At 44.1% G+C, this 144,179-nt stretch overlaps 1 protein-coding gene and 1 pseudogene across 2 annotated transcripts; one reads left to right on the top strand and one right to left on the bottom strand.

Annotated features, from left to right (window-relative positions):
* The first annotated feature begins 26,963 nt into the window (after window positions 1-26,963).
* ETV5 (ETS variant transcription factor 5) lies at window positions 26,964-85,065 on the top strand. Its single transcript, XM_080800417.1, has 13 exons — window positions 26,964-27,120; window positions 30,412-30,530; window positions 30,662-30,749; window positions 30,880-30,927; window positions 31,021-31,071; window positions 54,342-54,471; window positions 55,392-55,679; window positions 67,328-67,587; window positions 69,612-69,671; window positions 74,014-74,082; window positions 74,242-74,411; window positions 78,782-78,883; window positions 82,491-85,065. Exons 2-13 carry the CDS (start codon window positions 30,486-30,488, stop codon window positions 82,710-82,712), a joined length of 1,533 nt encoding a protein of 510 aa, XP_080656543.1. The 5' UTR covers window positions 26,964-27,120; window positions 30,412-30,485; the 3' UTR covers window positions 82,713-85,065.
* A 46,383-nt stretch (window positions 85,066-131,448) lies between these two features.
* Window positions 131,449-140,656, bottom strand: LOC308343854 (nmrA-like family domain-containing protein 1; annotated as a pseudogene). Its single transcript has 3 exons — window positions 140,536-140,656; window positions 138,108-138,233; window positions 131,449-131,629 (listed from the first exon to the last, which is right to left on the bottom strand). The product of its transcript is annotated as a nmrA-like family domain-containing protein 1 (transcript).
* Window positions 140,657-144,179: the final 3,523 nt, after the last annotated feature.

The raw sequence follows: 144,179 nt of genomic DNA, 5'->3' as shown, positions 1-144,179 counted from the left end.
ATTCAGTAACAGATACATTAAGGTGGAACATAGTTCCAAAACATCCTTTTAAAAATCTGTTGGGTAAATCGTAGTTTGGGGTAAAAAGACTGCTTCTGGAATGATGCAAAAAAAATTTTTTTTCAACTTTTTCCTTAACAACCCCCCCCCCAAAATCCTTTTAAAAATGGAAACTTAAGAAGAATTACAAGTTGAAGGGTAATGAAATAATTTTTTTCCTTAGACAAGACAAAAGGAAATTAATTTCTAAACTTCACAATGTAAATGGCAATCCAGAAAAAGACTCCAGAAAGTGTGCATTTTCTGTTGAGGGATTAAACATTAGTAGTTTCAAAATAATTAATGAACTTATTTTTTTTTGTCTTTTTTATTTTTTAAAAAAACTGATACCAATTGGTTACCAGAAAATGGCATGATCTTCAAGAAAAGAAAAATTTTCTTGGTAAATATTTCCTCTCTCCCTGAGTCTTTGAGGTAAAAGAACTGAGAACTAACTAGATCTTTTAACTCAGAGCAACGAATGTCCATGAAAGGGATGAATAATAGAGGATATCATTAAATTGCTGTTTGAGGTTTTCTATCATCATACTCTGTTACCACCAGGCATGTCAGTAATGATAAAAAAGGATAAATATAAAATGATAAAAAATGATAATGATTTAAAAAATGATAAAAAGGATAAAGTAATCCCACCTCCCTCCCTCTTCCTGTCAGTCTCTTAAAGCTTCCCACCATGGCCATCCAGGTTAAATATACTTCCTTGAATTAGAATATCTGGGAATAATCTCTTTTTATTATGGAAATTTTCAAACATACAGAAAAGCAGAGCCATGAGCATAATGAGGACACATACACCTGTCACTCAGATTCAGCAGTCGTTACCATCTTCCATATTTTTTACTGAAGTATTTTAAAGTAAATTACAGATGTCATGACATCTCACACCAAAATACTTACACATATATCATTATAGGGGATCCTTCCTTATGTGGGAAAGGCACTGCTGTCAGAAGATGTGTGGGAGTCTCGTAAGCTCGGTCATTTCTCAGTACCAAATAGAAGTTAATCAGGACATCACTCTAACAACTAATGAGGAGTAAGTTTTGGGTGGAACCCAAGGAAGGTCTTAGCCGTATTTAGAACATTCCTGATTGATACAGAGAGAGGAAAGGCAACAGCACATTAACTAAATTCTCAAAAGACACGAAGTGGGGAAGTGGGGAATTCTTATACACGCTAATGATGCCAGAGAGAAAACACAAAGCACTTGTGTGGAGGTAGAAATTTACATGAACAGTGCACGTTCTTATGTTTGAAAGAAAAGTTGTTTAAAATATTGGTAATGACGGAATGACTGGGCACAGGTAAAACAGTAAAACATCCTATCAGCAGATTCTTTAATCCCAGAAAAGACCGTTGTGGTTTTTGCCCCCACCATGTAATGAGCATGGCACTAGACCCGGTGGGGTGGCGGATGGCAGTAAGCCGCTGAGATGTACAGACAGGTCCTTCCCCTCCACTGGGGCATAACTGAACGGGAAGTACATCAACTCCCAGGAGAACGTCTGGGAAGCTTGGTTGAGAAGCGCTGGCTCACTTAAGCGGGATAAGATATCATCTTCAGTAGGCACACTTGCTCTGTGCTTCGTTGCTGGGGTCAGGGCAGGCTAACTGCAGATGTTGTGGACAAGATGGTGGGCAAGGTGGTTGGGTAGTTTGCTTGCAAAAGTCTGCTGGCTCAGTGATTCTGCCAAACAAAAAAGAAGCAGGCAGAATGAGTGACAACAGGTTCCAGAATGTTCAGCCTGTCTTCGTCAATAAATGAAATTAGTTTCCTATTCAAAACAGCCTAGGTGGCCTCAACAACTGGAGACCAAGGCCTGATACCCAGTCTGTGGCTGGTGGACCTAACTGAGTACCCATTTGGCTTTCCACGCATCCGATGGAAAAACTTCCTTATCCATACCCTCAGGGCACATCTACCTCTTGACTCATGAAGCACCCCACCCCATTCCCCCCTCCCCCACACCATGGGGTTCATAAGAACAAGCACCACCTTCTTTCTCCATGACATTGCTGCCATAAGGAAGGCAAGTCTTTGTTGACTGACTCGGCGATAAAAATCCTTTCCACCCTCCAGAGAGTAGGAACGTGTTTTCTTCCCAGAGCACCCCCTCTTTGGAAGCACACAGTCTCTTCTGAGCTCCCTCCTCCAACCTCACCCCAGGCCCCGAAGCCCAAGCCCAGGATCCGCTGATGGGTAAGAAAACACATGAGCTCATTGGAGCTTATATAAGAGCTCTTGGCAGGCCTTCCCCAGGAGCATGCTCGCATTTGCCTTGTCTAGGCAATGTGATTTTTCTCTTCTCTATTTCCTCAGAACAGAGAGGCTTATTTGTACTCCTGTTCAGTAGTGGTTTTGTAGCAGGGAGAAGGAAGCACAGTGTTCCCTCCCAAATCCCACTGATTCAAATTGGTGGAGTTTTCCCGAGGGGCAGAAATAGTATTTAAAGGACGGAATCCACCAGCGTGTGTCAAGCCCCTTCACACTGGCTCTATCCCTTCTCCCAGTTTCTGTCTCTGCGGAGCCCATATGCCTTCATTCACCCCGGAGGAGCAGTGAGAGCCGTCAGGGCCGAAGCTGCCTTGACATCTCAGAGGGCTCCCTCTCTGATGTCCCTTCTGAGATGTTTGCGAGAAAGGTCTAGGGCAGAGAGAGACAAAATAAGATGGAAATCCTCCTCTTCCTCCAGAGGAAGAAACAGAACATTTATGGAGGTCTTTCAAGGGTTCCCATCGCAGGAAATTGATCCTGCCTCCCGATGACTTGGTGACAACTCCCTTCCTCTCCCAGATGCTGTTGTCTTGAGGGAGGAAAGAAACTTTTGGGGAATTTGGGGGAACTGCACTGTGGAAACTCAAAGAGAAGGGGGGAGAGAGAGAGAGAAAGGGAAGGCCATGAAACCCACGTCCAAAGTCGGGGAATGTTTTACATAGCTCCCAAGAGGAGAAGGGACTTGGTTCTTCTCCTGCCACTGAGGGAAGAAAAGGAGGGGGAGGAGTGGGTGCCCTTGACAGTGATGGGCTCCCTTCTGCCCCCAGTCACTCCAGGCCTGGGCAGCTCAGGGCAGTGCCGGACAAGACAGAGAAGCTCAGCCTGGGCCTCCTCATTCTCCTCCTCGAGCCTCACAGGCCATGACCCAGGGTGCTTTGTACCCACAGGCAAGTGGGGATATGCCCTCTTCTTCCTCTGCTCCTCTCCTGGGGCCAGCGTCATTTCCTGCCTGGCACCAAGGAGCGGTAGGGACATAGGCACGTGTCAGATTATGTCTCAGCTTTCCCCCCTGTCAGATGGGGCCGGAGAGGGTGGTTCATACATTTGTTCATTCATCTATCAATAAATATTGTGTTATTAACCGATGTCTATTTGCCAGGCACTAGAAGGGTCCTTAACCTGTTTCAATGCAGTTCTCTTGCTTTTTCTCCACCATTTCTCATTGCGTTCTGCTTTTCCCAACTTCCATCCACCCCCAATGCCTACTTCTTCCACCTTTTCTTCTTTTATTCTTGTGATGTTTCTCTTCCCTTTTCTCCCATGATACTATTTTTAGAGTTTTCACACATAAAATCAGAGAATCACAGGGATCTTAAGGGGACACTTGCCCACTTTGTTATCTCCAGGCAAGGCTGTGCTGAAAAAGCCCAGGGAAGATCAGAGAACATAGTCCAGAGTTTGATTTCAGGATGTAATTTGAGTGTCTCACAGCTTCTCCCATCCAGAAATTATCTCCAATGTCTAACTGAGACCCCTCTGTTCGGTACTACTCTTCTTTTTCTCTTTCCCTTTTGAGTCACATCTCAGGCATAGAGCACCTTTGTGGATATAGAACCATTGGGAAGTTTAATGAAAGCAACATAGCTGAACATCCCAGACCAGAGGGTATTAGCTTCAGTATGAAAACAACAGAATCAGGAAGAAAGGGAGGACCAGAGGCCAGGGCAGGAGGTGGGTTTGACTTCTCTGAAATCAACAAAAACAGACTGAGCAATAACTCACAAGCATAATCCTACTGGAGTCGCCATTTTGGATCAACTATCTCAGTTAACACAAAAAGTCCACTGGGCAGAAAGTTCAGGAATCAGCCCCCTGTTGCTGGAAAGGCTCTCCCTTCGATGTCCTTGAGTTCAGCCTTGCACGCTGAGGTGGTAGGCAGTGGAGTACAAAGTCTGTGGTCTGTCGATTGTAGTTGAGTTTCAAATGGGCATCATTCAACCTTGGTTCCAATGTGACCATACACAGAATTCCTCTCCAAAGCCATTTTTCCCAGCCTCTGGGGAGGAGGCAAGCCAGGTCTACCTTTGGACAGGGCCTGATGGCCCTTTTGGATCTGTGTGAACCTGCCGAGGCGGCTCACAGTCTTGATGGAGGCAGGGTGCCTAGAGAGTAGGTCACCGGGCAAGGAGGCAGATTGTAAAACCTACAGAATTTTCTTTCTTCCTTTCTTCAGATGGCAAGAGGCAGGAGATCCAACTAAAGAGAAGAGGGTCTAATGGCAAGTTGCTGACCCAGCTTCTAGCACAGCTGCCCTCTTCCACAGAATGGGAACAAGTAACCTTTTGTGCCTCTCTGTACCATCAGCCTCTACTCCTGGTAGGTATCTCTGGGCAAGTGTTATTGTTAGCCAGTAAGCATAGTCCCAAAGAAGCCACTGCTAGAGGGGTTCTGACAGATGCTTTTCTCTCTCTGCAGGAAACAAGTTAGACCTTTCTATCTGGGAAAAGTCTGGCCACTGTTCCAGAGAGGCTGCTGTGGAAGGAGCCATCCCACGTGCCAGGATGATCTGAGAGATGAAACCCTGTCTGGGAAACAAGAGCAACATGGGGAGTGGGCCACAGCGCTGTCTCAGCCACGTGGCCTTGGACATGTCCTTCTGGGACCTCTCTTTCTCCATCTATCAAGCAAGGGGGCTCTAAAGACTTTCCCTTTTCAACGATCTTGCCTTTACCTGGAGTAAACGCTGCGGCCATGGGAGAGGGGGCAGGGTCCTTGTTCTTCTGGGTCTTCTACCAGGCCCAAGGCTTACCCCACCCCTGCTACCCTGGAGGGCTATCCTTAGCCCTTTAAAGAATCTTCCCTTCCCTCTTAAGGATTGATCATGCTCAGAAATCCAGCTGATTTGGGGGACCAACATGAAAAAAAAAAAACAAAACCCTACAAAGAAACTCTTTGAGAAGCCCTCCACGTTTACACACATGCACACAGACATATACAAACACACATACTCGATCCCTGATGTGTAAACATTTTCCCTTCTATGGCTCAAAGCTATTTTACCCTTTCTCATTGCCCGTGTGTTCAGAGAGACTCCATTCCCACCTGTGGAAAAGCACCATTTCCTTTTAGAGAACTTAGCTAGACCTCAGTGTTTGGGGGTCACCCTGGGCATAGGTTGAAGCTAAAGGTCCTAACACACCTCACCTGCGGCCCATAAACGCAGACTCTGCCCGCCGAGACCAAGGCAGTGACTGGCTGACACAGTGCCAGGGTCCAGATCCTTTGCTCCTTACTCGTCCATCTCCACTGCCTCCTCCGCCCGTAGATATGCTTCTCTGTCACGGTGGTTGCCTGCTTGAGCCTGCCTGTCCGCCTGCCAGAGTGCCGTGGACTTCTTCTGTAATGTACTGTGCGTATGTGTGTCTTCCCTCTGCGGTTTACTACAAATAAACATGACAGCGGACAGCTGACCCCTGACCTCCTGGTGGTTTCTTTTCAAGCCATTGCTCGAGAAATCAGGATCGGCTGATCAGCGCTGGAGACAAGCAGGCTCCTCTACATTGTTCCGTGGCCTTTTACCGGTGCCCACTGCCGGGGGTTCCACTGATAGGCCGGGACTGGGAAGAAGGGGAAATCTCTGTTGCCCCTTTCCTGGTGTTGCAGGATGGGGAGAGGAAGCTGAAAATCCTATTAAAAAAGCCTTTATTAGACATTTCAAAGTCTTCATTTCATTGATACGTGAAAACTCCCCTATGAAGCAATGAGCCATTTTATAGATTAGGAAACCAAGGCTCAGAAAGGGTCATTAACTTGCTCAACAAGTAACATAATAAGTAACCCAGTTCTCTCAAATCCCAAAATTCTCACTCTTTCCTCCAAACCAAGGGGTGGGGAGCAAGGACTGCTAACAGCAGAAACACCTGAGGTCCAGATCTGGGGTCCTTTCAGACCTCCTGAATCCTGGATCTGAGAGTAGGACCCTCGAATCTGGGTTGGTCTATAGACCCTTGCACCCACCGCGCCGCAACCTGCAGGGAGGGCAGGACCCATCTAAGAGGACTGAGCCAAGCCAGCATTTCAGGACAGCTCAGAAACCAGAGCCTGCGGAAGAACGCCATGAGACAGGAGAGACCCGGAGAGGAGACAGATGTGGGAAGAAGCGAGGCTGTGGACTGCACATCAGAGTGGGCTGACCCCTCACCCCAGAACAGAGACGCCAACAACAGATCCATCAGCTCGGCTCTAGGCTGAGCGGTCTCCAGCCAAGGGTTCCAAGTCACACCCACGCGGGGTTAGGCAAGGAGGTGGGGGCTCAACCTGGCAGCCTACAGGACAGGGGCTTACAATGGTGCGGCAGCTTCCGGAGGAGGAGGCCGTGGTTGCCCAGTGGCTGGTCATCGGCCTCTGCTGCCTTTGCAACCCCCATTGCCCTGGCCAGCCTGGCCTGACTGGCCAGTCTCAGGAGCCAAAGAGCCATTGTCGTTGCCTCTCCAGGTTCTTCCTGCCACAAGTGACCAACAGTGTCCCCAAAGACCCAGAACTCAGGTCCTGAAGTCTGTCTTCTCTGGGTCCCTGCTGTCATCCTCAGGGCTGGGCAAGGACTCTGGCCTCAGGGAACCTCACCAAAATGTTACTCACTCCTACCCACTCCCTCCCCTTTCCACCTGGATCTGCCGAATTCTATTTTGTGCCCTGGAGTCTAGGTGGAGGTTTCTGAAATGACGGTGGGGATGTTTGAGGTGGGGCGCTGTGAGGCGGAGGCATCATTGCTACTGTGGACGGGACAAAATTCTGGAAATAGCTCCACGGCCACTCAACTGGGGACATTGGGCTACGGTCTCACCCGCCCCGCTGCAACACTCACCAGTCTCCATAGCTAGGGGAAGAATTGGGTAAACAAGGAAAATTCTGGTCCATTCAAGAACAAAGGCCCTTAGCAGTTGAGTTTGCATTTTAAACAATAGTGAAAAATAAGCCATTTGCCTTAGCATTTACAAGATTTTCTAACACACGTGACCGTGTTCCTACTCCTTCCCCCACTTAACAGGTTACTGTGTGCCTTTAAAAGTAACAAAACTGACTTTGTTTTTAGATGTTCTTCCCTCCTACTTTCCATTAAACCAGACTATCATTTAATACAGAACCATTTCTGAATCTAAAACCTTCAAGCCATTCACAGAGGGAGCAGAAAGTCAAAGAGAGCCAACGTAGCAAGGAAGAGCAGAAAGAAAAGACAGGAGAGATTCGAAGGGGAAATGGTGGTCTCGAACTGGAGGGCTCGCAGAGAGAACAGAGTCAGACCTCTCAGCCAGAGCGGGTCTCAGCTCTATGGCCCCTGTCCTGTGCACGGCCGCCTCTGCCTCTAGACTTCCCTCGGTGAGCAGCCCGCCTCCTTTCCAGGGAGCCCCTCCAGAAGGTCTCTGAGCCTTAGGTAGGCTCCTATTACACCCAAGTCGGCCTCCCATGGACTCCCAAGCCCTGGGCCCCGGCTTGGCCCCTAGCAACCCACAGTACACCGCACCCCTGCGGCAGGACAGCGCGCATTTATCTCAGAACAGCGACCTCGTCCTCTTTTTTTCCCCCCTCCAGACCAAACATCCCCTGAATCCTTAAATCATCCATTAGATGTCATGACGCTCAGACCCTAAGCTATTCTTAGGACTTTCTCTGGAACAACAACAGGTTGCCTAGGTCCCTCTTAAAAATGCGATTGCCAGAACGGAGCGGAGCGCGGTGCCCCAGAAGCAAGCGGACAAGCGCCGAGCCACACCCCGCGCGCCAGGCTCTAGGCTCTGTGTTTGCTTTCCTTGGCAGCCTGATGGTTCTGTGGCCGACCGGCTCTCAGGGAGGTCACCTCCCACCTCCCATGAGGGCCAGTCATTGCTGCTGGGGTGGTGCTTTACTGATCCCCAAGTCCCTTCGGAAACACAGCCTTGTTCACTCTTCAGCACAGGTCGGGGAGGGTGGTTAAAGATGAGGAAGCTAAGGTTTTTCCAAAGCCGCATGGGCCAGGCCTCACGCCCTGAGCCTGTGGTTCCGAGCCCTTGCTCCTCCATACACACCCACGTTGCCTTTACACTCGAACTTTTGTTAAGGCCAAGAAAGCCTCCTTGGCTTCATTTGTTAGTGTCTATTCAAAGTCTTTTTTAGGGCGCCTGGGTGGCTCAGTTGGTTAAGTGTGTGCCTTCAGCTCAGGTTATGATCCCAGGGTTCTGGGATCGAGCCTCAGCCTACTCGGGCGCTCTCTCTTTCTCTCTCTCTCTCTGTGTCAAATAAATAAATAAAATCTTTTTTTTTAAATCTTTTTCTTTTTTCTGTTCCATTTTGTTTTGTTAATTTCTGCCCATCCCCGAACCTGTCTAGATCTTTTTGACTCCCACTTCTGCCACCCCATATATTAAAGGGAAGACACTGGATCAACGAGAAAAGGCAGCCGAAGAGGATGAAGGACCAAACAAGGAAGGAGAAAGGAGCTGGAAAGGGAGCATCTCAGAGAAGAATGGACAACATGGTGTGGCATGTTGGGGGTTGGAGGAAGACTGGGTTCCAAGCCCACCCACTTCTGTGGGCTCTGCTGCCCTAGACAAGCCACTTAGCCTCTCAGAGCCTCACTTTCCCAGGAGAGGGCATCTGAATGGGACTAGTCCATTCCCAAGACTTCTCCCAGTTTCGTGAATCTAATGTAGAAAAAGATCCTATCGTTAGTCCAAAGGGTCTTCTCGTTTAATCCAATGACTATACTGGACACCAGATTTCACTCCAGATATTTCACATGGTTTTCTTTTGCTACAATAAAGAAAAGCAAAGGTGGCTATGGGCATGGCATTAAGCAACATCTATTTCATTTGATCACTAGCCCTGCTTTTTACGGTGTGGGGGAGGGGAGGAAGGATTTGGAGAGTTATGTCTCAAGGTGTTGGACCCAAAGACTAAGGAATCCTCAAGGATGTCGAATCAGAAGCTCTGTAGCTGTCACCAGACACCCTCTCCATATTATTAGAGGGCCAAGGGTCCTGCAGTGAACAGCGGCCCCTGACATGTCATGAGAAGGCAAAGAACATGTTACTCATCTCTCGTGCACCTTCCTGGGGAGGTCACATGGCAAATGGTCTCAGACCATTGTGCTAAGATAGGAAATACCATCCCATGTTCTTATTCTTCCAGAGCAAAGCTGCTTGATAGAAATATAATGTGAGCCACATATATAAGCTTACATTTTCTACCAGCCACATAGAAAGGGCAAAAGGGAACAGATGCAGTGAACTTGAATAAAATATTTTCTTTAACTCAAAATTTCCCAGATATTATCATTTTCACGTGTAATTAATATAAAAGGTATTAACTACTTAATAATTAAACACTTAAATACTTCAAATAATTTTAAACAACTTTAAATAATAATTCAAATACTTTGAAGTAGTTAATTTAATAGCTAAATACTTAACTTTTTCTTTTTTGGACAAAGCCTTCAAAACCCAGTATTTATTTGACATGACGGTGCTAGCCTGGGGGGAGTGGCTGCTGTACCAGAGAAGCTGGAGGTGCTCCCACCACATCTGGTGCTCCCCCCACCACCGCCCCCACCACAGCCCTTCTCCAACTATGTCATGACTGCCTGCTTCACGGTCTGCTTTATCCATCAGACTGAAGGAGGTCTAGGAAGTCTAGGAAGGCTGGGACCATGGAGTTAACTGGTATGTTCTTGGCTCCCGGCTCCCTGTTTGACATGGATATCATAGGCCCTTGACGGACGTCTGACAAGGAAGCAAGGAAGGAAGGGGTCCAAGCTCGCCTATATGAGCAGTACAGGGAAGAGCTTGGGTTTAAACCTGAGTATCTGACAATGAAACACATCCTCATTTCACTGGCTCTTGCCTCCTCCTAAACTTCCAGAAGCATTATGAAAAGAGCCCAGTCTCAGTAGCCCACAGACTGAGACTCAGCTTCCAGCGAGGTGACTGGTTACAGGGAGCTCACTGCAGAAGTTTGGGAGTGATCCCATGCTATTTACCTTACCTCTCTTGGCCTTGATTTCCTCATCTATAAAATGGGGATGATAATATTTACCTCATAGGTAACCATGAAGATGACATGTATCTTACAAACATCAGACTTTCTGTAAACGTTAGTTTGTGTTCCTTGTCTAATGAAATGGAAATAAATCATTCTTATCTGGCCAACTTCGAATCCTGCAGCAGCTTTGTCCCTATCAAGAGAGGGAAAAGTAATGAAAAGCAAACCAAAATTTGAGAAAGGGAGCCAGCTCCTACCATCTGTCTCCTTGTTTGTTCTTTAAAAAGCTCCACAAAATGCAGATCCAGCCAGGGTAGCCCGTGAGTTATGAGGAAGCTAGCAGTCCCCTCGCTTTCCCAGCAGGTAGACCGCACTGTCCTTTCTTCTGACCTTTGCCTCAGGGATTCCTGCCTTTCCACCTCCTCAGGCCCCAAGCCCAGCAGACTCTGTTTTTGCTATTCTGAGCTCAGGAGGCTGGAAGTGCCTGGAACCACGTCTGGGGCAACCACTCAGGTGGAGAAGGTACCCAGGAATCGCTCAGAGATTCTGTCCTGAGGCCTGAGTCTGAGCTGAGGCTGAGCCTCAGGGAAGGCAATGGCTCCTTTAACCAAGAATCTCACATGAGCTCAGGAAGAGGGACAGCTGGGGAAAGCAAAATTGCCATTGTCTGGATAAGAAAGCAGTTATCAAAATTAAACACTCCCTCCTAGCTTATTTCTGACTGTTCACCCTCCCCTCACACACCCCCTCGAGAGTCTTCTCATCTCCGGGCCTTTTCTGGCACAGCTCCTCTGCCTGCTGGCCCCCCCCTCCCCTGTCACCACCAGCCTGCTCCTCCCCACCTTCACTGGGCACTGAGTCTTTCCTCTTTCTGTCCTACCATGCCATGACCAATAACAAGTACACCACACACACACACACACACACACACACACACACACCATACACATGTACCCCAAAAGCCTTCCTTTGCCTAAAAGTCATCCCTTCCTCACTTCTATGACCACCATGATCAATACCCACCACACACACACACCCCATACATACACAACATCATCACACACCCATACCCATCACCACTACCACACCCTCACACCCATACTCACCACCATCACTTACTACATACATGTACACTTACTCCCTTGAATACACACACGGCACCCCCCACACTACAAACACATGCACACACGCAGAGCCCACACACACAGAGACACATATACAACACGCCAACTGTGTCATACACCTTCCATTGGTCCCCCCACCCTTACACACACCCAACACAGAATCAGAATAAATATCCACCTCAGAACATTTGATCTCCTGAGTTCTGAACACTTATCTCTTTCACCTGGATTAGAGATAATCATATACAAACATCTCACCTCCCCTACTGGACTAGGAGAGCCCTAAGGACTGAGTCCATTTCTCTTTTTGTTTTTGCAAACTGCACGGCTCTTGGTCTATGGTTAGGGCTCGATAATTTTTTTTTTCTACTTATTTGAGAGAGAGAGAGCGCACAACCGGGGGGGAGGGGCAGAGGAAGAAGGAGACAGAGACTCTTAAGCAGGCTCCACGCTCAGTACAGAGCCTGACCTGGGACTCGACCCAGGACCCTGAGATCAGGACCAGAGCTGAAGTCAGATGCTTAACCGACTGAGCCACCCAGGTGCCCCTCAATAATTATTTCTAAATGAATAAATGACTCAGTTAATCAATCACTGTGAGTCTGCAGGGCCTACATAAGGCAAGGGGGAGAACCAATGGTGTAGGTCTGAACCGGCCTGGCCCCCCCAGGGGCTGAGGGTGGGAGGTGGGGGGGGCGCTGTCTTTCAAGGCTAGTCCTGCCTGATCCTGCTCGGCTGCTTCGGTTTCATTCCAAGGAAAATATTTGTTCTGTGAGCAAATAAAATGTGAATATGTTCTAATCTGTTGCAAAGATACACAGAGCTGCCTTGGGCCTGATGCTTAGCTCTCTGAGGGCACTTCAAAGAACTGCGAAAATAAAATGTCCCCGGTGGGGGCAGGAGGTGTAACTCTTTCCTTCCCAGAGACAAGGGCAAATGAAGACTAGGTATTAGGACTCCCCTTGAACATTCCAAAAAAAAACCTACTCCTCCAGGGGCGCCTGGCCGGCTCATTCGGTGGGGTATGTGGCTCTTGATCTTGGGGTTGTGAGTTCAAATATCATGTTGGGTGTAGAGATTACTTAAGAATAAAATCTTAAAAACAAAAAACAAACAAACAAACAAACAAACAAAAAACCCTCCTCTGGGCCTGTCAGGATCCCAGACATGACAGGTCATGGTAAGGTTCTCTTTCCCATTGTTCCTCAGCTTCAGAAGAGCCAAACCCATGAAAACACATCACCACACACTCACACCAGAAAACTTTGCTGGATGCCCACAGTTAACTAGTGGAGAAGAGTCTACCTCCCAGAAATGCATGTGTGTGACCCGAACTTCTCCATCTACCTGGCCCTCTGAAGCTAGCCTCCTGCCCACCCGAGCATCACACACACACCAACATACACCACGGATCTGTGTTTTAACAAACAGGCAGAATGGTTGGAGAAGTCAGGAAGAAACAAAATTCCTAGCAGCGGAAAACCAGGAAGGGAGCTTTGCATTTTGTTTGTTTCCTACTAAGGGATTCTTAGAAGTTCAGAACCTTCCATAATAAGCTGTCATCGGATACAGTTGTTGCCGAATATGGCCTCAGGTTTGATTGCAGGGTTTTTAAGCATCTGACCCCAGAATGCAATGTTTCAGTGTTCCCTTAGCCCGGCCCGGTCCCTGCTTACAGCCTGGGACAAAAAAAAAACACAGCATTGAACTATCAGTTAAGGAAACCCAGGGTGTCCGAGTGCAACCATTTAGTAAATGCCTCAAGAGGCGTGACTTCAGTCCCTGCAGTAGATTCTGAAAATATAACCCAGGACTCCCCCTGCATGTCCAGGCTCTGGAAGTCTGAGTCTTCCAGGTTAAGCTGTCCTGAGGCCAGGTATACCTGTCTACGATTCCAGTTCGAGAACAAGCCTCAGCTACTTCTTAGGGCACAGTCTCTGTGCCATTCGCAGATCCTTCCTTGGTGTTTGAAGCCTCTCAACAAACCGCAGGTGAAAAATATTAGCGTCATCCTCTGCTTCATTTCAGAAGGGTGGGGGGATCTGGGGCTCAGAGAGGCTAAGCAACTTGCCCAGCGCAACCCAGCTAGAGCCAGAATTCTGATTTGCTGACCCCAAAACTCCTTCCCAGGGGACTGCTTCACCAAGAGAGCCAGCCTGCACAGAACTTCAGGAAGCCAATGTCTGCTTATTCCTACTAGTTTGTTATTCAAAGCAACTGCTATTCTCTCCCTCATTAGATCCTCTATTTTTTAACACATGCAATTTTAAAAATTTTAACACATGTAAAAGCAACACAATACTAACCCAATCAATTCAAAAGACTTCTTGAAAACCTCTATGTTTCCTTTGAAAATGAATTCTCTTTCAGATTCCTCCATTACAAAATGGAATCGCAAGACCTCTCTGATGCATTTACAACAGCCCTGTGCTCTGGGCTTTGCTGCCTCTTCCAGGGACCAGGGCAACACCTTCTCCAGGGGTCTGGGGGACACCTCCAGAGTAGCCCTTCCTTCAGCGACAGCTGTCATTCACAGTGAGAAGGGGGCAGCGGACCCTCATCTGGCATAGGCAACAGGGTCTGGGCCCATCTCCAGCAGTTACACCTGTACTAAAACTAAAACATGCGTGCGCGTGTGCGCACGCACACGCACACACACACACACACACACACACACACACACACACACACAGATTGTCATGGTAGTGTTGTTTTTAACCTCAAAAAATTGGAAACAGCCTAATCTCCAACCTCAGGGAAACAAGTAAATGATGGTATAGCCATAAGAAGGCATACTAAGCAAACCTTAAAAATGAAATTTATGAGAGTTTTTAATGCCCTGGGGACATGCCTATAACCTTGGGCAAAATGCAAAGTTATATATTAAAAAATATATCTCCATTATGTAAAACAGTGAAGAGAAAAGCCAGGGAAGAAATATGTTTAAATGTTAACAGTATTCATTTCTGGGATTATGGGTGCCTGTTAATTTTGAATCATTTTTGTATTTTCCTAATTGTACACAATGAGTATATAATGATTTCATAATTTGTATGATATGCTTTTAGAACTTTTCAAAGATCAAATCCCCAATGTTTGTGAATTAAGAACACTGATTTTAAAAAAAGTACAGAAACAAACAATTCTGGGGAAACTGTAAAAAAAAAAAAGTAAGACTATTAAATATCTGATTGGAGTTAAGCCATAAATTTAAAAAATTTTGAAGTATCATGATAGATATGTAAGCCTGCCAGTTGAAAGAACAATTTCTACTTCCGATCCTACTCCCTGACAAGTAATAATGTATCAAATCTTTTAAAATAACAAATGTAACAGGCTTCAGAATTCTGTTCCTTGTCAATCCCGGACTTGAGCTCAAAATGCCTTGCACTGACCTCTACCATTCAGGGTCAGTCTTCAGGAGGGGCTCTTGATGAAATCCCATGGCAGGCAGAGGTATAAGCAAACAGGAGCCTCCTCTCCAACCTGGTGCGAGCTTAGTCACTTACTGGAGGAATTTAGAACTCCGTTCTCCCTCCACTATGCAAGCTAGCAGAGGCAGAAAGCAGCAGCAGAAGGAAATATGTTGATCCCAACCATTCTGAGGCACTCAGAGGGCCCATAGCCCATAGCCAGCCTTCCCCATTCTTCTTGTAGACCCTGTCCTGTTCATTTGCACTTTGGAGCATTCTGATCCAAGACAAGGAGGCATCTAGGATGAATGTTTGTTTTTTTAAAATCCCCCCCCCCAACTCTTCATCTGACAGCTGAGCTATTTTTCTCTTACCTCTCTGTTCTGATGTACTTCAAGCCACCCTTCATATCCATTAGATGTGTCTTTCCCAAATTTCCCCTTTTCATGTATCACTCCCTTACGCCAGACCCTATCAAAGCTCCATCTCCCTCACGGAATCAAATCCAGACTCCTCAGATCTTCACTACCCAACTTCTGGTCCTTACCCAGGTCCCTCCAAACTCACCCTCCTCTGCTCTACTTCCCCTTCTCACTCCCCCCACTCCATTCTCCCTACCCTCACCCCAGCCTCCAGCCCAGCCCTCCCCACCCTGCAAGCTGCCCTGCAGTGGATCCTCAGAAGTCCCATCAACTGGAAAGAAATGTTCCTTCACTAAAATAGAATAATGGAGTCTTGTCCAAATTATGCTCAAAGATACAATTTTCTCAGCGTTAAGTTTTCTCCCACTGACTTTTGTTAAACCTTTGGCACTGGCAGCTCTGCCTATCTCTAGTGAGAGCCCACAGATGGCAGAGCGAAAAAACAAGTCCCTGGTGAAAAATTGTGGGAAAGCCTCAGGAACAGCCCATCCTGTGTCTTCAGTAGCTTGTTTATTTCACAGACATGTGCTCACATTGTGGTTTTATATGCACACAAAAAATAAATCCTCATTTTCTGCTAATTAAATTGCTTGGGTGTGTGTGAGAGAATTCTATACAACGTGCTTTTTGTGATCCTCTTTAAAAAAAAATCATGGTGTTCTTTGCATAAGAAAATTCTGATTGCTGTGAGCCAGGACACCTGGGTGACTTTATAAACCATTGCTTCCGACCCTTTACCCCCAACATATCACACACATGCATATTTGCGCCTTCGTTGTCCTGTTCTGCCCACGCTCTCCACACCCCCTTCTCTGCCGAAGAATACTTCCTCAGCGTTCTACAAGATCCCATTCATATAACACATCCTCCATGAAAGGCATTCTGCCCTCTGTCCTGAGATCCAACAGAACTCCTTTCGTTCCTTCAGAAATCAATGAAGAGAGAGACACACTCTCGACATCAGAGAGAGGTAGCTAGGAAGAAAACACCAGTGAGATCTACGAGAAAGGAAACTATCACATCGAGAAGCGAGATGTTAGAAACTCTTTCATTTATCCCAGGAAGTACTGCAAAGGTCAGGCGTGGTCATGCAAGGTTCACCCAGCACCTGAATTTGTACAGAGAAGAAAGGAGTGAGAACATGTGTTATGTTTCTAATCTATCTCACTGTGCTAGATGCTTTTCGAATATCCTATTTATTCCTTCTTAGAAACCTGAAGGTTTCTAAGTATCCCTAGTTTATAGTGATAAAACTGAGGCTCAGAGAGATTAAATTTGCTCAAATTCACCCACTTGGCAAGTGGCAGAGCCATGATGGAAACCTAGTCCCACCACTCCTGCCTGCTCGCCACCAGACATGTTCACACCCAGTCTTCCTGGACAGACTACTCTGTGCAGCAAGAGTTATTATTCCCATTTTTTAGATAGGACACTAACTTGCAGAGAAGCGAAGTGGCTTCCATCAACAGTCACATAATTAACAGTGATGGAGCTGAAGTATGAAATGGGGCTTTGTCTCTGTATTCACGCTTTCCTCCCTCTGTTCACCATACAAGGGAGCACAGGTATAATTTAGTAACTGCAAGAGAAGGCAGTGAGTCTGAGAAGCAGGGAGAGGTAGTCTAGCCCACTGAAGATTTTTTAATAAACAAAGAGCTTCTTCCAGACATGAGTCTATAGAGCTATTACCATATTGCCTGATGGATTACCTCACAACCATTTACATCTGCGCGGTGTACACAGAGTTGGAAATGAACGCTACCCTCATTCTTTCGGGAATGTGTGGGTTGGAAAAGGTAAAACATGGATCCTGTAATGAAAAATTACATCTCATCGTGGAAGGTAGTCTAATACGTAGGGAGGAAGAGGAAGACCATATTTAGCATTTATATTCTCCTGTGGTTGAGACGACCCTGTTGGAACAGGCCCTGGGGTGAGTTTCCAGGTATAAAATGAACATTCCGTAGTGGGAAGGTCCAGATGAAACCCAGATAAATAGACAAAGCAATTAGGTATGCAGAGAAGAGCAGCAGGAGTGAGGAAAAATTGCAAGGGCAGTTCAAGTCAAAGGGCAGGGGAAATTCTCCCAACCAGGGTGCTACCTGGCGAAAAAAAATTCTTCGAAGTTCGGGTAGAAATGCTGATGTTTCTGGGCTGCCTAAAGGGGACCCTTAGGGGTGGGGGTCTCTTCCAGGGAGCTGACCACAGTTAGGAAGGCCAGGCAGATCGAGGAGAAAGGGAAAGTGGTTCTTCTGACCTGTTTCATGTTACCAGTCCAGGGACTAAGGGGCTGTCTGCAGGAGAGGATGTAGGTTGAAAGAGTCAACAAGGAGGCTAATCCCCTTTTTCTGATCCCCAAGGCCTGGATTTCCAAAATGGAAAGGGAAGGTGTGGGCATTTTAGTGCAGTATGAATTCCCCTGGGTTGCCAAGGACAGAGATGAGGCTGGAGGGTTTCACCGAGCTCCATGCCATCCCCAATCTGGCTGAACTGAAGCCCCACATTGGGCGCAGGTAGTGTTGCTAAGGAAATGAAGCAGTTCCCTCAACACACAGCCTGAGCTGGTGCAGAAGCCAAGGTTACCAGCTCTTCATTCCTCTCCCACCATGTGGGCAGGCAGAAGCTGGGTGTGCCTAAAAACAAATCCACAAAGAGATGCTCACCCACCCACCCCCTTTCTCAGGCACTGTTTTGCAGTGCAGGTGAAATCACTTGCCGCTCATTCACGTACTCATTCATCCTTTGGTGACCACCTGTTAGGTGCAGGAGCTGTGTTTGGGGCAGGGCAATTCAGGCAAGCATGGAAGGGGATCCGTTTGAGAGGATTTTGTCCCGTGGACAATACAGACCCAGGAACAATGTGATTGATACTTTAATCAAGGGTGTCACAGAGGAGGTGATGTTGGAAGCAACCACTCTGTGTCTTTTGGCTCATTGTTTTTCAGCACCTAAGAGATGTAGCCCACAATTCCGAAATGTGGATGATTATTCCCAGAATGACTGTCTAAGTCCCCTGACAGCTTATCCTCCGAATCCCTATCTTACTCCATTTCATTCATCTTCTAGCCCTACCCTCCTTCCATCCTGGGGTCTAACCGCATGTGAGCAACGGCCAGTCCCTGAACATGCCAGTGACTGCCCAGCCTCACTATGTCTGCGAGAGTCCTTCCTTCTGCCTGGAAGGACTTCCCCTTCTTGCTCTGCCCAGCAAAGTCCTAGTAATTAAACATTCCAGGACTGGCCCAAATGTCAACTCTCTCTGATGCCTTCCTTGACCCTAACAGGAAGTACTCACTGCTCCTTCATTTGTACTCTCAGAACCCATTTACCGGTCTCTGTTTCGACACCTGTCAACATCATATCATAGCTATTTGTTCCTGTGCCTTGTACCCACCTCCCACCACACTGGGAGCTCTTCTCAGACAAACCCCACTCTGAGGACACCAGCTGCTCCAGAAATGTGTATGGAAGGAGGCATGAAAGTTTCAGCTGTATAAACTCACATGTGTCTTACCTTAATAAGAGCACATTCAAAGTGATAGCCTGGCTTCGTCTGACAGGAGGGATGGGCCACTCACCTTCCAGGGCCAGACATTCTCATCTGATGATTGCCAGGACTCTGTAATGCTAAGTGGGGGAGGGGGAGGGGCAGAAATCGAACGTAGTAAAATCCAATTTGTGGGTTTTTTAATGGTATAATGTATATCCTTAGATACGATTGCCTGAGCAGTAGAAAAATACCTAGACTGATACACAAGAAACTATTAATAGGGGATGATTCTGGATAATGGGTAAAGGCTAGGAAGATATAGGGGTTTTTGTTTTTCATTCCACACCTTTCTGTGATGTTGAGAATTTTTGTCACGAGTCTCTGTCACTTTTCAAAGAAATAAGACACAAAAATTAATCTTATGACTATATTTTTTTAAATTTAAGTTTTAAATTAAATTTTTTAAGTAATCTCTGTACCCAACTCATGACCCTGAGATCTAGAGTCATGACTGAAGCAGGCAGGCGCCCCTTATGACTACATTTAAAATGAACCACTTCAAGTTAGGTTAATAATGTTACTGAAAAACACAATCTGCAGTCTTACTAGAATGTTCATAGCTGTGTCACTAGGGATAGCAAAAACAAGAAACTGCCTGAATGTCCATGAACAGTAAAATGGATATATCAGCCGTAATATATTCATTCAATGGGATACTATGCAGCAAAGACTGAATGAAATAGAGCTACACACTACAAAATGAATGACTCTTCCAAATATAGTAAAGAAAAGAAGCCGGACGCTGAAGAGTTTGTACTGTACAATTCCATCTGTAAAAAGTACAGAAACAGGCAAGATTGGTCCATGATAACAAAAGACACAATAGGGCTACTTTTGTGGGGAGTGGGGAGAGGGGAGTCACTGGGGAGAAGGGGGCACGAAGAGGTCTTTTAGGAGCAGGGAGCTGATAACATTCTCTCTTGTAATCTGGGTCTAGATGCATGGAAGTTCTTGCTTTGTGAAAATTCATCAAGTTCTATACTTACGATTTGTGTCCTTGCCTGTATACGTGCTTTAGCAAAAAGTAAACAAAGTCACAAAATAGGTCACAATTGAGAAGTTGGAGCAGTCCTTACCTCAAGCTGATAATCTCTCTTAAGAGCAAGATGCCAACCTTCCAGTCTCCCAAAACATTCAGCGATGGGACAATGGAAATGGGAGCCCAACTATGCCCCTGTGTCCTGCCCTGAGGCAGAGCCCACGTGAGAGGAGGAACAGACAGAGGACCTGAGCACTTCCACGGGGCAGAGAAGTCCGAGCTTTCCTGGGATGGGAGGCTGTTCTCATATTTTGCATTTTTGCTTACGTAGTTTGGCTATTTCATGGGAGAGAATGTGGAGAAGGGAAAGGAGTGGGGATGAGGAGAGGTTTTTAGGTGGGCTCTGGTTTAAATAGAAGGTGCCTTGTGTCCCTTAGGTAAGGGGTAGGTGACAGACTACTAGGAAGAATCGTGGTGAAGGAGAGACAGGAGGGAACATAACCTGTATTTGAACACTGACTGTTTGGCTCTGTGGGGCAATAAGGGGGAAAGACTGCCTCAGGTCTAAAGGGTAGGCTGGATGTCTGGTTGAAGCCATATGATCAAATCCACAGATGGGGCATTTCACCTGGGGGCTCCCTGACCAGTGGCTGTCCTTGATCTTTCCTTTGTCCAACTCAAACTAAATGCACCCCCCTCTACAGGCCTGACAGAGCCAAGGCAGAGGTGGGCGCTTCAGAAACCAAGCCAAGAGCTGAAAGAACCGCCCTCCTTACCACCCGCTCTCCAGCTGCCACGTTGAAGCGGGCCCATGAGAGAATCCACATTCCAGCCCCGACAGCCTGCCCTTCCAGTGGGCCCAAGGGGCGATGCCAGAGCGAGGGCTTGCAGAGCCCGAGGCCGGCAAGTTCTGAGCCTACTACTCATACGTGAGGGGCTGAACTGAGAACATTGCAGTAAGTGTTAACCCCTGGCCATAAGGAACTCTCCACAATGGCATAAGGGAAGCAAAAAGAGGACTCTGAGTGGTCAAAATAGATTTTGCCAAGTCGACACATTCAAGGTCATCCACTTCCTCATTGGAGGGGGCCCTGTGGCTCTCACCCAGAACCCGTGGACCCTTTCTCTACGCCCAATTCAAACTCACTCGGTTGGCTGCTTTCCCTTCGCGGATCAGAGGCAGCAATTTACAGCAGCCATGAAGGGCTGCCGGAGACGCATGTTCTTAACATGCAGATAAGTTCTGACTGACACGCTAGTGCGGCAAAGGAGCAAGAAAACTTTACAGATAAGACTCGGGATCCCCCCCCAAATTCCAGCAGCTTGGTGGGGCTCCTTTCTGTGAGGACAGGCAGTCCTTCTTGGGCCTGGGGGGTCGAGCAGGATGTCAGGCTGTGACTGTCCCACCGGAGGGCCAAGGAGGCTCAAGAGAGAGAGCAGGGGCACTTGTACACAGCAGAGAGCCCACCACAGAGCCGGACTCCTCCCTGAAGACTGTGAGAGGCCTAGGAAGTTTCTGAAGATTTTCACTCTCCTATTTTTTTTTTCTCTTTAAGGTTTTGGGCTCAAGGAAAAAGAATTCCTCAGTCATCGGGAATCTAAATATGACATGCACTCCCAGGTTTCCTGGAACGTAGATGTTTTCTAAAATCCAAGAATTGAAAGTTAGGAGAAGGAGGCAGGAGAGAGGATGTTCTCAAGCTTAGGAAATGAGCCAGGAGAGGAGTGAGGTCCCCCTAGGCCTGGCTTGTGGGTCAGAGGCCTGGCTTGTTCCCTCCTTGCTATGACAGCTCAGACAAATTTGTTATCCTCTTGCTATGACTCTCAGTTTTCACAGCTGCAAATTGGGTGTTCTTGCTCCCTCTGACGAGGATTGGGAGTATTAACTAAGACAACGTACACGAAGCATAGCTCGGAGCTTGGCATCTAGGGGATGGATGATCAGTAAACGAAATTTCCATTCCCTTTCTAAAGTGGCTTCACTGAACACCTAGTCTTGCTGGCCCAGGAGTGTCATTCAGAAGTCAGAGTGGCTCTGTCTTTAAGTGTCTGCATTCAGCTCAGGTCATGGTCCTGGGGTCCTGGGATTGAGCCCCACATCAGGATCCCTGCTCAGCAGGAAGCCTGCTTCTCCCTCTTTCATTCCCCCTGCTTGTGTTCCCTCTCTCTCTCTGTAAAATAAATAAATAAAAATATTTAGAAGAAGAAGAAGAAGACGACGACCGAGAAGTAGTAGTAGTAGTAGTCAGGTGGGAGCTGCTGGAGCAAGTCCCCAAGGAAGCACTGGAACTTCCAAGGGAGTGGTCAGTAAGCAGCCAGAGCGCCTAAAGCAAATGAGGGAAAGACACAGAGGGAAACTGCAGAAACATAGACTTCATGAAGTGTTTCAGAGCAAGGACTCCGTTCAAGATCTACATCAGCTCGATCTATATCTACAGCTCCTGACTCCAACTCCTACTCTTAGATCTTAGACCAATTCCCTAACCTCTCTTGGCTTCCTGGTCTAGGAAGGTCTAGGAAGGTCAAGTGGGTCAGTACAAGCACATCCCCTCACCCACCTGGCGCAGCAAAACGCTCTCTCAGCTCTGGCTGTGGTCTTGCAGGTCCTTCCCTGGGGCTGAGGTGTCCCAGCGGAGTGGGGACCCGCGGGCTCTGGAGGGACCCCCTTAGAGGCACTCTCTCTCTCACTGGGTGCTTGTACTGTGACCTGGAGTGATTTATGGAACCTTCCCAGGCTGAAAATCCTTCATCTGTGAAAAGTAGATGTGGTAATAATAGTACCTCCCTCAGAGGACTGTTGTTGGGACTAAATGTGCTAACACGTGTGAAGGGTTTGGGAAAGTGTCTGGCTCATATGAAGCACTCAGTAAATGTCAGCTGTTATTATTCTCCGGCTATAAGGAACCCTGAAGGCAATATGGCCCCCGTTTGTTTAAAGAGACATTGAATCTAAAAAATTTTCTTTTCTCTCTTCCATTTTTAGGATATTTACTTCTAAATTTTAGAAAGGAAGAGATACTTGCCAAATGGAGTTCTTTATCTCTCCCTTGAAGACAAAACAAACTAACGAACATTTCCTTACCTTTTCGACATTGCCCTCAAGTCTCTTCCTCCATATTACACTGGATGTGTCCATGCAGCCCACCCCCCAGCCTCCATCCAGGGCTACACTCACCAGGACAGTTCTAACCGAGGAATGGGAGGCAGTCCCCCAAGGTGAGGGACGGAGAGCAGGACGCTGCCGCATTTTCTGCCGCCATCTTGGTGATCAGCTAGAGGCAGAGTTGGCTGCCTTAGCTTTAACCTGCTTTGGGGATTTTAGGGAAAACTTTAAAAGCTGTCCTCTAAGGGAATAGATGTTTTCAGGCTTGGAGCAAGGAACTTGTTTTTCCATCCTTCCATGTTCTTTCCCTGAAGACATACTGCACAGTGAAGAACAAGGTGTGAGTTATCCTATTGTAATTAAGTGAGTTTTGCTACCACTGGAGGACAAAAGCTAGGTTGACACTACATGAGTGTTCCAGAGGACTGGTCACTCTTTTTGGTATCTTTTCCAGTCCTGTTACTCTCCTGGAACAGAAGAAACAGTACGTTAGAACATACATTGAACAAAACCTTCAATGTAAGTGATATTCTAAGGAGGAAAGACTCAATGTACTAGACAAAGAACTTCTTTATTTTTTTAATTTTTTTAAACATATAATGTATTACTAGCCCCAGGGGTACAGGTCTGTGAGTCGCCAGGTTTACACCTCACAGCACTCACTATAGCACATACCTTCCCCAATGTCCATAACCCAACCACCCTCTCCCTACTCCCCTCCCCGCAGCAACCCTGTTTGTTTTGTGAGATTAAGAGTCTCTTATGGTTTATCTCCCTCCCAATCCAATCTCATTCCATTTATTCCTTTCCTACCCCCCAAACCCCCCACGTTGCCTCTCAACTTCCTCATATCAGGGAGATCATATGATAATTGTCTTTCTCCGACTGACTTATTTCGCTAAGCATAATACCCTCTAGTTCCATCCACATCGTCACAAATGGCAAGATTTCATTTCTTTTGATGGCTGCATAGTATTCCATTGTGTATATATAACACATCTTCTTTATCCATTCATCTGTTGATGGACATCTAGGTTCTTTCCATAGTTTGGCTATTGTGGACATTGCTGCTATAAACATTCGGGTGCACGTGCCCCTTCAGATCACTACGTTTGTATCTTTAGGGTAAATACCCAGTAGTGCGATTGTTGGGTCGTAGGGTAGCTCTATTTTCAACTTTTTGAGGAACCTCCATACCGTTTTCCAGAGTGGTTGCACCAGCTTGCATTCCCACCAACAGTGTAGGAGGGTTCCCCTTTCTCTGCATCCTCACCAGCATCTGTCGTTTCCTGACTTGTTAATTTTAGCCATTCTGACTGGTGTGAGGTGGTATCTCATTGTGGTTTTGATTTGTATTTCCCTGATGCTGAGTGATGTGGAGCACTTTTTCATGTGTCTGTTGACCATCTGGATATCTTCTTTGCAGAAATGTCTGTTCATTAGACAAAGAACTTCTAAATACTGACACTTACCTCTTTTTTTTTTTTAAGATTTTATTTATTTATTTGAGAGAGAAAGCAAGTAGAGGGTGGTGAGGAGCAGAGGGAGAGGGACAAGCAGACTCCGCCCTGAGCACAGGCCCAATGCGGGGCTCAGTCCCACCACCCTGAGAACATGACCTGAGCCAGATCAAGAGCCTTAACTGACTGAGCCGCCCAGGTGCCTCCTGAGAGTAAAGGAACTCTTATAAAGCAAAGATAACAGGAGAAGATGGGGAGTAGAATGGGGATGGCAGCAAAGGACATAAGTCACCAAGAAGGACAAACAGACGAAAAGGAGGAATAGGTGTGGAGAAAAGACATCAGAAATACTAAACAAAAAGGAACCAACTCTGGGCCCAGGAGTCAGCCTGCCAAAGTCGGTCACCATGAGTTACACCATCGTGTTTCACACTATAGCTACGGGGCCTGGGCCCCCAAGGACCTCCCTGTTCAACACAAGCTCCAAATTCCAGAATCATAGACTCTTAGAGCTAGAACAATTCCCTGCATTGATCTATCTGCCCCCCCCCAACCCCAGTCCCTTCACTGAGCCACTCCAGACATCCCAAAGTCTTGCCTCATGCTACACCAAGCTAATATCTGCTTCCCTGTGACATCAACCAGTTCTGTCCTCCACTATTTGGGGTTCAAATGATATTTCCTGGTGATTTGCTGATCAACTGAGACACAAGCAATTTCTCCCACATAGGGACTCTGGGGCCTGCCTGCCTTAGGGCAGTGGATGTGGAGCTAACCTGGGTGGGGAGTCTAGCTGAAGAGAAAAGGCCCTCAGGGCTGGTAGCAACCTAGTGGCAGCACAGGAGTGGGGTAAAATCTCCATCCACCAAACAGAAATAGCATTACCTGGCAATGAATAGAGGTTCTAAGGGAAAAACTGTCCTTGAGCTGGGGTGAGAAGCAAAATGCTCTATTGGAAAATTAAATATCATGGAACTGTTTGTTGAAAGTTCAGAGCACCTTCCCACCCATCAACTCGTGCTCCCCCCCAAGTATCTTGCAGAACCAATAGCTCCCACGGGACCAGTGCTGGGTCCAGGACTCAAGCAGTGTACTCCAGTTTCCTTTGGTGAATCCTAACATTTCTTGGGCTATAAATGACAAAACAAGTGGCTTCTCTCTTTAAGATACACAACTAGAAACAGAAAAGAAGGTAGGCAAATTTTGACTTAAAAAAAATTTTCCCCTAAAAATCCACATTGCATTCCCCAGGCAGGGGTGGTGGCAGCCCCACAGTTGGCTACCCTGGGACCCCCTTCACTAGAGGAGGGGCTCTCCCCTAACATTTGATGTTTTTCCTCCCTACCATGGGCACACGGGGTGAATGGCAGTGCACCCCAGCATCCTGGGGGAGAGCAGAGAGCTGCCCCGCCTTCACAGAAAGGGGTAGAGGGAGCAGAGTGGGGAGAGAATTGCTTATTTATTTGTTTCCTGGAACACCCTGTTAAGAATCTCAGCAATTGCAGTTAGTGCCCGATCGTTTGGCAGGCAGAGTAGCTTCTCGCCGTTCCCAGCTGCACGGGATCTAATTCGCAAATGCACCATCTTGCATTCAATACTTAAATGGAAAACAAGCAGTCCCGGAAGGGAAGCAGGCGGTCTAACTCTGCAGGCCGGTTTCGGAGGGATTTACGTTTCTAGGTCGGTTGACTGGCTGGTGCCATCCCAGGAGAGGATTTCTTTGAGCTCCGACCCTCTCTCATCTCATCTCGGGTCCAGAACCCACTCTGGCGGACGTTGTAAACTGCAATTAAACAGGGAGAGCAAACGGAATTTGTTTGGGCCGTAGGCCTTGCCAGAATAAAATAGTAACTAAAATCTGTTTGAGCTCAGATTTTAAAGGGAGATACTGCTTATTCTTCCCCACTGGAAACCTGGTTAAAAGAAATTAAGGCCTCTCTTAAAGGTACCTAAGATTAGAGGGCTTGGTTTCCGTTTTCTGTGTTTCTGTGGGCCAAACGCCCAGGTCGGTCAGCGAGTTTCTTTCTGGGTGGAATGACGAATTTCTCTCGCCTGAATTCTAAAATGATAACTTTGCTTGGTGCTGCAGCTGCGAACGTCTGGCGCCCAGTGGCCCATCCTGGCAGTGGCGTTGCGGGGCGGGGGTTGGGGGCGAGAAGCAAGGGTAAATGGAGATGTGGGAAGAGCCAAGCCACGGTGAAAAGTTGAGAGAGCTGCGAGGAGGGAAGTAAACGCGACTCTTCGCGGCTTCGTCCCCTTTAAGTGCTTCACTGACTCAGCTAAGCTTCCCCCTCAGGTCGCGTTTTTTATGAATGAAAAACGTCCTTACATTCATTATATAAACAAGCCTGTGCTGATTGGCCAATGGCCCCCGGTGCATAAATTATGTAAAACAGACCCCTGAGGGGGTGGAGAGGGACGCGTTATTGACCAATGGGGGCTGGAGTTGATGGGGCGGCTTGGCTGGATTTGCCCACAGACAGGGTAAACAAGACGTGATAGACAGGCTGAGGACCTGCCTCGGGCCAATGAGAACCAGGCTGGGCTAGGACTGCTGGCCAATGGCGGCAGGCGGAGCAGCACGCCCCGGGGGGCCGGACCAGCGCTCCAGCCTGGTTGGCAGCTGCGGCGCAGAGTCCAGCCGCTGGTGCGCAGAGCGGTTCAGCGTCCCCGGAGCGGTTCGGCCCAGCCATTCGCCCAGGCGCCCAGGCCCGGTGCGCGCGTGCGTGAGCGCGCCTGCGCCCCGGGGCCGCTGCAACGGGAGGAGAGCGGCTGCCTCAGGTGAGGGGGCGTCGAGGAGGCAGGGGGGCATCGAAGGGGGTGTCCAGTAACGGGTCCGAAGGGCCCAGCCGGCGAGAGTTCACTGGCTAATTCAGAATCCTCAAAGTCCGGGTGTACTTTCTATCTGGACTGAGCTCTCCACCCCCACCCCCGAGCGGGCTGCCCCCTCCTCTCGTGGCTTGCTTCGGTTCGGTTCTAGGGAGGCGTAGGGTGGGGGTGGCTAACGGTTCCGGAGCGTTCGGAGAGCGGGTTTCCGCACGTCGCGAGGAGGCGCGCCCGGGCGCGAGGTGCTGGGGCTCTCGGGTGGGGATGGGGGTGGGGGACGCTGAGTTGCGGGGCTTTACAATCTCTGGAGGTCTGAGAGCCCGGAGGAGACTTGGAGGCTCGCGAGAAGAGACGCCCGGCGAAGCTTTTCTGGTGGGGAGGAGGGGGCGGGAAGCAGCTTGAAGGGGAATATTTGAGAGGTGATGCCCCCCAAAGTACCAGGAAGGGTTAAGTGACACAGGCATGTGCAGCCTGAGGGTTTGAGGGTTGGCCAGGAACTTATGCAGGCCTTGCAAGTTTCAGATTGTGAGAAGTGGACACTCAATCCCCCAACTCCCACCCCCAGCAGCCTGAGGGCGTCAGGCTGCATCGCGGTTCTCGAGAAATCGGGGAGCATCAGTGCAGCGGCCTGAGGATAGTGGGGGGAAAAGCGGGTGCGGGGTGGAGGTGGAGAGATGCTGGAGCCTCTCGCTGGATTAGGGATCTGTCCGCATTTTCAGGGGAGAGGAGACCTCTGGGGGGAACCGAACTCCTGGTTGAGGAGGAGTGCCAAGGAGAGATGTTTGGATGTTTGGGGGTCGGGGGCCGGGGGCCGTTGCGGGTGGTTGGTAGCGCCTGGCGCCGCGGCTTGGTTTTATGAATGTGGATGACTTTATGAATGAAGCGGGTTTCTTTCGTTGGCTCGCTGCTCCCTGCGGCTTTTTTCTTTCTTTTTTTTTTTTTTTTCTTTCCCTTTTTGTGAATGAAGCATTGAGCTTTCTTCCTAAATCGCTGGGGGTGAGGGGCCTGCGTCGGAGGCTGGGCGTGCGTTGGAAGTGGGGGCGGGGGCTCATCCAAAGGAGTTTTCATGAATGGGGAAGGCTGGGAATTGGGTGGAAGTGTGTCTTGTTTTGTGAATGGGGCCCAGCGCGAGGGATCCAGTTACAGCCTTTACCTGATGTGGCGGCCGCGGCTCGCTCTTCCATTCATAAAACCAGGCCCGCTGCGCGCCGCGGGGGAGGGGCCTCGATCGCGCCGCTGCGCCGCGTTAAAGTTTTCCTGGGGGCACCGGGAAGGGGGGACCACAAAGGAAGTGGTTTAAACTCCCATAAGGCTTTACAAAAATTTATACTTTGAACAAGATTTTCCTAGCCCTTGAACTCTGAGAGCTGCTTTAAAAATCCTCGATGCCCCTCCCTGGTTCGCGTATGACAGCTTCTTTCTTTTATTTCATTTTTTAAAAAGGTATTTTTGCTCTTCAGTGGTGAAGTATCTTGCAACGTATTTCATCATGAGACTCGGAAATATGTCCCCCTCCGATCTCTTCTCCGTTGTCCCTTTTCCCCTATAGACACTGGCATAAATTCTAAGGTCACTATTTAATCTGACAGATTTTGAGGTCTACAGAGGACTCATTTTCATGGCCCTCAACTCACTGCCGACTTTTCTCAGATTTTGTGTATGGGTTAGTGACATTTGAGAAAGAGGCTTTATTCTGAACGTTTAGCGCTGTTTGGAAGGCATGCAGGCATGCCAGCGGGAGTGTTTTTCTAGGAAATTATGGACTGTGTACAGTTTTGCTCCTCTCCCTCTTTCTCTTTGACTTTGAAAATTTCTGACTAGTTGGGCCAGAGTGCTGAGAGGACCATGAAGGGTTTTCTTGTATCCTGCTCACTTAAGAAAAACAATTTGCGTGGAATTACCCGTTGAGAAAAAGTTCCTTATTTAAAATTTGTATACAAGGTAAACAAAAGAATTATCTGCAAACGTGTTGCTTTGTTTAGAGCTGCGCAAATGGAATTACTGTTTTCTCCATTTTGTTGATTTAACTACATTTCTATTTGGAGAATGAAACAAAGGGTTCAGGAAGGTGGTACCTTCCTAAAATTGTTACTTATTCCTCTGAAATTAGAAAACGTTCCCTCCTGGGGTGACTGGGTGGCTCAGGTCATGATCTCAGGGTCCTGGGATGGAACCCCACATTGGCTCTCTGCTCAGCAGGGAGCCTGCTTTCTCCCATCTCTCTCTGCCTGCCTCTCTAGCTACTTGTGATCTCTGTTGGTCAAATAAATAAATAAAATCTTAAAAAAAAAAAAAAAGAAAAGAAAAGAAAAAAGAAAACGTTCCCTCCTTTCCATTTTGACCTTCAACCTGTCTTCCCAGGCCCAAGACTTGACAGTGCCGAAATAAGTTTTAATTTTTTTTGCAAGTTTGGGGAAAATTGACTTCACTCCAAGAAACAAACTGTATTTTCTGTACATGGATCTTTTGCTTTTAATACTTTTTTAAGATCTCTGTTAGAGATGCATTTAAAATCTGTGTGTTGGAATTTAGTTCCCTTGATTCATTACTTTTCATGGCAATTTTATTTATTTTAGAAGTTGATGATATCACAGATAATCTCTGTAAGTTGCCATAGGAATATTTGTGACATTACAGACACTAGATCTGTTTGAACAGAAGAACTAGGTTTTAAAGAGTGTTGTGTGAAGATTAGTATATCTCTGATCAATATATGCCTGGAACTATATATGGTGTCTTACCACTGACCTACAAACTACTTTTAGAAACACTATGTATGTCAAATTTTTAATTGCCAATAATTTGGAAGGCTTAAACCCATTTTTCTACTTCCTGTCACTGTACTGTCAAAAATTAAATTATCTCTTAAAAAAAAAAAGACCTAACATTATAAATACCCTGGAGAATCTTCTATTGGAGAGAAACTTGAAATTATCCTTTTATAATGATAAGAAGGAGTTTTGGTTTTGGTTTTTAGAGGGAACAGACATTAACAAACTTACGATGTTAATGATTAGAGAGGGGGGAAGGACAGCTAGGTAAGTGGATTTGACACTAAGTACACTATGAACTTACGATGCCCTTAATCAGGCACACCTTTAGTCTGTAAATCTTACACCCTGAGTGGGCTTTAAGTACCTCAGAGAAAGGTAGTGATTTTGCACAGGCCCTAAAAAAAGAGCAGTAAAAATTACTTCATTTCTCCTTTTCCCCTCTCAGTTAAAATCTCCCAAATTCCTATTACAGGAGGACCCCTTTCCCCCCAGAAAGTACTCAATGCTGAAACCTTTCAAAGTGATATTCGAGGCATTGGAAACACCATGGATGGGTTTTATGATCAGCAAGTCCCTTTTATGGTCCCAGGGGTAAGTTTATGTGGCTTTGGTTTGTTTTGTTCTCCCTCTTCTAATATGAGTCTTCTCATTGGTTTAGTAGCACAATCCCCTTTGACCCCTTTATTACCCTTGAGCCTTCACTGTGTCTTGGCCTCTTTCAGAAATCTCGATCAGAGGAATGTAGAGGGCGGCCTGTGATTGACAGAAAGAGGAAGTTTTTGGACACGGATCTGGCCCATGATTCTGAAGGTAGTGAAGCTTTCCCTTTGGTCTGTGGCTTCTTCAAATGGTCCCCTGTGAGAGCCACATGTAGACTCACCCTCCCTGTTCTCCCCAGCACAGGAGTTCTCATTCTGGTGTCTTCTGTTTTCAATTCCAGAGTTGTTTCAGGATCTCAGTCAACTTCAAGAGGCTTGGTTAGCTGAAGGCAAGTTTCTTGGCTGTCCGATTTTCCATATAAAACATTTCGCTGTGCTTTGTAATAAAACTTAAAGGTCTAAAATAAAAATCTCTTTTCCAGCACAAGTTCCTGATGATGAACAGTTTGTCCCAGATTTCCAGTCTGATAACTGTAAGTACCTTTCTGGGGGTGGCACGTTTGTTCCGAAAACGTTTGGTCTTGGAACATCCATGTCTGGAAGACTCTTTTCAGCCATTGCCAGCGTATTTGGACAGTGGAATGCATTTAGTTTCTTTTAATAATTCAGAGTTAACCCCCAAAACTTTTGTTTCATTCCTTATTGGAATTATTTCTAAAATGCTTTTATTCCTTTGCAGGTAAGATTTACTGAACATAATTTCATCCTAAATTTCTTTTTGCCTAAGAATATTGCAAGCCTTCAAGCTCAGAATTATCAATCAACTGACATCATATATATAAGATGTTGGACTTAACATCCATTAACCAGATGTTATTTTATGGCATTTTTTTGGTTTGTTTTATAAATTAATTCCTTGATGCAGATCATGAGTCTGACATTTTTTTCTCTTTTAAAGGTGCAGAAAATAGTTAATGGAAGATTCCAGTTAATTGTGGCCTCACCCAACATGTTGTCAATTTTGTTTCTACTTCTAAGTTGACACAGGGTGGTCACGGTGTGACCTGATTGACTCTTATTTTTCGTGTAGTTCAGGACTTTATCTTTCAGAGAGGAGTCTAAACTTACTCTTTGAATGTTCATGAAGGGCCTCTATCATGGTGTTAATAAATGCAGTGGGAAGCTCAAAAGATGGCTCTCGGTGCTGGCAAGGGCATGGTTAGCTTTGTGCTGATCTTTCCGGGCTGTCCTCAACAGGTTTGGGAGCTTTTATGGTCCAGGCAGAGCTATCAAGGACAAAGCTGGCTGATGAAATGTGAGCAGCACAGGGCAGCTCTAGAGAGCATTAGTCACTGGCGAGTGAGCAGGTTTAAAGAGAGGCCTGGAGAAAATGCTGCCTCTCTTGAGGGTTGCATCATAGAGAAATTCATGTCTCTTAGTCATAGTTTATAATAGCAAGCACCTGAGCCAGGCAAGGATTCGATTTCTCATTTTGCACCAACAAATTCTTCCCTGCTGTGTGTGTGTGTGTGTGTGTGTGTGTGTGTGTGTTTATGTGTGTAAATGCCACGGGAGAGAGAGGGTTCTTTGTATCTAAGTAAAAGCTGGCTATTCGAAATCATTAGATAAAAGACCGGAGGTACCAGCTAAACATTCTTTAATGCACCCTGTTCAAGGCATAATGCCATGAAATTTAAAAGGGAGTAAATGCTAACCCTCAGATGCATAGTACCTTAGCGATGTCACAGCTCGCTATAGTTTTTCTATAGGAAGGGGCATGCATGTTAATTATCGCCCTTTGATTGCTTTCAAGTGATTGGGAAGGTTGCCACTAAAAGGCTAAATAAAGATAACCCAAATATTGTGTGTGTGCGCGTGTGTGTCTGTGTGTGTGTTGCAAGATAAAAGACAGGATTTGTAATCCCACTTTGTTCTGTGTTGACAATTTGGCCCAGCCTTTCCCGTTCCTGCTCAGAGCAGCATAAACTGCAGTCTGCTTGGGAGGTGGCTTTCTTGGCAGAAGTTCTTTGAAATGCTTTTATGACACTTTTGTTTGTTTCTCTGTAACCCAAAGAGTTAAGAGGGAGTTGAGATGACTGCATTCAAATTGATTTCATGTGCTGAAGCAAAGGTATGCTCTTTAGAGAAAGATGTCAGTAAACAAGATTTATATTTGAGATGAGAGATGTTTATCTGCAGGAATAGGCTAAAGTAAAGAAATCAATAAATGTGTTTTGGCTCCTTAGAAATAATTCCCACTCAGCCAATAGAATGTGCTAAATTCTTCAATTAAATTGCCATACCTACCTAAAATGGAGATGCTTTGAGAGATTTCTGCTTACCAAGTGGGATGTGTTTTTTACTTTTGTTTGCTTTTTGCCTTAACTTCTTAAGGTTGAGCTTTTCTGTCCTTTAAGGCTGAAACAGATGGTTGAGTAGCCTCAAAAAGTGTTTTAATAATTCTCTCCCCTTCTCTGACTCTTATTTCGGGAGATGGAGCTTTACGAAGGAGGGCTTCAAGCAGATCAGCTTGCCTTAGAGGTTAAGTAAGAGTACAGGGTTGGGGTGGGCTATTCTTGAGCTGTTCGCCTTTCCTGTTGTTTGCAACTGGTTTGACTGCAGTTGTGACTGACAGTGGAGATGGAGGGGGAGCTGGGCAGACTTCTCTGGGAGCACCTCCCACAGCCTTGGATTGAGAATCAGCTTTGACTGCAAGTCACCTTCTGGAAGAGCCGGTGATTATTCTAGGGGAAGAGGAGAAACTCATTCAAATTTAATAAAACCTTGAGTTGATTTGAATCAGCCAATCAATGAACTGTAAACCAAACTGCACTTGCCCAGTAAAGTAAACCTTTTCCCTATAGTGGCAAAAGCATTTGTAACATATTCTTCTGTGGCCTGCCACACTGATTATACTTGGTTCTTTTAAGATGATTTGATTAATTTTTCTGTGTGTGTGTGTGTGTGTGAGGGAGGGAGGGTGCAAAGGCAGAGAGAGAGAGAGTGTGTGGGAGGGTGCAAAGGCAGAGAGAGTCTGTGTGTGTGTGTGTGTGTGTGTGTGTGTGTGTGTGTATGGGAGAAAAAGAAATACTAAGTAATGTGGTAATTTTTATTTTAGAATGTCAGTTTTGAAGATTATGGCTTACTTTTTTCAGTAAGTGCTATGAGCTCAGCTTCTAAAGAGATTATGTTTTGTAAGTTTTCCAGATTTGGGTTCCTACCCAGAAGCATCTATCCATAAGTGTGATTTGAATAAATGAAACCATTGTTCTTGTAAGTCTTAGAGAAATGTTCAGCTTACTTCTAGCTACATAGACTTCACCTTACCTCACAAATACAGACATTAGCAAAGTATCCCCCCATCTGGAAATTCTTAAAGATCAAATTCAAGGCAATAGAAAGTGCAACCTATAGACGATAGAGGTTCTGCCGGTGCCCCCCATTGTCCCCTGATCCTGAGAAGTAACCTTGAAGTCCTAGATTGTTTGGGCTGCAGGTCCCTTGTAGACATAGCCTTCCTAACCCTTTCATTTTACAGAGGGGATAATATAAGGTCCAGATAACTGGAGAGACTGACTGGTAGTTTGGGGCAAAGGGGAGGGGTTAGGTGAAATGAGAAAAAGAAATTATAAAATATTATCCTTACAAAAGCTCTCACAGAGCTGCAGGGCTGGGGGTATCGGCACATGCAGGTGTGGTCCAGGCTCTCCCTAATGATTCCAAAAACCTAGAGCCAGCCCTCAGAAAAGACTTAGGGAAACCATAGGCCACCCAGTTTGACACCTCAGTTCTCTTCATTCTGTGATCCTGAAAAACTTATTAAATATCTTGGTGCTTTGAGTTTTTCCACCTAGGATTTGGAAGAGATCTATAAAACAGAAAAATTATAAAACTGACATCTTTCCTATAAGACACACTTGTGTACATACAGACAAAACTTATCTGTATACATCCTGTATAATATAAATAAGTTTGTGTACATATATATCCGTATAAATGTGCATATAGCTAAATATGTGTGTTAATACAGAGCTGCGTACCTGGAATCTGGGTCAGTGGTTAGATGTGTATACGTTTTTACTGTACATTTTCATAGAATTAACTATAAATCAAAACCATGGATAAGATTGGAACTCAAAGTGCTTAGGTTTGGGGAGGGGGAGCTTACATTAATTATTCTGGACTGACTTGGCACTTAAGGGTATTACTAGATTTTAGGATATATAAATAGTATTTTTTAAATGCAGATTTTGGTTCTAATTTTCTTCTAATTACACTCACTTGTTTGAATTGTGATATTGTGAATGTTTACCTGTTAGCATCTTGAATAACAAAAATATTTTATAGTGGGGAAAAGGCATGATAAAAATCTTAATTTAAAACCATGGCCTCCATAGCAAATATAATTTAGAGAACTGTTTGAAAATCCAAATTACTTCATTTTCCCCTTGATGACGTGTTCTTTTTTAGATCTGTGTTTCAAAAAGAATGGACCTATCGGAGGAAGTACTAGTAATTTCCTAAGGACTGGCTAATTAACTGATAAAATCGACTTCTCATAAATACATTGTAATAGGTGGCTCGGGAAAAAGGCAGCCCTTGAGCCTAAAACACATTGATCTTAATCCTGTTTTAATATGAAATTATTCAACTGGACTTTTTTTTTTTTTTTTAAACTACCTGTGAATTTGATAGAGTAGAGACAGAGCCTTCCTTTTGGAGAGTGAATGCACATCATTTGGGGCCCAGTTTGGAGCAAAACTCTTAAGTTTACTTGCTCTGTGGTCTTGGACCATTTCTGTTTGAAAAGATGGTCCCTACGTCTTTTTGTTTGGAAGGTAAGAAAGTAACAGTAGGCACTTTAAGCACTTGGAAAGTGAGAGATGTGGGGGAGTCAAGGCTATCAGTTTGTCCTTTTTGGGAGCCAGAAGTTCTGAAGGTAGACAGGAGAGTTGGTGGGTGGATGTGGAAGGAAGAGGTCATGTGACTCCAGGTTACCGTGTATCTTTCAGAGTCTTTGTTCTAGCCCACTACCTTACCACAGAGAGGGTGCTAAGTGACTGGAAATTCTTTGTTTTGATAGCCTCTAAGATCCTTAGACCAGACTCTTAAGGATCCAAGACCTAGAGTCCCCATTTATCTAAGAGAGCCATATGTTCACACGAAATCTATTTTCTCTGACTTTAATTCAGTTAGGCTTATTAAAAACAATGACTTTTTCTCTTCCTCTTTGATGTCTTTCTGCTCTTAGCCCTCTAATAAAACCCAGTAACCTTTCCAGTCCTTTGTGTTTGGCAAGAACTTGGGGCAGGGAATTACATGTGTGTCTGCCCCAGGCACATCACTTATGTAAATTCCAGAGCTAACAAAATCCTGGTATCCTTCAAGAAATTACCATCTACCCTGTTTTCAGCATTCTTCTAGTTTTATAAGATTAAGATATGGGCGGCACGACAGAGCTGCAGATTTGTATTATCTGCCATTTCTACCATCTAGGGGTATCATTGTTTTCATTCCAGTCTCAGAAAAACTGTTCGTGGTGGTAGGCTTGGGTGGGGTGTGTGATTCTCTACAAGGGACTGTAGCCTCCACATGTGACTCGAGTTTTAATGGCGGTAAAGTAGAACCAGCCTCAGAGGCTGACAGCCCCCTCTCGGGCGCACGGCTGCCCTTGAGGCAGCTTGGGCCCCATCTGTGCCCTGGCACACAGTGCTTCTCCACTTGGAATCCAAGGAGCTCAGAGTCTTGTCATGTTGCAGCTCCCAGCTCTTGGACAAGCGCCAGGCTTGCTGCTGCCAGTACCGGATTAGGTTGCTTTTTTAAAAATTCATTTTGTGAACTCATCAAGCTCATTTAACAGAGGCTTTGGTCGTCAGTTTCTATCATTGTCCCAGCCCTCTAAGAGGCTCGGCTTAAAGGAGGGGCAAAATACTAGGTCCCCCAGTGTATATGCGGGTGGGCGCAAATGAGAGAGAGAGAGAGAGAGAGAGAATGTGTGTGTGTGTGTGTGTGTGTGTGTGTGTGTGTGTGTGTGTGTGTAACCACAATGTAAGTACTCCTTTAGGCTTGGCAAGGGAGTAGCAGCTCTTCTTAAGGGAAGAGCCCCCACAAAGCAAACAAAGGGGGGCTCCCCGGCCCAGAATGAGGAAACCTCGGGGGAAGGTTGCAGAACAGGGCGCAAAGACTCCAGGGAGCAGGGTAAGATCTAGCTCTTAAGAGACCAGGAGTTTGCCACTGGTCTGCAGAGCAGCCAAGCCATTGAATGGAGGTTCTGTGGTCAGAAAAGCTGTAGAGAAATGCATCCCGTATTGCCCTCTGAGTTCACTAGTGTGGGGGAGGGGGCTGGGAAGGCGAAGAGAAGAGGTAGAGAGGAGATATTTGAAAATAGCCAAATATGTTCTGGAAAAAAAAGGAAACAACTCAAGAGCTAATTTATCTTGTGGATTTGATTTTCACAAAGTAGGATGCTTTTCTTGAAATAAACTCTGGCTGTCAGACTGGCTTCATCAGATCTTCTTCAGGGTAATTATTGAAGATTTGGGGGAAAAAAAATCTCTAAGAAACCAAACTAGTTTTTAGCCTTGTACTTTGCGTTGTCCTTGGAGTGGATTGCACCCGCCAACCCCAAGATATCCGTGCTCTTCCCTTTTGATGTCTCTTGGGCATGGGCGGGGGTGGGGGGGGTAGGGGGGATTATAAACCTTTCAAGCCGGATGTGAAGCCGGGAAAGGAACTGTGAAGCTGTTCATAATAGGTAGCTCGCACCCTCCCCCCTCTGCAGCCAGAGAATCTAGTAGTGTCTCCGGAGACCCTCTCCCTCGAGGAGGATGCCAGGTGGCTCCCCATGTAGCTACTGGCAGTGAATGGAAAAGCAAGGAGTCTGGAAAGGCTGACTTCCATAGAGAGCTGTCCTCTAATGCCAACCAGCTTGCCTGGGGGCAGGAGAAAGTCTTTTTCTCCAGTGAAGTCTTTTTCTCTCAGCTGGTAGCTACAGTCGGATTCTGAACAGGGCAACGCAAGGTAGTTTGCTTTTCCCCCTTTTGCCGGCAGGCACTTGCCGACCTTACTTGGAGCCGACTTGCCCATCCTTGCAGATTTCAGCCGGGGTCTTGGCCTTCTGAATCTCAGGGAGGGAGCAGAGCAGGCAGGCGCCTGCAGTGTCTGAATTTCTTACATAAACACAGCGCACTGGGCGAGCAAGCGTCCCTGCGGCGACAGCTGGGCTCTGCTCCGTCCGCCCCAGCGAGCTGAGCTGCCTAGTCCCCCTCTTGCCTGAATGGAGCATTCCAAATTGGTTGTGAATGGAGGGCGGGGCTCCCTTGCAGACTTTTTCAATGAATAACCAGACCCTATTGTGCAGCCTGTGGAAAAACAAGCAACTCAAACAACACTGGGACTGTTAGAAATATGCTTGTGATTGGCAGCTTGGAGAACCTCCAAAATTAGTTTCCTTTGGCTTCCCTGCTGCTCCCAGTTCTCCGAGCCTGGGCTTAATGAGCCTGGGCTTAATGGGGCTCCAGTTTTCTTTTAAGTGCTGGCTTTAACCCTGCAACTGCCAGTCGGATGGTCTGGGCTTCAGAGGCAGAGCTGCGCCTGACCACGGAGGCCAGTCCGCTCTCTTTCTCCCGTTTTAACTGGAGCTGTCTGAAGGGGCTGCTAACAGAAGAGGGTGGTGTAGCTTTCCTGGATAGAGGGGTGTTAAGACTTGATCTGAGGATATTAGCCTTTTATCTCCCGCTTGCTTTCCGTGGGGCTGGAGCTCTCGCTCCCAGTGAAGGTTCCTGTCTGCTCTTTGCTGCTCGCTCCAGCCTTGACTGTGGGCCTGGGGATCGGGTGTTCGTGCCGGGATCTCTTGGCGAGGCGTACATTTTGACTCGGCAATGACAAAGCTGTAATTTCCCTACTCCTTGGCCTTCTCTGTCCTGTTTAATTTCCCACTGTGGTCGGATACATGTCATTTTAAAATGATACTTCCCAGACTTACTCAGCTACAGGGGAGCCTTGCTCTGGCTGTGACCCTTCTCCAGCAGGCATCAGATGCCTGGCCCCCTCCAGTGAACATCCCAGGAAGTACCAGAAAGAACCCTGCCTCTGAGCAACCCCAAAACCAGAGCGGCCTTCTCACCCCAGATGAGGCTAGGTTCTAGGGGGACTCTTGCCTTCAGCCACATCCCCTCGAGACACTGTCCACCATCTTGGCCAACAGCTCACAGAGCACCCCCAGAGGGCCGCGTGGGCTAGACCAGGGCCATGGGATAAACATGAAAAGGACAATCTGTTAAAAAAGCAAAACAAAACTTAATACTGATTCAGTGCAGCTTCCTCAAGGGTTTTAAAGAGCTCTTCCAAGTGCCTCCTCCTTATCCTCACACCTGAAATGAGGCTCTTTGCATTTGTGTTTCACTATAAGGTGTTTTTTTTCCCCTGAAATATTTCCTTGGCTATAAATTGGGCCTGCAAGAATGTCTTCCTTTCCTTATTAAAAAAAAAAAAAGAAAGAAAGAAAAAGAACAGGCCTGGGCAGATTGTTCTTTTGTGAGAGAGTTTGAAGCCTCTCAGGAGGTAACCCTAGAGAGCAGCCCTGTAAGAGGATGTTGGTATTTGTGCTTTTCCAGAGGGGCTGAGGACGACTTCGGCTTCCAGAAACACTTTCAGTTGAGTGCCTGGAAAGGCTTTGTGACTCCCTGAAAGGGCACTTAATGAGGGTCCTTTATACTTTTCTCATAGGAAAGGTAGATTCAAGGAAAGGATATGTCTTCCATGGGGGCTGCCCTGCCCACAGTGAAGACCAGATCCTGGAATGCCTATCCCAAGTGTCCTAATCAGACTCTTAATGGGGGAGTAGCTTAGTGATGGCTTCCCTGTGCCTGTGCCTGTGCCCAGGGAGTCCTCACGTCAGAAGATTTCTGCCCCTCATTTCTGCCCCCCTTTTCCTTTTTTTCCCTCTTCATGGAATTTCTTGAGGAGTGAGGAGAAAGCCGCAGAGGGCTTTACTGTCATTTCTATTTTGATAAATATTAAACTTCGCCCCTGCTTCCCGATGTACATTCTTGTTAAAACAGGAAACAATCTCTCGAAAAGCAGAGAACCCCTGTGTTCTGTTTCTTTCTCTCTGCTGCAGCCCTAGCGTGGGGCTCTGCACACTACTGGTACTTGGTGAGTATTTTGCATACATACCCCATTCTCTTGTCAGATTCCCTTCCCACCCCGTCTCTCAGCAGCCCCCAGCAGCAGCTTCTAACTGCTCAGAGAAACAGAGGATCTCAAAACCAGAGTTCTGAGAGTCCTTGGGATGACTTTAGAGATGCATAGGAAAAAACTAGGTAGGACTAATTCTCATTTTCTGATTCCTCCTTTAAGCACATACACAAGCCAAGTGTTCCTAGGCTGCATTTAGACTTTGTGCAGCTAATGCTATGTTTCCCAGTCAGACTGCATGTGCTAGAGAACAAGTCACGGTGTAGACACCCTTGACACATTTGCCGAGTTTCTGCTTTTAGGAGAAGGAGGGCCAGAAATAGAGGAATGGTTCTCAGAGAAGCTGATTTCCCTAATTTCTCTAGAGTTTGGATTTTTCTCCTGTCAGATTTTAAGTTCGAAGATAAAATTTTCCACAGTGCTTAAGTCCTGTTTCAAGTATCATTAACACTTGTCTTTAATGCTAGTTCAGATGAGAATCACATAAATTGGGAATAAATTATAGGAACGATGTTAAAGAAGGTTTAGTTTTGCATTTTTTTCCCCCATTCAGGAAAAACGCCCTGTTTCCTCTTTTCTTGACAGTGTGTTCCCGCCGTGAGCAGCCCTTCACGGTATAATCTGTGGTTGACGTAAGGCCCACAGGAAAGGAAGCCATCCTGTCCTCTCTACCACAGAGGCTCTCTTTATAGACCTGTTTCTCACGAGTGGAAATCAAACAAATGGTTGTCTATCATATTGGTGAAAGTTGAATACTGAAATTCTTGGAACAGCTGCCCCAGGAAAGGAATTAGTATGGATAATGCTCAGATTTTCCTTTTGGGGTAAGCAGGCCAGTCAGTCACCGTTTCATCCTCCTAGTCTCTTCAGCTTGAAAGTAACCAAACGCTCCAGGTAGAAACCTGCTTTCTGGGCTGTGGGTCTAAAAAGCCCCACCTGGGGGTAGTCAAAATGGGGTGGTTCTTTCAAAGCCAGAAAGACCACTTATTTTTATCTTGACTCTCCTCTGAGTCAGCTCTCTATACTCGCAAAACCCTTTTCCTTCACTGTCCAACGCTCTGGTTTCACCAATCGCCCATTAATTTGGGGATATGACACACTGATGCAATTAGATATATTCATTCTGTACAAATTATTTTGGTGGAAGAACCCCATCTCAGTTAATACACAAGCCCTACCTCAGTCAACATGGGGCTGGTACTTTTCGAAGCTTGTCCTCTCTTTAATTTCTACCTCTTCTAATCAAGGCCTCTGGGTTTCCATTTTCAAATTCTAAAGTAATAATCCTAAGTTGTTAGGATAAATGAGTCTTTAGAAGAAAAGAAACTGTACAGATCCAAGCCATTTCAAAAATAATACTGAGGTGTGGAGAGTGTGAACTTGAAGTAAATCTGAGACTAGTTTATCTGGGTCAAAAAAAAAAAAAAAGAAATCTCTCTGCTACCATTGGCATTAAATTATCTTCCTGATTTGATAACAGAGGTTTTCCATTTGGAAATCACTACTTGAAAGATTTGCGATTTTGCTGAGAACAAGGAGGAGCTGTTCTGGGATAGACCCTTGTTCTTACCCACACTTCCCCATCTGTGAATCAGGACATCCCTGATTCAGTACTTCCGTCCAAAGTGGGCTCCCTTTACCGACATGACCACTTCTTTTAAGGAGGATTCATATAAAGAATCTCTTTCCTTCTCTTTTAGCCAGACTTAGAATAGAACCCTTCAAAAATCATCTGTGTCATTATTGTTAGTACTGATGGAGTTTAGAAAGGGCAAGGTCAATATCCCAAATTCTGTTTAGAAACTCTCCTCCTACTCGATGACCAAGAAAAGACAGGACCCGCCAACTTTTTTACCCTGGCAGACTTGCTACTGGACAGCCCGTGAGGACTCTTGCTTCTAAGGCTTACAACAGGCATGTTATTACCCTGAGCTCTCCCCAGGGCCCATGCAGCCTTTGGAGGTGGGCAACAGCTTCCAGCCCCTCATGACAGAAGAGGCAAATAGCCTTGAGGACCCCTTTGGCTCTTCCTAGCAAAAGCTGTCCCCGCCTCCCCCCCACCCCAACCTCCCATCTCTCCTTTAGAGCCTGGATGTCATCCTTCACTTGGATCACATTTTCTCCTCTCTGGAGGGGGAGTAAAGAGGTAGGGAAAGCCTTGAGCCCCCCTGGAGGCAGAGGTTACCCCCCCCCATATTCTGAGTGGTCAGCTTGTGTGGTACTAGTCCACCTCTTGGGTTACAGTATTACACAATGTGTAATACAGTATTACAGTATTACACAATGACCTCCCAGACTGATCTTCATGGGCAAAATTGAGTTTTTCATCTTTTGACCAACAGTATTTCAGCTGGTGATTTGATTCTGGGATACCATGTGCTGGTTCTGCCCACCAGCTGCTGCCTTTGCTGGAGGAGAAAGTGGAAGAGAGGGAAGGGGAGGGAGGGAATTGTGGGATGTTGTCATCATTGAGCTGAACCTAGCAGAGGCAAACCTCCAAGTCATCCCTTTCCTGTCCCCATTACATGAAGTCATTAGATGATACAAACATTATAGTTCAAATAATATGATCCTAGCAGTCTAAGAGAACTCCCAATAAAGCCCTTTCCTGTAAAGTATAACCGCTTGTCAGGTCAGTCACAGAGAAATGTCAGTCGTTTTGTAACCGGTTTTTCTCTTTTCCTGCTTTTACCCTTGCCAGAAGGGCTTTGTTGGAGGGGGCGGGGGCCGTCTACCAGAAGTTTACACCAGGGACCCCCTCGAGCTCGAACTGCAGATGTGCTCTGGCATCTTTGAAGTTGGATTTCTCTGTTGTCGAATCTGTCTTGTATCTATTCCACATTACAGGGAGCAGAAGGGTATACAATGTCCTAACACTGGCCCTATACGAGACAAAATTTAGAAACCCTTTACTTTCCCGAGCCAGTGTGAGCGTTGCGACACCTCGACACCTCGTCGTTGCTCCAATGGCAGTCCTAGATACAGCCGGCATCTCCCCAGAGAAGGCAAGTTTCTGCGAGCTCAGTAAATATGGATGGCCCAGCCTAAACCCGTGTCGCCATGAGCTCCAGACCATAGCAAAGATTTAGGGTTATCCAAGGTAAACAGAAAATGGAAGAGGCTTCCAGAGCATGGCTTCAGGGTTTCAACCGCTTCGTGGTATCAATTCCGTTGTCTAATTTAAAACCCAGGTGGGAGAAATTCTATCAATAACTCTCATTCCTGTATCCTGGGAGGAATTCTACTGCCTTTGCAGGTGGCTACTTAGAGATATTTCAGATACCACTTTTCACTAATGCTATTTATACATTTTCAGAGTTGGGCCAGTGCTTTTCTAAGCTCCTTTTCCTTCCCTTTAATTTCTGACTCTTGTATTCAAGGCCTCTGGGTTGCTGTTTTCGGAAGTCTGAAGTAATCTTCTGATGTCCCCACTAACCCTGTTTCTCTGCCACCCCAGTCATGAACTGAGAGTGGGCTCTCTTGAGACGTAGTCCCCACCCCGTCTTGCAAGTAAGTGCCTCCAGTGTAACAGGAGCTCACCAGCATGATCCGTGGGCTTGTGTCCTCGAAAATGTTGCCAGCTCTTGATTTCCAAATACTTAGTATAACCTCATCTATCCTATGGCAAAAAAAAGGTTATCTTCTTCCCTCACCTCTCTTCCTTTACAAGACCTGGTTCCCTGGTTATTCTTTAACTCTGGTTATTCTTTAACTCTGGTATTCCCCAGGCCGTGTTCATGCAGGGTCAGAAGACTTGAATCTCACTTTTGGATTGGTCCTTTCCGAATACCAGCGTAACCCCAACCCTATTTGTTGGATCTGCCTTTTCCCACAGTCCACGTCATGATAGCAAGGTCAAAGTCTTTTTTTCTTGAGCTTATTATATTACCCCAAGTTTCTAGCTCTAAATCATGAAAAATAAAGTGGGTGGTGGTGGTTGTTGTTGTTGTTGGGTTTTGTTTTGTTTTTGTTTTTGGGCTTTTTTGGTCCACACTCTAATTCCTGAAGCCTCTCTTTTGCTGACTGTAGGCTTTTCCCACTGCATAGAAGAAGTCTGATTCCTGAAGCCAGATGTCCTGGGAACTAGCTTTATCAGTTCCTAATTTGGCTCTTGTGATATTTATTGTAGAGAAGGTAATATTGGCCATCTAGGAAGGGCTTCTAGAATTGTTCGTTGATGAATTCTGCTAACTCAGGGTTGATTCTGTACCCTGGGGCCCAGAAATATATCACCAGGGTGATGATACTCAGTCCCTTGGTCCCCGACTAGCAACAAGACAAGTAGGAAAAAATAACCTGGAGTAAACAACACCGTAAACCCCCCCACCCCTACCACCGTGATTAATCACCAATCTAAAATCGTGAATATTGCCGCCATGCCAATCCTAAAGAGAACTTTCCCTTTACCTTCTGATACCAAATCTATCCCAGGGAGGCAGCCTTTCTTTCTCCATGTAGGACTCTGTCCAGGACAAATGAAACTGTTCCTGCAGAGACTGCAGAAGGAGTCTGCCCTGAAATCCTAGTCCCTGTGTGCGTGTGCTCACCTAGGTGTTGGCCGCACCGGCGTTTGTCATATCTCCCATGAGTTGTGTAGAGAGCCTTGATTCCACACCAGAGTCCTGCTGACATCCTTGATTCCCAAAACACAAACGCACGGGGGTTCTCCAAGCCAGCATCCCTTTAAAACACAACTTAGGGCTTTCGTCTGCATTTCTAGCTGGTCCAGCTGGGTAAGCTGGTTTGGTCCATTGACACTGTCCTTTCAGACACTTTGTGCCTTTTTTCCCTAATGCTCCGAGCACCAAAAGCCAAGGCCACCCATTTCAAGCTGTTTCTCCTGGCTCTGCTCAGCCTTTATGGACAGAAGGAGCCAAACCAGCTGTGTAGAAAGAAAGAGAACAAAGGAGAACCTCAAGGAAGAGGACTTTCATTCTTTTTTATTCTGCCAATCTTCACAGATTGGTGATGACTACACTGTGTCCTCTTGAGGATTGGGGGGATAAAATCTAAGGAGTTGTCCAGCTGTTCTGGTAATGTTCTAAACCTGTTGCGCATTTATATTTACAAGGGTAGACATTCTCCATCTTTTCCCAAGAATGCTTTGTGGTCTTGAGTTGGGCATATGTTTTTGTTTCTGTTATGCGTGTATTGATATGTATGTGGAATTACTGATAGATTTTACTTTTGATAATGTATTGTACTTGTGTAATTACTGTCTTTTTACCCAGACAATGGTGAAGGTGGCCATGGGCCATAGTCATGATGGTAGCAGTGGCGATTTTCATTTTGCCCTCCTCTCTTGGGTGTTCCTTTCTCCTTTCTAAGTGGACCAGGGCCAAAAAAGTATTTGAGAACCACTGGCTTAGACGTTAGAATGTGACCAACATTTGTCTTTGTGTAATTTTAGTTCCTGGAGCTGTATTATCCAAACATGGTAAAGGATAAACAGGATAGTACCCTTCCAATTTGGTAATGAGCCAGGGGTGACTTTTTTCTTGTGTGAATGCATGGTTTTGAAGTTCTTAGCACATCTACTTTTGACCCGTGAGTCAACCATAAGTTAAAGGTATTTTTTCCCTCCAAGTATCTCAGAGGAGATGGAATATATCTGTCTGATTGATTTATTTTTATTTTTTTTAAAGATTTACTTATTAGAGAGAGCACAGTGGGCAGGGGCGGAGGGGGAGGGAAAAAGAGAATCCCAAACAGACTCCCCAGTGAGCGTGGAGCCCAACATGGGGCTTGGTCTCCTGACCCTGAGATCATGACCTGAGCTGAAATCAGGAGTTAGACAGTCAACTGACTAACCCAGGCACCCTGTTATTGATTGATTTTTAAAACATATTCCTATATTTGCTTCATTTCTCTGTGTATAGATTTTTTTTTCTCAACCATTCAAAAGCAAGTTGCAGACATGAATTTCACCTCTAAATACTTTAGTGTGCATCTCCAAAGATTAAGGATATTCTACATAGCCTAGGAAAATTACTTTTTATACAGTAATATTCAGAATTCCCCATTTGTCCCCCGAATGTCTTTTATAGCTGGTATTAATATTGTTTTTGATCTAGAGTCAATTAAGAATCCCATATTGCATTTATTGTTACCTTTTATCTTCTTTACAACACTCTGTCCTTTTTTTCCCTTATAACATTGACCTTTTCTTGAAGGGTCCTAGACAGTTGTTTTGGGAGGGTACTTTTTTAAAAGATTTTATTTATTTGAAAGAAAGAGAACATAGGTGTGTGTGTGCATGGAGCGGGAGGGGAAGGGAGAAGGAGAGAGAATCTGAAGCAGACTCCATCCTAAGCATGGAGCCTAACGCGGGCTTGATCTCATGAGAGATCAGGACCAGAGCCGAAACCAAGAATTAACTGAGCCACCCAAGTGCCCCTGGGGGGTACATTTTTAAAGAATACGCAGAAATGCAAACAACACACAAAAATGCTGGCCTTAGGCCCAGAAATGTCCCATGTTGCTGATTCCCTTACTCTTCTATCCATGTTATTGCACTGACCTTAAAATGCTAGTATAAAAGAACAGTGAGTCAGATGAGATATTTAGGTCGGAGATAGTTTGCGCATGTTTGAGGACAGGGCTTTTGAGGGAATCATTAAAATTTTTTTAGCACAGCTTACTAAATAGTTGATTTTACTATTTATGGGTGATTTTTCACTATATTCAATTTTTTAAATTTATGCTTAGTGAGGTTAGCTGTGTCAGATATTAAAGAAAACAGCACATTCTCCCATACCTCCTCCAATTCTGCTTTTAGAACTTGTGCCCCCTAACTACATTTGATAACATTTCAAATTTTTATTTTTGGAAACTGTTGCCAGGCAGAATTAATGATAACTGTATTCAAATGGGCTTGAGCATGTTTCTTATTTGGTTTGGAAATCCAAGAGGCATCTCCTTTTCCAGATGCTCTTTTAAGTGCCAGAACCTATCCACTTACTTTATCTCCCTCGAACCTTCTTGGTTCCCAGAACAGAGTATTATCTCCTGTCCTTGTCATTCGCTAGTAGTGCTATAGCAATTACAAAGAATATTGAAACATTAAGAATATATTTTATGCTTGAAATGAATTTTTAATGTACTCAGCCCTAAAATAAAGACCTATTTCTGACCTCTTCTGGTAGTAAGGTAGAACTTAAAAAATAAGCCTTGTTCTCTCTACCTCTTTTTTCTTACTAACTGGCTGTTTGCACTTTTTCTCAAAATTTGTCCCAAAAAGGCCAGAGCTAAGGAAAGGCAGCAGTATATTGGAAAGTAGGCCTGTTGGCTTTGTCGGGCTCTTCAAACCACAAGTCCCAAGAGATACTACATCTGGTAACTTAAAGCCCTCTGGTCTTTGCTAGTGGGGCACTCTGACAAGTTAAGGGTAATGAGGAGAGAAGAGATCACACCTGCTCTTTCTGGTGGCTTCTTTGGTTCTATTTTACCTCCTGTTTATATTCCCATGTCCTTCTGCTTGATGGTTTTCCCCCTGCCTTCTTTCCTCGTGCTCTGCTCACTGCCATAACCAAAGAATAATACGGGCAGATGTCTCAGGCTCTCCTACCCCTCCACTCTTGAACTAAACAGTACATATTTCCTTACTATGGAGGGACATGAGGTGAGATGGTAGTGGTCTAAGAAAGGAACAGTGCCTAAAGTTGGGGTAAAGGTAATAGTAAAGCTCAAGAATAGACCTTCACTGTAGGACCATCACTCTGGAATCTCGAGAAGTCTCTGACCACGACTACCTACATTCCACATTCAGGAGTGCTATGAGAAGCTCTAGAGACATGGGCTGGCCACCTAAGACGTAGCCTTATGGACATGCCATTTGGAAGCAGGTGTTGGGGTTCTGGTCAACTTTGTCATGACACATAGCTTTCCGTGTAAAGTAAGAAGATCATGGCTATCGAGTGTGACCACACAAGGTCCTCCCCCCAGGGCAGGCCTGCACAACTCATTTGGAAAAGATGAGTCTGCTCCAGATGAAGGTACTGAAACTGAAGAAAGGAGGAGGAAAATCCCAAAACAAAACCTGAGCAATGACCATAGACAGGAAAGTAGGCAAAGCCTGTGTGTGAAGTGGGAGAAATAACGATGGGCTTAGTCTTTCTCCCCCTCAGACTGCAGTGTCACTGATCAGCGATTTCTTTAATGCTCAACAACTACATGAATGTTGTATGTATTCACAACAAAGTTAGTGGCAAACTGAAACTTTGATGATTATGGGAACACCGAAGGAAAGCCTTATTAGAGGAGGTGGGTTTTGTCTTAGTAAAAAAAAAAATCCTTTTAAATCAAACTGTCGTTCATCATAACATTCAACAAAAGTGTTTTCCTTTGTTTTGATCGTATGTGCTGTAATAGTGAAGTTCACTGCCAGCACTGGCATGGGGTAGCTGCCTTGGACAGAGTCCACAAGCCTGTACTTGTGGGCAGGAAACAGATTTTGTCAGCAGAGGGAATTATTATTTCTCTTGAATGGGCCAGTTTGTCTGTTTTTTTCTATTTCAAAACAATTGGGTTATTTCTTTGGAAGACTGTTTCTATACCATAAAAGAAGAAAGATTTTCTAAAATTTGAGAATTCTTAATAAGTATTAACTCAATGATGCTATTGAGCAGGGCTGCTTGCTTTAAAAATGAGAAACTTGCGCTCCCTTCAGCAGCACATATACTAAAATTGGAATGATGCAGAGAAGATTAGCATGGCTCCTGCGCAAGGATGACATGCAAATTCGTGGAGTGTTCCATAGTTTTCCCAAAATAACCATGTATCTTAACAATACTGGAATTAAACTAAAAAACTTAATACAAAAACAGAGAAACTTGATTGATATGATGTAAAGATCATAAAGCTTGACAAACTGTACAAGCATTTGGATCAGGACCCAGAACTTATCAGAGCACAAGAAGACTCCTTGTACCCCCTGAACAGGCACTACCCTCAGGGTAACCTCCATTCTGACTTTAAACACCATCTATTAGTTTCCTGTCCTTTTGAATGTTATATAAATGGGCTCACGCAGTATGTATTCTTTTGTGTCTGGCTTTTACTAAGCATATTTGTGAGAGTCCATGTTGGTCAACGTAATTGGGATTTCTTTATTCTCATTTCTGTGTAGTGCTGAGATTTAGTTTGGGGTTGCAATGAGCCTGTAGATAAATTTGGGAAGAATTCATATCCCTATAATGTTACACTTGATCTTAGCCAAAAGGCCGAGAAGCGATATATCGCTGTAATGTTAAGCTTGCTAAATGATGAACGTGATATATCCTTCCATATATTGAGAGTGCTTTAATTTTCTTGTGTTTTATAGTTCTCAGTTGAGGCAGCTTACATGTCTTTTATTAGATGTGCTCCTAGGCATTTGATGTCATTTGTTGCTATTGTAAATTTATTTTTTAAATTTCACATGTATACAGAAATGGTTCTTTTCTGTATTAGGCTTATAGCCATTGGTCTTGGTAAATTAGTTTACTGATTCCTATATTTGGGGGATACTTTTATATTTTCTACATACCAAATCAGGCCATCTTTGAATAATGACAGTTATATTTCTTCCTTTCTAATCCACTTGCCTTGTATTTATTTTTCTTGCCTTATTGCGTTGGCTAAGATCAGGGCTGATTTTAAATTATTTATTTATTTATCTATCAGAGCGAGAGAGAGCGCGCACAAACAGGGGGAGCAGCAAACAGAGGGAGAGGGAGAAGCAAGCTCCCCACTGAGCAAGGAGCCTGATGTGGGACTTGATCCCAGGACCCTGGGATTATGCCCTGAGACAGCAGTAGACCCTTAATCAACTGAGCCACCCAGGATTCCCTTAGGCTTGATTTTTGTGTGAGATAAATCTCCCAAAGAGTTCCCTAATAAGAAAACCAACTATAAAGTTAAGTTGATTGATCTGTGAACATAATATCTAGATTTAAAATGGTGTTTTGGTGGTCTACAGAGCAATATATTGTACTTTGTGGTACACATCCATAGATACAGACTTAAATCTGGTTACACAGGAATCCTGGTCTTTCCTACCCCTGACAAGCAGAGACTCTCATAGTGTATGGATCCTTAACAGAGTTTTTGAAGTTCAGTAGGAGTCTAGATAGCTCACTCAAAGTACTCTTGCCTCACAGGCGGCATTGAGAGGGAATTGTCTAGAAGCACTTTCAGGAGAGGCAGAGAGATGGTATCCATGGCCATAAGGTGGGATCTGGCCAGTCAGTGACCGGCTGTGGAAGATACCAAGTCTTCAAATTCCTATGGCTGTCTTAATAAGCAGAAGATATTGGTCAGCTGGATTATAGAAGGGAGGGGAGATCTTTTAGGTGGAATGGGTGGCAAGGACTGATAAGAAGTAAAGGCTACTGGAGTCGAGAGATGTTGGTTCCCGGTAAGAGAGAAAGAGGAATCTTGGGCATTTTGGTGGCCTAGGGACAAGAAAAGTATGAGTTGGATGGATGCAGGTGTATCAAGTATGTGTCCCGCTGGAGACTGCAGAGTAAACATGAGGGTAGAGACCCTGAGAGCTGGCAAAAAGTATTCTTCTGCTCTCTTCTCTGGTGTTGTCTTTCTTCTCTCTCTTCCCCCATTTCTTTTACTACCTTTTGAATTTAGTCTTTTTCTTGTAGATTCTCTCAGGAGGCAATATGGTAGAGTCACTAAGCACTGTTTAAGTAGGAATCTTGACCACTTACAGCTAAGAGACTATGCCAGATTACTTACCTTTTTGAGCCTGGGTTTTCTATCCTATGAAAAGGGGATACTAGAAGTAGCTTTTTCATTGTGTTGGGAAGATGGACTAAAATAATGTATGTAAGAGCAACTTATCACAAAGTAAATGCTAAGGGGTCTGTCTGGCTGCCTCTTTCTTGTCTGTCTACCTTGTTCTTTTCCAGAGGTCTTAGTACTTAATTCATTTTTTTTCTTTGTTCTAGAGTACTTTCTCTCCACCAGGTGTAATGTGATATTTTTGTTTTTGTTGGGGAAAAAAAAAAGGTTCGTGTCCTCTATTTTTAGTGTACAAAGTGGGTGAGCAAAATGTCTCCCATTTCTGTCAGTGCCGTAGATTAGTGAAATGACAGAAACACTTGCTTTCTGTCCCCTCTAATAGCAGCTCCAAGACCTTGAGCAATTACTTTAATTCCTTTGGGCCTCACAGTCCTTATAAATGTAGGGCCCTGAATGAAGAGGACTGTGGGGTCTTGGTCTAACTGTAAGTGCATCTAAGAGATGATGCTAGAAGTCAGATTCCTCATTGTGCATGCCATGAAAAAGGGGCCATGGCTGTTAGGCATACATCCTGCCCCCAGCATCTCCAGGATGCCTGGCCCATAGAAGATGCTCAGTGAGTGGGTGAATGGATGAATGAATGAATGGTATCTTTATAACAGCAAAGGTTGTCTGTATTCCGTGGGGATTATTGGGCCCATTTTCTGTAACTCTGAGCTTAAACTCAAAATTTCTAATTGTAGAAAATGTTTATCCGCTTACATAGTCAACTCTTTCGGCATTTCTTCGCCAACTTCCTCAGGAGTTCATGACCTTTCTTCTTACCAGTCTGTCGCCATGCTTTGTAGTCCTAGGTCTCTGTCATCATTTAGGAAGTTGCCTGTGCGAAGTTAAATACTCTATTTTTGAAAGCACAGTGTGTAATTACACAACATCATAGCACCATCTGTAAGGTGCTGTGCCATTTTCTGTATTTCTCAAGGCAGCATCACATATCTCATTTTACAAAGGAGGGAGCAGACTGAAAGCAGGGAGCATTCCTTGGGCTTCTAAGTTCCTGCTTTAAATACACCACTATCTCTGACTAATGCATGCCATAATTAGGTTCCTTCACACATCCTCTGGCCCAGCAGTCCCTTTGGAGAGCTGAGCCTCCTTCCTTACCACTCCAATGGCCCCTAATGATTGTCTTTTCACTGACCTGTGGAACTTTCAATTCTTCCTCTGGCCATGTTCCACTTTCTTCTCTCTCTTTGCAGTGGTTCATTCCTGGGGAAAACATATTTATGACTAACACTGCCTTGCCTTATAGTGTAGAAGCGGTCCCAGCCGTCAAGGTTAAGAATTAATTGGAAACAATCCACTCAGTCACTCATTGTCTTAGTCCATTCAGGCTGCTGTAACAAAATACCACAGACAGGACAACATATAAACAACAGACACTTATTTTGAAAGTTTTGGAGGCTGGAAGTTTGAGATCAGGGTGCCAGTATGGTCAGGTGAAGGCTCTCTTCTCATTTTGTCCTCACATATCTCTGCCCTCATGACCTAATCACCTCCCAAAGCACCCCCCCAATACCATCACATTGGGGATTAGGATTTCAACATATGAATTTGGGGGGGCACAAACATTCAGACCATAGCACTCACCAGATATTTCTTGAACTCCTTTGTGTAGAGAACATAAGATTCCAGGTATAAGACAGTTTGGGGGGTAGTAGAAGATGCCATTTTACTTTAGAGGCAAAATGATAGGTTACACACTAAGAGTACTGTGTAGATCTGAAGAAATCATGACATCAGACTTAGCTATCAGTTTAGATTCTCTTTCAAAATGGGTATATGCTCTTGCTGAAACCATTAGAAAAATGTTTCCTTCTGGACAACTTTGGCTTACCCTCTGGAGTTAGTCTTGTCAGCAGAACTGGTAACTTTTTAAATAATCCTGTGAAAATGTCAATACATTTCCAAAACCTGAAATAGGAAAATTGAGTGATACCATAAATTTTTAACTTTCTAAATGTAGGTAAAGTCATGATTATAAAGGATTTTCTTTAGATAAAGAAAAGTAAATTTTTCAAGGACATGTAACTTGTGTTTACACCGGGGCATCATCAACCTTCCCTCATGATTTTTCCAAAACTTTTATGGCAGAAGGCTAATGAGAGGAGAGGCAATGACAAAGGGACCGTGCTGAGAACCACCAGAATACCACTGCATTGGAGAAGTGCTTTTCTGTGTCAAGTTGTCTGACTCTCCCTTTTCATGTACTAACAACATTCTCACAACAACAAGCTTAGCCATTTTCTGTGTCTGAATGTCTGAAAACATTTGATAACAATTGAGGGTTGCTGCCATGATGTCATCATCAAAAAATCACGAGAGCGACTCTAATGACTTCTAAATATAGTCTTCCAGTTCCGAACTTATTGCATGTATTTAGGAAAAGCAGTTGGCATTATAAAAACCTGTCCTTTCCAGTCAGTCACTGGCAGGACTTTGCTTTTTAAACTTGTCATCTGTGATAGAGTCATCTGTCACATTTGTTCACTTCGGAGACCTGAACTTGGGGTTGTAGATGGCACCTGAGCAAGCAGTTGGCCAGAAGATTGTTCAGTCTTCTCAGCAGAAAACAGATGATCGTTTCGCTAATTCTGCCTGGTATCATCACTAAGAATGAACTAAGCTCCCGAAAGTGTTCTAGGGGCAAGCACTGAGTCAGACCTCAATTTTGGTGGGATACCAGGGCAGTGATGGTGGTTAGCTATCTAATGAGACCTTTGATAGGGTGGAGAGTTGCTGGCACAAAACTTAACTCGTCTCTCTCCCACCCTTCATAAGAGCTGGACTGGGAGCAGCAATCCTAACTCATAAAGAACAAACAGCCCCCTTGGTGTAGCATCTTTTAGAGTTTGTCCTTCTACTTTGGGTAAAATGCCCTCACTAAAATGAGTCAGCTCCTAGATGAGACAGAAAAGGCAAACCTGGTTTTATTTTGTTTCATTTTGCTACCCTGTAAGTCACCTTGATTTGAAAAACTTTGCCCTCTCGGAATCACATAAGGAATACGCACTTGATTTCCGAACATTATGCAAGAGCTCTGTGTACTATTTCATCAGTTTTGGAGAAGTAATTGGCACTTATCTGAAAAGATTGATTATGAAAACCTACCCTCAGGGGTTGGTCTGTAGGAAAGGCACAGAGCAGACATAAGCACAAAGGTTTCCAGGGCTTGTCCTTAACGCAGTTAGCCTTAGCTAGGTTGAGGTTTGGTCCATTGTTTTATTTCTTTGCTCCTAAATTTTTTGAAATGCCTTTAAATCTCAGTAATTCTTACTCAGAGCTGATATTTAGAGCTGCTTGAGGAAGGACTTTTAAAAAGTCAAATATTTAATTTATATGCCTCTGAATAAGAAATATACTTACTAGAGCAGTTTCAAGCCTTTGGTAAGTTAATGTGTACTGTCTCCCAATGTATCTATGGCTGTTTTGTTCCTTTTGGAAACAAATTTCTTCCATGTCTGCAACCCTTGGTATTCTGTCGCACCTGCATTTTTCTGGACGAACCATCCCCTGCAGGAATTTTAAGGAAGTAGACCCAACACCACAGATATGGGGGAATAAAGACACGGCTAATTAAAAGTGTCAGATGATGACTTCCGACTTGAAAGAGCTTTTCATTGGCTTTAGATGGAAGGCTCTGTGTTTCAGCGTTTGGCTTTCCCCCGCATGTGACTCGATATGACTTCCAAGAACCATCCACTGGTGACAGGGGTTACAGAAGGAAAGCATTGTGCTTGCTGTTAATCAGCTATCCTCTCTCTGCCCACCTCCACCCCCCACCCCTGCCCCAACCCTCTTCTGATTGCAGTGGTGCTTCACGCCCCACCTCCAACCAAGATCAAACGGGAGCTGCACAGCCCCTCCTCGGAGCTGTCATCCTGCAGCCATGAGCAGGCTCTCGGTGCTAACTATGGAGAAAAGTGCCTCTACAGCTATTGGTAAGTGGAGCCAGAGAAGGGCTGGCCGGAAAGGAGCCCCTCGGCCGGCTGCTTCAAGGACTCTTAGCAGACACTTAGAGTAGAGCTCAGAGTCGTCTCTCACGGCGATGTCGTCCTCTAGGTGGGGGCTGGTACAAATGGGGGCCTTTGTGCTGCACATGAAAAGCTAAACTGTGAAATGGGCTCTGCAGGGGAACCAAGCACGGAGGGTACTGAGCCCTCCTGAGGGAAAGAACCCTGAATACTGGGATATTTGATCTGGGGCTTCTAGGGAGGGAATATATACTTCTTCATGTCTATCATATGTTAATGTGAACTTTAAGCACCAAAGAAGTAATCTTCAAATCAGAATATATGAAAAAGTCCCCGTGCCTGTGCCCTTTACTTAAGAATATCCAGGCCCCAGGAATGAAGCTTTAATTTTAAATCAGTCTTTGCTCTAGAAGATAAACACAGATCTGCCTGGGAAAGGGGGAGAAGAGTCGTTAACTCAAGCGATGTTACGGCAGAAATGTATCTTCCACAGAGAACCTGACTAATTCCTGGGGACCCTGGAATCCTCGGGAGAGGGGGCCAGAAACCCCCCAGGGCACAAACTCTGCCCCCCCTCCCATCTATCCCTACACATGGCATATATGGAGAGTGCTTTTAGAAGGGGGAAAAAGGAAACCGGAAACAGAGGCTAAAATTATCTTTGAGAAGAATCACTAGAAGTGTTAAACAAGTCTCTGTGACGCAGTGTGTTTGTCACTTTTCAGAGGTACAAATATTCCCTCGGGGCTGCCAGCAATTTAACTATGTTAATGCTGTCATTTCCTGGCAATGTGGCCTCCCACCCAGCCTAGCTGTCCTGCCAGACCAGCGACCAGGCTAATGGCTTCATCATGGCTTAATGGTTCCTTCTCTCTTTCTGTTTACAGTGCCTATGATCGGAAGCCTCCCTCTGGGTTCAAGCCATTAACCCCTCCCACCACCCCCCTGTCACCCACCCATCAGAACTCCCTGTTCCCCCCACCCCAGGCAACTCTGCCCACCTCTGCACACGCCCCTGCAGCGGGCCCAGTACCAGGTGTGGGCCCCGCCCCCGCCCCTCACTCACTTCCTGAACCTGGACCACAGCAGCAAACCTTTGCGGTCCCCCGGCCACCACATCAGCCCCTGCAGATGCCAAAGATGATGCCTGAAAACCAGTATCCATCAGAACAGAGGTGGGTGCTGATCTGGGCTTCTTTCACTGCCTTCATCCCCTCCCCTGCGCCCCACCAGGAGAAAGGAAGCAGTTAGTCGTGTTTCCCAGGGACCTATAACATTCTCATGGCATTGAGGCATCTTGCGAGGTAAGACGAATGACAGGAATGTGACCCGTTTATATAGCACCCTGTTCTTGAGGTACTCCAGACGATTTATGAAGTAGATAAAGGAGAGATCATTAGTACCATCCCCACATTATGGAGGTAGAAGACTGACGGGACCAGGTTATACAATCTGTTGACCCTCACTGAGGGCTGTGGCTTCTCACTGGATACTCCCTGCTAGCACTGAACCCTGGTTTATGCTACCCACAAATACTTTATTAACATTTTACTCACGTACTAGGGAAGACTGCTAAATTACAAAACATATTATCACTCATCTGATTTTAACATATTTTAACAGGGAATTAACTAAAGATGTTATTTGTAATCACCTACTTTGGAGATAGAAATCTTCTGGTTTCACTCCAGGTAGGTTCTGTATTCAATAAGGAAATTGAGACATCAGGAATAACTTGCCCAGAGTCTTTCATTCATCAAATAAACTAAAGTGGAAAGGGAACCTACTCGAAAAACACCAAACTTAACATCTTAGGTCCCAGCCTTGGAAGTCCATTATCTGGGTATTCTAGAATTTTGGTTGCCTGTGGCCTTCCTTTATATAGGGTGTTCTGGAGACCCATCTTTTTATTTCAAGTCTCTCTAGACATATAGGTAGGGAGTTGTCAGTGATGTTACCAAGGGTCTCAAGATGGTGACTGGTATTTCTTTCCTCGCTTTCTTGTTCTGTCCTGCCTGGGTGTGGGGCCAAGGGGCAGGAGAGGGAGGATGTAGGAGTAAACCTTCCTCAGGCTTGGTCCAACCCACTACATCCCAGGATTTACTCAGGGGTCACTTTATTTCTAGATGAAACACTGAAAAGAAAGCAGACATTCTTGTCTGATTCTTTTTTTTTTTTTTAAGATTTTATTTATTTAGTTGACAGACAGAGATTACAAATAGCCGGAGAGGCAGGCAGAGAGAGAGAGAGAGTAGGAAGCAGGCTCCCTGCTGAGCAGAGAGCTTGATGCGGGCCTCGATTCCAGGACCCTGGGATCATGATCTGAGCGAAGGCAGAAGCTTTAACCCTCTGAGCCACCCAGGCGCCGCTCTTGTCTGATTCTGATTCCCTTTCCCCCTTACTGTGAAAGTCACCATAAAGAACTACATAATTTGGCTGGTTAGTCGTTATTCCCCTAGCGAGGCCAAGAGCCATGAACACCAATGATACGTAGGTCCCAAGAGGCAAGCATTGACTCAAGTGTCTCAATAGCGGGCCTTGGTTTCAATAGGGAGCTCATCTGAAGGAGGTAGCTATCACTAAGCTTTGCCAGTTTATTACCTTGTTAACAGCCTTGCACTTCTTCAGGAGAATTCAGAAATTGGATTTTCATGTGAAAATTCCAGGTTGTGTGGGGTTTTTTTGTTTTTGTTTTTGTTTTAAGTTGGCAACTGATTCAAATTGAAAACAACAGCAACACTTTACAGACTAAACAAAACTTCTTGGGGCAAAATCACTCTGCAAGGCTGCCAGTTTGTGCACTCAGGTCTGGATAGCATTTTTATTTCAAAAGTTTTTTTAGTTTTGTGTTTTTTAAACAGTATCTTCCTGATTTTCTGCAGGGATCATTAATTGAGGAGGAGGGATGAAAGAGGTCATATATTTGGTATTTGAAATACTTAACAAAGCTTGTATTTGTTATATCATGTGTAAAGGAAAATTACTTCATGTTCAGTCTCTTTTATTCATAGTTCCCCCTCAATCCTGTTTCTTATCCAGAGGGCTTGTGTAAGGAGAATATTTGTCCTCTTGCAGCCCTGGTAGACAGAAAGCTTTAGTCTCCATGGTGAAATAGGTTTGTCACCAGGCTACCAAGCCCTCTGTCCCCCAAAAGGGGAGGTTTGATCCCTGAGATATAGGAGTATCTGCCCTCAGGTGTCCAGAGAGAGAGAGGCAAGAACCAGAAACCAGGTATTTCTTTTTGAGGAGGATTCCTCCCTGACATCTGCCTGTGTATCTTAGACTTACTTCCCCTACACTCTGCCATTGGGACTGTGGGTCTAGAATAAAAAGACCCCCCACACGCTGGGCTGATACAGAGGTCCTTGGGAGAACTGGGGTGAAGGGAAAAGTCCTAAATTGATAAAATAAGAGCAACACTGGGACACTCAGTCTTCTACCCTAGGGCACTGTAGCCACCAGGTTGCGAGTGTACAGGAGTTCCCACAGGGGCTCATTAAAAATGCAGATTCCTTCCTTGGCCCCAGATTTTGAGTTGGTGGGTCTGGGGCATGACCTGGATATTTTAGTGTCACACTTTGAGAAAACATGATCCAGCTGTTTCTTCTACCCCCATCCTTACTCCAGCCCCCCTTTTTCTTAAGCATCAAATACCCAGTACTCTGAATTTTGTTCTTATTGCCCTTATCAATTCTTAATGATGGTATCCATGTGATATTTGGGTGATGTAAATTATATCAAAGACATGACAAATTATTTTGCTTATAGATACTGGAGAGCACACAGAAAATGAGGCAAACTAAAATCCCTGGTCTGATTTTGTAAAAGTCATAGTAATTGCACTTGTATATGATAACAAGCTTCGTAATCCCACCTTTCATAATGATTATGTCTGCCTAAAATGGAGCAGATCACTTTTTTTGGTAACTGGAGTTTGTTCTTTGATTTATTTTTAAAAGAAAAATTAAATTTTTATTTAATTACAATCTAAGAATATTACTTCAAAAAATAACCCCCTGACAAAATATATGGTATTTTGCAAGATATGAGATATGAAGGAAATACAGTCTTTTTTTTTTTTTAAGATTTTACTTATTTATTTGAGAGAAAGACAGAGCATGAGCGGAGGAGGGACAGAGGGAAAGAGATAAGCAGACTGTCTGGGGCGGGTGGGGCCCCAACCCTAGGAACCTGAGATCATCATCCTTTAGTTGGATGCTTAACCAACTGAGCCACCCAGGCGCCTGGGCAAATAGTCTCGTTTGAACTTTTTAACAATCCTCTAACCAAAGCAGAATAAAAAACCCTATTCCATGGATAAGAGTATCAGGCCTCAGAACAGCTAAGGGACTTCCTAATGGTCACATAGCCAACTACAGGGGCCTACATTTAGAAACCAAAGCACGCACTGTTTGTTTTGGTTATGATTTGGTGGGGGGGAGCGAAGGTTGCTAACATTCTCTTAAACTACCAGAACTCTCTCCTTATTTTAAATTACAAAATCCTACTAAATTCCTATTTTATCATCTAAACTCATGTTGTGACAGTTACCTTATTTGTATTGCTCACAGTATGCCTTATTTCTGCAATTGAATAAACTTTCTGAGGTTTAACAACCATGACTTAGAACCTTCTCAGCCCAGTATCTTACTTGTCCTCAGCGTATGTTTATTGACAGTGCTAGTAGTTTGCGAGGATTATGCTTTAAACAAATAAAATATAATCTATTCAAAAGTACATTCTTAATGTTCCATATAATCTTAGTATATAATTTTTCACAACTCATAAGTTATTCTTAGAAGATAAATACTGTGTTTGGAAGCCATGATTTATATTCGTGATTTCCTCCCCCTCAAGGGGGGGGGACTAACATGTAATTTGGCATGTTGAGACATGTTCCATTTATCCTTAAAGACCAGCTGTTCCTTAAAGAGGAGGCGTGTTTTTTCATTCAGCCATCCCAATCTCAAAAGTTTTTTCATCGTGTTGCTTATGATGTTTACATGGGCTGAGTGGAGGAATTTAGAAAATGTTCCTATGTTATACCCATCGTACTGGCTAGGTATGATTTTGTCCTTTGTTTTACCATTTCTCATTACATCTCGAGTTGAGGTAGTCCCCCACAATTCAACTGAAGAGGCTCCACTAGGAAATTTTTCATCTAAAAATTTTGGAATACACTGCTTTCTCACTCAGCATCAAGAGGCAGATCTCAAGAAATGACAACATTGAAGACAGTACTTCTGGTGGAAAAATCCTCTGCTTCTTGATGTTCCCCCAATGGATCAGTACTGTCATAGGCTGTCCTGCTGAATTGATAGAATAGAATGTCCCAGAGTCACCAAGAAAGGGTCAGTGATGTGAATCACCTAACCTGTTCGAGAAAATTCTCTCCCTCAGTGGTTATGATCCAGTCTTCAAAGCTTAAAGGAATGAGCTTACGTTTTGTGGAATTGGGATTTGATAGGTAACTATTCATTCCCTAAAGATGCTGTGCAGATTAAGAGATTTAATAAACTCAAGGCTTTTTGTTGTTTCTACTTCCTCCCTTAAAGTCCATCCCCAATAAATTGCTGTTCATTTTTGTCCTTCAGATTTTGTAGTTTTTAGAGAGGGAAGAACCTGACTGTGAGTCATATTTGTAGCCTGGCCTGGAATGAAGTGAATGTGTCTGACGCATCTCCTCTCCACGCACTGCTGTTAATAGCATGTTACGTATGGCGGCACCAATTCACTTTGGGATCCGAGACTGAGTTTCGGAGATGCTTAATGGAACCTTCTTTGACAGACTGGCTGATGTACTTCTAATGGTTAGAGTGGGGGTGTTTTAGTTTTGAATCTTAAGAGGGATTGTTTTTAGCATTTTACCATGTTTACCCTAGTTATTTTGTTACTTTGTGTCGAGTTAAAGGAAATTTCCTTCTATTCCTAGTTTACTCAGAGTTTTTAATACAAATGGATATTGAATTTCATCAAACATTTTTTCTGTCTATGGACATCATCAACTGAATTTTCTCCTTCCATTTAATGTAGTGAGTTACATTGGTTTATATATGAAACCAACCTTGTATTCATGTGCTAAACCTAACTTACTTGTTCTGTGTTACCTTTTCTGCATTGCTGGACTTTTTATTCTAATACATATTGAGGACTTTTGCATCTGTATTTATGATTGAGAATAATGTATAATTTTTTTTCTTATATTATCCTTGTTGGATTTTAGCACTGAAGTTATTCTCATCAAAGGAGTGGGGGGTGGGGTGTCCTCCTTTTTATGTATACCGGAATAGTTCATGTGAAATTGGAATTCTTTATTCCTTGAATTTTTGGAAGAATTTACTAGTAAAACCATTTGGGCCTGATATTTTCTTTGTGGGCAGATTTTTAATTACCGGTTAAGCATCTTCACTTCTCTGGTCTTGCTCTGAATTTCTATTTAGTTCAGTGAATTTAGTAAATTACTTTTTCTGGGAATTTTTCCATTTTGTGTGAGTTTTAAAATTAATTGCCATAAAATCTCTAGTTAGTCCTTGGCAGACAATATCATTTGTCTTTTCAACAAATCGACATCGGTTTTGCTCTTCCTCTCTATGTGATGTTTTCTGTTTTTCTATTTCATTGATTTCTCCCTACTCTGACTAAAATCTTTTATTCTTTCTACTTCCTTGCATTGTTTTTCTTTTCCTAAGTGCTTTGGTTTGATTCACTCGTTACTTTTTTAGCTTTTTTTTCTTTATAGTATAACATGTAAGCAAATAAAGCTTCTCCTAAGGCTGGGGTCCCCAGATACTCCGTTTGTCCCAGGTCACTTATGGTTTATGCCTAATGGAAGTTATTGCTCGTAGCTTTCCTTTTTACTCCCCCAAATGTCCTGATTTGTACAATCAGTTACTTGATTTCCCTACCCAAGTCCTGCTTTAGCTGCATCCCTGAAGTTCTGATTTAAATTAAAATTCTGATTTGATTTAAAACCTCAGTTCTAAGTGTTTTCTATTTTTTCTCTCAATCCTGCAGTTCTTTAAAAATATAGTTCTTAATTTCCAAACATATGGGAGTTTTCTAGCTGTCTGGACTATATGATTTTTATTTAAATATCATCAAGAGAGTATTTAAAAGTAGTTACAGAAACAGTATAGGCTCTGGAGTTGGGCCTGGGATTGAATCCCACCTCTGCTACTTCCTATCTGCATGACCTCAGGCAGGCACTTAACTTTATCTAAGCTTTGGTTTCTTTGTCTGAAAACGGTAGAAGGGTAGTTACTTGCCACAAAGAATCATCGGGCGGATTAAATGACATCATACTGGCACAGAGAAGGGGCTCAGTAAATGCTAGCTCTTGTGACACTGTTTAAAGATCATTTTCATATTCCATAAAGGAATCTTCCTAAAATGATGCAGATACCACAGCTTAGAAACTTCTGTTGCTTCATTGGTTAAGGGTAAGTTCTTACCGTGTGAATCTCCCTTTATCCCTAATCTTTTCATCACCAGACGCATTAGTGTTGTACATATAAAGCTAACACTCTCACCACCTGATATTCTGAGGACATCCTGTATTTCCATCCCCGTCCTTCTTCTGTGTTTGATGTTAGGAAATCAGACAAACATCTAGGCCTTTAAAGGACATATTTTGTTCCTCATCTATCAATGTTTTATCACAGTTTAGATGGGCCAAATTTGAGTTGCGGCAGTGCTGACAGACCTTGCAGAGCCTTGAGAGCTTTTTCAGAGTTCTGTGGTGTGCTTTTAGGGAGTGTTCGAGTTTTGTTTGGTAACAGCGTCTGGCTCTTGGTATATGGCAGGAAAGTAAACGTTAGTATGAAATAAATGTGAATAAAAATCAGCATTTTTATTCTGAGAGAGTGGATATTGGGTAGGCAACTGGTGGACTCTTTTTATGTTTGCGTGATAGTTTTCTCCCGATTCTTTAAGATCTCCCCGTACAGTTGTGTAGCTTCTGAATTTTGCTTATTGGGGGGGAGGGGAGGTGGGGGAGGATTTGGGGCAGTCGATGGTGGTGTTTGAAAGTAATATAAGGTGGGGCGCCTGGGTGGCTCAGTGGGTTGAGCCTCTGCCTTCAGCTAAGGTCATGATCTCAGGGTCCTGGGATCAAGTCCCGCATCGGGCTCTCTGCTCAGCAGGGAGCCTGCTTCCTCCTCTCTCTCTCTGCCTGCCTCTCTGCCTACTTGTGATCTCTGCCTGTCAAATAAATTAAAAATTAAAAAAATATAGTGTTAAAAAAAAAAAAAAGAAAGTAATGTAAGGAGAATTTAACAGCTAGCCGGGCCCTGTTTCATGCATTAGCTTTTGTAATCTTTACAACAAGACTTTGGACAGGTATCCTGGTCATCCTTACTTTATTGACAAGGAAAATGAGGCTCAGAGCAGTTACATAACTCACCCAAGGTCACACAGCCAGTAAGTGGTAAAGATTGGATTTCAGCCCGGAATCTTCTGCCTTCACGGCCACAGCCTCTTATCCGGCTCTGCTGCTTCCCTGTTCTACCTTCTCTTAGCCTTAATGGAAACGTTAAGGACATGGTGTTGGTTTCCTGGCTGATTTTATGTCTCATCTCCCGGCTGACCTCTGGACCACAGCTACTTTACCTGGTACCCATAGCCACTGTGTAGCCTTCGTCAAATCCACACTTTTCTCCTTTCGTCCTCCAAGCATTGTGTTTACTCTGTGTGTTGGCAGCAGAAACCGAAAAGGAAATGCAGAAAAAGCATCTAACGGTTTTCATAACGTAAACCAAATGTTGGTAGCGTGGGTGAGCTCTTGGGAGGAAAGGCGCTATATAAATCTGACAAATAAATAAATAACTGGTTCTTTAAATAAACTGGCACCGAAAGAGCCTTCATCCGTCACCTATTGAATTTAAGCTCACTCAAAAGTCAGAAATCTTTTGCTCCCCAGCTGTGAGTTCACTACGGCCACCACTGAGGAGTTCCGCTGGGATGGCGGGTGTGGGAGGGAGAAGGGAGGGGGGTGAGCAGGAGAAGGGGCTTGTGAGGAACCAAGCGGCTCCTCCACTGAAAATGATTGCCCTCCTCAGTAAACAGGAGGCATCCTTGTCAGAGCTGTATTATATATACAACACGTTCTTAGATACTTCAAAAGGATTGCGGAAAGGGGAAGGGGGTTCAAATGAAGGTCAGTGAGTAAAGTTCACAGAATGTATTTTGAGGACAAGAACGGAATTACTTTACTAATCTCTGGGAATAAAACCCATTATCAGCAGCAAGCTCTGAGAGACTCTTTCTCCAAGTATGTTGGTTTTGTGACCTACCCTTAAGATCCCCTTTGCCAGGCCACTCCCTCAAAACAAACCAGGACTGAACCATCCCAATTATAGACTCTCTCCTGCAGATCCCAGGCCTCTAAGCTCCATGCACCCTTGAAGTGGGGCTTGGGGGAGGGACAGGGGCTGCTGGCTGGTACCCGTATGGAAGTACCTTTTCCTGAAGGGGCCACACCAGGCCGACTCTAGAGTTTCATTCTGGAAGGTGAGAAGCTAGGCGCCTGGAGGAAGTGAAGGACTTGGGCCTGCCAGCTGCAGAGGCTCTGGTTACAGAACTAAGCGGTTCTGTGCCCTCTCAGAGCCATCAAAGGAAGTGATTTGTGGAGGTCACCTTTGAAGGTGCTAAGATGGTGGCAGAGGGGAGAGAATGTGGAAGATGGGTGCCTTTGTTCCTGTTCCTTCCTGCGGGTGTAAGGTTTGGTACTTTATAAAAATAAGGCCTTGAGAATATCTTCGTCTTTCTTTTCTGCCCACTTCTTCAGAATTCTCTTCAAAAATTCAGGTTTGCTGTGTGCTGCTGCTGCTGCCTGTATTCTAAATGTCAAGCCTAAACCCGGGTTTCAAATTTACACTTCTTCAAAGACCATAGAAGGGTTTCCTTAAATAACAGCAACCTTGAAAATCCGCATTCCTGATGAAGTTCCACTGTAATGCATTCAGCACCACAGCGAAAGGCTCTCAGCCCACTGAACCTTCTACAGTTGGTACAACTTGTGTAATACGTTGACCAGGCAGATTCCGAAGCCTTTGGCCTCTGGGATAAAAGAATGAGCGTATGTAAAATTGTTTGGTGATCTTCATGTTGGGGCATGATCTTACGGCGCTGCTTTTGGTAAGGTAGTAAAGATTCCCACAGAGGGAGTGCCATGCTAAACCCCGATCAAAACAATGTTTTATCTGCATCCAAATCTCTTCAGTTAAAGATTTTAAATCTTGATATTCTAGAAATCTGTTGGCCACCTGTTGCCACAGATTGATTCAAATCAAATTCAAATTATTTTATGAAAACTATTCATAGGAGTCAAGCTATAATTAGAGTAAGACCTTAATATTACAGGATTCTATTGTTGATTTTAAATAACCTATTGGAATTCGTTGTTGGGAACAGGTTATTTCTGAACCTGAACCTCAGCTCTTGCTTTCTGCCTGAGGGCATATATTCACAAATGCTTTTCCTTATACACAGAGATGAGTGCCTTACACGTATTTCCTGGATGGAGACCTCACCTTGACAGTTACCATCTCTGACTTCTAAACCCATCCTCCTGAAGTCTGGTAGTGCTTACAGCCGTGGTGCAAACTGTGCTTTGTAGGCATGATTTTTATTTCGTCATTCCTGTAGCATTATGATGCAGAATACACCCCCATGTTACAGACAGGAAACTGAAGCCAAGAAAATTTACCGTCTATCACTTTCCCTTTCACTATACCGCCCCTCCAACAGAGAAAGGGCAGTTGGCACACTTCCGGATTTTTCTGACAGCTCAAGGATATTAATGCTACTCAGTTAATAACAAAAGGCTTTTATTGCTCTGTCTTATCATAAAGTAGTGTATATTTATTAAACTGTAGATGGGCAAAAAAGAAAATCCCCTAATATCATAACCAACCAAAGATAAGCAGTATTCACATTTATATAAGTATGCAGATCTCTCCAAGGTTTGTATGACACCATACTTTTTTTTCATAATTTTTATTTTTGCAAATATTAGATGCTCTTTGGAACTATTTCACAATACGTCAAAAATATCTTTCCAGGTTCTTACATATTTGTGTATTACATCATATTCGATTGTTGCTTTCAATTCAGTCGCTGTATCACAATGTGCTTATTAGCCAGTTTCCTTGTTGGAGGCTTGCACTGGTGGCTGTCCTTGTAGCTAGATCTCATCATATCCATGATTTCAGTGCTTTTTGTGTACCAGGCACAGTTCTGTTAACCACCTGTAACAAGTTGTCCAAGTAACCAGGACAAACCTTTCTCTCTTAGTATTTTTTTGATCACTGATGAAATTGAACTGCTTTTTTGTTGACAGTCATTCATATTTCTTCTTTATTTATGTCTGTTACCAATTTTTTTCTACTGGGATAGTCATTCTCTACTGATTTTTAAAAACTGCTTGTTGTCAACAGTATTAACATTGCTGTACCTGTTAGAGACTTTTCCCCAGCTTGTTTGGTTTTTGTTTTTGATGTTTTCTGACTGTTAGAGACATTCTCCTCAGTTTGTTTTCTTTTGATTTTGTGTCTGATGTTTTTTGACCTGTAGAAATTTATACAATGAGGAATATCCATATTTATCTTGACGATTTCCATTGTTGGTATGATGCATAGAAAGCTTTTCCCTCACTCCAAGATCATATGTTTCCACATATATTTTCTCTGCCATTAAGGTTTCACATTGAGGGGCTCCTGGGTGGCTCAGTGGGTTAAGCCTCTGCCTTTGGCTCAGGTCATGATCTCAGGGTCCTGGGATTGAGCCCCGTATTGGGCTCTCTGCTCAGCAGGGAGCCTGCTTCCCCCTCTCTCTGTCTGCCTCTCTGCCTACTTATGATTTCTCTCTCTGTCAAATAAATAAATAAATTCTTAAAAAAAAAAAAGGTTTCACATTGAAATCTTGAATCCATTTGAAATTTATTTTGACATGTGGTATAAAACAGGGACCTATCTCCCGCCACACACACACTAATTTGAAATGCTAACTTTACAAGTAGTAAATTTTGGATTATACCTCAGTTTTTTACTTCTCTTTCAATTCCTTTGATTTGCCTATCTTTCATTCCTTGTATTGCTGTTTTCATTACTGCAGTTTTAGAAAATTTGTGAATATCTAATATATCATCATTTCTTTTCAAAAATTATTTAATATTTTAAATAAAATTTAGAATCATTTTATCAAGTTGATTGGGAAGTCATTGCTTTAAAAATAATTGTTAACAAATGAATAGCTTCAAAGTCCTAAATATTTTCTCTTTAATTAAATTTTCATTCTTTTCCTCAGAAAATAGTTTTAAGGTTTTATTCTTATATGGCCTGCACATTTCCTGAGTATTCCTAGAGATTTTCTGTTTTTTATTGCTATTATGAATGGGTTTCTTAAATTACATTTTCTAACTGGTCAACCTGTACTCTTTGGTCTTTAAAACTTAATTCTATCTACAGGTAAAAGAAGGAATGAACTAGTAAATATATGTATATGTTAGTCGTATTTGCAAATAAGTGGTCGTATGTATTTAGACACATAATCTGGCCCAACTGTACAGATGGACTGTGTGACATAAATGTGCGTGGGAGACAAGAGGCTGTGTGTCATTGATTGTTTTTTTTTTTGCCACTCCCTGACTCAAGAGGTCTGAACTATGCCATATAATTTGGGGAAGAGGGTAAAATGTTCAGAAATAAGCATTAATAAGTGCTTTGCAAATAATTTCATTTATCTAAACTTCTAATTCCTATGCTAAATCAGAGGAGGCATGTATCATGTTCTTAGTTAAAAACTATAACTACTTTTCTTCTTACAGATTTCAGAGACAACTGTCTGAACCCTGCCACCCCTTCCCTCCTCAGTCAGGAGCTCCTGGAGACACTCGCCCCAATTACCACCGGCAGATGTCAGAACCTATTGTCCCTGCAGCACCCCCTCCCCCTCAGGGATTCAAACAAGAATACCATGATCCACTCTATGAACACGGGGTCCCAGGCATGCCAGGCCCCCCAGCACATGGGTTCCAGTCACCAATGGGAATCAAGCAGGAGCCCCGGGATTACTGCGTTGATTCAGGTTAGCATAAAATCATGCCATTCCTTTCTTCGTTCTCTCATTTATCTGTCTGGCTGTTACTGTCTTCTGCATGCGGAGCTTTAGGGAATAGCTTTACTAAAAATCACCCTCAAAGAACTTAGGAGCTAGTAAAGCAGACTTGTTTATGCACAACTGAGTATAAAACCAAACAGAAAAGCCATCCCCATGGTAGGAAGGGCAGTAGGCGTTGCGAGGTGGTAGGGAGGACACCTCTGAATCCGAGCCTAAAGATCCAGTCATGGTGATGCCCTTTTTTAAGATCTTGGGATCCCTGGACCTAGGAAATATCATTTCTGCATTTCAGTCCTTGCCCCCAGCTTTATGGCTTTCCTTTTGAATATAGTAGACTCACCAACTCCCAATACGGGCATAAGGAAGAGAGTCTACACGTAGGATGGGATTCTTTCTATTCTTGAAATGAATGGTATTTTGAGAAAGCACCTGGTATGTCATGACTATATGGGGTGCTGGGTACACCATGGAGAAGACTGTCTTGTTGATTGCTTCATGGGATTCACTGCCCTGTTGCATTGCTTTCACCTGGGAAAGTTCCTGGTGTCCTTCAGAGGCTGTTGGTGTGTGCAGGGAAAGGGCACCTGTTGTCTATTTGTGGGTTACCTCTTGTCTAGAAATGTAAGCACATCAAGAAGTTTAAGCTTTACTTGGGGGCTCTCCCCCCACCACCACACACACTCATTCACTAACTATGTATCTTCTAGGCCCGGCATATAAAATGACATCATTAGGGGAAAGAAGAGTTGGAATTCTACAATTGGCACATTTGAAACTGTTTCCTCCTCTTCTCTTCCTCTTCTTTCAGAAATTACTTAAACTTCTTCAGTCTTTTCTTGCAGTTGATGCTAAAGGAATTTGAGGGTGGTAGGTAGGCTTTCAGCCTTTTCCACGGGTGCTTTTCTTGAAGAACCTGGGGGAGCAGTGGGGCAGTACATATTTGAACAACTTTTGCAAATGGAATAGGATATACAGTTTGCTCTTGGCCTTCTGGGAGATAATGTATAGACTGCTCAATTCAGGCAGAAATGGATTATGGGAAAGGCTGGGAAGTAGACAGAAAGGAGACATCTGTTGCTTTATGATATTAAAAAAAAATTACCAAGTGTATGTATAGGTATTGATACCTTGTAAAATTCCCGCTGGCACTCCTCCTGAAGGCTTTGATGTATTTTTCTCAGGAATAGGCATGACCAGCAACATTTTTCCTTTGGGACTGACATTTTAATCCATCCTGACGAGTTTTTCACCCCACCCCACTCCCTTAAAGCAAGACACTCAGAAGATGTTACCATATCTGCAACTTGTGTGTCCCGCATGGGCACAACTCAACCTACCAGCCTTCCTCTCAGTGGACATCTTTAACCTGACGCTCGAAGAAGAGCTCACTTGAGCACGGGTTTCATTCCAACACTTCCAACATGGGCAAATGTACTTGCAAATGGCAGGTTCCCCCCTCCCCTCCTGCCAGCTCTTGTACTAGCTTCCTAACCTCAAATCCCCAAATCTCTTTGGCCCAGAAAGCTCCCTCATCCATTGGAACAGAATTGGATGTGACTGTCAGCTATAAAGGGGAGCAAATTGGGAAAGATCTAAAGCACCCCTCATCCCACTCTAACCCCTAGAGCCCCTGAGTCAGTAGAGACAGAAGGTCAAGCTTGGCCTTTTGAAAGCCAAGTTTCTTTTTCTACCATTAACTCTCTCCCCAGAGTTGGTGCTAACTAATTTCTAAGATGAACAAGTTATGAGAATAAAGCATTATTTTTTCCTACTCATTCTTTTGATGAGGAGCCAAGAGTCCTACTTTCAAATGGTGGGTGATGGTGTTGCCCATGTTGTCTGTTAGGGTGACACCTCTCTCCCAGGTCAAGACAAGAAAGACTGGGAGCAGGAGACGGTCTAGGAGGCTTTACCACAGGGCTGCAGGTCAAGAGATGTGCGGACTCACCTGCAGAAACTACTGACAGAGTGTATGTCTGTTTTTCTTTCAGAAGTGCCTAACTGCCAGTCGTCCTACATCAGAGGGGGGTATTTCTCCAGCAGCCATGAAGGTAAGTAACTTTTAAAAAAAGAATATTCAAGCAAGCTGAAAATTGCTCAGCTTCCACGCTAAGATTTGGGATCATAGATAAGTTAAACCCTTCTTGAGTCATGAAATGAGAACTCATTGACAGTAACCTTCAGTCATTCTGCGGCACGGTCCTGAACGCAGTGAGGGCCACCATCATTTTCAATAGTAATGACTTTAACTTTTCAGAGTTCATGAGATAATACGAAGAAAAAATAAACCAATAAATCAAATAAAATTTCCATCCAAGGAGGTTTATCTAGCGGTATATAACATTACCAGCCTGAATGAGCACTTGGGAACTATGTGACGACTTGAGATGGTAGGTTTAGGACTTCTCTGAACACTGAAACAGGGAAGGGTTTTTATTCCTTAGAACATTTTCCCCAGAAGTAGGTCTTGTCTCTCCTTAAATACCCAGAGAGGTGTGATTCCCCAAAGCCATGGCATCAGCTTCCCCTGGGATCTGTTGGAAAGGCAGGTTCTCGGGAACCCCCCCTCCACCTACTGCCTCCGAGGCTCCAGGGGCCCAGCACTCCATGTGGTGACATGCCTTCCACGCGGTCCTGATGCCCGCTCTGGTTTGAGAATTATTATAGTACTGGGAGTTGCAGCTTTGGCTGCACGTTAGAATCAGCTAGGAGCTTTCAAAACTTTCGGTGTCTGGGCTTCACCCAGAACAAGTAAATCAGAAATTCTGGGGTGGGTCTTAGGCATTAGTTCTTTTTAAAGGTCCCCAGGTGATTCCAATGTGTATCCAAGGAGGTTTGAAAAGCTAATGAGACAGTACTAGGAAGCACCTACTCGTTTGTGTCATGATTGGTTCACAAGCGTGATCTCTATGGGGAGCGGCTTCCCACTGACTTGAAGAGAGGCGAGACCCAGTGGGGTTGCACTGGGTGCCCGAGAATAGTGCCTGAGAATATTCTGGAGTGCGTGTCCAGCCCTGGGAAGGAAGGGCTGTCTACCGGACCTCTGACTGCGATCGATCGGCACAGCTGTGCGAGGCTCTCTTCCAGGTTCCTGAATGTTTCTGCAGCAGCAATTGATGTCTGCAGCAGGCAAACTGGGAGGGGGTAGGGGAAGAGAGGGAGGAAAACATTTTGCATAATTACAACATTTAGGAAGGAGCATGCTCTTAAAGGAAATATTTTTAGTAAAGCATTGGGCTGCTTACTACACACAGAATATCTGGCGAGTTTGTGTGTCTTCCCCCTACTCTCTTCCATTCCTCTCCCTGACCCCGCACGCAGCGGAGGAGCTAGTTTCAAAGAGACCTGCATTCTTAATTGCTCTAAATTTCCGTGATGTGGCTTCTCCTTCCTTCTTCTAGAGGCTTGACCACGGATGCCAGTTAGTGAAACAAGTGTTTCTGATTGGCATCTGTGATTACTAAGATAGCCATCCTGCCTTAGCTTTCGTTCACCTGGAATCTCTGCACAGCGGGTGAATCTTTCATTTCCACTGGGCTTCTCAAATAGGTTCTTCCTTCCTGCCACCTTTGAGCGGTGGGATGGTTGTGGCCACAACTGCTGTAACTGCTGGGGCAAATTCAACTGACTTAATTTCACATAAGCCAACAGCATCTTGCAGATGTTTAGAGAACCTCGTGGGGCAGTGACTAGAAACCGCAGATACACTGAAACGACACTCACGGGCAGGCCCTCATCTGATTGGTTTGAAAGCCAAACCTAGAATTTCATTTAGGTTTACCTTTTTTTTTCCTGTATACAGTGAATGTATTATCCTTACAGATAATACAAGTTTGACAGATGTGTAAATTTCGAAGAGTTTCCTTATAATGGCTTTATAATAAGGCCATTAAAACATCACTGGAGTATCAGAATCCAAAGGGAAAGTCAGGAGATTTATAGCTTCCTGGCAGCCAAGACAGAAAGAAAGAAAGAGAGAGAGAGAGAGAAAGAAAGGAAAAAAAGAAAAGAAAAGAAAGAAAGGGAAAAATAGAAAGAAAGAAAGGAGGGAGGGAGGGAAAGAAGGAAGAGAGAGAGATAGAAAGAAAGGAAGGAAGGGAGGGAGAAGGAAGAAACATGAGGAGGGATTATGTAATTCTTATTGATAATAGAAAGTATAACAGTTTGTCATAAAAGTCAGTTTCCTGGTACCAGATTGAAAAATAAATTTATCATAGGATTCACTGAAATCCTGACTTAAAAGCAAGTGTTGTGTTCTTAAATCTTTTTTTAATGGAGATTCTTTCATATTTATTCAAATATTTGTTGAGCACTTATTATGTACAAGGCGATATGAGATTACGAAGATATTCAGGACTTGTTCTTTATCCTCAAGGAATTTAGAACCCATGACAGAGACTATATGAGATAAAGCTCTCACATTATCCAGTTAATTTCTTTTTTTGGGAGGGGGTGAGGGAGACCAAGAATCTTCAGGCCCAATCTCACAACCCTGAGATCATGACCTGAGCCAAAATGAAGAGTCGGACACTTAACCGACTGAGCCACTCAGGCCCCCCTACCGTTAATTTCTTAATAGTACTCATCACAATGTACAGTTACTATCTTAATCTTTTTAACTATCATTTATTGTACACTTATGTGCCAGGCACTACTCTTGACACTGAGGTATAAAGATAAACAGATCAACGTAACAGAGTATATATTAATAACCCATATTCTCACACAACTAATTCTCATACAATTAGCATCTTCCCCTGTCTGCAAATGAGGAAGCTGGAGCGCAGAGAGGTCACACAGCGAATCCAGGTCCGTCAGTCCGGCTCCATGGCCCACACTTTATAATGCTCCACACTACCCCAAGTCTCACTTTTCTTTCCTAGTAGTCTCCTGCCTTTGGGATACAAGCTCCATGAGAGCAAACACCAAGTCTCTGTTCTTCTTGTTACCCACCCTCTTCTAGCACAGTGCCTGGCATAAATATTTATTGGGTTAAATAATAAATAAATGTCAATAAAATATACTAATAAATAAATGTCAATAAAATATACTTCCTTTGATATCGTGCGGCAAACAGAGAAATAGTGCTTCAGGCTGAGAAAATAGAAATGAGTAGCACACACCCCAAGATAATCTCAGTCTCTTCCAAGGTGGGCAGTGCTTTCCCAGTCACAGGCCTTTTAAACACAGCACTGGTCCTGCCAAGAAGAACTTGATCTTGGCCGATTGTGAAGAAAGAACAGATTATTTCCCGGCATCTTTACCGGTGAACTTTTCAAGTCCTAGCAAATACTTCTCAAAATCTCATGCTAGTCATTCACCGCAGCGCAGGCTCGCGGCATCTCCCCACCACACACCTGACATGCACACACCCGACACACGCACACCCCCCTGTACTGCCCAGCCAGCTGGACAGAGCAGGGCACATGGCTGAGCTCATGGGAGCTGCCAGGACTCTCTGCTGAGGAGTGTGCTGGAAGGGGAGCGGGGCTGGCATGCTCACCCCTTAGAAACAGGCTTGGCCACAGGGAGGGATGTGGTCCCATCAAGCCTCTTAACTGACTTTGATTGGAACCGCTGATCTTGTCAGGTTGCCTGGTGACGTGACTGGGTGGTCAGCACAGAAGGCGCACATTCTGGATTGAGAGTGCCGGCCGTCCTTCCTTCTCCCTGACCCCTTTCACTTTTTGCCCTCCCTTCCTTTCATTTCCACTTATCTGTGTTGAGCCCATCAGTTACCCGCTTTTGACCTCTGGTTTGTTAACTCTACGACGAACAAGTTTTTATTGCTAGGAAGTCTCTTCAGATTTCTTCCACTATGTCTGGTGATAATACTTCCAGCTTCCTTTTAAATGTATTGCTAATCCTCCACAGGCCCAAGCCTTTACTCATTTTGGCAGCGTTGTCCACCCTCCAAGCTCTTTCATAATTGAATGAGGTACACGGGCAGCCTCGACAAGTCCTGGGAAAGGTTGAAATTAATATTTGCTAAAAGGAAAATGGCAAGACTATGTACAGATCAACCAAATCCTCCCAGGTAGGCCAACAGAAATAGATGAGTTGTCTTTTCAGATATAAAAGCTTAGTCACAGCAACACTGACCTATACAGACCTTATAACAAGATGTGAAGGAACTTACTGGTGACTCAGCACTTCCCTGAAGTCTTAGCTCGAGTAGGAGGAATCGATGCTTCTCTGACTGAGGCATCAGAACACCAATGCCTAAGTCCTTCTGAAGCCCTGTCAGATTCAGTCTGGCAAACATATGGCAATTAGTAGGGCTTAGGACCTGAAATAGCAGAATTCCATTTTAGTCCTTAAAACCAGAGTTTTAGTAGGATAGAGATAGAATTTGTTAAGCAACATGTTCATTCTTTTTAAATTTTCCTTCAGGTTTTTCATATGAAAAAGATCCCCGATTGTACTTTGACGACACTTGTGTTGTTCCTGAGAGACTGGAAGGTAAGTAGCTCCTCCAGTTTGTTGCTAAGCCAGAATGTCAGCGATATCAGAGCCCCTCAATCTTGTGAGCGCCAGGTTGGCATTAACAACTCCTTCATGCCCAAATTGTCCAAGAAACCTAAGACTAAACTATTGCATGTATATCCTCATCCCAAATAGGCAAAGTCAAACAAGAGCCCACCATGTATCGAGAGGGGCCCCCTTACCAGAGGCGAGGTTCTCTTCAGCTGTGGCAGTTCCTGGTTACCCTGCTTGATGACCCGGCCAATGCCCACTTCATTGCCTGGACGGGCCGTGGCATGGAGTTTAAGCTGATAGAACCTGAGGAGGTAAGCACCAGTGCCGGGCTTGGATGGATGATGTTTGATTGGTTGATGATGACAACGATGATGATGATGTCTGCTCTTGTTCAGTTCTCAACGGAAGCTTCTTACTGTGTTAAGGATGCTCTTCTCATTCAGATTCTGACCCGGCCAGTGGGCTTGGCAGTTCTCTTCCTGTTACTAGGACAAGTTATAATCCAGGGACAGGCAGAGCTCTCCACTGTAGAAAACACAAGAAGTATTAGTAACACTTCTGTAAAATCGGAAGAGTGGGGCCACGAAGACTTGCATCCAGAGAGCATCTGTTTTCCATCTCAGAAAGTCTTTTTCAAGTGTTGTTTCAGTGATACCAATATGCTGGTGATACCAACTTGTGTTGGTGTGGGTCCTCATTTGTCACAGGCTATATTTGAGGCTATATGAACATACTGTATGACTTTGTGGTACTATCAGATGTACCTACAATACAACAGATTGTATATTTCAAATGGCTCTAACCCTAGAGAAATAAAATGATCAGAAATGAGTCATTCTTATGGGCTTAGATTTTTCTTAAGTGTATTATGTGGCATCACAATAGTTCATTATCCTAATAGAAAAAGAAACACTATTACTATTTGTTTGCCCAGAACTATTGACAGAAAGGCCTATAGACAGCATCAGTATCATTTCTTCAATGGGGAAAATCTACAGAACCCCTTTCCTAAATATCACATAGGCAAGTAAATTAAATCATGTTCTCAGTTTGGCATATTCCAAAGGGGTTGATTGTAAATTTCTATTTGATTTAGACCCTAGAGAAATTATAAATGGGGGGAAAAAAACTGTCCTGAAAATCTGATGTAGGCTTCTTCTGGTAGCTTATACCTAGGCATTATACGTTAAACCAGCAGAGCAAAAGCTATCTCTGGGTTAGATGTAAATGAAATGGGAACAGTCCTCTTAGTAGGCATTTGAGCAAGAATGGCAGTTTTAGATGTTGTTGGATTAACTCCAGGGCTCACCCTCGGCACACCAAAGGGATCAGTTGGCCTGGGGGTCAATAGCAGGAAGTAGCCTCTTGGCACTTGGTTTGGAAGAAGAAAATGGTCTGAAAGTTAAGATGAGAAAAGGAGACTATGTGGATTGGAAATGTCTCAAGAATCCCAGCTAGTAGGAGGGTAAGGAAGGCTTCGCCAAAGGCAGTTATAGAAGAAGGATCTGTGGCGTTCCCTGTCTTGCGTCCTTCATAAAAATGGAAGTGTGTCGCCATCTCCCGTCGTCACCCGTTTCCGTTAAGACTGAGTCTCCCTTCAAAGCTGGAGTTTGGTACTCCTGTGTTTCTTGAAGCTTTTCCTGCAGCAAGTCAGGTGGGAAATGGAGGCATGCCCAAGAGCCATCCGCCCTACAGGCTCTTCCTCCTAACCTGGCCTGGTTGATCGGATGCTTGAAGAAAGCATGTTGCCTGGACTCACCGAGGCTTGCTGCAAGCAAGTCTGTGTCTGTCACAGGCCGTCCTTATTGCTTTATCTCATTTCACAAACAGGAGCTTTTATTCCTTTATTGCCACTGCCTTGGGCCTGACCACAGGCTGTGCTGTTGCAGGTGAACCTGGCTATGACCCTCTGTAAAGCCGTTACTGAATCTTTGGCTCTCCTACCAGCTGGAAAGACAATGATGAACCGATGGTAAAGGGCTCCTGCTTTCATACTTCCTAGAGAAACTAACATTAGTCCAAAATGCTCATAAATGCCAAGTAGCCAAGTCAAATGAGAGGCCTATTGTGGCCTTGCGCCTCCCTCAGCCGACAGGACGGCTTCGTTTCTGCAGGAATCCTTCTTTCCACCCCACCCTGAAATCCCCTGGTGCTCCACGAGCTCTGAGTGATCCGCTCTCTGATGTTCCAGAACCACCTCTGTTCCGCGTGCACACTCTGGCCTCAGGACACGCAGCAGGCAGGAGTGGCTGAGCTCTTTCCCTCCCAGTTGTGTTAACTTCACCATCCCCACTCTTTGTTAAAGCCGGGAAGATACCAACTCCTCGAGAAAGCTGGAAGACGTTGTCATGGGGGGAGCTTGAAGGGTGAAGCGGAGGAGGAAGCTGTTTGGGACGTAATTGTAGGCAGCTGTGTGGCTGAGTAGTGCACTCTGGGTAATTATCCATAATATCCATTACACTGTGCATGGAAATTGTGGTTTTAGAGCTGCGTTTTGGCAGGCCCCCTAATCAAATGTCTTTTGATAGTCATCCAGCTTAGCACCCTCTCAATTATGACTGACTCGGCTTTAATCTGGAGCCATTTTAACTGTGAATCTGCATTAATGAATATTTTGGGGGGTAGGGTTGTTTGTTGAACATGTGGCAGATAACTGATGCCATGGGGAGGTTTAAAAGGATGGGCTTCGAGAAAGAGCTGCTCTCTGTGCTGTGGCTTGCTGTCTCTTGAAGAGGGAGGAAGAGAAATGTGAGGTTTTTTTTAACTCTTTCAGCCTCTGTCCTCAAGATGTGTGTGATCAAAGTAATGAATGGGAAAATGACAGAAAGAGCTGCTAACAAGCTCTTGCCTGCTCCCCTTCCCCCAGAAATGGGGCAGCCCTCATTTCCAGCAGCTTGCCGTTGTGCTTCATCATGCATTACTGTAGAAGGAGCAGCCCTAGGGAGGGCTCCTGAATCACAGGGCCCCGGCCCAAGAGGATGAGTCAGTAACTATGGCTACCAGAGCTGCTTGGAAGTCGGTGCGGTGCAGAACCGTGCTCCAGGAAGCCATTGCATATGCAAGTGACAGCAGAGAGAGGCCAGGGCTGAAGCTGAAGAATCTTCCAGAATTGATTTCCACCACCGAATACTGGAAGACGATGAGACTGGGCTTCCTTTTGGGTTCCCGGCAACTGGCGGGCTCACAGCAGTTCAAAGACAGCTTCGTAGTCATTGCTTTTGAACAGGGTAGAAGGATGTGTATTAGTTGAGCAGGTCTTTCTTGCACTGCTGTTTCTGTTGGTTGAAAATGTTTATCTTCTGTAGCCAAGGAATGGATTTTTGGTGAACTGTGCCTTTTTGGCTATTTCAAAGAGAAGACTTGGATGGGTGCAGTGTGGAGAAAGAAGGAGAGCCAGGGACATCATGCATGCCATAGGGGCCCAAGGCACACGAATGGAAACTTCACTTTCACACGGTCTGTTGCAAGGCAGAGAGGAATCAGAATCATGGCTATTGAATTATTCTAATGTAATTAGGACAGATGCATTCTTCCTTGCTTATCAGATCATTTCTGGTATTTTTAAAGGTCATTTTAGAATCCTGATTTCAGAAGATGTTGCTTTCATTCTGCCCAGATGCTTTAAGTGAAATGCTTTTTTTTTTTAATCCACTTTCCCATTTGCATTCTCCCTACTTCCCATTCCATGTGTAACATCTGTTTTTTTTAAAGATCAAAGGAATATAGTTATTTTGGTTTTGTTTTTTCTTAAGTTTCCAAAAGTGACCTCAAATATTCAAAACATGACCCCTGGTTTCCATACATTTAAAGACCTCTGAGACTCCCATTTCTAAAGTTACTCTTCTCCTATATGGATGGTCATCCTTACAAGTAGGATTTGGACATTGAGATTCTTGAGAACAGAAATTGCTTGGCTGTCCTGACAATTGAGTAAACTCTACTAGGAAGTTTTCTTGCTATCAGGCATCTTTGCCTAAAACTCCAATTACATTTCCCCATCACTGCACCTCAGGTGGACTGGGTTGGATATAATGCACTTCAGAACTGTTTGGGAAGCCCTGTTAATTTTTCATTAAGTGGATAATGGTGCTGCATGTTTTAATGTCCATTCTGCAAGTCTGCTGGGAGCAGGGGATTGGATGGCAGTGGGCTAGAATGATCTGGTTCCCCCTTACTCCATGAGCTGCAGTAAGTAAACAGCTCCCAGCCCCTCGCCAATCTTATTAGAATTGAACTTTTGCTCTGCTGGCCCATTAGCAACTCACTAGTGTGTTTCTAATGTTTCAGGAATGACCATTCTAATTATTCCTTATTGACTGCTACAGAAACCATAGCACTTAATGGCAACATGTTAATGGTCTATGGGTATTGGTCAATAATTCATATGTGGAGAAACTGTAGAGAGCCTGCTTCCTCTGGGCCATTAGCCAAGCCCTCTGTAATCTTAAAGTGCTAGGATCCTTCCACCTCTGGATCTCACCTCTCTTAGCGGTTGTGACTGACTCATCACCTTTGTTGAATATTGGGTTTTGAGGGAATTAAGTATTTTTGCTTCCAGGTCAGGGAAGCGGACCATTGGCCAAAGCAGTCAAGTCTCAGAACTGGTGCTCCCGGGATTGGGAGAATACCGATAGGCCCAAGGAACGAGTTTCCATTGCTCTCTACTTCCCTGTCTCTTTAGGTTGCTCGGCGCTGGGGTATCCAAAAGAACCGGCCAGCCATGAACTATGACAAGCTCAGCCGTTCTCTACGCTATTACTACGAAAAGGGCATCATGCAGAAGGTGAGCAGTTACGAGAGGCACCTAGACCACTCTGACCACTTTCAAACATGTCAAGGGCTTCTGTAATACGACTGTGTGTAATGGCTGGGAGAAAATGTTAGCCTCGTAAGCGATTCTGTGGTAGGAAAAAGCTTGGGAGAAAAAACTTAAGAGTCAAATGAGATGTAAAGAGTATTTCTAATGCTCTTGGGTATGCGAACACCAGAGATTGCACATGGAACACGCTATAGGAAAATTAGGCCCCCCACCTTTACTTAAACTGCCTCTATTTACCAAAATGTCCAGAAACATAGGCCAACAGTTACATCTGTAAAGGAGTACATGGATGAATCAGTTTGAAGGCCTCCACTCCCACAAGAGCTGAGCTGAAGTCTTTAGTTGTCAAAATACCCAGACCTCTAAATCTCTTGGTTTCATACTCTCAATAGTGTTAGAGGAGTAAGGAAATCCTATTTCTCTTTCAGAACCTATAGAAAAAACTGGAACTCAAATGTAAAAAAACAACAACAACAAAAAACAAAACACAAGGTTTATAGAATGGCAGCAGAATCAACTAGTACCAGGTCACTCTTTGCAGAATGAAGGCTAAGGCATATTTTGAGGAAGCCGGTACAAAAATCCTCATTGGAATGGGTGGAAAGGGACTACGATCTGAAGATTCCGTAGATAGGCAGAAGATGGGAATGGTTAATCACTGGTTCTTCTTTCTTAGCCACCGTATTTTATGCCGCACTCTTACCCAGTTTCTAACATTTACACATCTAGGCCGTCTGTGGTGGGTGGCCAGTGAGATGCAGTGGCAGAAGCATATGGCCATGGCTGCTGAAAACCTGTCTGTGCTGAAGCCAGGCTTATCTCTTTCATAGGCAGGTGGTAATGGGACCCCAGGTTCCTCTCACCACCTTCAGAAGTATTAAACAGTTTGCCATGGGCCTCTTGATAGAGAAGAAAGGTGAAGATAAAGATAAAGTCTTATAGACTTTCTAGTGTTTCATACAGACTGTAAGGCTATTGCTGGTCTGGGTACCATCACCAACTCCTGTTTCCTCACCCACACTTGACTGCTTTCACTAGCATGGCCATCTTCCCTTAATTCATGTAGTATTTGTTTACCAAAGAATATACACCACGTGCATGGAAGTCACCAAGCATATTAGAAAGTGGGGAAAAAAAAACTATTAAACTGTCATTCGATTTAAGAACTAGAACATTCCTAATGCTTTCATTACCTGGCCAGCCGATCATCACCTCATCACTCCCAAGAATCTGAAGTCCTGAGGCTGGGTCTCCTTTCTTGCCCCCCGTAGCCCCCGCGCACCTCTCCATCACGGCCCTCTGTACTGTACTGTGAGCTCCTCTGGGGCAGTGCTGAGGGTTCGACTATAGTGCTTGGCACAGAGTTGAAAGACAATCTAGAATGGGCAGTCTCTCGACTTCCCCTTTCTGTAAAGTATACAATTCAGTGGTTTTTTAAATATATTCACAGAGTTGTGCAACCATCACCACAATCAATTTTAGAAGATTTTATCACCCCAGAAAGAAACCCCAAACCTATTCGCAATCACTTTCCATTTTCCCCCAGACCTCACACACACACACACACACACACACACACACACACACACACACTCCCCTTTTAATGTTAATACTATAAGGTGGAATCCTAAAATTCAGGAAGAAGAGCTATTATTCCTTTGTTCTTCCCAACTCCAGATCCAATCTGAGGGAATGTGACCAAGACACAATAACTTGAACTACCAACAGTGAGTTGTCCTGGGACTAGGTCCTCAGTTGTTTCAGGAAGTGGAAGAGAACTTCATTTCTGAGGACAAAACAGGCAAAGAGTGCCGGGAGGCACAAGAATGAGGCTTGGATGGCTTCCAATCCTAACACTCCCATTTATTAGTTGGATGCTTTAGATTGACCTGCCAAAGCCTCTCTTCCCCCAAAAACAAAACAAAACAAATAAACAAACAAAATAATAAAAAAAAAAACCCTACTGTAATTTCACAGGGTAATATATGTGAAAATGTCCCAGAGATAATACTGTGCTATGCAATGTAAGGAATTGTTGTTATATTTATGACATGACCTATGAGTGAAAGAGAACTAATTAAGGGTGAATAATAGGGTGCCCACATGGGGAGAGATACAGAAAACCTGGGGTCCCATACTCTCAGCTTTTGAAAGGGAAAATTGAGGTGCACAGAGGTTAAGACTCATTAGTGACTGAATGAGGATGGGAAGCCATCCACTCCTGGCCCCTGATCTCATATTATTTCCACTCTGCCTTTCTACCTCACTCTGCTGCATGTATGTACTGGCTTTTGGGGAGGGCCATCAAGAGATTTAGCATTAAGCCTGTAACTTAAAAAAAAACTAAATAGGGTTGATTGTGTACATCTGCTACCCTTATGTCTTGCTTTGGTGAAGATGCTGCTTGTTCAGTTTCGCTCACACAGCCCCTAATTCCTAGTGCTTGAGTTCCAAAGAACATTGGTGGAGACAGCCGTGTTCTGGTGACTAGACAGACATGTCACCATAAAATAAGCTTTCGGACCTATTAGGAGAATTCTACCGTTCCCTCTCTAAGCTGCCACCATAGCAACAGATTTTTTTAAACCCAAGATTTGGAAGCAAAGCCATATGTCTGCAATTGAAAAGAGATTCTAGAATCACAACATAATGACCAAAGGGCAGGGTAAGACTCGACCTTTTGAATTTTTGAGCTTAAACATGTTCATTTTATCAGTAATTTCAGCGCCCTTCCCTTGCCCTTTTGCATTACCCAAGCCAACCACATTATCAGGCTTGATTTTCAATGGTGGAGGTCCTCTTGCACTGATGCTAACCAACCAGCAGAGAATGGCTGATCCCATGGACCTGGATGGCTCATCAGCTACATCGTGAGGCCTTTGAATCAAGACCTTTGGTTCTAATAATAAGATAATGCATAAAATTCATAAAAAGTTAGCAGTTCTTCAATGTAGCAGAACCGTGGAATGCAAAATTTAAAACCACAGGTAAGCCAAAAAGCAGTTCTGTTTGGCTTTGGAACCCATTCAAATTTCCGCATAGGCTCTACTGATCAAATTCCTAGCCCTTCGAAATAACAAAGCTATACCGTGAAGACTGTGAACTTTGGAGGTAACTGAAAACATGGCCTGACTTCTGCTTTTCACTTTTCAATCTTCCTTGTAACACCAAGCACAGGCCTCGGTATAACCTTTCTTTCTCACCTGTGAATATAACACAGTGAGAATTTTCCTCTAAAAGAACATAAATAAACAAACAAGCAAACAAAAGTGAGCCTTTCTAGTGTGAATTTGAAATTTGGATATCTTTCAGTCAGTCAGATGACACTGCTGCTGAGTGGTGGTGTCAACAAAACACTTGGCACATAAGAGGTCCCCCAGATTTCTCAAAATAAATCGGAATGGTTTGGGCCATCAGCTACTAATGAGCGTCCTTTGGGCCCTGGCTCCTTGAGAACTTGTTGACATATGAATACCTCACCATCCTTCCCTTCCCTGGGTTTTCTCCCCCCACCCCTGCAACCCCGTGCCCTGTTCCAGCTGGGCCTGAGAAGGTGTGCTTTCTCTCTCAGGTGGCCGGGGAGCGATACGTCTATAAATTTGTCTGTGACCCGGATGCCCTTTTCTCCATGGCCTTCCCCGACAACCAGCGTCCGTTCCTGAAAGCAGAGTCTGAGTGTCACCTCAACGAGGAAGATACCCTGCCGCTAACCCACTTTGAAGACAACCCGGCTTACCTCCTGGACATGGATCGCTGCGGCAGCCTCCCCTATGCCGAGGGCTTTGCTTACTAAGTTTCTGAGTGGCTGAGCGGCCGAACCCTAGAGCTAGCAGTTCCCATTCAGGCAAACGAGGGCAGTGGTTTTGTGTGTGTTTTTGGCTGTTCCTAAAGCTTGCCCTTTGAGTATTATCTGGAGAACCCAAGCTGTCTCTGGATTGGCACCCTTAACGACAGATACCTTGGCTGGGAGTGGGAACAGGGAAGGGGCCGAAAAACCACCAAAAGGCTGGTGCCTCAGCTCTGATCCTGACAAGGTTTCTGGGAAGAGATTGCAAAGGAGCCTCCTTCCCACGGACAATATCTGCAAAGCAATACCTTGTTCAGGTTAGTGCCCACAAACCGGGACAGAGTGTGTGACAATCTGCATTGGTCATGGACTACTAATTGCCTTTACATCGAAGGGCTCTGATTTGCACAATTTATTGACAAAGAAATGACAAACCCATAGAACGTTCGGCGAAGAAGCTGGGGCAGCTCAGCCCGCGAAGGGTTAAAAGTAGATCTTAAAATTCGGAGAGCTCTTCAAGCTCAAGCTGAAATGTTTCCCCCTGGGTCTAGAAAGAAGGGGGTGAAAGTCAGAACAGCTGTTACCCACTCCGTGGTTCTCAAATAATAAACCGTCGCTACTCTTGGGAACCTTCTAGCCATGTGGTCACCACGTAGAACAAGCCCCCTTTCTCTTCCCAGTCACACGGCAGTGTGTGGATGGCTTTCATTGTAGAAGGGTGACTTACACTTTTGACAGTATTTTGTTTTGCTTCGATTCGGGGGATCGTTTTGTTTTGGTGGTTGTTTTGGGAAAACAGTTTATAAACTGATTTTTGTAGTTTTGGTATTTAAAGCAAAAAAAAAAAACAAACCTTTTGGTAACTGTGCACTGCGTCCTTAGCACGGCAGTGCCGACTGATGAAGACGCTGCAGCTTGAAAGGGGCTTTGCTGGGGGCGCCCCCTTAGCCACGCACAAGCCCACTCTATTGCCTGCTTTGTGCTTTCTGCACCAGTCAGCCTGATGGAACATTTGCACCTGAGTTGTACATTTTTGAGGTGTGCAGGGCAGCCTGGACACACCGCTTAGATTCCATGTGTATAGTTCCCCGTGTCCTCTAACACGCCCTCTCTGGAAAGCATATGTACATAATACGCGTCATGTCCATTTGACACCTGGCCACCCGGTGGGAACCCTGGGGCTGTCTGCTGTCTCCCCAGGCATGACCGATGACAATTTCCATCTCATCAGTTCGTTTTCTTTTTTTTTTCTTTAATTCTTGGACTTTAAACCCTGCATAGGATTCAATAGGGTTTGAGATGTATGTGTGACACTGACAGGTAAAACAGTGCTAGCAGTTTAGTTTCCCTCCACTTTATCAAAAAAAAAAAAGTTTACTCCAGATGCTGTATGATATTGGAAAAGTTTTCCACCACCCAGCTAAAGCGATGTGCAAGTCGGCCTCAGAGTAGAGGAGAAGTTCTTAGGAAGTGGTAGTGCCTTGCTGCCTGCTCCGCTGATAGGATCCCTCGCTCCCCACCTCCCGCCCCCCGTGGCACTTAGCACGTTGATAATGACCCCTGGTCTGCACCTGCACCAGACAGTGCTGACCCAGTGAGGGGAAGAAACATGCTTTCCGTTGTTGCCTCTGAACAGGGTGCGCACCCGTCTCCACTAGTCCCCCTTCTGACCAGCAGCAGCACGTTCGCAAAGAGGTTCAATAGGGAGAAGGGGTGCGTTTTACAGCTATGAACACATAAGGTTTCCCACTATTGGAAGCTAATTAGCCCGCCAAGGTATTGAACCTCTAGCTTGGGCCTTAATTAGCATTGTACTCTAATCAAAGGACTCTTCCCCAACCATATTTATAGCTCTCTAACCTACACATAGTCTATATATAGATGCATACTTCACCCCCAGCTGGCTAGAGATTTATTTGTTGTAAATGCTGTATAGGATTTGTTTTTTTTCTTCCTTCTCCTGGTTTGGGTTTTCTTTTCTTGATGGATTTACGCTGTCTTAGCAAGTATGAAACTAACCCTCTGTAGCCTGAGCTCTCCTCCCCCCTCCCTGCCCACCCCCACCACCCCTCCGACGCTGTAACTACGGGGCCTGTGCTGTCATGGGACACAGGATGGCGTATCACCGTTGCATTCCCATTGGACTCATGCACCTCCCGGATGGTTTTGGTTTTTTTTTATTTCTCTTGTTTTGTTTTATTTTTGCTTCTTTTCCAGAGTGTGGAAAGTCTACAGTGCAGAAAGGCTTTAACCTGCCAGTTGATTTGAAATACTTTCCCCCGCGCAGGGCCGTATGCAATCCTGCCAAGCTGCGTTATATTCTGTACTGTGTACAATAAAGAAGTTTGCTTTCAGTTTACCAAGTGCCTGAAACCTGCCTCTTTCTTGCCCTCCGTGGTCTCACTGGAAAGCAAGAAGAAGCCACCTGGCTTCCTCTCTCTCTCATTCGCTCTGATCTCCCTCTCCCCTCACCCCCATTCTCCCTCTGTTCGTCTCAGCTATTTAACCTTACCAGTGGACTGGAGTTGAGACTAATTAAAGGAACCTGGACATAGAAGTGCCCCGTGCTCTTTGGCCTCACCTCTCAAACTCTGGCGAAAAATTGGGGTCTGAAGCATGAGGAGGTAGAGAGGTCCTCTTCCCAGCCAGTGGTGAGCTGAGACCACCCCATCCCCTTGTGCCTACCTACCTGCTCAAAATTTGTAACCATTTGCCAAAGCCTAGCTCCTGTTTGGACCCTGGATTTTGTGAAAGATTACTAACTAGGCTAGAACTGTGAGTTCCAGAGTGATTGGAGCTCAGCCTCTCAGATACATACTTACAAAACCAATAAGCACCTAAGGAATTCTTCGTTACTAATTTTCCCTCAACAAGCTTTGATCTCAACAAGTAAAATTTTTACCGATATCAGGCTGTTCCTTGAGAATGACAACAAAGACTTCGGAAAGTCTTGGCCTGTTTCTTTCCTGGCCGTGCAGCAGAAGGAATTTTTCTTCCCGGGGTGTCTCCTCCTCGTGGGCATGTATTGTTGGGGGTGGGAGTGTGGTGGAAGGAAATACTGGCTGGGCGCGGGGCGAGGTTACTCTTTCACGCTTTTCTGCACCTTCCTTTGGGCTTTTCAAGACTCCCATTACAGGAGAGAAATAAGTAGAACCCTTTTCAGGCCTCTTAACAGAAGGCTTTCTGTAACTTTATCTACCGTCTTTCTTTCACTGTTTTACAAGCCCGTAAGTGTACAAACATCTGAGACTGAACCCGTGCATAGCGGCTCGAATCGGAGCTTGTGGGGCCTGAATGCCTGCCACATAAACCCATTAGCTTCGACAGTTTAAGAGGAGATGCCTGGGGACAAGGCAGGGGAGCCCAGGACAAAGCGAGCTCTGCCTCTCAGCTTCACCACGATAAGTCTGTGATAATCAGTTCCCCATTATTCACGGACTCATTATCCAACCCGGGCCTGGACCCAGATCGTTAACCTAATGCCGGAGGTCACCAAACACTGGGCCGCCCTTCTAGCATTGGGCGCTAGGATAAGGAAGCCCAGAAAATGTGAAGTTTACTCTTCATCGAGGTCCCCTTTCATGAGCCAAGCCAGGCAGACAATGCTTACTCAGTTGTTAGATGACAAAGAGGTAGTGTGAGGGCAAAAGAATGCGGTCATGAGAGCCCGGGTATGTGCAGAATCTAAATTCTAACACAGCTGGGACAAATGTAGATGAATGTGGAAGAAAAACACTCATGTACCCAGATGGTTGGACACCTTAGACAATCCGTTGCCCGGTGCTGTAGGTGGCTGGAGCTGTGTGTGTGTGGCCTCTGGAACACAAGCAAAAGGGGGAAAAGGCCAGAAAAGCATCAGTTTTAGCACATATATTTATGTAAGCATTGATTTTATTTAGCATAAATGCACTGTACTTAAAGTAGGCGGTGGGAGTGAGAGTGGTGGTCAGACCAGACACTAGGTCCTGATCCCAGCAAATACACCGATGTCCCGGACTCTGGTCCTTGAGCCATCAGCCTTTCTTCTGCTCCTCCAGTTTAAGACCTGAATCCATACCCAAGCCTTGTTTGTTGACCTTGGCAGTGAACCTCAGAGAGCTCACCTTTGAATGGCACTAAACAGTTTACAGAGCACTTTTTCGTCCCCATTATCTTTTTGGCAGGCTTTCTTAAATGGTAACACTCTGTTGAAATCGAATCTGAAAATGCGGCTGTTAAGCCTCCCAAAGTACTTTCTTGGAATGTTCACAGTGGCTGCTGTGGGGAGAGGACTAGACACGGGGGTTCTGGCCCCAGCTCTGGGGCTGACCGAATTAACTTGATCTCAGAGCCATCCTGACCCTACCTCCCAGGTCAGCGAGGGCATTGACAAGCCGATGCTTCTGGATCTCTTAGGTGGTATGGGAGAGAGGAGTTCCTTCAGTAATTCAAGGGGGGTGTGTGTGTGTGTGTATGTACACATGCGTGCACAGGTTTAACAGTTAAAAACATTCTCAAGTCATTACTTCTGAGGAAGCTCTGAAGATTGCTGAGTCCCACCATTAAAGGTATGTGCTTGTTCATTTCCCAAGCCTCTGCGGGGTACCTGCTAGAAGCCAGGCACTGCTGGATGCTGAAGATAAATGACCTCGGATGGCATTTTTCAAATAAAACCCTGTTCGTGGTACAGTAGTACCTTCGTGACTCTGTAAACGGTGTAGTCGCTAGCTCATGGCGGCTCGGTCGCAAATGCCACTGACGCCGCCTTCTTTGGACCACACTGACCAGAGGCTGAGGAGGGCGGGTATTTCCCCTCGAGGTACTTCCCACCAGGAAGAGCAGAGGGTAGGCCCAGGAGTCCGTGTGCTGGGAGCTGTTGGCAGAGGCGGGAATGCCGGTGGGCTTAGGCAAAGGAGAGCTGGGATGTGGGGTGGCAACGCCCACTTCCCGAATTAGCAGGGCTCTCCTGGATGACCTTGGTTGTTCGGTCTCCATACTTAAGGTGGGTGATTCTTTGCTTCTGTCGTTCTGTTAACCAACATTTATCAAGCATCTCTTTTGTATAAGACAGTGCAATAGATGCTTTGAGGCGGGCGTGGGGGTCACACAGGGAAACCCACCCTCCCCTTACACAGCTCACAGGCTAGTGGGGAAAATGGTTTTCTACGTGAAACTAGAATACGAGTTGTAACTATTACTCATCCAGTAAATCGTGCCTGTGCTATCCGGGCACCGCTCTGCGATCGGTAGCAGGAAGACAAAGAGGTGCAAGTCTCTTGCTCTCAGGGATCTTACCTCTGGGGAAGGGGGTAAAAACCACATGAAACACATAGTGACGGTGTTCTTGAGACGGTGTTCAGTACCGGGGCGAAAATAAGGGAAATAGTGAACGGTGAGGTGTGGGGGTTGCGATTCTAAGCAGGGATGTCGGGGAAGACCTCACAGCTGGGTAAAGACTTGAAAAAAGTAAAATACCCGGATTTATCGCTGAAGGAAAAGCATGTGGACAGAGGGAAGAGCAAGTGCGAGGTCCTGGAACTTTGAATACACGCAGAATATTGAGGAATAGCGAGGCCTGCGACTCGGAGTGAGATGCAGTGGGGCACACAGAGAGAGGCAGAAAGAAGTTGTGGTTGTATTATCTAGGGATTATTATCTAGGTTGTATTATCTAGGGACAGGCAGGCTCTTGAAAGACTCTGAGCTTTGCTCTCTTAATGTTCAGCTGTCAGAGGTTTTGAGAGACAAGTGACATAACCTGACCTGTATTTGAAAGGACCCCGCTGGCTGCAGAGTTGAAAATAGATTATAGGGGACAGGGAAGGAAGCAGAAGCCTGTATCATAGGCTATACAGTAATGCAGGCGAGGTGACACAGGGTTTGGTCCAGGCCACAAAGAGGCCATAGTCTGGCTGTATTTCTAAGGTAGAACCAATAGGTTTTAGATGTGTAGAGTGAGAGAAAGAGAGGAATCTGTTATGGCTCCAAGGTTTTTTGGCCTGGGCACAAGGAAGTTGCAAAGCTGCCATTTACAGCTACTTACTGAGATAGAGGAGGAGAGATTGGGGGTGGGAGGGGGAGAAGAACAGGCCTCCTGTTTTGAACGCATTAACTTTGTAGAAATCCAAATGGGAACATTGATTCGAATATACAAGTCAGGAGTTCAGGAGAGAGACCCAGACCATAGGGACAAAGAAGTCGTCAGTTCAGTGTGTATTTAGAGCTGAAGCTGGATGAGATCACGAAGGGAATATGTCTAGATAGAAAAAAGAAAAGTTCCCAGGACTGAGCCCTGAGGACTTCAAGATTAAGAGGTTGAAGCAATGGAGAAGAACCATCAGAGAAGGGGAAAGTGGCTAGTCAGGAAGGGATGATCAGAACAGTATTTGCAGGAGAAAGGAGAAATCAACATGGCCGGTGCTTCTGATACCCTGTCAGTAGGGTGAGGAAAGAATTAGCAACATGGAGGTCATGGATTACTTGTGCATTTCCACAGTGACAGAGAGAGACACGGCTGAATGATCCAAAGGAGGTTTGAGGCAGGGATCAGCCAAGGCTCCATGGATTCCGAATCCTGGGCTTGAGTTCAGCTCAGACTCTCTCACTAGCCCTTGGATTCCTTGACTCTCAAAGTCTGAAAGAGCCCTGGGCATCCCTGCCAGGTGCCCTGCCCAGAGGTATTAGGTGAGCGATTCAGGGATAGAGGAGGAGAGATTACATTGCTGTCATCACAATCTTTGCCATTCCTGTGAGACTCCGTTCTTGTTCTGTGCTCCTCAATTTCCTTTTTTGAAATGTTAAGTGTTTTTAAATAACCTTTTTTCATATTACACAATTAGCATATGTTCTTTGTAGAAAAACAGAAAAAAGCCTTAGCCCAAATTTAAAACTATTCTGAAAACTCCACCTAGAAATCACAGTTAACCCTCTATCATACATCCTTCCATATGGCTTTTCTTTTTTTTTTTTTTTAGTTAATTTATTTATTTGAGAGAGAGAGTGCATGTGTGCGTGCAAGTGGCAGTGGGGGAGGGGAGCAGAAGGAGAGGGAGAGAGAATCCTCTAGCAGGCTCCCCACTGAGGGGGAAGCTCAAAAGGGAGCTGGATCCCAGGACCCTGAGATCATGACCTGAGCCAAAATCAAGAGCCGGTTGCTTAACCAATTGAGCCACCCAGGAGCCCCAATCACATGCTTTTTCTCTGTACTATTATTTAATTATGAAAAAAAGGTCATGCTATACAGTGAACATAGTTTTGTAACTTATTTTTTAAACAATATATTTTGAATATCTTTCAGGAAGTCTTTTTCCTACAGTATCATTTTTAGCGCCTGCATCATATTTCACAGTACATTTGTACTATAACATTTTTGAGCAGTCCCTTTGCTAAAGATTAAGGCATCACAAATATATATCCAAAACCAAGCCAAATAACTCCATCCTCCAAAATCAAATAAACATAAACAGAACTGGGGATTTTTCTGGGGTTCCCAGTTAACAACCAACCCTGACTAATTTTACCTCCCAGATATCTCTCAAATCCACATCCATCATCATTGCCATACCTAACCCACCTCGCCTCATCCATGCTTACCTCCCCCAACCCCTTCTCCCTACTCTAGTCAGAGTGATCATTTTTAAGCTCAAGTCACTCCCTCACTTGAGACTTCTCATCGACGCCACTGAAGTACCTAAAATTTAAAAAGCCTAATGTCACCACATGTTGGAGAGAATACAGTGCTGAGGGCGTGTAAAATGGGGTGACTCCTTTGGAAAATGAGTGGTTTCTTATGAAGGTAAACAGACCTCCACCTGATGATCAAGCAATTCCAATCATGAGTACTTAGCCCAGAGAGATACAGATATGTGTTCACCAGAAGACCTCTGCGAGAACATTAGAGAAGCCTCATTCACAAGGGCCACCAAAAGCAACCCAAGTGTCCATCCAGAGAGGATCCCATAAACAGGTTGTGGTATCTACAGAACAAAATACTACTCAGTAATTAAAAAAAGAAGGTGGCAGAGAAGGAGGAAGAGGAGGAGGAGGAGGAAGGGAGGGGTAGGGGTGGGGGAGGAGGAGGAGGCGGGAGGGGCAGGGGTGGGGGAGGAGGAGGAGGGAGGAGGAAGGAAGAGAAGGAGAAGAAGAAGAATGGGCTGTGGTGATAGAAATGCTCTAGATGTTGGTTTCCATGGTTGTTACGTGTCCATTTGTCAGCACTTGGCAAACTGAACACCTGAAGTCTGCATTTTAGTTCACGAGAAGTAGTCCTCAAAAGAATATTTCTAGTCATTTCTTGGGATAAACCAAAGTCCTTAACTTGGCCTCACAGTGTGGGTCCTTGCCTAGCTCTTCGGCTCCATCTTGCCCCATTCTCTCTTATTGTAGATGTTCCAGCCCCCTTGGCCTCCTAGTGCTTCAACCGTGCTTAACCCCCTTCTGCTTCAGCCAGACACAAACTATTCCCTGGTCCCGAAATGTGACACTGCCTTCAAAACCATCCCTCCAGCTTAACCTCAACAAGTACTTAAATCTCAATTCAAAGGTCACCCCAGAGGAAAACAATCAACTGCTCTCACAAGCAAGTGAGTAATTTTAGTTTCCTCGCCTTCCTAGCTTTGCTCTCATCTCCCATTATCCACTTTTCCCACACTATCTTTTTTCCCATAGCACTTCTCACAATTCTTAATTATTCATTCATTTGCAAGATTAGTTGATTGTCTTTCCCAATAGGCTGTAAAGTTCATGAAAGCATGGACCCTGTATACTTTGCTAAGAACTTTATCTCCAAGACAGAGTAGGTGATTAAGAAAGATCTATTAGGGGCACCCAGGTGGCTCAGTGTATTAAGCCTCAGCCTTTGGCTCAGGTCGTGATTCCAGGGTCCTGGGATCAAGCCCCGAATCATGCTCTCTGCTCAGCGGGGAGCCTACTTCCCCCTCTCTCTTTGCCTGCCTCTCTGCCTACTTGTGATCTCTGTCTGTCAAATAAGTAAATAAAATCTTTAAAAAAAAAAAAAAGATCTATTGAACGAGTATATACAGTAATCAGAGTCTTTGTTCTTTTATGACTTTCAGGATAAATTCCTACAAGATGGACATTTAAGCAAAGAGTAGGCATATTTCAAGGTTATTTGTATGAACTGCAAAAGGTTCACCAAAAAGACTGTGATTCATACTTGGTTCTTATACCCTTTGGCTACACTGGTCATTACTTATGCTTACACCTCAATATGCCATTCCCTCTTTCTTTTCTTTAACTTATTTATTCAAATATTTATTGAGCACCTATTACATACCATACACCAAGCCAGCTATCTAGAATTCAGTGATGAAGTATATCAGTAGTATCAGCTAGGTACTAGAGAAGCTGGGATAACCTCTGGAGCCCACACACAGCAAAGAAGAAGTAAAACCCTTTCTCCTTCAGGGTCACTCCCGCGCTTTCTACAAAGTGTCACTGCCACCGGGGGAAGAAAGAATGCATGTGGGGCCCAAGTTCATTTCACAGAGCAAACAAAAAGGATGAATTTGAGCTGAGTGATGATGTATTGATAATGGGCACAGCAAAAGCAAGGGATGCTGGGGAATATAGTCTAGCCAATGTTACGGCGACATCTTATTACCACAGGAGAAGAAGAAAATGAATTTGGTGGACAGCTAGCACTGTCTGTCCCACGGTGTATCTTTGCATTTATGCAAAATTGAAAATTAGGACTCAAACTGACATTAAAACCTCTTTCCTTCATACAGTGAACTAATGGAAAAACAAGAGCACTCCCATCCCAGGGATCATGGACAGATTCCTTTTTGATAAATTTTTGCTTCTTAATTTTAATACGTATCTACCAGATTTGATATTTCACTACATTGTTTTGATCAATTGTGAACTACTAATTTAGTAATCACTCAATACAGAATAGTTGTTTAACATGTAAAGCCTTATTGCCAAAGGAGATTATTTAAAACAATTTATTGTATACAGGTATAATAGAGTAAGATTAAAAGGCAGGATAAAGAAGCAGGATAAAGCATAAAAATAGATTGTATCAGCATAAAATTCATTTGGGGGTGTACACGGAAATACAATTCGGGATTAAAAAAAGAGTGACATAAGGGCGTCTGGGTGGTCAATTGCTTAAACTTACCCAACTCTTTATTTTGGTTCAAGACATGATTTCAGGGCTGTGAGATGGAGCCCTGTGTTGGGCTGTGTGCTGGGTGTGAGCCTACTCAGGATTCTCCCTCTCCCTCTGCTCCTCCTTCCCCTCTATAAAAAAAAAGTGACGTAAGTCTGTGAAAAAAGAGATTGTATAGTTTGGTGATAATCAATGATGAAAGTTTAGTGATGGTTTTAATTAAATTGGTAGTATATATAGAATCCATCGTTAAATTGGAATAATTATATTTTAAAATATAAGAATTTACAATAAATTGGAGATTACATCCTTTTCAACATCTCATGATATGATAGAAAATATTAAATGTTGACTTAAGACAGTGCTAACATAACAGGCGTCTAGTTTTTTGTTGTTTTTTTAATTTTTTAATTAACATTTAATGTATTCTTAGCCCCAGGGGTATAGGTCTGTGAATCGCCAGGTTTACACACTTCACAGCACTCACCATAGCACATACCTTCCCCAATGTCCATAACCCCACCATCCTCTCCCTATCCCCCTCTGCCTGGCAACCCTCAGTTTGTTTTGTGATATTATGTGGTGTATATATATACAATGCAATACTATACAGCCATCAAAAGAAATGAAATCCTGCCATTTGCAATGACATGGATGGAACTAGAGGGTATTATGCTTAGCAAAAAAGTCAATCAGAAAAAGACAATTATCATATGATCTCCCTGATATAAGGAAGTTGAGAGGCAACATAGAGGGTTCAGGGAGTTGGAGAAGAATAAATGAAACAAGATGGGATCGGGAGGGAGACAAACCACAGGTGTCTAGTTTTAAAAAATGTGAAAACTACTGATATAGTTCATCGCCAAATTCCAAATAGCTGGCTTGGTGTATGGTATGTAATAGGTGCTCAATAAAAAATATTTGAATAAATAAGTTAAAGAAAAGAAGGAGGGAATGGCATATTAAGGTATAAGTGTAAGTAATGTCCAGCATAGACAAAGGGTATAAGAACCAAGTACGAATCACAGTCTTTTTGGTGAACCTTTTGCAGTTCATACAAATAACCTTGTTTAAGTCTATCTGTAACAGCAGTTTAACTTCCCCTAATATACCTTGTTCACTGAAACAAATCCTTAGGAATGGAATACTGTGTGTGTGTGTGTGTGTGTGTGTGTGTAATAGAAATGGCACTCCTTTATAGAATTGTCCATCCATGTTATATGCCAAAGTCCACATACTGATCTTCATCAGAAATTATCTTAAATGATCTATCAATTGACAATTCCATTAGGTCCCCCTTCAATTTTCTTGAAAAGGAAAGATTGGAATCAATTACTTATAAAACTCGAAGTTACCAGTTATTAGCATCTATCCATTTCTGATAAGTACACCAGAAATGATTTACCAAGACTTAGCTACCAAATGCTTCTACATCCGTGGCTCTCAAAGTGTGGATTCCAGACAAGTGCACCAGCATCATCTGGCAACTTGTTAGAAATACAAATTTTAGGCCCTACCCAGACCTACTGAATCAGAAATTCTGGGGATGAGACCAGCAGTCTGTGTTTTACCAAACAAGCCCTCTGGGTGATTCTGATGCTCCAGTTTGAGAATCACTACTGTATGTTATATCTGTAATCCTTTTGTCTGGACCTGTATTTAATCTGATAGTTTCCAAGAGCACTCAAATATTGAAATATTAATTTCAACATATCTTTGCCACTTATATTAGTTACCTATTAGTGCATGGCAGTATTACCTGCAAAATTAGCAGCTTCAAACTGCACATATTTATTTTCTCCCAGTTTCTGTGGGTCAGGAGTCCAGGCATGACTTACTGGGTCCTTTCTTAAGGATCTTATAAGGCTGCTGCAAAGTGCCAGCTGGGACAGCAGTCTCATCGGAAGCAGAGTCCCTTCTAAATTCACATGGTTGTTGGCAGCAGAAAGTTCTCTGCTGTCTACTAGCTAAAGGCCACCTTCAGCTCCTTGCCATACTGACATCTGCCCAGTAGGGCCATTTACTGCTTCAGAGCCAACAAGGCAAAGTCTCTCCTAATAAAACTGGAGTTACACTTTTATATAACCAAAATCATTTAAATGTACTCATGTATGTTCCATCATCTTTGCCATATTCCCTAAGTTAAAACCAAGTTCTGGGTCCTGCCCATATGGAAGGGGAGGCTATTACACCGGGGCAAGAGTACCAGGGAGTAGGGATCATTGGAACCGCCCTAAACTCTGCTGCATCACTCGGGACTTTTTGTTTAAGGGCCCTTGTTTCATCACTTGCTTGAACTCTATTTGGTCAAACTTCAGAGGTTTCCTTTAGATCATTCAACAATAAACATTCTGAAAAATATTTACTAAAATAATTTTTTGCAAAGCTGGGCCTCATGGCCAAACCCATCAGCCAAGCCAGACCACTTTCTGTCAGAAAAAGTCAGATGTCATTTTTCAGCTCAAATAAATGTGTTAATACAAAATTTAAGAAATATAAAAACCTTGAAATAATACATTGTATAGCATGTATTGTAAGAAAGATTACTAAAAGCAGTCAAGATTTGATGTAACGGATCACGTCTGAGTTACCAGAATAAAATGATAATAGTACTACTCATTACTTTATAATTATTCAGTGTGATGTGTAGCTAAAGTTATCAATTACTATTAATGTGATAAGTATTACTGAAAACAAGATACTCCTTCAGTAAATGTGTGTTCATGTGGGTATTGAACTCTGGCGGACAGCTTCTGGGGATAATGCAATAAAATAATGCATTAAAAAGGCCAAAATAGCTCCATTAATTTCATTAGACCTTATGATTAAATTTCCCATGTATTTAATGAAAAAGAAAGGTATATACTGCTAAAAGTAATTGGTTCAGCAGCTAGCATATAATTTTATATTTTGTTAATAAGAACTGGAAAATCTTATTATAAGCTGAAATAAGATGAGTATTGACTATAATTGCAATGCACATTTCATAATATGATTTGACAAAAGAGGTTTGAACTATTTTATTGAACGAGGCATACCAAATTTGAAACCCCATGAGATTTTTATATAGTACCTATTTTTGTGTGCTTGCATGAAGGATACTTTGTTTGCAAATTCATCTTTTTTTAAATTTCAAATCTATGACAAAATGAAAGCGTAATATAATAGACACCTGTAAACATTTCACTTAAATTCATCTAACCTTCTACCTATTTATAAAAATATATAAAATGGAAGTGCCTAAGTTGTAAGAATTTACCAAGCCTATTGTCTAGGAAAATACATCACAAACTGGCTTTGTCTGATGTTCTCTCATGATTAGAGTCAACGAAACATTTTTGGGCAGGAATACTACTTAAGTGTTAGTATACTTCCCATCCCATCACCTTGAGAGGCACATGATGTCAGCTTACCCTTAGAGGACAGATCCTGAAGCTGATCACGTGGTTAAGGTGGTAACACCAGTTCCTTCTATTATAAAATTACTCTTTCCCTATTGGATTAATAAGTAGTCCATTCCCCAGTTAAATATTACCTGATGGTTTTATCAGGCTCTGATGATTTTGCCTGAGCAAACCAATATACACATTGGTGATTGACAATGTTCATTTTTGGTATATCTTGAAAGGCGAGTAGGCCTCTTGGCTCACATCACAGAAAAGTCCAGGAGTGAGACAGAGTTGAAGTCAGATAAATTCACCGGTACCTAGTCTCTTTCTATCACACAAGGCTCTGCTTTACACTTTGTTGTTTTTGTTCTTGGGTTACACATGGTGGCAGTCCCTGTAAACCCAGGCTAATACTTTTGTAGCTTCAAGTCCAATAGAAAAAGATGATGTATTCTGAAATAATACCAATAGAAGTCTTAGAGCTAAGTCTTCTTGACTCCGATTGTCTTAGCTTAGCTCAGGCCCCATCCCCAAGTCAATGACTGTGGCTGTGGAGAAGACACCAAGTTTGATTTATATGCCCAACCTTGTAGCAGGAGTTAGTGTCAGTTCCAGACGAACCATATGGACTGAGAGGTAGTTCCCCAGGGAAAACAGAGGGGCTGTTATTAAAGAGAGAGGCAAAGGATGCTGGGCAGAAGGCAGAAACAACAGATGTCTCCTATAACTGATTATCCAATAAAGATGTTTAGACATCTGATAAGCCATCTGAAAAGACCAACGTTCGGGAGTAGGAAGCAAAGCTAGGCACCTATTCACTCTTTACATCAAAATAACTTCCAGATGATTTTTTAAATTTTTATATAAGAAACAAAACCACAAATGTATTGGAAGAAATCATGACTGAATCATTTTAAAAACTGGGGTTAGAGATAGTATTTTTAAATACAACATAAAATACAGAAACCAAAAAGGATAATTTTGATAAAACGACTACATAAAACCTTAAAAGCTTTTATACATCAAAAATACTACACTGGGGGTGCCTGGATGACTCAGTGGGCTAAAGCCTCTGCCTTCGGCTCAGGTCATGATCCCAGGTCCTGGGATCGAGCCCTGCATTGGGCTCTCTACTCACCAGGGAGCCTGCTTCCCCCCCTCTCTCTGTCTGCCTGCCTCTCTGCCTACTTGTGATCTCTGTCTGTCAAATAAATAAATAAATCTTTAAAAAATACTACACTAAATGAGGTAATGAAGATATAATAGTTATAAAAATCAATACACCAAGAAATGTAACAATGACCATCATGTAGCATAACTTAGAAATGATACAAAAAGAAATAAACACAAATACATTAGTAGGAGACTTTAATTCACCTCTCTCAGTCCATGACAGGTCAAGTGGATAAACGATAGGTAAGCAATGACAGATAAGACCTTATATACATAATTATTAGTAAGGAAGTTCTGATAGATAAAATTTCAACTCTGTACCCTGAAAATAAAGAATACATTCCGTTTCCCCACAAGGGCCCCTGAAACATTCATGAGACTTGATCTTGTGCTGGGACCATAGGAAATCATTCTCTGACCAATGTGCAATATTACCAGTAATTCTAAAATCTGAAAATAAAAAGACCTTCCACCTTCAGAAATTTTTTTAAATGAACTTTTTTTTAAGATTTTGTGTAATTTATTTGACACAGAGAGAGAACACAAGCAGGGGGAACAACAGGCAGAGGGAGAAGCAGGCTCCCCACAGAGCAGGGAGCCTGATGTGGGGCTCAGTCTCAAGGTCCCAGGACCATTACCCAAGCTGAAGGCAGACACTTAACCAAGCCACCCAGGCGCCCCCCACCTTCAGAAATTTTTAAAAAGTGTTAGAATTCTGTCTTAAACATTTCTTGGGTTTAAGGAAAGATAACTAAAGTTCTAGTCTACATAGAAGCAGTAACGATGAAAACAACATAACAGCATCTGTGGGCTAATGTTAAAACAGTGTTCAGGGAAAATTCCACAATTTTATTTAAACTGATAAAGAAGATAGAAGAAAAACCAATAATTGAGCATCTGACTCTGAAATTTAAAAAAAGAACAACATAAACTATAGGAAACTAGAAAGAAAAATAAACAAATGTTGGAAAACAGAAAAAAATAGAAATAAGAATAAATTAAGACATAATGAATAAATAAGGGTAAAATAATAAAATAGATTAAAATTTCCAATCTTATTAAGGAAAAAAATGGGTATGGTAGGCAGAATAATGCCCCCCCCCGCCCCTCGCCCCCCGCCAAGGTGTCTACACTCTCATCTGCAGGACCTAGGAATATGGGACTTTGCAGATGTGATTAAGGTGAAGCACCTTGGGACACAAGAGCATCCTGGATTATCCAGATGGGCTCAGTCTAATCATAGGAGTCTTTAAAATCAGAGAACCTTTCCCTGTTGAGGTCAGAAAGAAATGTTACGATGGGTGAAGTGTCCAAGAGATGTGAGAATTTGGTGAGAATTTCCCTTGCTTGAAGATGGAAGTAGAAGACCATAAGCCGAAGAATGCAGACAGCTTTAGAAACTAGAAAAAGCAGAGAATGAGTTTCTCTCCCAGAGCCTCTGGAAAGGAATGCAGCCCTGTCAACATCCTCATTTTAGCCTGGCAGTCCCCAAGTCAGTCTTCCCACCTACTAATATGTGAGATAATAGGCCACTATGGTTGTGGTAATTTGTTACAGCAACCAAAGAAAAGGAATACAATGAGGAAGTTCAATTCCACAAAATAAGAAATGACAAGGGAGAAATATACCTAGAATTAGAGGACACTAAAATGGCATGAGACTGATTTGGTAACTCTATGCAGATAACTTTGAAAACCTGAATGACCTTGACCAACTTCTAGGAAAATGTGATTCCCTAAAATCAACCCCCGAACAAGTGGAAAATAAAAATAGACCAATTTCCATAAAAGGGGGTGAGAAATTTATCAAAGAGCGACTCCCTCAAAAAGCAGCAAACTCAGAGAATTTCATGAGGAATCCCCCCACCCCACACACACAAAATTTTTACTAGACTTCTTGGCAGCTGCTAATGCCCATGTTATTTAAACTGTTCTACAGCTTTGGAAAAAACAAAAACCATGTAAATGTCTCTTATAATGAGAATTTAACATCCATACAGATAAATAACAAATATTGCATACACAAAAGCTGCAGGTCAAACCAATTTGTAAATATAGATACAACAATCCTAAATGAAGTATTAACAAACAGACCCAGAAGAATTAAAAAAAAAAAAAAAGACTACATGAAGATACTCAGTGAATGCATGGATGGTTCAATACTAGGAAATCAACCAATATAGTTCATATTACTAGATCTAAGAAGAAAAACAATATCATTCCCATAGAGGCTGAAAAGGAATTTGACAAAATTAAAAGAGCATGCATTGGATTCACTAATAAATGTAAAAAGAATAAGGGAATTAGAAAATCATAATTCAGCAACCATTATAATAGTATAATTAATGCAAACTAAGAACCATCAGTGGATGCCAAAATTAGTAAAGGAAAAGTTTGAGGACTAAAAGATATTTGCACAGTCTCAGAGTATCTCCCCAAAGATACTTATTAATTACAATGGAAAAAATAGTAACTTTACAGGGGAAAAATCTGGTCAACACCATCAAGTGATGAAGGTTAGTATCACCAGTAATAAGACAAATCAATATCCCGTGCCTCCTGATATGACACACAGAGAAAACAGAGCATCCCTTCTGTAGTATTCCTACAAAGTAGTATAACCTTATCCTCATCACGAAGAAACATCAGACAAACTTAAACTGAAGGATTTTCTACGAAAAAGACTGGCCTCTACTCTTTAAAAATGTCAGCGTCATGAAACAGAAAAAACTGAGGAACTGTTTCCAATGAAAAAAGAACAACTAAAGAAACATGACAGGGGCACCTGGGTGGCTCAGTGGGTTGGGCCTCTGCCTTTGGCTCAGGTCATGATCTCAGGGTCCTGGGATCGAGCCCCGCATCAGGCTCTCTGCTCTGACGGGGAGCCTGCTTCCCCCTCTCTCTCTGCCTGCCTCTCTGCCTACTTACGATCTCTCTCTCTCTCTCTCTGTCAAATAAATAAATAAAATGTTTTAAAGAAACATGACAAATGAATTTTCCTTCATTCTAAAGGACGTTATTGGGATAACGGTTGAATCTGAATGAGATTTATAGATCAGATAACATCGCAGTAATGTTAAGTTCCTGATTTTTTTTCAAAGATTATTTATTTATTTTAGAGAGAAGGAGAGAGAGAGAGAGCGCACATGTGAGCGGGGGTGGGGGAGAGGCAGAGGGAGAGTAAATCTCCAGCAGACTCCCTGCTGAGCGTGGAGTCCACAGTGGGGCTGGATCTCATGACACAGAGATCATGACGTGAGCCAAAATCAAGAGTCTGACGCTCAACCCACTGAGCCACCCAGGTGCCCCAATTTCCTGATTTTGACTGTTGACTTATGTTCCTAGAAAATACACAACAAAGTATATAGGGTAAGCAAGCATTCTGTGTGCAACAGTTCAGGAAAAAATATATATACAGGAATAAATCAATGTGCGGGGCATTTGAGTGGCTCAGTGGGTTGAGCGTCTGACTCTTGATTTCAGCTCAGGTCATGATCTCAGGGTCCTGGGATTGAGCCCCACATTGCTTTTGGCACTGGGCGTGGAGCCTGTTGGGGATTCTCTCTCGCCCTCTGCTCTGACTACCACCCCCTATTAAAAAAAAAAAAAAGAAGAAATCAATGTGTTAGAAAACAGAAAAGTATAAATAAGAATAAATCAAAACATAATGAATAAATTAAGGGGAAAATAATAAAATATATAAATACAAACATATCTATTTATATGTTTGGATGAAATTAGATCCAGAGAGAGAAAACAAATGTGGAAAAATGGAAACATTTGGGAAATCTGGGCCAAAAGTACATGGGATGTCTTTGTACTGCTCTTGTTATTTCTTAAACAGCCTTGATTGTGATGAGGAAGGAGAGAGAAGTTGGTCAAAGGTTGGGGAGGTTGGGAGTATTTTTTTAAAGATTTTTTTTGTTTTTAAATAATCTCTACACCCAACGTGAGGCTCCAGCTCACAACCTGAGATCAAGAGTCATAAGCTCCACCGACTGAGCCAGCCAGGCGCCCCCCCACGGTATTTTTAATGAGAAATGTAAGCATACTGAAATACAAACAGCAGTAGTGGGGAGCGGGTGATAAATGGGGGAGAGAGTGTGAGCGAGAGTGAGGAAGAGCAAACAAGTGTGAGAGTAAGAACAGAAGATGAGGAATTGCTTGAGATTGTAAAAGAGAGTAAATGTTCAAGGTTGAAGGATGCCTGGGTGGCTCAGTCGCTTAAATGTCTGCCTTTGGCTGGGGTCATGATCTCAGGGTCCTGGGATTGAGGCCAGGGTCAGGGTCTCTGCTCAGCAGGGAGTCTGTTACTCCCTCTGCCTCTACCCGCCCCCCAACTCGTGCACTGCTCTCTCTCTGTCTCTCACTCTTTCTCTCAAATAAATTTAAAAAATATATATATTTAAAAAAAAAAAAAGATGACAGGATGCTGCTGCCATTCAGTGGATGGGAAGCAGAGATGTTAAACTTGCTACAGTGATCCAGGAAATCCTACACAATGGAGACAGTCCAAAATATTAGTGGGGTCAATGATCAGCCAACCCACCATTACTGAACCATGTGACTGGGCAAGGCACCAAGGCACTCATTCGTCTTGAAAATGAGCATTTTATACCAGATAGGAACTCACATCCTTCAGCCTCTGACGTGCCCAGATTCTGTCATCACATTGGGTTAGCCCCCCAGAGGTGACCAACAGTGGTCACGGGCTGATCCTGCCAATGATACACAGGTGTAGGCAGAGTTAATCCCCAAACCCTCCATTTTGTAACCTCCTCAGCCTGGGCTGGGTACTTAGCAAGCTCCTCATCTAGAATTTAAATGGTAACTGTGCTTTCCGTAAAAGTCTACAGTTACAAAGAATCTTCGATGGTCCCATCAGTCCAGGGAAGTAGTTATTACAACTCCAGGGTTATAAACAAGAGAAACTAGATTCCAGAGTACAAATGACTTTCCCAGATAACTGGGTCAGTAAGTGAAAGATGGCGCAGGGATGAAGCCCTGCTTCTGAGGCCAGATCCCCTCCACCCCACCCCCACTCTCACCATTGCCCTCAGGTCAAATGCCAGTGTTCTGGTCCCTTTGGTCCAGGCTGGGCAAGGATCTCTCTCCGCCATGCTCCTGTCTCACACGATTCCTTTCGCTGGGATCAGAAATCACCCAAAGAGCAAGTAAGAGGGTCGCAAGCTTTCTCTCAGCTTCCTGAGCAAACAACAATAGATGGCCAACGGGTCTGAAAGGTAGTGAGCTCTCTGTCCCTAGAGGTGTTTAAGAAGACACTGAGTGACTATCTGGCAAAGATGTAGTAGAGGAGATTCCTAATGTGCAGATTAAAAGGATCTCTGAGGTCCCTCTCAAATCTGAGAGCAGAGGACTCCATGCTTCAGGAGACAGCATGAGGTTCGGAAGCTGGCTGGGCAGAGGCCCAGGCCATGGAATAGAGACAAGTCTGCAGAGGGAAAGAAAGAAAGAGGGAAAAAAAAATCTGAAAGTGATTGTGAAGACGAAAGCGGATTCTTCTCTTCCAAGAAAGAGAGACTGGAGCCCCGACAGGGATGGGGAGACAAACTGGGTTGATGCCTAAAGAGAAAAGTTAGAGGAAATGTCAGTATTTCTCAAATAGCCTTGCCCAGAAAATGTGTCAACAAACACGCAGCCAAACTGCACTGACTACAACTCAGACAACACAGACGAGAAAAAAGAGGAGCAGTCTCTTGAGAGAGAAGCACTTGAATTGAGTTAAAAATATATTAAATTCACAATCAATCAAAAATGCTAAAGGCCCAGAGAATGTCTCTGGACTAGACTTCTTCCATTTCCCTGAAAGGAGATTGTGTGGAATTCTTTTTAAAGAATTATCTGAATCAACTTTTGGGGGCGGAGAGTGGGAAGGACTGGCCTGTGGTGGGAAATCTGCATTTCATCTTGCAGCCAGAGCAGGACTTCAAGTTCAATTCCAGAGAGAATTCTGGGGCCTACTGCTCTCCTTACAATGGAAACCGGGTCCAGAATGTCTCTTTGCAGCCTGTCAGCCTGAAGTAATAAACAGTATCATGTGGAAGAAGGATTCACATTGATGGTATCCGACAGGACCACCCTTCCCCAAAATCCGTTAGAAATCTCGTTCAGCTCCTCTTTTCAACCAAGGGTACAAAGACTTTAGTAAGTTTAGAGAAAAAATGTTTTTAAATAACTCCTTTTCTGACACATGAAAAACATTGAGAAAATGCAGATGCACTAAAAAGAAGGAAATAAACATGACATGTTTCTCCACCACCCAAAATTAGCATTTTGGTATGTCTACTCGATTTTTTTAATGTAATTTTCATTTTCTTGATTGGTTCAAAGCAAAGTGGTATTGAATTGATATTCCTTGAGAAGTGTTGTCCCCAAGCCCCCCTCCAGCTGTGTTTCCCACCCCCTCCCACCCTCTCAGGTCTAATCTTTTGGGTTGTTTGTGTATCCTTGTAGGGCTCCTGAACACAAACACAAATACAAACGGAACTTCCTGTTCTACACCTTTCTTACTATAAGAGGCATCAAACCACATATACCGCATCTTGCTTTTTGCTCTTGATCGTATATCTTGGTTCAGATTTTTCCCTATGTTTCTGCAAACATTTTAGTTTTTACTAAAATGGGATCACACTTTTGTAACTGGCTTTTTTCACGGAAGAATGTTTTATGGACATGTTTGTATACGATCGAACACTCCACGGTGTGACTTTTAAAGGCCAGGATGTCAGGAAAAAGACCTGGGATACTAATATGGCTGGGTTTTGGCCCTCTCCCGCCCCCCCCTCCACCATCAGATAATCTCCAGACCAGGAAAGAAGAATGCTTTGGCCCCCTGGTGTCAAAAGGCCTGTGGACGTGGATGAGTTTCAACTCAGCCAGCTGGTTAGCGCTCTGTGCACCAAGGCAGGGTTGAGGCTGCTAGTGTGAGTTTGCCACATTGACATTAACCTACCCACAGTAATGCCAGCCTGGCCTCTAACCCAGGATTGCAGGGAAGGTTAAATGAGACAATGGTTAAGAAAATACCATTCAATGGGGACCAACAAGGTGTTAAAATAGTGATACATCTACGCCATATACACAAGCATAGACCCCTGCATGCAAACACACATGCACACACAGGGCTTTGCATTTCAACAGAGAATTTTTTTTGGTTACCGCTTTATGGTTTTTCAAGAAACTTTTGTTTTTAAAGAGTTTATTTATTTATTTGACAGACAGAGTTCACAAGTAGGCAAAGAGGAGACATAGAGAGAGGGGGGGAAGCAGGCTCCCTGCTGAGCAGAGACCCCCCCCGCCACAGACGCGGGGCTCGATCCCAGGACCCTGAGACCATGACCTGAGCCGAAGGCAGAGGTTTAATCCACTGAGCCACCCAGATACCCCTCAAGAAACATTTTTCCTCAAAATCTGTGTCTTCTGGAAACATTTTTCATATTACATATTTAACATAGATGCACTATAGAGAAATTAGGAAGAGTGGATAACCAAAAGGAGAAAATTGAAATAATCTGTAATTTGTAAAAATCCTTGCCCAAAATTCATATATACACCTATATGTATGTATGTGTGTCTCTACACACACACACACACACACGCACACACACACATAATTTATAAAACTGGGTTCATATTATATATTTTGTTTTTGTAAACTCCTATCCCCACTCAACAACATGTTATAAGTACTGTTCCATATTCATAAATATTATGAATCATGGCTATATAGAATTCTATTGCACTAGTGAAGATACCATACTTGGTTTAACCAATCCACTTTTGTTGGGAATCTCAGTTCTTTTTTTTTTTTTTTAAGATTTTATTTATTTATTTGACAGAGAGAGATATCACAAGTAGCAGAGCAGCAGGCAGAGAGAGAGGGGGAAGAAGCCTCCCTGCCAAGCAGAGAGCCTGATGCAGGGCTCGATCCCAGGACCCTGAGATCACGACCTGAGCCGAAGGCAGAGGCTTAACCCACTGAGCCATCCAGGCGCCCCTGTTGGGAACCTCAGTTCTTTCGAGATTCTTATTATTACCTATAACGCTACACTGGACATCATAAAGCCAAATATTCACACTCACTGAAGCAGTCGATTTAGAGCGAGTGTCATGTGTTCTCATTTCTTCACTCAACCACACCCCTGAGCACCTACTCTTCACTATGAACCATCTAGGGGCTAGAGTTACAAAGGTGAATCTGGCACAGGGCCTGTTAATCGAGGCAAAGACACTGAAGGAATCAGTAATTACACTTTGGGCTCACTAGACTCCCCAAGGTTCCTAATGTGGCTGGAACCTATGTCTTATTGAGGCAGCCACCCTACTCCCTAACTGAAAGGACCCTTTCTTTGCCTGGTAAACTTCTACCCATCCGTCCAACTATCCCTTGCTCTGTGGAGGCTTCCCCAACCCCTCAAGAGACAGTAAGAATCTCCTGGAGAATTTGATGGCCCCAGAACACCTGTCACGTTCCATTTGTAATTATTCATATCTCTCCCATCCTTTGAGTTGGAGACTTTGTCGTCTTGTCTCCAACTCTGCAGAAAGATGCCTAACACACAAATGTTCTCACTGGGCAGTTATTAAATGAGTCACTAGTACCATGTGCTTAGTAAAATAACAACTGAAATTATATTATTGGCAAAGAAGTGCTTTTAGCAAAGACCCATGGTCAGCAACCAGTTTAAGACTGGTTTAAAGTTTAAGACTCAGCTGTCCTGGCCCATGGGCTAGGCCAGCTTTTTCCCATGTTCATATTTTGTCATTCTCTCACTTGACCTTGACTGTTGAAGACTTCGATTTCATTCCTAAATGTCTTGGCTCACTTAAAGAAACAAGGGCACACCAAGGGCTTCCCAGGGCCTAAAACTTCTCTAATTGGAGGGACTTTCTAAAAGAAAAACAAACAAAATCATGAATACCGAATTAGGTATAAAGATAATATTTATTTTAGCCAAGGAAAGAAAGCATAGCAAATTATGAATTTTAAAAGCTGACCGACATCATAAAGTCCCTAGCAACCTGACACACTTGTCTAATACTTTTTTAAAATTTTCAATTATTCTGAGAAAAATATACATTAATCTTAAATTAAGGAGAACACAACAATATTAATTTCTAACAATACAACATTTCTAGATGGCTACAATCTAGGGCATGATGAGCCTGTAGCATGTTGTAGTTCTACAAAGTAAGGAAGTGTGTAAAAAAAAAGAAAAAAAACTGATGGTCATATGTCAGAGTGACACCTGAGCCAATTAAAAGCGCTCCCAATGGCCAAAGCTGGAACATTCTGAGAAACAAAATAGAGAGGTACTGGATTAGAACCCCAAGTATAAAACAAATGTCCAAAGTATATCTATTACATATTGTTATAAATATATGATTGACTAAATAAAAAGAAAGAAAGGCTAAAAGAAAGCAAAAGAGAAATCTCCCAAGTAGAAGAATTACAAATAATTTATGGAGATACTACCCCCTCAAGGAGGGTTACATAACTCCCCATCCCTCAAGTGTGGGCTGCACAAAGTGATTGCCTTCCAAAGAACACAGTAGGGCAAGGGCAGGGATGGGAGGAATAACTGAACAGTGGAGAAACCAGACAAACATCACCTCAGCCAGGTGATGGAGGTCACCATCGACAGTGACAAGTCATGTCGATAGTCTGTGCTCTTGATATGATGCAATGAGAATGGTCCTTTACCTCTGTGGCCTTCCTCCCCAAAACCCACAACCCTAGCCTATCCATGAGAAAAACAGACAAATTCCGATAGACAGCAGCTCTAAAAACCCTAACCAGCACTCCTCAAAACTGGCCAAAGTCTTCAGAAAGAGGAAAATGTGAGAAATTGTCACAAGCAGGGAAAGTATAAGGGGCACATGACAACCAAATGTAGCGTGGTGTCCTGGGTGGGATCCTGAGGCAGGAAAGGGACATTAGGTAAAAACTAAGGAAACTGGAATAAAGTATGAACTTTAGTTAATAGTAATGTATCAACATTGGTTCACTAATGCTAACAGATGTATATTACTAATGTAAGATATTAATCGTTAGGGAAACCTGGGTGCAGGGTATGTGGGAACTCTGAACTGTCTCCACAACTCTTCTGTAAACCTAAAACCGTTCTGAAAATTAAAGTCCATTCAGAAAAATGGCTAAAAGGTTACAATGACCTCCACAAATGTGGGTTGTTTTTTTTTTTTTTTAAAGATTTTATTTATTTGGCAGAGAGAGAGAGAGAGACAGCGAGAGAGGGAACACAAACAGGGGGAGTGGGAGAGGGAGAAGCAGGCTTCTGGCTGAGCAGAGAGCCCGATGTGGGGCTCAATCCCAGGACCCTGGGATCATGACATGAGCCGAAGGCAGAGGCTTAACCCATTGAGCCACCCAGGTGCCCCCACAAATGTGTTCTCAAATTATAAAACTTGTTAATGAATATGTGTTGGAGTTTGATCATGAGAAAACTTGTTCTTGGGCCATTTTGCTGCATCAGGGGACATTGTCCCTATTCTTTTATGTAAAACAACCGGACTTCAGTAAATGAGGGGTTTCCATGTTTTATATGAAGCATGTATTTAAAACTTAACAGATAAATGTGAGCGCTCCAGGTGAAGTAGGGTTGAGGGTCTGGAGCCCAGTAAATTGGCCCTCTGCTCCCCAGCACTCCGGGGCATCCAAGGAACTGCCCACGGCTCTCCATCCAACATGGCGCTGGAACCCACGAACCCGAGATCAAGAGTCGCGCACCCCACCCGTGGAGCCAGCCAGGCGGCCCATCACCTGAGAAGCTTTTTTCAAACATACCACTGTCTGGGCTTCTCCCCAGAATCTCTGAAGGTGAGACCCCGGAATCTGTATGCTTCAAAATCTCCACCAAGAGATTCTAAAGTGTAGCCAGGATTGAGAAACAGAGCCTAACTGCTGTCAGAACAACCTGCTCTAAAATCCCGATTCGGTAATCTTTGTCATCAAGGGGAAAAAGGAGAAAAGGGCTGAAGTCCAGACCCTGGAGGGTGCCCCTCCCCCCTGAGGGAGTCTGGAGAGAAAGGCGCGGGGGTGGCAGAGGTTCCTCAGCTGAAGGCAAGGCTGGCGTCGCAGAAGTGGGGGCGAGGGGCGGGTGCTGAGGAGCAATGGTGCGTAGCATCCCACGCACTTGCTAGTTTTAGAACAAATCAGTTCTTCTCCGACATATGTACTGAAGAAGCCTCCTCCTGGAATTTTCCAGACAGAGCTGAGGACTACTCACAGCATAAAAGCAATAAGCCTAGATTCTGCTTCTTTTGATACAAAGAATCCTAAGACTGGAAGGTCCTTAAGGGGTCACCAACCCAGCCACCCACCCACCCTTACCTTCCCCCCCTCAACACACACACACACACACACACACACACACACCCTCAATAATGTTCGTGTCACAAGCTGTATGTTTTGGAGCAAGTTTTCACGGTGGGTGCGTCTGAACATTCAATGCAGATATTTGAGCTGCATTTTGGCATTTTTGCAACTGTAACCAAGAACTCTGCTTACAGAAAAGCCTAGGAAACGTGGCTGAGGGACAAAGAAAGGGAAGAATAGATGACCAGGTGGCCTAGAATTGAACAACCTCTCACCCCCCTTATAACCTTAGAGAAAAGACAGGGCTCTCCCACTTTACAGAGGAGGATACGGTGCATCTGGGGGTTGAGTATTTTCTCCCAGCTCCTTTAGCTAGCACAGGGCAGAGCCGTGATCTGTTTCACCTTCACAACTCTGTCAGTAGCTTTCTTGCCCCTGTCCTCCCATGAGCAAAGTGAGGGAGGGAGGAAGATGGTGGGCGGCAGAGTGAGGCTTTCACGTGGGTCTCCTGCTCCAAGGTCAGTGTTCTCTCCTAGACATCCCAGCCACCTGTCCTCTGGCAGGCCCTGTCTGTGCCCCTACCCCCAGCCACAACAGGAAAGTGTCTGGCCAACTCTCTGCACCATCTTTGCAACTTTGCTGTACCTGTAAAATTGTTCCAAGTGAAGTTTATTTAAAAACGGCAAATACTCAGTACCATTGCTTTCTTACGCCAAAGCTTTCTTAACGCCAGACTCTTTGCAAACAGTAAGTTGCAATTCTTTTTAAAATGCTAGTTTATTCAGGGCAGGGGGCTGGCTGTCAGTAGAGCCTGCAACTATTGATCTCTGGGTCCTGGGTTGGAAGCACACCCTGGATGTAGGGATTACTTTAAAAAAGAAAGAAAGAAAGAAAACTTTTTTTTAAATGTTAGTTTTTTCATCTTTACACATTCTTCAATATCTGTTTCTGTGTACATTTTGTAATGTGCGTAATATACCCATACAGGAGCCTATGTACAAATTATATTAGTTTCTTAGGGCTGTTGTAACAAAGTGTCACTAACTGCCCGGCTGAAAACCTCAGAAAGGTATTGTCTCACAGTTCTGAAGGTTGGAAGTCTTAAGGCAAAGTGTGGGCAGGGGTCATCATCTCTCTCAAGAGGCTCTAGGGGAGAATCCATTCCGTGCCTTCCTCTTTGGTTCTGGTACTAATGGCAGTCCTTGCTCTTCCTTCCTCCGCCCCTGTCACGTGGCTTTCTCCCCGAGTCTCGCTCTATGTATGTTCCCTTCTTATAAAGACACCAGTCATACTGGATTACAGGGCCACCCTGCTCCAACATGACCTTGTCTTAACTTAGATCTTACATCTTCAACGACCCTATTTCCAAATAAGTTCAAATTCTGTGGTTCCAGGAAGGGATTGAATTTGGGGGAGGGCGGAGACACCAGTCAACCTAGTATAGTCTGCCCTCTTGCCCCCCAAATTGCACATCTGTCCCATATACTAAATATCCCCAAACGTCCCCAGAAGTTTCAAGTCATTCCAGAATTAGCTCTAAATCCAAAATCTCATCTGAATATCATCAACTCCAAAAAGCCCAAATTTCATCATCTAAGTCATTTATGACGTGAAACTTGGGATATGGTACATCCTGATGCAAAGTTCCACTCTATCTGTGGAGCTGTGAAACCAGAAAACAACTCATCTAGTTCCAAAATACAGTGGTGGGACAGACATGGGATAGGTATACTCAGTCCAAAAGGGAGAAAGAAGAGGGAAAAAGCATAAAGAGGCCCCAAGCGAGTCTGAAATGCACAGCACAACTCTAGGTGACAGTCTAGCTTTTTTGTCTAGTCTAAAATTTTCCAAAACTAAAGAAAAGGAAAAATAGCTCCCTTTTCTCTGATAGAAGAACTTCAGGTTTAATGCAGAAAAAAAATAGGAACAAACAAGCAACAAATAAATATGACTCCTAATTCCATGACAGAGTAACCCACTCTTCACACTTGGTGCATTTCCACAGATACATCATTTATTTTTCTTATTTTATCACTTTTTTTACATTATGCCTGTACTACATATGTAAAAAAGGAAAACAATGTATATATATATATTCTATATTCTATATATAGAATAATATACATATATGATTCTAACTACTTTGTCTAAGCAGTGTCCCATAATATACGTATAATATATATTATATATTATAATAATATATATAGAATAATATATATGTGTGTATATATATACACACACACACACACATATATATATGATTCTAATTACTTTGTCTAAACAGTGTCCCATACTACATATTTCTTAGTCTCGTTACAAACTGCCTCGTTGGAAGAGGCAAGTGCAATTGCAGGTGATCTCCATCCACCAGCCGCCAGTCACCATGGAGATCCCCTGGAATGGGGAAGTTTTCTAAGACTGGAATGTGAAGTTACCTTTTCATATGAAAGTCCCAGGTTTTTTAGGCTTTCTATACAGTGACTCGTATTCTTTCTTTTCTCCTGCAGCTGACTATAATGGAGGCTCTAAAGAAATCAAACTCTGAAATATATTTTCACAATAGGTTGTAAAGGAAGATAGTCACAAAAATAATTCTTTGAGCTAAGGTATCTGCAGCTGTCAGAATCCACGGCATTGCTTATTCTTAAGTATTGACTAAAATTCTGGAGCTGCACATCAATTCCAGGAGGGATATTACTCCACCAAATAAACATGAACTTATTTATTTTTTTGTTTTTTATTTATTTTTAAATTTTATTTTATTTTTTCAGTGTTCCAAGGTTCATTGTTTATGCACCACACCCAGTGCTCCATGCAATACGTGCCCTCCTTAGTACCCCCCACCAGGCTTACACATCCCCACAGGCCCCTTTTCCAAAACCCTCAGTTTGTTTCTCAGAGTCCACAGTCTCTCATGGTTTGTCTCCCCCTCCAATTTCCCCCAACTCACTTTTGCTTTCCTTCTTCTAATGTAGGCTCCATGCCCAGTGTGGAGCCCAGTGTGGGGCTTGAACTCATGACCCTGAGATCAAGACCTGAGTTGAGATCCAGAGTTGGCTGCCTAACCTGTGGAGCCACCCAGTTGTCCCTAAATGTGAATTTGAAAGAAACGTTCCTACTTATGACTAGAAACAAATTAGAATTTGGATTAAAATGGTTGATAATACAATGTTGAAAATTATTCAAGATAGCTCATAAAATTCCATCTGCGTATTTATATCTCTAAATACTTGCTTAGTAAATTCACTTTTTTGAGTTAAGTTTTGATAATACTGTTTAAGTTCAACTATTTAATAAACTGGTCTTTTTTCAATTTAAAAATAAATAAAATTCCAGTGAAATGCAACAATCCCCCCAGCCTAGCATCAATCAGCTTCCCTTCCATCAGACCATGCATCCTTCGCCCACAAGTGTTTTTATTAACTGGGATACCATCCATCTCTGTGCAACTTTATGAAATGTGTTTTGGCTTGGAGCACAGAAAATCCATTTAGACATTAATAGTCTAGTTGCAGAGTTATGTTATTCATTCACAAGAGTAACAACAGTGTGCTGTGATTTTTTTTCCAGCATTTCCTCCTTAATTTTACTGGCTAATAAAATCCAAACACTGGAAACTTTTGCCCAGAAAGTGGCGCCAAAGGAAAGCAGCTGCCCACCCAGACCCCCAGGGGCTCTGCAAGTAAGACCTGAGTCTTGGGTGAGGCCCCAGGGGAGAGAGGAAGACCTGCTCTCCAACCTCTAGCCCTCCCCACAGGGTCAGCCAGAGGTTTTCCTTTACTCTTCCTGACTGAAGGAAGAAAACCTGGGACACTTAGTAGTTCTAGAAATTCAAAATGGTAGGATCTCTGCAAAGCATCCTTCCTTTACTTCTTTCAATCAAGTGTTCTTTTTCTTCCAAACCCAACAAGCAGTTTTAAGCAAATAATTATGTGCCAGATTCTATGCAATGTGGGCATATGTAAAGGAGCTCATGGTTCAGTGGGGGAGAGAGATACATAAACCAATAATTGCAACAGAACCTGGTAAGAACCGTAATAAGACAGGATCAAAGCACATGAAAGCCCAGCAGATATTTGGCACAAATACAGTCACACTAAGATTTAAAAAGTATAACTATTTGTAAAAATAATGACCAAAGAGCTATTATCTATCCTAGCATCAAATATATACAAGAACATCATCTCGACCCCATTTGACAATGGTGAGGGACATGAAGCAATTAACACAAGAAAAAAAGGAGTAACAAGCAAGAAGTTTTCAAAGACTCTCTATTTCATTAGTCTTCAAAACACAAAAATCCGAACAACGAAACCAAAAATTTATAAAATCCATTTCTCAGAAGTCTATAGAAAAATTAAAAACTCCACTTCATCTGGTAGCAATGTAAATTTATACAAGCTTCCAGGAAGGCAGTGGGGCCATATGACACAATTCAAAACAATAGTTATCTTTCTAAATCCAGGATCCCAATTCCATGGAATGCATCCTAAGGAAATAATTGTAATGACAAAAAAAAAAGCTACATATATAAAGGTATTTGTCACCATCTGTCATTTATATTAGTGATAAACAGAATATAACATACATACCTAATACAAGGGGAGGTTTCAGTGGATTACAAAAAATAATGAGAAAGTCTCTGTAGCAACATGAGAAATGATTTACTTGTAAATATAAAATTTAATAAGAGGAAAACACAAAACTGTACATGATAATAAATACAGCTCTAGCCCCCAGATCCCAGGGATTCCAGCATCAGAAACCATCAGCTAGAACAGGTTTCAAAGTGATTTGGCAAACATGAGTCTAGGTAATCCCACAGGCGGCATTAAGCAGCTCTTCTAGGAGTCCTTCTCCCTGGCCACCTCCCACCCTTGTCACCCTCTGCTTTGTTTATTCCATTTTAAGATTTTTTTTTTTTAATCTCTGCATCTCCCTCCCTTTGAGGTAGAAACTATAACCTACTCACTTTCGTAAACCACCTATCCCTTTCCCAGCAGCTAAGAGATTCGATACTGTCATGATTCTTCAATTTACTTAACAATGTACAAATATGTGATGAGGCCAATGCAGAGAAATGACAATAATTGTGTTAGGCTGGTGAAACTGAGAGAATATTTTTTAAAAATATTTTTCGTTTCTGTTTTGTTTTACCTTTTTTTTTTTTTAAGGCAGAATCTCAATTGCCTGGACAGGATTTCACTGTGATATCTGAAATCAGGCTTTGGGTATTTATGTCCCATATGCGTAAGCAAGTTTATCTGGAAAAATAAATTTACAAGCTGAAAAGACAAGCCAAGACATTTTTGGAAAAAAGTAAGGAAGAGGGCCTTATTCTATAGATATTATAACTTCTAAAGCTATCGTTATTATGTGCGTGAGAGAGAAGCCAAGAACCCCAACACCTCACAGAGTGTGACTGTGTTGTTTCATTATCACTGGAATAGGTCTGACTTGAAAACACACACAGAGCAAAGACATCCAAGTCTTTAATAGTGCTGGACACCCACATATTTTTCCCTGTGAGCCATGATGAGTCTGAAGGACCACACTTGGCAGAACAGTATAGGACCTATCTTGGACATGACTCAAGTTCATAGTGAGGCATCCTTTACTGCCTTTCTCCTCTTGTCAGTAATTCTCCAAAATGCTCGTTTTGTGATAAGGCTTTTAAATGACTTAAGCTTGAATAACATAGAATTGTATAATTATGTTACAATTTCACTGCAATTATTAAGAGATCCCAGTCTGCTACATCATTGTTAGGTAATGAAGATGATGATAATAGTAATGATAGCTAACATCCAAAGTCTGTGTACTGTGTGCCAGTTACAGTGCTAAACAGTTGGGAAGATGATCAGGCCACTACCTGCGAGTTCACGTGTGCTACTTAATTAGCGTGAAAAATTCTAAGATCTTCAGGTGGCCACAGTCCGGAGACAGATGAGTCATATTTTTCTTCCAGAAATCATATTGGATGCATAGGTCAGTGTCCACATCCCCACATGGCAACAATGGGCAGGAGCTGAATTTCTGAGATTCTCTTTAGAAAAGGGATGCACTCCCTACTTTTCCACAGTTCTCACTGCTCCCTGTTGGGCTTATACTCCAGCCTTCTTCATAGCTTGCTTGTCTCCTATCCATTTGAATTTTCTACCCCTACCCCTAGACATTGTGACAGCAAGTCAGGCATCTGCCACCATGCCAATAAGTAGACATAAATCTAAAAGGAACATTGGCAATCATGTAGACTGATAGATATCTTCTCCAAACCTTTTATAGCAGTGAAGTATTTCTTCCAATGAAATCTTACACAAGGCCTGATCTCTAAATACAAAGGAAAGCTGATTTGGCTGGAGTGGGAAAAATGCCAAGAAGGACTCAGTCTTCTCCCCGTCCTTCTCCCTTTCACCCTCTGTGAGACCCCTCAATACTCTAGGGGCGTTGGTAACAGTCCAATCTCCTGATTACAAAGCAGAAGGCACAAACAAGTCACCTGTCTTCAGTCACACAACTAGTTAGTGGTAGAGAACCCAGGTCTCTGATAAATGATTCAGTGTTTGGCAGCTTCCTCCATTAAAAAGTTGTTGAATTTGTAGAATGGAAAAGAAAAATTGTAAGAATAATGATTCTCTATTGGCTACTTTTCTCAAGCCCTCGTTACTCCATGTTACATACCTTTATTAGAAAAGTTTTAAACTAAGTAGTCAAGCATCGAATTATGAAACACATGGTCTTAGAGCAGAAAGGAATATCGGAAGTTTTTTTCATCCCATCCCCTCATTTTACAGGCCAGGAAGATGAGGAATTTCTTAAAACCAATTTCCCCTCTTAGGTGTTCCTGGTTACCATCCCATTCAATATATCAAGTAGTGTTACATTTTGACTGGACAGTCAGAAGCCAGAGCTTTCTATTTTAACCAGTTTCTCTCTGAAAATCATGAAGTTAAAATATAAATTAAAGTCATGATTTCTTTCTTTTCATGATTTTCTTTAATCTTAAATGCATTCTCCCAGGTGGGCATTCAAACATCTCTTTACTCCAAAAAGTGCATTTACACTTTTAAAGGAAGATTGTTTGTTTCAGACTAAACTTTCCAGAATTTAACTCTAACTATCTGTGATCAAGAGCTTTTATTTTAACATTTCCAATTAATCTTCTGATAGACCAAGTATTTGAAAAAGACAATAAAATCCAAGTAATAGGAAATGGAATTTTTAAAAGCCTCACAAAATACAACTTTTTAATTATTAGACTCCAAACAGAAAATTACTCTATCAAATTGCTGGAACAGTTTTTAACCACGTACTTTCTATTCTTGTCCCCACCCCATTGTGAACCAGTAATATACGCTTCCTGAGCAAATCCTGGAGCTACTCTGAGTAGCTCCAGATAAAGCACCAGGGTTGGTCAGGATACAGGGCATGATGGTGAGACCAGTCATGTGAACAAGGTAGTGCTTCCCATCTAGCATCTGGCAGCCCAGCCAGCCATTTTGAGAATGTGGTTGTGGTCCTCAAAGGTCTGGGTCATGGTCTCTGCTCAGAAGGAAGGAGATGTGCATAACCTTCTAACTGCACCACCTGGAAAAGAGTAGGGCAGGGTTCAGATCAAGGAGCCCATGCAAATGAACTAAGAAATGTTGGGAATTCATCAAAATAATGGAAAGTTGTTAAACTTGACTTGAGTCATATTTGGATAGGAGAACAATAGGTCAGCCTGCAAGGTGAAGCATGGCCGAGAAGGGAACAAGACCCATTAGAAGGCTTCTGCGATCGTTTTTGGAAAGAGATGATATAGCCTGAACTCAAGTAGTAGCAGTAGGGTTTCAAGAGCAATTCAGAGGACTTGGCTATTGATCGAATATAGGTGATGAAGAACAGGGAGAAGTCACTGATGACACCCAGGCTTTGGCTTGAATGACTACATGGCTAGGGGTACCAGTTAGTAAGATGGGGAACCCAGAAGGAGGAAGGTGCTGAGAACGATGAGTCCAGTCCCTGACAGGCTGTCTTTGAGCTGCCTGACCCTGCACTCTGGCTCACGGTGGTCTCTAAACTGGAGTGCCCACCACTAAAATCAAACCTAAACCATAAAAAAGACATTGCAACCATAAAAGAACATATTAAGAACACTAAAGCAGCGTGGCAAGACATTTATTAAGTAACATTAGGTAAAGTAATAAAAATGCAAATTAAAACAAGGTGAAGTTCTTCCCCTGTTAAATTGGCAAAAAAATTTTTTTTAATTAAAATGCCCCAAACTGCCAAGGATGTGGGAAAACTGGCACTGTCACACATTGCTGGTGGCAATGTAAATTGGTACAAACCTTTTGGAAGGAATTTGGCCACATGCATGAAGAACCATAAAAGAGTTTGTTCCTGTGACCCTATAATTCCATTTCTGGAAATCTATTCTAAGGAAATAACTCAAAATGTGGGAGGAAGTATTTCACACACAAAAATGTTTATCATAGCAGAAACTGGAAACAACCAAAATGTTCAATAATAGGAGATGGGTTAAATAAGTTATGATACATTGATTTGCTAGCCTCTCGTGCAGAACGAAGCAGCTCAGTAACGAAGAAGAATGCTCGTGCTAGGATGTAAAGTACGTGTGGATAATACTTCTCTGCTTCCATCCTTCTTGTGTAAACAATTTCCACGGGAAAAGGACTAGAAGGAAATGATCATGATGATTAGGTTACAGTGATGAGCCCGTAGATAATTTCTAAAGTTGTTTTAAATGAATTTCCCCAAAGTCATTCATTGCAAGTGGTCAAAACGCCTATATAAGAAAAACTACAGTGTATCAGGAAGAAAACTGGTAATTAAAAAAGTAAACTAGAAAATTGTATTTGTGTTAGTTATTTAAAAAAAAAAAAGTAGGTTTTCTCATGGACCAGGAATGGAAAAGATCGGTGGTTAAAAAAATAAAATAAAATAAAAAAGGTCATGTTTTGGGGTAAGAGATTTTTATATTTACAGTATTACAATTAACTATAATATTACGTGTGAACTTGTAGTCATTTCAAGCCACCTGCCCAATCTTCAAGACCCACCTCAAAGAACTTTTCTTTTCTCTCCTTTTTTTGAGTATTGAAGTATAATTGCCAGGCAATGCTATATTAGTTCAGGTGTACAACATAGTAATTTGATGATTCTATACATTGCCCCATGTTCACCAGAGTAAGTGTAGTCTCCATTCATCGCCACTCACTGTTATTCCAATATTGTTGACTCTAGTCCCTGTATGGACTATATATTGACTCTATTTCCTATTCCCCATTTCATCTCCGTGACCTACTTATTTTATAACTGGAAGTTCGTGTCTCTTAATTCCCTTCATCTACACTGCCCATCCCCCTATCCACCTTCCCTCTGACAACCTTCAGTTTGTCCTCTGTATTTATGAATCTGTTTCTGCTTTTTTTTGTTTACTTTTTTAGATTCCACATGTAAGTGAAATCATATGATATTGCCTTTCTCTGTCTGCTTTATTTCACTTAGCATAATACCCTCTTGGTCCATCCGTGTTGTCACAAGTGGCCAGATTTCCTTCTCTTCAATGGCTGAGTACTATTTCATTGTAGATATATGCCACCTTCTTTATCCACTTATCTATCGATGGCCACTTAGGTTGCTTCCATATTTTGATTATTGTAAGTATGCTGCCATGAACATAGGGATGCATCTATCTTTTTGAATTAGCGTTTTCATTTTCTTTGGGTAAATACCCAGTAGAGGAATCCCTAGGTCATAGGGTGGTTCTATTTTTAACTTTTTGAAGGACCTCCATCCTGTTTCCCACAGTGGCTGTCCCAGTCTGCATTCCCAGCCACAGTGCACCAGGGTTTCCTTTCCTCCATATTCTCATAGGCACCTGTCATTTCTCGAAAGACCTCTTAAGGCTTTCCTTATCCTCTGATCAAACATTGCTCCTTCCTTCAGCCACCATGGCGTTTTGTTTTCATTCTTGTGGGAATGGGGCCCAGTGGTTCTCGGACATCAGGGCACATCAGAATACCTGGTGGCCATTGCCGGGGCTCATGCCCCGAGCTTCTGATTCAGGATATCTGGGTAGGGTCTTAAAATGTGCATCTCTGGCCATTTTCCTGGGCTATCTACTGCTAGCCTGGGGATCACACTTTGGAAACCAGAGTAGTGGGGCACCTGGGTGGCTCAGTCGGTTAAGCATCTGTCTGCCTTCGGCTTGGGTCATGATCCTGGGGTCCTGGGATTGAGCCCCGTGTCGGGCCCTCTGCTTGGCGGGGAGCCTGCTTCCCCCCCTCTCTCTACCTGCCTCTCTGCCTGCTTGTGATCTCGCTCTCTCTGTCAAATAAATAAATGAAATTTAAAAAAAAAGAAAACCAGAGTAGGATAGCTGCTGTTGCTCCTCCCTATCGCATCATGGGAGTTTGTCCCATCAGCTTTCAAAAGTTCAAATAAAATAACATCCACTGAACGAGGCACTAGGTGGGGATGGGGAAGACATAAATAAAGCTTAGTCCTGTCCCCAAAGTCACCGGTGGCACGTGTAAACAAATGCAGTACACAGCCCCCACCGAGGAGAGAGGAGGTGGCCTCGGCATTGCCTAGAGGAAGAGAGAAAGGCTTCCCAGAAAGAACCATATTAGAACGGTGACCTCGAGGGTGAGGAGGGATCCACCTGGCAAAGGGGCCAGCCAGGGCAAAGGCTCCAAGACAGGACCGCACTGGCCCACGGTGGGGTAGCACGGACCTACCTGGAGGTTTGAGAGGTTTGTGCCCAGTAAGGGATGTGATGGGGGCAGATGGGAGTCTGGAGTCACCCAGATAAACACTGGGGAGCTTTGGATGATCTTAAGTAAAAAAAAAAAAAAAAAAAAAAAACTAACAGCCGTGTTTAGGAAGAACCAGAGGAACAGGAAGGCAGATCGGAAAGTATCACTGTCATTGGTGAGGGTGACAAGGGCCAGGACAGGGGGCAGTGCTAGAGGAGGACAGGAAGGGATGGCTTAAGAGATGTTATGGGGGTGGAAGCACAAGGAGCCAAACCTGTTCAGCATTGTGAATCCTTCCAAATCCCTTTTACACACCTACCCCCTCAGCCCCCCAGCCCCCCAGCTCCCCGGCGCATCCTTCTTCCCTCCTTGGCTGTTAAATTCTAAGGCAAGGAAATTCCAAATGCTGACTACATCTTCCTTGGCCCATCTCAGCTTTTGGCAAATAAACTGGTGCTGTTCCCCAGAAAGCTTTTCTTGAACTTCATAAAGTTAGCAAAGAGAAGAAGTGTTAACAGTATGATCTGTTGAGTCTCAAATTCTAATCCCAGCCCTCACACTAACCCAGCTTTTTCACTCCCTGAAGTTCTGCCAAAATCAAAAGAGAAGGTCTGTGCCAGACGCAAGAAATTCCAGCTGAACAAGCACTCGGTGGGTCACAGAGCACTGTTGTGCTCACAAAATGTCCTGCCGCTGGGGAACGGGCTTGGGGCGGCTGCTGGTGCTTGTGGTGGTGCATGTGTGTGACACAGGCAAGAGGAGAGGGAAAAGGGGTTTTCTTCGCTAAGTAAATATTCCGCTGTTTATGCCGAATTACATGAGGCTGAGAGAAGACAGGTGTCATTCGCTTATTTTAAAAATGGAGAAAGAGAGAGGCATGATTCTAGATGGTTTTTTAGTGAGAGACGAAAACAATTTATCCCCAGCAGCTTGAGAAAAGTCAAGGTTTGGGAGGCATGCGATGCACATTTTCATGTGGCTATCAGGTGTGTAATCCTTTAGAAAAACCATTGCATTTAATCCCTGTGAATCACCCTAGAAGGCAAATGGTATTATGCCCATTTCACAGATGAAAGAGCTGAGGTTTAGAAAGATGAAGTCATGCGGGAATGCACAAGCAAACTTCATCACAGTGAAGTACAGACTGTATGGAAGAAATATTCTGACCAACTTGGGGAGGCAAAAGGCAAAAATGATGCTCACCTCTGTATACGACTCTCCAGTTTGCAAACCACACTCATATCCGTTATTCTCACGGCGTGCTCAGGGAAGCCCCATGAGGAGGACAGTGACAGTCCGTTGCAGAGGTGGGGGAACTGAGAGTCAGGGAGAAGGGAGTTGAACACAGAACTGAGTCCAGACCCAGCTCCTCCCTCAAAGAGGGAGGCTTTGTAAAAGACATAGGGTGTGCTAAGAAAGGAGAAGAGGGGGCGCCTGGGTAGCTCAGTTGGTTAAGAGTCCAAATCCTGGCTTGGCTCAGGTCATGATCTCGGGATCGTGAGATGGAGCCCTGAGTCAGGCTCTACAGTGGGTGTGGAATCTGCTTAAGATATTCTCTCCCTCTGCTCCCCCCACCCCCCTCACTCTCGAAAGAAAGAAAGGAGCATAAGAGCATTCCCAGGAGACAGAGGACAGGAAAAAAGATTTTATGGGGTATGACAGAGAACCCAAGGTCCACATGGCCATGGTGGTATGGTCACATGTGTCGGGCCTGGAGCCATGCCACCAGGTTTTGAAACCAGAGTCTACCATTTAGTACACATGCCTCAGTTTCTTCCTGTGTCAGCGCTGACAGTAACAGTCCCTCCTCTGCAGAGAATGCTGTGAAGAGTGAGCATGGGAGAAGCCCTGAGAAGGGGGCTCTGGGGCCTGGATGATCTTCATGCCGCCTTGCTGCTATGGCCATTTTTCCTGCTCCTACCACTACTACCACCATCAGCGAGTTCTGGGGACAGGGCTGGCCTGAGGAGAGAAAGGTTGGAGTCTCAGGTTGTAAAGTTTGAGCCTCATCTCCGCCTCTTCGGGGAGCTATAACAAAGCGCCACAGACAGGATGGCTTCTAAACACCGGAAGTGGACCCCGCGCAGTTCTGGAGGCTGGAAGTCTGGGGTCAAGGGGCCAGCTTGGTCTGGTCCTGGTGGGGACCTTCTTTTGGGTTGCAGACTGCTGACTTCTTGTGGGATCCTCACATGGCAGAAAGGGTTAAGAGGGCTGTCTGGGGTCCCTTCAACGAGGGCACTAATCCCATTCTTGATGGCTCCGCCCCCATGACCTCATGACCTCCAAAAGCACCGCCACCTAACAACATCACATTGGGGATTAGGGTTTCAACATATGAATTTTTTTTAAGATTTTATTTATTTATTTGACAGAGAGAGAGAGATCACAAGCAGGCAGAGAAGCAGGCAGAAGGCGAGGGGGAAGCAGGCTCCCCGCCGAGCAGAGAGCCCAACCTGGGGCTCAATCCCAGGTCCCTGAGATCATGACCCCAGTCGAAGACAGAGGCTTAACCCACTGAGCCACCCAGGTGCCCTCAACATATGAATTTTGATGGGACACATTCGGCTCATTGCAAACCTGAAGAAGCAAAAGGAATAGAAGGCCAGTTTTCGTTAAAACAGGACAGAAGGGTTTCTGGGATGACAATGAGCATGGCCGGCGTCTGTGGGGCTCCCCTCACACGGTTCCCTGCGTGGACGAGGACCCCACCCGTGGGCTTCCCCAACTGCCTGCACTTCTTCCGTCACCACACTCACCCCAAATCACCATACATGCCTGATGACTGCCTCCTTCCCCGGCTGGACCGTCCTTGTCTTCCTCACCATGCATCGGGCGTCTAGTACACTGTCTGGCACCTAGTGGGTCCTCAGTGAATGCCCTCCTCATGAACGAATAATAAACGACACCCAGTGGAACAACAGTTTGGAGAGGAAAGAGTCTATGTGGAGACTAGCCAAGAAGCAGGTGCGAGAGGCAGGTGCGAGACTCTGGGTTAGGACGGGAGAGGGAGTGAGGAAAAAAGAAGAAACATAGGAGGCCTGCGCAAGAAAGGACAGATAGGGCTTTGTGAATGACGGACTGTGGGAGTTCAGGGGAAAGGAAGGGCAAACTGGACTCCAGCCCCGGGGTCCCGGACACTGGCAATGACCCTCTAAAAATGGGAAGAAAGAAGGAGACGTTGGTTTGTGAGAGAAGATCCAGCCATCGCTTTGCCTTGCTGAGCTCCGTAGAAGTTGCTGGTGATGCAAATGGAGTCACAGAGGGCAGTGTGGAGTGAGGTGCCAGCTGGAGGTGGGGGTTCGATGAGTGACTCCTGTGAACGGGGCAGCAGCAGGCGTGGGTAGGGGCTGCCCGGTCTAAGAAGGCATAGAGCAGAGAGGAAACAGGTAGATGGCGAGCAGAGCTGGATGGAACAATGGGACAGTCATTCCCAGGCTGTATGGCCCCATTTTTGCCCCAGGCGGCCCAATGCATCTGGGGGAGGTGGCTTTCAAGCCAACCCTGGTCCTGCCCAGAGGTAGTCTTTCACCCTCCCCCCTCTCCCTGCCCTCCTCAGCTCCTCCCTTCCCTCCAGCAGTCACTCCATCTTTCCCTGCTCTACCAAGAAAATCCTAAAATACAAGCAGGGGAAGGCACATTCACCAAGTGTCCTAGAGAAAGGCGGTGCTTAGCTCTTGGGACCGCTTACTCTCCTCTCCCTTTTCTCCATAGTCTATACCTGCCCAAGACCTGCCGATGAAAGAACTGAATCCGAAAGGAAAGCCATTTATACCGGAAAACCAATTTTGCTTAAAGTAAGCACACAAAAAGAAGAACGCGCCATTTAATTTTTATTTTTCTTCCTTGAAACATTTTATTTCAATCGTGGCTGCTGTGAACCCACAACGTCTCATTGCCTCGTTTCTGCAGGAAAACTGCGGCCACTGGGGTTCTCCGGAGAGAGAAAGCGCAGAGCCGCTTCTGTTTGTTTCTGCCTCCCTGTGGCAGGTGGAAAACCCGCGGAGAGAAGCCTAATGTTCATCCACGCTATGAGACAATGCGAGAAGACGAACTCTGGAATCAGCTACACTTAGGTGTGCTCTATAACTAGGGCGCTGACTCGGTGTGTTTTAGAGCTGCTCGTTCCTCACCGATCAAACACAGTGAGAATGACTCAGACCTTGGGAGGGGACATGACGGTGACATAACACGGTCAGTGACTTTGTGCATTCTAGGTGTTCCCAGAAGACTGGCCCGGTGGGCCTAGCTGCTTCTCACCAGAACCACCAATCCTCTAGGGGTGCCCCACAGGAGGCACAAGCTAGGGACCCACTCCCACAGGAGCTTTCTACCTAATGGCTTCCAAGAATTTTAACTTTGTGATACATTTTTTCAGGCTTCAGTCTGATTTGACTAAAACATAGAGAGACCTCACAAATCTGGGGCGGCCAGACCAGCATGCCTTCCTAAGCTTATCACACTGTGTGGGCCCAAGTTTAACACCATCTCCAAACAAAACATCTCTTTCTGGCCAAAAGAAGGCCCTAGAAGGCCTGAACGGTCGACTTCATCAAGTGGAGCGCTTGCTTGGAAGGAGGCCAAGTGTGTGGGAGTCCTGGCCAGCCAAAAGGACCCCAGCCACTTTTGGAGAGGGCAGGCGGAAGTGAGGGCTCTGATTTTCATGTTAAATCCCCATTTGGCCTCGGAAATGTTAAAAATAAACTTTCACCTGCATCTGATTTTCCTCTTTGTTATTGCAACCATTGTCTGTTTGAACAAAGAGGTAGCAGGAGCCTCTTTGAGCAGTTCACAGAGTTCAAGCCAGAGCCCAAATTGGAGGGACACAGATGTTAATGAACAAGGGGACCAAGCAAGAGTGCCACTGGGAATCAAAACTCTTCCCCAGGACTGTCAGGCCACACTCTGCTCTGTCAGCGGCCCCTCCTGGCTCTCAGGAGAAAGACCTGGGAGTCGCCTCTGCAAGTCACCCTCTACAAGGAGGTATTGAAGGGAGATGGTGATCCAGCCCTCCCCTGGGCCCTCGTTTTTCTGTCCACTTGCTTGCGTTTTTGAAGGCACCCATCAAATTTGGCAGTGGGTAGGTTAGTTATAATAGAATGAGAAACCACAAATTAAACACTACAGAATTTGCTGGCTACCTTAGAAGCAGTATGTTGTTACAGACAGAGCTTGGGTTTGGCAGCTGGATAAACCTGGGTTCAAATTCATTTATTTTCCATAGTGTGACCTTGGGCAAATTACTTGACCTCTCTGAGCCTCAGTTTTCTCTGCTGTAAAATGGGCATAAAAACACCATATTGGTTCAGGCAATGCTAGCTATTGTAATAAACACACACACACAAAGTTACTTGGCTCTAACATTGTTGAAGTTCATTTCCAATTCAGATAAAGTACAAAACAGGTATTCCTAAGCTGCAGGCTGTTCTCCTGCGGGAGAGGAGTTACATGCCTGGGTCCTTTCTCTGTCTGGTTTCCTCATTTTCTAAACATGGCTCTCCAGATCATCAGGCTTTTTAGGTGTCAATGCAAAGGTGGGAGGAAGATGATGGAGGATTGTGGGCAGTGGAAGACTTTTACACTAAGCCTACAAACATCGCAGAGCACTTCCACTCATGGGCTAGTGTCTATAGCACAGGTACGTGGCTGCAATTAATTGCAAAGAACACTTAGAACCGAGGTCCACCCAGGAAGGTGAGGAAACAGGTTTAATGACCATCTACCTCGTCTTGGCCACATACATCAACTTTCAGGGCAATGATGGGGCTAAAGGAAATAATGTCTACGAAATAAGGCAGCTTTCAACACAGGTTGTTTCCTCTCCTCTTTCTCTTTCTCCAGGGCCAAACTTTTGCAAGAAGCAGTGAGAGAATCTTCGTTTGTAATGATGCACAAGGAGCAGCTGGTGCCAACAAGCTCCTGACCTCCACAAGCCCTCGCCCGACATTTCCCCATTGCTGACATGGGGGACCCTGGAACCATGTTCGTGCTCCTTCCCTGCATCTTCCAGCACTCTCCCCACAGCCCTGACAGCTTCACCAGGTCCCTACCCTTCCATGACATTGGAACTTGGAGCTGTGAAACCCGGGGTCAGAAAATTATCGCTTAAGGAACAGGTAAGGTCAGTTACCGGTGGTGTTCCTGTATTTCTGTTAAATGTTATTCTTCATGCCTGCAGGTGGGGTATACGGTCTCTCACTTCCATAGTCCCCACACCTTCCTGTTGATGATATCCCTTCTGCTTCATTCATTGACCTGCCTGGTTCCTGGAAACCTTTGGATTTGATGCCCCCCAAGACTTCTTGGGGGCTCCCTGGGTCTCCACGCAGGGCTGCCACTCTCAAGCCCAGCCCCCTTTCTTGGGTGCATTCCCAGTCGGCCATTCAGACCTCATGGGTTTTGCCTGTACCCTGAGACACACCTTGGCTCTGCTTTCTCCCTCTGTATACATACACGGCTTCGGGCATACCCTCCTCATGACTCCCCCAAGTACTGCCTTGTCCTCACCTTAGCATCAATTTCATTATTCATCTGGGTGAAAGGGTCGGCGAGTGACATCTTACTGAACCTTGTGGTTTCGGAGCGTAGGACTGGACGAGGTGTCCCAGGCTTCTGGAGGGTTGGTCTATGTACAGTGTGGCCGGCTAGCGCTTCTACCTTGTTTCTAAGAGCCAATGGGTCCCAAATGCCAAACAAATGAATTCAGGATGAACATTATGATCCAAACCTTCCATAACTTGAGAATTGCGTTGGTCAAAGTTCTGATATGGTGGATAGCTCACGGACTTCAGAGACGGACAGACTTCAATTTAAATCCTGGCTCTGTCACCTTCAAAGTGTATGACTTGGGCAAAATATCTGAACTCTCTGACCTGGTGTCTCTTTCTCTGTAAATTGAGGAGATAATCTTGTTGAGAGCGTTGGTACAAAGACTTTGTGAAAGCACATATATGCAGTTTCAGAGCACAGTGATGATATCAAGTGAACAATCATAAATAATTATTATAGCTTGCCATGATGTAAGGAAGCATTAGGTTGATCTATACTCTTCATTAAATTTTACTTTTTACTTATTTCTTATTGAAGTTTAATTGACATACAATGTTATGTTAGTTTTAGGTGTATAGCATAGTGATTTGACCTTTATATATATTATGAAATGATCCCCACAATAAGCGTAGTTACCGTCTGTCACCATACATAGTCTTTACAGTATTATTGACTATATTCTCTATGCTGTACGTTGCATATTTATTTTATAAATATGTGACTTATTTATTTTATAACTGGAAGTTTGTACCTCTTAAGCCCCTTCACCTATTTTGCCCCTCCCCCCACCCTCTGCTCTGGAAAGCACCCATTCTCTGTATTTATGATTCTGTTTCGGTTTTGTTGTTTGTTCATTTGTTTTGTTTTTTTAGATTATTTGTTAAATTTTTAAAGTTACCTTTTTTTCCCATAAAGTTTCAACATATAATTAACATATTTTTACTAAGAAAAATGGGAGGAAAGGAGAAGCTTAAAAGAGGAAAAAAGGAGTCAACCAAAAACCTCACTATTCAGTAAAAACCACTATTACTATCTTGGTGGTTTTCCCCTCAGGATTTTACTATGTACATGTATAATTTACGCCATTGGAATTAAGCTCACTATGATGTTTCACATCTAACATTTTCCACTTAAAGCATAATAAGCTTTTTTTTCAATAAAAATTCTTTACAAACGCTCATTTTTGTTTTTGTTTTTTTTAAGATTTTATTTACTTATTTGAAAGAGAGAGCATGTGTGAGTGAGGGGAGGGACAGAGGGAGCGCAGAGCCTGCTGGGTCCTAAGACCCTGAGATGGGGACCTAATTTGAAGTAGAGGCTTAACCGACTGAGCCTGCCAGGCACCCCATTTCAAAGAACTTGAAATTCAATTTCAAAGAACTTGAAATTCAAGGAAATTTTAAAACTATCCAATCATTTATTTATCCATTCCTTTAGTGCTGAACATTTAGATTATTTCCATTTTCTTACTCTCATGAACAATACTTCCATATAAATGCTGCAACTTTTATTTGTATCAGGATTTGTGTTTACTTACTTAAAATAGCTTCCTAGAAGTGATATTGCCAAGTCAAAAGGGATGTACATTTCTAATCCTCCTGCAACAGGCCGCTCAGTATGTCCTTCAGAAATTCGATTAGAGCTTATTCTCTGGAGTGTTTTAAAATCCATGCTGTTGCTTTCCTATTCTCTTCTGCAGGGGGGCCATGAGCTGACTCTATTACAGTGGACAGTGACTTTGTAGAGTGCACAGTTTGGGGCGGGGGGGGGGGCGCTGCCCAGCATGCCCTTTCTTTTCCTAACAATGCCCTGAATTCCTTTGGGGGAATTGTTTCTGCCCCTTGTACAGTTCTGGTGTACAGAGTTGGAAGGGTCCCTGGGCAGGAGACAGAATGACATTGAAGCCAGCTGCTGGAGCACCCAGACCCAGGCTCTACCCCCTCACCACTGGGCTAGAGAGCAGTGCTCTGTGCTCCTGGGGCAGGAGCCCTCTTTCCGTGAAAGGTTCACCCTCCACCCAAAAGCCTCTCTTTGTGGTGGGTCAGGCCAGTTCTGGAGCCTTTGGATAATACCCTGGCTCTTCCTTTCCTTTCCTTAATCCCAAAGGAGGCACAGAGGAGGCACTTAATCCCACAGTGCCAGGTGCAAAGACAGTGTCTAGCACATGTTTGTTGAAATGACCTTGGAGGGAGACTGAGAGAGCCTAAAAGAGAGAGACCAAAGGGCTGTAATATGCACCATCTTAACTGTCTCCTGGAGCCTCTTTCTCAGTGAAAGCCCGTGGAGAAATCCAAGTGGGTCAAGGCCAATGTCAGCCTTTCTAATGGAAGGCTCATCCTGCCATCTAGTGGTGGGCAAAGGGAGCTGGGCAGGGACAAGACCCCAGCAGAGGGCAGTCGGGGTAGGAGGAACATGCAGTCCAGAAGGCCACAAGTGGGTGGGCAGGTCAGGGGAGACCTAGAACGCTCTGGGGACACCACAGAAGTCAGGGTGCCAATGTGAAGGAGATAAGGGCAGGAATTATTCCCAATAATATTTACAGCTACTCTTCACTGAGTGCTTACGGTCTGCCAAGGACTATCCAAAGTGTTCTTTGTGCTTTCAATCTTTTGGTCCTCCCAGCAGCCCCTTGGGAGGATAGGAACCAGTGCCCAGAGAAGTCAAGTGACTTGCCCAAGTACCCACAATTAGTTAGTGCCACAGGGAGGGATGAAATCCAGCATTATCTGACTTCATAGTTTGGGTTTCTAGGAACGTTTCCAAAATCAAGAAAGAAAGAGAGAGAGAGAGATCTCCTGTGTCCCTTCTGTCTCATCACCCCAGCCAGCCTTACCCTCATCCAACCCATTCCCTGGGCAACAGAGGGCAGTTTTGTTCACGGTGGTACACAGCCCTATGTTCACTTCGGGACCTCTCTTGGCTCCCCATGTCTCTACTCAGAGCAAATCCAAAGGGAAGTTTTCCTCTCCTAAGCCCAGAGATTGTTGAGGGGGAGGACAGGCTGATGGTGGACTCCTTTATCTACTGTCAACAAATATTAAAATATTGTAGACTTTCTGTTACAGTTCTTTTCCCTTATTGATTATGGGAGAGGAAGACTCAAAGGAGACCCCTAAAAGTACAATCTCCTTTCCAATGAGCCACTGTAAAGTTCGCTTTACAGTGAACTGTAAAGTTCGCTTCTAAGCCCAGAAGAGGCTTCATGCGCCTTCCAAGAACAATGGTGGGGCTGGCCCAGGGCTACCCCAGCCTTGTCCCAACGCCCGAAAGGACCACCCAGCAAATACACAAGGGGGCCAGGAAACCCACCAGCCTGCAGACACTCCCCATTAGGGGATACTGAGATTTACCTAGGAAAGAGCAGCCATTTTTTTCCTTCCTGGCCCACCCAGATGAGTAATAAACTGCCTATTTTTAGTTTAGAGTTTTGTTTTCCTTTTCGCTTTTTAGAGATCTATCCAGACCCATTTCCCAGGGTTGAGAGCTTCAATGGCCTTGAGTTTGTTGCTCAGGGGATAAGGAAAGTGCTCTTTGAAAAGGAGAGTGGTCCTCAAGTGCACTGTGACTGTGACTTCCCCCCCAAGAACCAAGACTGCCTGCAATAACTTCAACATCATTCATTCATTGCAATAACTTCAGCATCATTCATCAATAAACACTTGATGCCTTAAGAGCCAAAGTGGCTGATGTTTTTGGCTCTTTCTCTGGGTCAGATCCTAGGCCACTGCACCCAGGGAGCACCCTCTCACATGGGGAGCACCATCCCACCCTGACTCAGCTACTCTCAGCACCAGCCACTGCCTGCCTCACCTCCGCTCCCAGAATTGGACAACCTCTCATCCGCTAAGTACCAGTTGCTGGTTCTTACCACTCCCCAACCTATGCACATGTTTATTTCTCTTTTCTTATAATGATATCATCAATGACCTTTTTCACTCATTTGGTCAATCAATACCTGTTGGTCACCTAACCTGTGCAGACACCAGGACAAAGATGAGTTGCAAGTCTCTCAGAGCCAAGAGAAAACTAGTAAGACAATTACAACATGGCATAGGATATGCTAAGTTGGAAATAAACAAAGACACCATGGAGTGCCTTCCTTCACCTTTTCATTCCACTTTCCTCCCTTCGCCCTGGCCTTCCCTCAAGCTCCTTGCCTCCACCTACCATGGAGCCTCTGGATTTCACTCTAGCTAAATGCTTAGGTGGCCCCTCTTCCCTGGCTTGACACAGACCCCATCACAAACTGCAAAAGACCTATGGCAGCCTTGGGAGCCTGGACCACCCCATCAGTGCTGGGGCTAAACATCAAGCTTATGGAATGGATAAATGAAGGATCGATAATATATCGATTAAGAGCTGAGTGATGAGTCAATAGATGGTTTAACGAATGAACCAGGAAATGAAATTCCATCCTTGAAGCAAAACTGAATTTTAGAGTTTCCAGCACTCATGCTTGCTCACTGAAGGCGGTGTTCCCCAGAAAATTCCCTACAAAGATTTTTTTTTTAAGATTTTATTTATTGGGGTGCCTGGGTGGCTCAGTGGGTTAAAGCCTCTGCCTTCAGCTCAGATCATGGTCTCAGGTCCTGGGATCGAGCCCCGCATCGGGCTCTCCACTCACCGGGGAGCCTGTTTCCCCCTCTCTCTCTGCCTGCCTCTCTGCCTACTTGTGATCTCTGTCTGTCAAGTAGGTAGATGGAATCTTTAAAAAAAAAAAAAAAAAAAAGAAGATTTTATTTATTTATTTGACAGAGAGAGAGAAAGAGGGGGCACAAGCAGGGGGGAGCAACAGGCAGAGGGAGAGGGAGAAGCAGACTCCCTGCCTAGCAGAGAGTCATGCCCCTGGGGTCATGACCTGAGCCGAAGGCAGATGCTTAGCCAGCTAGCCACCCAGGCGCCCCACTATGATGAATTTTTAATTTAAGAAATGCAAGTTACATAAAAGTTTTTTGAGAATGTGACAATCCTCTTGGAGAGGCTGCAGCTGCGGAGAGAGAATTTCAGAACCAAGGTTCAGAGTCACTTATGCAGAACGTTGAATGGCCCCCAACTCATGTGAGGGAAGAAGCTTCAAATTCCTCAGGACAGAGCCTTTTGAGGCAATTTGACAGCTGGGGGCAGGGGAGCAGCTACAAAAGGTGATAGGTTTGGGGCTTCTCACTTAACCAAATGGGGGTACCACTCTGAACGCTGGCTGGAAATTTACGTGTGAGTGAAAATACCATATCAGATCACCACAGCCGTGTTCCTACTGAGAAGAGAACCACAGGGACATCTCTGGCATTCCAGCAACTGCGTTTTGACATTGTCTCTTCCATAAATGTAGATGCTGTGCTATAAAGAGGAACAGGACCAGGGAGAAAGAGGGTTTTGTGGTCAGGGGCCTGTCTGAACAGTTTAAATGCCCTCCAAGGCTCCCTGGTTCTCTGAGATAAGCTGGCTGAAGCTTTTGACTTTGGGGTTTAGTCGGTGAGGGAGCCTGACATCACGATCTGGCTTCGTTTGAGAGACGCGACAGATGTTGGCCATTTCCTCCGCTGCAGGAAATCCCAGCTTCCCATAAGCTTTGGGGGGTGATCTTTTAAGAACAAGTTAAAAGACAGGGAATGCTATAGCCCACATTTAAAGTAGTTTGAAATGAAATTATTCCCCTTAGTAATGAGACAGATACACAATGCTTTAGCCCAACTCTAAAACCCAAGATACTCTGAACATTCTTCATGAGCAACTGGGCAGCACACTGACTTTTCTCAGCTCATTTGGTGGCAGAACCTGATCTGAACTTATGTGAAGCCATTTGCGGTGTTCAGTGGTCCCATTCAGTCGAAATAGTCATATATTTTTCTGCAGAGACATTGATGTGTTGATTACAGTTTCCTGCTCGGGTCCCTGCTGGTGATCTTACATAATACACGTGGACCATAACCTATCTAAAATTGCTGGAAGATCCTAAAAGCTACATTATTCCTGCCCCAGGTGTTTCAGATAAGGTGCTGAGGACCTGTACCCCCCTTCACCTGACTGGCTTCCATAGACTTATCTTCATGGAATTCATCAGGCAGCCCATTAACCCCTTGCAGCACCAAGACTCCTTCACTCTGGCACCAGGCTCTCTCCCCTTCCCTTCTGCCTGACACCCTTTCCATCATCACTCCCTTCCTTGGTTAAAAACGAGCATTTTGAGCATCCCAGCCTCTGCCAGGGAGAGCCAGGCCCCCCACAGAAATGCTGCTGATCGCGTACCTACCGAGCCACCTTCTGTCACCTTCCACAAAATCCACCCACCTGAGTCCCTTCGGACCCTAACTAGACCAACTGTTGCCCACCTGAATCAGCAAAGACCATTTCTAACCTTCGGGTCCAGTGTGATCTGTCTTTAGTCTCCAGAGATAATCGCTCACCTTGTTATGCCACTTGGCTTTAAAAAATGTGGCAGACACAAAAAATGTACATAAAACAGTGATCATCATGTGCCATTTATAGTAATGAAAAATCAATAACAAATTACATGTCCCAAAAAAAGAATGGCAAAATAAATGTGGATACATTTTCTCTAAGAATATTATGCTGCTATTAAAAGTAATGTTTCTGAAGAAGTTTAACAGAATAGAAAAATGCTCATAATATAATGTTAAACAAAAAAGCCAGATACAAAATGGTACATATAGTGTTATTTGAATTGTATTGCATAAATACACTGGGAAAAGACCAGAAGAAAATGTGCCAAATCTTAACAGTTGCTATCGCTGATAAATTGAATTATGTGATTTTTATCTTCTTTTTTATAGTTTTCTTTATTTCCTGAGTTGTCTACAGAAAGCACTGTTATTTTTGAAAACAGAAAAAAAATTAAAATTTTAGTGAGTTTGCAATTAGAACACTATATGAGAAGCATGAAGCATGATTTCTTGTCTCCTTGGGTCACTCTTTCATCCTGTAATTTGGATTACTAGTATCTCTCAGTCAAATAAGAGATTCTTTTCTGTAGATTTTTGAAGGAAGAAGATTTGTTCTGTTGTGTCTCAACTCCTGAGAGAACCGTTTTCCTTTTGGGATTAGACAGTTTCAACCAGACCAGAGTTGTTTTGGGTTTTTGGTTTTTTTTTAAGATTTTATTTATTTATTTGACACAGAGAGAGATACAAGCGGGCAGAGAGGCAGGCAGGGTGGGGCTGGGTGGGGGGAGCAGGCTCCCCGCTGAGCAGAGAGCCAACCCGGGGCTGGGTCCCAGGACCCTGAGATCGTGGCCTGAGCCGAAGGCAGAGGATTAACCTAGACTAGATTTCTTGATGGGAGTTTGCTCTGAGCCGCGCATTCCCTTAAGTGATTAAGCCCACGGCCTCCATCTGACCAGACTCGGAGGAAAGTCAGACTTCCAGGGCTGGAGCGCCACCTCGTGGCCACATGCATCCTTCCCCAGAGTAGCGTGGTGCCGAAGCCCTTCCCCACTTAGTGGAGAGCACGTTCACGTTACTAAGAACAGGATCAACCACTTTGTAGAACACCCAACCTCTAAAGCCCTTGAACTTTTGGTGCCAGCGAAGATTCCGCTGCATTGTGGAACAACTCAGTATACCAAGAATAGTCAAGCACCAGGTATATGATTGAAAGATGCTTGGAAGGTCCTGAGCCCTCCAAAATAATGTCTACTCAGTCCACTGAGAATGAACACACACACACACACACACACACTGCATGCTCACACTCCTTCGCTTTTCTCCATCTCTTCCTTACAGAACTCAAACCCCACACCACAAACCGAATATAAGACCCAAATGCAGATTCCCTGGGAGAGAGGTTGGTCACGGAGAAGTAAGTTTGTACCCAGGTGCAAGTGACCCGGCAGGTCTTCTCAGAGGTCCATTTTTTGCATGGGGTTGGGAGTAACATATTCTCTCCATGAAACTGTGTAGTTTTTAGTGAGATTCCCCAGATGGGTTTTGTGGCTAGATTGAAAGCTACAATGGCTCCCACTCCTCAAAACAAAAACAAAACAAAACAAAAATCCTGGGGTTCCAGTACCTGAGGCAGCATTAGGAATCTAGATAGCCCCGCAAGGCTCACTTGTACCAAGAGTTGCAGATAAAAACAAAAGACAACGTCTATCCCTAACTCCAGGAAGCATTTTACCGCAGGGATCATCAAGCTTTCTCTTAAAGGGCGAGATATAAATATTTTAGGCTTTGTGGGCTGTATGGTCTCTAACTATACAGCCCTGTCACTGAATCATGAACAGAGCCACAGGCAATACACAAACAATGGTGTGTCTGTGTTCCAATAAATCGTTATTTACATAAAGCAGGCTTGGACTCAGTAAGGAAGAAGGGGGCCCCTACTCTGAAGAGATGTTAGCGCTGGATTGGACTTTAGAAATCATCCAAACAACAGTCTCGTTTCACAGCTGGGAGAACCACAGCCAAGAGAGGCAAAGAGCGGATTAGTTAATGCTTGCCAGCCTGAGAGAAGGCCTGGGCCCCTCTTGGGCTCTGACAGACTCTGTGTGAGGCACACACAGATACACACTTCCTTCTCAGAACCCTTGTTCTCTTTCCCCTTCCTTGGAGAAATGGCCAGGAGTGCTCAGTACCATCAGTTCCTCTCGATTTTCTGTGAAAGGGCTGTCCTTGGGGCGCCTAGGGGGCTCAGTTGGTTAAGCGTCTGCCTTCGGCTCACATCAGGATCTCAGGGTCCCGGAATCAAGTCCCACATTGGGCTTCTTGCTCACTGGGAAATCTGCTTCTCCCCCTCCCTCTGCCTGCCACTCCCCCTGCTTGTGTACCTGCTCTCTCTTTCTCTCTCTCTCTTTGTCAAATAAATAAATAAAATCTTAGAAAGAAAGAAAGAAAGGAAGGAAGGAAGAAAGAGAGAGAAGGAAAGAAAGAAACAAAGAAAGAAAGAGGAGGAAAGAAAGAAAAAGTCTGTCCTAGCCACACTCTAGGCAAGGCCATTCCCGCCTGATCTGCTCCTGAGGGCTTACTGAGCGCCAGACCCCATGCCAGGCCCCTCCCATGTGTTCCTCATTTCGTCCTTGCAACAGTCCCAGGAGAGAGAGATGTGATAATCTTTTTAAACATATGAATAAACCGAGGCTGGAGAGGTTACCTATCTTGCCAAGATTCCACAGATAGATAAGGGGAGAGCCGGGATTTGCTTACTTCCCCCAAAGAGCCTCTGGTTCACTCATGTTGATTCTAGAATTTAACCAGACCAGCTGTATCACTCCCTCCACCCAGACACAGTCTTGCCCACCCTCAAGGACCACCTCCTGGCCTCCTTCTTCTCCAGGAAGCTTCTCCTGCCGGTCTTTGGTCATGTCCAGCACAGATAGTGTGAGCAGTACAGCTGAGCACCTATGGCCTTCTGTTCAGTACTGAGCACTGTGACTTCAGGTGCATTAACATTTTTCCCCCACCCCTCCCCCCGTAAACTCCTCAAAAATGCCACTGGGACATAACAGGGGCCTGACATGTATGTATTGCCTGCCAAACACTTGTCCTGTCTTCACTGCTACCACACTGGTCCCAGCCCACCACCCTCTTTGACTTGAGTTATTGCCAAGTTGGTCTCCCTGTTTGCACTCTTGCCCTTCCCTGGTCTCTTTTCAACACAAAATTCGGAATGATTCTGTAAAAACTGAAGTCAGCTCATGTCCTATCTGCTTATACCTCCAACGGCTCTCTATGTCTCTCAGAAAATGAAAAACAAAAAACAAAAACAAACAAACAAACAAACGAACAAAAACATGGCTTATAGGCCCAGCCCCTCTGTTAGCTCTGGCCTCACATCCTACTTCCCCCTGCATTTGCTCTGATCCAGCCATACCGGCTGTTCTCTTTGCCCAAAAACCTCTTGCCCTGAATATTCACAAAGCCCATTATTTACCTCCATGAAAAGGTGCTCAGACGGTCACCTTCTCCAGGAAGCCCACCAGTTGTCTCATTTAAATCTCACATCCTCTCCTTCCTGCTATCTTTCCACATATACTGACCCTGCCCTGCATTTTCTATAGCACTGTCACCTTCTGACATACACTGTGTTTTACTTCTCTGGTATGTTTATTATCTGTCATCTTCATGAACATGAGCTTCACAACAGCAGAGCATTGTCTGTTTTGAACTGTTTATTACGGATTCCTCAATAAGGGACTGGCAAACAGACAAACATGTTGGCTAGTTTGATCCTCAAAACAGCCTTGAAACACAGGAGCATCAGGTACTTGCCCGAGGGGACTCAGCCAGCAAGCAGCGCAAGTGGGTTCAAACCTTCCTCTGTTACTCCCAACACAACGCCCTGCCTACAGGGTGTTACAGCCTCTCACAGATTCCCAGAATCCCAGACCAGAACCCAGTGTAGACATGACTTAACCCCAGCATGCTTTTTCTTTTACATGAAGAAACTAAGTCTATTTACTCGCCCAGTGCCTCACGGCTAGAGGGCGGCCAGCAGAGACAAGCGTCATGGCCCCTGACTGTCATTCCAGGAAAAGTGACCTCAGGCTTAGCAGACAGGGACTAATAACCACATTTAGTCTTTTATAGCAAAATTTGCTTCCTTGATTAGATCTTCTAGGCAAAATGTCTGCTCATTCCTTGGATTAAATTGTATTTTGTGTTTGTCAAGCAGTTAGAGCCTTTTGAGGCACTTCGAGTCAAGTCTGTTCTGACTTTGAGAACTGTTTTTACTTCAGGGTTGACGTTCTTGGGCCAAGCTCAAACCAGCTGTGGGACTGTGGTAAAGAATATGGCTCTGGAGCCAAAGTACCTGGGTTTAAGTCCTGGTTCTACCTTTGTGATCTTGGGGCAGTTACTTGGTAAATCTGTCCCTCGGCTTCCTCATCTGTAAAATGCAGACAATTAGCACAGTGCCAAGCACCTAGTAAGTTCTTAGTAAACGTTACTTATTCCTATAGTGTGGGGATATCTGACGCTGGGTTTTACAGACTTTGTGACCCCTAATGAGACAGGGTATCAGCAGAAGTTAAAGACATCATCTTTACACCGAGGCTCGATCTGGGAAATGTCAGACGAGCTGGCCTCTGAAACCTGGTAGAGGGGTGGGAAGAAAGGGGGAGGGGTGACGAGATGTGCCACATTTACACACTTATCTAGTCATTTGTTGAGCTATGACTCAACAAATTACCTATGTTATCCCCTACCCCAAGTTACCTATGGGGTAGGGGATGCGCTCCTGGCTCTCTAGCTCAGGTCTACTCTGCCTGCCCCAAGTTACGCCTCTGAAGAGTCTTAATAGTGCACCAAGGAAGAAAGGTTAAGTTGCTGCCATTGATACAGCAGTATTCCTTCCACACCCCAGAACCAGCCCGGACTCTGGGTAAAGAGAACAGCCCCAAAGGGTAAGGGGACGCTGGCCAGTGGACTGACAGCATTGGAATTCCCAGGCGTCCTTGTTAAAACCACAGTCTTTCAGGCCCCAGCCAAGACTGATGGAATCGGGCTCCGCAGGCAGAGCTGGGAAGCTGTCCCTGGGGAGCCAGGGTCCCTCGGGGGATTCTGACCACGGGACCCACTCGGGTCAAGAGGGTAATGTTTTCCCCTACTGCCCCAGAAGGTCAGGTGGATGAGCTAGAAGAAGTCATATTGTCCAACTTTCCCATCAGACGTGAGAAACTAAGGCTCGAGGTCATGAAGCTAACTACTTAAAGAAGGAGCGTCAGTATGTTGAGACTGGAAGCGTAACCCTTTGTGTTCCCAGTCCAAGACCCCGTTCTCTGTGAAGTCTGGGACAGTCTGCTATCCCTTTCAGCTCTTCACACAGAACTAAGCACAGAGTAGGCACTCAAATGTCCTCTGAGGAGAAGACGCCAGGGAAAGAGGGAGGAGGAAAGGGGAGGACAGCAGCTATCTGGCTAACTTTAACTACAACCTTCCAGGGGTGCCTGGCTGGCTCAGTCGGTAGAGTGTGTGACCCTTGATCTCAGAGTCGTGAGTTTGAGCCCCACGAAGGAACACAGAGTTTACTTAAAAAGAGAGAGAGAGAGAAAGAGAAAAGGAAATCATTGCAACCTTCCATTTATCTAAGGCGTAGCAATCACGGGCTTCCACGTGGTGAGAATGTTTTCAAAGAGGCTGCCATGCAGACATTAGTCATGGGGATGCCAATGGACCAGAAATACCCCTCTACCTCTCCCTCCCCATCAAACTGTGGCACCTCCAACTTGCCATCTACCCAGGCACTTTTCCTTCTCCAGGCCTCTCTATATCACCTGCTTCCCACCCAGGAGCTTGGCAGCCTCTGCCATGAGCTTTCCTTAAGGCACAAATTCTTTCCATAGATGACTAGATTTGCATAGAGACTAGAGGACAGGTGCTAGGGTCCCCTCCACTCCCTCCTTTTCTTACCACTCTCCTTAGAAAGGGGGCTCTCCAGGATAAAAATATATTTAAGGTATCGTACGAGGGGCCACCAGAATTAGCAAGCAGAGACTCCACTATGTCAAAATGCTGAAGCCAGCGGCCTGCTCCCACTAGAGCTGGAAGACCTGGGACACTGAGGAGGTGGTGGGGAGTTGAACAGGAAAGAGGGAGGAGGAGCAGAGAAGAAAGGAATTCCAGAGATCTCTGGGAAGCTGAGAGGCAGCCTGGTGGGAATAGTCCACATTGGCCCCTCCTTCTGGGCTTTCACAGTCTTCATGGTGGATTGTCACATTTATACATATATATAAAATATGGTTTTCGGCTAATGGAGTCTATCTGCACATCATTCGGACATGGGGGGCATAACTGAGGGAGATATAGATATATTACACACTTATAGTTTGTTTATACAATTTATAAAATATGTAAATTTGTATGTATAAAATATATACTTACAGCAAATATATCTATCTTCTCTTTTTTCGTGTTTTTAATTCCAAATTTTCCGAAACACCTTCATTTCTCTCTCTCTCTCTTTCTCTCTTTCTGTCTCTCTTTTCCCTCTTTTCTCTTTTCTTTCTTACAAAACCCATGGAGCAGGCAGAGAAGACATCATTAACCTGAAATAGTAGATGCGGAAAGTAGAACAGAGAAGTGACTTGCACTCCCTGCTCCACAGTGAGTGGAGATCTGATTTAGAACCCAGAGTTCCTAAAATAAGCCCGCCTAAAGTTTGTCATTAAAAGACAAGCCATAGGGGCGCCTGGGTGGCTCAGTGGTTTAAGCCTCTGCCTTCGGCTCAGGTCATGATCTCAGGGTCCTGGGATCAAGCCCTGCATCGGACTCTCTGCTCAGTGGGGATCAAGCCCTGCATCGGACTCTCTGCTCAGTGGGGATCAAGCCCTGCATCGGACTCTCTGCTCAGTGGGGAGCCTGCTTCCCCCCCTCTCTCTGCCTGCCTCTCTGCCTACTTCTGATTTCTCTCTGTCAAATAAATAAAAGACAAGCTGTAAATGGTAGAATTCATTTAACAGACATTCCTTCAACGGTTCAGTCTTGCTCTTAATTTTTTGAATTGTGCCACTTCTGCAAGAGGCTGATCCCATCCATTGCATTTTTAAAATCCGATTTTCATAATTTTTTCTAATTTACACATATATATCATTTTCAAATAGTGCTGTCAGGAGGGAAAACGTAGATCAAATGACAAAGCCGTTCCCTGAGCCCCAGTGCTGGTAACTGCTCTCCAGAAGTAACTATTTTCATTTCTTAGCTGTTTCATTATTTCTAAATAACATATTAACTCTGCTAACTCTTGACTTTTTCCAGTTTACGGTGTCATCTCCTAAATTCCTGCTATGAAAGATGAGCTCTCATTTTAGTGTTCTCTCTCAATTCTCTCTCATACACACAGTCCATTGCTATCACTGCCACACGTATACACAGTTTCCTCCAGTTCATCCTCCCAACGTCGTCTCTGTGGATTAGATCAGGAATCAGGGCTCACACACAGCTGAGGCTGAGCCAAATGACATTCTATGGTTTCATTCGCTTCTTTTACAAACTCTTGTTGTCTCAGGAGTTAATGCTGTGGGTTTATTTGCTTGTTTATTTCTTTTTCTGTGTATCCATTACTAATTACTAATTCATCCCCAAATTCTCGACCAGAAGTGTGCACATACTCATTGCACTTTTGTTCTTCCCTTTCCACTGTCAGGGTAACCTTAATATGTGGGGTGTCCTTCCTGCCACCCCTCCTATGCCATCTACATGCAAATGGGAAGCCAAGAATCTAATGACTGGCTCCATTACTCAGGTATCCTAGGTCTGGAGATTTGGACAAGCGACACATAACACTGATTTCACAATCAAAGACACTCTACCAGGCACCGAAAGTACATCTATTTCTTAAATGCCAGAGGGATGTTGTGGAGTGAGATCTATATTTTTGCCCAGACTGAAGGCCTACCCTCTTCTAAGGAGGGTAGAGCAACCAAGGAGGATGAAAGGAAAGGGCTCAGAGGTCATTGCCAGCTGACATGCTTCTTTCTCTCGGTCCCTTGGCTGAGATGGTCCCAGAAGTTGGGTCCCACAGAAGCCCCCTAGACACCTTTTAAGGCGGCATCTGCTTCATAATTCAGGTCTCCTTTTACCACCAGGGCACCAAAGCTCCGGAGCACCAGTGCATTTGGTGGAATCACAAACCTGGTCAGTTGTCTCCCAGCCGGCATTTTGCTCCAAAAGAGCCATGGTCATAGAGCCATCCTGAGTTCCTGTAGGATCAGGGAGAGGAGAAACACAGGAAGGATCAGAAAGAAAGTTCACTAAAGGAAGTTGAGCTCACTTTTCAGAGTCGAGCTGCCATAGTAGCTGCATCAGAAGGTGTCCCCCGACCTTACCATATTGGTTTTCAATCTAGTTTGAGTCATTTGTTGAACTATGACCAGAGTCACCTACGAGGCAGGGGAGGTGCTCCTGGCACCTTTGCAGAAGTCATGGGGAGGAAGGATGGGAGAGGCTCGAGGCAAAAGGTCGCCAAATGAGCAGGGTGCCAGAGCCTGCCCCAGATTCAACCGAGAAACCCTTCTCTTAGCAGGTTAAAGATTTTATTTTGAGATTATTCAGACAGCTTTATTTTCCAAAGAGGCTCCTAGCCTGATCTCTTTTCTAAGATAAATATACTCATGGAATACAGTCAGATATATCACAAGAAAGGCACGCGACACCTCTGCTGCCCTACAGTACACACAGTTCTGTGCTCTAGCTGGTTGGAGAATTCTCAGGACCATTCCAAGCCAACAGGCAAAAGAGACAAAGATTTATATTCAGAGCAGTTTACCCATAGCATTGTTTGAATTGTAACATAATCTAAATGTTTGCCACTAAGGAATCAGTTAAATTATGGCATAGCCATAGGACAGAATGGTATATCTCCATTAAAAATTACATTTTCTAAGACTTTTCATACTATGGGAAAATACAACATAAAGTGATGTCCTATCAGTAGAATAGAGAGCTCCATATAGGGTGTGATTCCGGGTTGTAAGGAAAAATAATTATATACGCATACACTATTGAAGGCTTTTATGCAATACGTTGGTGGTGGGGCCCATGGACTGGGCATAACACGATATTATCACACTCACACTTTTCTTGCAGCTATGACATGTGGAGTGGAAGGTTAGAGGAACACCTAGTGTATGATTCAGTTGACATTAAATTTAAAAGGAAAAACTGATCTACGGTGATAGAAGTCAGAATCGTGGTTACTCTGGGGGATAGTGACCCAAAGGAGCTTAACAAGGCCTTTATATATACACACACACAAATACATATATACAAATACACAAATATATACAAATATTTGTGTATATACAAACATATACAAATCTTATATATAGATATATAATATATAATTATTAATATAAAATATATTTTAAATTATTAATATAAAAATATTTAAAATTAATGTAAAATCACATATCATTATTATAAATAATTTATGTATTATAATATATAGGTGTATATTATATAAAATATATTATATTATATATTATAAAGTTATATGTAGGGGCGCCTGGGTGGTTCAGTCGTTAAGCATCTGCCTTTGGCTCAGGTCATGAGCCCCGCATCGGGCTCCCTGCTCAGCGGGAAACCTGCTTCTCCCTCTCCCACTCCCTTTGCTTCTGTTCCCTCTCTCACTGTGTCTCTCTCTGTCAAATAAATAAATAAATATAATCTTTTAAAAATACACACATTTTTTAAAAAAGTTATATATATATATAAAAAGTTATATATATATATATGGATGTGTATATATATCTTACATATAGATGTATATATATCTTACACCTCATTGGAAAGTTTACTTCAGGGAAAAATAAGAAGTTTAAAGTGACCCAACAGGAGAAGCTAAAGTGGGCAGCCTATAAGCATATACACAGGGTGGAAACAAAAACCTGTGGCTTTTTTTTTTCCTGCAATTTATTGCAGTTTCTATGACATTTTTTTAAAATTAATTTCTTTTCAGCGTAACAGAATTCATTGTTTAAGCTAATCCCCACCAGGGTAAGTAGTGACGCTTTAAGACCATGTGCTCACAGAGAACAGTCAATGCCTTTTTCTTTGTAGTTTGAAGGCATCCTGAGCTGATGTCCAAGTGTTAATTTAGGGTTCCCTGGATGAAAGGAGTCTGTGTTTTTGGTCTACCCAGTGGAGAGAACGGGCAGGCTTCTCAGCTCTTAATGTTCAGCAGCACACTGCCTTGCCTGCCTTTGCCTCTCACTCCGAGTTTAATTACCTCCAGCTCGTCAACGCTCAGCTGAAAGGCTGTATAACATGATTCAAGCTGCAGAGTATGACCATCCTGGGTTCAACAACCAGCTCCAACCCTTACTAGCTGCGTGAGCTGAGACAAGTTTCACACTTCCCCCGAGCTTCGATTTCCTCATTTACAGGCTGGGCGTTAGAGTAGTATCTACCGCGTATCGGCGTAGTGAAGATTAAATGAAATTAAACCACTTATGTGATGCGGTCAAAAGTAATGAACTGCTATTATTTCTCAACCCACTTTGCACTCTCAGACTAGCTTCCTCACCGCAACCAGCCTCTTACCCCACATTGTCATTCATCTTCTCCCCTGCACTAAACTGATATGCGCTCAAAGAGCAGCAGTTAGCTTATCAAAAAGGAAAATATGGAAATAAATCTGGCTGGGAGTGGGGGAGGCATGAAGCACATTCAGATCCAAACAGAACGTGTAGTTGTTAGGCCAGGTTGGAGGGTTCCCGGTCTCCCACTCTCCACCGCAGTTTCTCTTGAAGGATGAATGGCACCTTGGCTCTAACGTTTTCCTTGGGTCTTAATGACACCATCCAAGGAGACAGAGAAGCTTGGGGGACCTGGGGAGGTTGCCCTGTGGAGGATTTGACAAGTGAGGCACTCAACTCAGTACACAATTTAAGAGATTGCCAAGGGCTCCGGGGTGGCTCAGTTGGTTAAGCGACCAGCCTTGGCTCAGATCATAAGAGACTGCCAAAAAATCCATGATGAAGATAAAGATCTTAATGCAAGATTTTTAAAAATCAAAATGAATCCCCAACATCCATGGGGAACATATTTCAAAACGTTCGGTAAATACAGGATCCAGCAAGGCCAGGATTGGGGCGGGGGGGAGGTGAGACTAAGTCTCCTTAGCACGGACAGGACTCCTAGGCATCTTAAATTCTTAGATTTTACCCAAGAGGAACACCACTGTCTGGTAAAACACACATTTGTGTAATTATCTTTTAAACTAGGTAGTTCCCTTTCTGTAGGAACCTGGCCCACGATCCTTCGTCCTTTTGGTTCCCTTCGGAGCAGACTAAGACTTCTTATATACCTGCATTTCCCAGAGCAGCAGCAAGAGTGTGTGTGTGTGTGTGTGTGTGTGTGTGTGTGTGTTCTCTCCCCTGAGAATGGGGGTATATTCTCAGGGGAAAGTACTGATCTGCCTAACTTGGGTTAAGTATCCACCCACAGTCCACTCAGCTGAGGTATGGTATGCCTAGTCTATCCCAGTCACTACGTCAGGTATTAACAAAATACCTACTCCTTATACCAACCCTGTGATTGCTTTTCAGAGGAGGAGAGTGAGTTACATCTAAATCCACAGAACTAGGAAGGGGCAGAGCCAAGGTTAGAATTCAGTTCTTCTTTCTGTCTGGATGCAAAGCCCATGCTGTTTTCAATAAACACACTGCCTCCCTTTCTATA

Source organism: Martes martes, assembly GCF_963455335.1.
Source record: "Martes martes genome assembly, chromosome: 1".
In the NCBI taxonomy this organism is placed as follows: Eukaryota; Metazoa; Chordata; class Mammalia; order Carnivora; family Mustelidae; genus Martes; species Martes martes.
Note: the sequence above shows the minus strand (reverse complement) of the source record. Positions and strands in the feature narration are given on the sequence as shown.

Coding starts and splice junctions, on each gene's coding strand:
- ETV5 (XM_080800417.1), top strand. CDS start 30,486: ATGGATGGGTTTTATGATCAGCAAGTCCCTTTTATGGTCCCAGGG. Junction 31,072..54,341: donor AGATTTCCAGTCTGATAACT/GTAAGTACCTTT, acceptor TTCTGATTGCAG/TGGTGCTTCACGCCCCACCT. Junction 74,083..74,241: donor TGTTCCTGAGAGACTGGAAG/GTAAGTAGCTCC, acceptor CATCCCAAATAG/GCAAAGTCAAACAAGAGCCC.